This window comes from Sceloporus undulatus, chromosome 1, assembly GCF_019175285.1.
Source record: "Sceloporus undulatus isolate JIND9_A2432 ecotype Alabama chromosome 1, SceUnd_v1.1, whole genome shotgun sequence".
Classification (NCBI taxonomy): domain Eukaryota; kingdom Metazoa; phylum Chordata; class Lepidosauria; order Squamata; family Phrynosomatidae; genus Sceloporus; species Sceloporus undulatus.
In genome coordinates this window covers 55,700,237-55,806,163 of record NC_056522.1, presented here as the reverse complement: position 1 = coordinate 55,806,163, position 105,927 = coordinate 55,700,237, and the positions used below count along the sequence as shown (strand labels likewise).

Genomic DNA, 105,927 nt, shown 5'->3' with positions numbered 1-105,927 from the left:
TAGGACGCATGCATCATTGAAACACCATACCTCCACTGTGACTCGAAGCAGCTTTATTTTGGCTGTCTGTAACAGGCCTCAGTTGCCTTGGGGAGCTCATTTGGTCATAGGTATTTATTCTGGGTGATTCCAGATTAACTTTCTGAATTTGTTTTGTTTTGTTTTGTTTTTGTTTTATTTGATGTCAAATCAACTTTAACTTATGACAACCCTATGAATGAGAGACCTCCAAGATCTCCAGTCATCAAACTACCCTACTCAGGTCTTGCAAACTCAGAGCTATGGTTTCCTTGATTGAATCGATCCACCTGTAATATAGTCTCCCTCTTTTCCTACTGCTTTCCACTTTACCAAGCATTATCATTTTTTCCAATGAGTTATATTGTCTTGTGATACATCCAAAGTATGTTAGTTCCAGCATATTTGTGCTTCATAATGTTAGCCTTATGGATTTTAAGAGAGCTATCTACCTCTTTTACCTCTTGATAACCAACTCAGTGTATTCATGGACAATTTTTGGCATTTGTTATATGATTATTCCTATTCTGAAGACAAACCTGTCCCATCTATTTGCCATCTATATTTTTTTAGCATTTTAGGGGGAGAATGTAATGTTGTCTTTTCATACTTCATGCTTGCTTTTTCTTGCACTGCCAGATAGTTAAAGATTTTACATAGTCTCCTTAGTCCTAGAGTAAGACAGCAAAATAGTATCAATATATCTGAGTACTGTAACATATCTGATTGCTAGTTTAGGGGGGAACATAATTATCATTGTTGATTATATTAGCTATAAGGTAATAAGGTAATAAATTATAAGGTAAGTTAACATAAATGTTAAACATTGTTGGAGCAAATACACCTCCTTGACAGACCCCTCACATAGTGTGAATCAAATCTGAAAGTGATCCTGAAAGATCTGTCATGACCTGCTTTTTAGTATTAGGACTGAACTTCCACCACATCAAAATCAGTAATCTTCTGTCAGTGGAGCATTTACTTAATTTTTTCCAGAGTTGATCACAACTAGTTAAACCAAAAGTTGCTGGGGAAAAAATATTAAATGTTACAAATACATGTCTGAACTCAAATTATACATGTTTAAGGACCAGATGGGAAAGTAAACAACAACAACAGCACACACACACACAATGATTAATGGTTAAATGATGCATCAGAAACCTGCCTGTTCTGATGCAGTCATCTCATTGGATTTAATCAATTGATTTAATTTTCTGTAACAGTATTGGTATTATTTTTGATGAAATAGCCAGCAAACAAAATAGGACAAATGGTCTGGGTTACTGGGATCTTCCTTTCTGAATATAGGAATCACTGTACATATATTGCATGTGAAAGAAAACAGACAACTGTTACTGATTTCTATAAACAAAACTGCAAGAATAAAGACCCACCAAACAAAACTGCAAGAATAGAAGCGCACCAGTTGGAGGCTACCTTGTAAACTGGCTAGACAGTTCTCCAAGCCATTTCTCATTCTTTAAATGGATAATTAAACTGGAAGATGAGCCCTCTCTGGTAAATCTTCCTTTGTGATTGCATTAAATATATTATTATCTGAGAGCCTAATTACATGAGAAAAAAATGCCGAAACAGAGCAGAAGATTAACAGCTTTCTTGGCACCTCTCATATGCCGTCATAGTACTTCTGTTTGCTTTCCAAGGAAGATGACTTTTGTTGAACAGATCTTTTTCAATGTGACAAGACCCACTTTTATGACTATCTCCCTCTGGAAGAGAATGAAAGTGCTATAATGACATACATCTCTGGTTAAAGCCACTACTCTCCTAACCCATTTCAGCTTTGTTTTCTCATGCAGTAAGGCTCCAAATGTGATTTTGGTAATCACTCTGAGAAAATAAATTCACGAAACAAATATCAAAAATAGTCTTTCATCCATATGAGGAAATATTTAATTTGATCAATAAATGATCAGTAGATCTCCATTTATGAACATGTTTCCCCAAACCTTTGTGAAACATTATTTTGAGTAACCATTAAGAGCTCACTCCATTGTGTCTTCATATATTGACATTTTTTAATGGTGAGTGTTCAGTGCTAATAATTATTTTCCTTAACGTGTAAATGTGGATCTTTAGCAGGAAGGAGCAGAAAAGGAAACTCAGTGTGAGTGGCTGAGTAGTATTACCACTCCTGATGTAAACAAAAATCTATCAGTGATACCTTTATTGGCCAACCGAAAAGCACAGTATACTTGTTAGAGGTCTTTCGAAGCTCCAAGGGCTTCTTCATCAGGCAAAATGTTACAAACCAAACAGGAGAAGAAGGGGAAAAAAACAATTGTAGATGTTAGTCAGATGCCTGCATGTTGTTTTAGTCCTTACTTCACATTGAGAGATATATGATATTTCTCCTGAAAAAGCTGTTGAATATACTAATACCTGTACTGACTTTTCACTGCTTATCTGTTTATAATATCTATGTTACTAGGTCTGGAGAGAATAGAACCACCATGCACAAATGCTATACTTTCCTCATCTTTATGGTCCTTCTGCTGCCATCACTGGGCCTTAGCAGGTAAAGCAAGTTTTATATTTCTTTGCATATTTCCCACCAGATTGTTTATTGCATTTGATTAGTGAAGAATAAGAATTTGACTGTGCCATTGACCTAGTACCAAAACACCTTAAGAGACTACAGTTCTACTCTTTAGTAGAGAACAGTGCACAACATGTATGAGACATCCTTTTGTCTTTTCTCCTCCTGTCTGTCCTGGCCTTTTGTCACTTCTTAGCAATGTATCCTTTCCTTTATGACCTAAGCTCTTGGCATGTAAGAAGGAATTTTATATTGCATTACATTCGTGGCAAATAATGTAGAAATAAACAATGCAAAAACATGGTGAGTGGGTTTGTGGATTGGTATGTGCCTCATAAATGCTCTGCTAGCTACTCGTTAATTGGTGCTGAAGACCATGCTTCTATCTATCCAGGTAAATTTCTGATATTGATAAAGTCACTGACAGAATCATAATTCAAAAAATTTACAGTGTAGTGGTTTGAACATTGAACTGGAGATCAGTGTTCACTTCCCTCCTCTGGTAAATTTGGGCAAGTCACATACTCTCAAGCCCAGAAAATCCTGTGACAGTTTGCTTTAGGGTCACCATAAGTCAAAAATGACTGGAAGGTAAACAACAACACTTTGTGGTGCAATTTTTAGAAAGGGGGAATCTGATTACTCTGTTTCATGCCTAGAAAAAAGAAAAGAAATCAGTCCCAAGAATTTCTAATGAAAGAAGCACCATGATATGAAAATTCTTATTCCTTTTTATTAAGGGGTTGCAGGCCATTTACAGCTTTCACTTTGTCCACCCTTCACCTACCTTGAGGATGTTGTGAAAGTAAAGGAGAAATTACCACTATACAAAATAAAACAAATAATGACAACAATAACAACAATATAGTCTGTAACAAAAAGAGTTACTTAAACTATGAAATTATTCTAATATTGATCATGTATATTTTTTAAAAAGAAAGACCCACTTTAATCTTCACCCTGAAAACACATGACCAAAATTGTCAACATCACAAAGACCAGAGAAAACAAGTAGCCTTTAAAAGATACAAATCAAAACATGCACATTTGTTATAACTCCATAGTTCCTGCTGATCAGAAGAACAGACAAATCTGTTGCTGAACATTTTCTAAGGCAGTGGGTTAAAAATATTGACCATAAATAAATATAGCACTGACCTGGAGTCAAGGGCAACTTTCAGAGGAGAAGAAGAAGAAACCCAGTAATAATTAGAGTTTGGACAAATGGACATATCCAGAAACATTTTGTCAGTCCTTATTTGTGTCCATGAAGTGGCCTCAGATGTACTTTGCCCCTGACTCAGCACAGTAAGTAGAGTCTTATGAGATGAGTGGTGACAAGCCATGAGTCTTGCAAGTGCCTTTGGTGATTATGTTTCTTTCTTTGTGTGTTTCTGTTCCTAGTCTGGATGTATTTTTCCGTTGGCTGTTTGACAAAAAATTCCTGGCTGAGGCTGCTGTGAGATTTGAGTAAGTGACATTTTTAAAGAAGTAGGGAGATTGTGAGATACTTTACAAACTGGGGAATGAGTCTGTTTTCCTTGCAATCTGGACTCCCTCCACTTCTCTCTAGATGACATCAAGACAGCCAATCTTCCCCTCCCTTTCACTGAATCTCATTGGATCCACTCCTTTCTTTGGGCTGTTGTGTGCTGAAAATAAGACAAAGGGGCAAATTTTTTGCAGGGAGGGATGAACCAGGATAATAGGCTATAAAACAGAGGTACAGCTACCAGTGTTAGAGAATAAAACTACAGAGATGGGAGAATAATAATAATAATAATAATATAGTTTATTTATACCTCCCGCCTCTCCCACGGATCGAGGCGGGATTACAACCTTAAAAGACAGTACAATTCATAATCAATACAACAATAAAATACTAACACTGAATTTACCAAGAATTCCTATTAGTTCTCTAAAAATTACAATTCATCCATTAGCCAACAATCAGAGTCAAGGAAGAGCAGTCGACATAACCTTTTTATATGGAATTCAGTGGATAAACCTGCTCTTAATAGCTCTTAAGAAGCAAAGTCTACAGAATAAATGCAGGGGCTCTTGGATGAAATGGATTTTCTAGACCCATTTCAAACCAGCTTCCGGGCGGGCTATGGAGTTGAGACTGCCATGGTCGCCTTAGTCGATGATCTCCGTCTGGGCATGGACAGGGATAGCGTGTCCCTGTTAATGCTTTTGGACATCTCAGCGGCTTTCGATACCATAGACCATGGTATCCTTCTGGATTGCCTGAGGGAGTTAGGTATCGGGGGCACTGCGCTTCAGTGGTTCCGTTCCTACTTCTCGGGCAGATTCCAGATGGTGCAGCTGGGGGACGTTTGCTCCAATAAGAGGGCACTTACATCTGGTGTCCCTCAAGAAGCTATTTTATCCCCCATGCTATTCAGCATTTACATGAAACCGCTGGGAGAGATCATCCGGAGACACGGGGCGCGGTGTTATCAGTACGCTGATGACACCCAAATATATTTCTCTATGTCTCCGACTGATGCAGTGACTAGGGATGGCATCTCTCCTCTAAATGCCTGCTTGGAGTCGGTAATGGACTGGATGAGGGAAAACAAACTCAGCCTGAATCCAGAGAAAACGGAAGTACTGGTGATAGGCTCCCTGGGTCCGGATAGTGGAATTTGTCCACCTGTCCTGAATGGGGTCATGTTCCCCCTGAAGGACTCAGTTCGCAGCTTGGGAGTGCTTCTGGACTCGTCGCTCCAACTGACATCTCAGGTGGATGTGACAGTCAGAGGCGCTTGTTATCAGCTTCGGCTGATATGCCAGCTGCGACCCTACCTGGACCGGGGGGACCTTGAAACTGTAGTACATGCTCTGGTAACCTCTCGATTGGATTTCTGTAATGCGCTCTACATGGGGCAACCCTTGTACCAAACCCGGAAGCTTCAGTTAGTGCAAAATATGGCAGCGAGATTGGTCGCTGGTGGTTCCAGGTCAGACCATATAACACCTATCTTAAAATACCTTTATTGGCTGCCTATTTGTTTCCGGGCTCAATACAAGGTGTTGGTAAACACCTACAAAGCCCTAAATGGCTTGGGCCCAGGGTACTTAGAGGACCTCCTCTCCCCATATAATCTGCCCCGCACGCTCAGGTCAACATGGGAAAATTTGCTGGAGGTCCCAACTGTGCGATATGTGAGGACCTTGCAACGGGCCTTTTCCATCTCAGCCCCAAGAACATGGAACAATCTCCCTGATGAGCTCCGCTCCACCACGTCTTTAGACCTTTTTAAGAAGAATCTCAAAACCTTCTTCTTTTCCCAAGCTTTCCCCCATGAGGTGTGACTTTGGTTATTTTCCTTTCTATCTTGGTATCGACTGTGACATGTTTCTGGATTCTCCCACTCAGCTGGCTGAGTATTAGTTTTTTATATGCTGTTTTTATATATTGTTTTATTGATTGTACTGATTATTATGTATTTTATATGAATTTTGTATGCCGCTTTGATCTAATTGGAAAAGCGAGATAGAAATAAACTTTATTATTATTATTATTATTATTATTATTATTATTATTATTATTTCAAAAATTGAGAAATTTTTCTTTTAGAAGGAGCCATGAATAAAGTAGACAAAGACACCAGCATATCTAAGCTGGAAGTTACTAGGCTATCTTCCATTCTGTTCATCTTTGTGCCATTCTATGTGTGCTCAGGTTGGCAGGCTAGTTTCCTACTTTCTGCTACACTCTCTTTTCTTGCCCTTCCAGGTGTGTGTTCTTGCCAGATAATGGGGCTTTTTTTGTGAACTATGTCATTGCCTCTGCATTCATTGGGAATGCCATGGACTTGCTACGTATTCCTGGCCTGCTGATGTACATGATCCGGCTCTGCCTTGCTCGCTCAGCTGCTGAGCGCAGGAATGTCAAACGGGTATGTGAGTCATGCCAGTTACTTAAATAAGCACAAAACTAGATGTAAATAAGAGGATGTTTGGCTGCCACAGGAAGTAACCTGACAAGACAGCCATAAGTAGCACCTACTAGCATAGTATGACTGAGAACAGAAAGGTCAACACCAGTCATAATAATAATAATAATAATAGTTTTTATTTTTACCCCGCCTTTCCACAAGGTATGATCAAGGCGGCTTACAAAAAATGAAAGATAATAAAATACGATTAAAAAACATCACAATATAAAAATTTAAAACAACATTACAAGGGGATATGAACAGGAATCTACAGTATACAAATCACATTCATCAGGGGCAGAATAAGCGGCACTATTTACAGTAATCTGGGGTCAAGAAAAACAGAAAAACAAGGGGCAGAGAAAAAAGCACTGTTAGCTAAAGTGGAAAGGCCAGCTGAAATAAGTATATTTTTAATTGTTTCTTAAAAGAAACTAGTGATGCAGAGGAGCGGAGCTCTATGGGAAGCTGGTGGCTCCCCCATACCAGTGGAGCAATGTCTCCATTTTTTGTTTTTAGTCTAAACTTTAAAGGCAGCTATCCAAAGTGCCCAACCTGTTTGGAAGAAATAGCTCTTTTAAAGTTTGGATTAAACCCAGAACAAATTCACCATAGATGGAAGCCACCAACCACCATTATAGGCACAGTCGACTTCCTATAATGGAAGTGGTTTGTTATAGATCACTGTGTGTCAGAAGAGAAAAATAGGGAGAGGAGGAAGGAGAAGTTAAATATTGCTGCCTTGGGTCCCTTTTTTAGGAGAAAGGCAGGATAAAAATAAAGTAAGTAAGTAAGTAAGTAAGCAAGCAAGCAAGTACTGTAAATAAATAAATAAATAAATAAAATGTATCCAAATAAGATATTACTAATAAGCAATGAAATGTGTTCACCACCTCAACAATACAGACTCCCAACTGATCTTATGTCAGTGCACAGAGTACATTGAATTGCCACAGCACACTACCATAGAGTCTAGGAAGCCTAGCTCCCACCATTTTGGTATGAAAGTCACCAGAGACAGATAGAGCTTCCCAGACATCTAAGATGCCTTGACCCTCCATTGCTACAAGTGCTAATGGAATATGTAGCCAGATTAATCTGTGGTTTGTTTCTGACATATTTCCAGGATATATTTGGCTTAGATTTCTCCCTCATGTTTCTATATGTGGTTTGCTAACAGTTTTACTGGCAACACCAATGTTTCATCACTGCTATTTCACTGATTTGACCACTGAGAGCCTGAATACTATGTATCTATCTAGTAGAAACACAGGTTAGCCGTGCTGTTACTAAATCACTCAAGCCCAGTTCTTGGCCAAAATACATTTGGTGTTTGTTGTCTATAAAAGATTTCATGATCAGTTTATTCTTAGACATGCATCTAATTCATGTGGATTATATGAATTCTTAAAGTATTTACGAAGATAGCTAATTTCTATTACACATCCCAACATAAATGTTGATATTTTCGTCATTAGTTTCGATTTCTTTCCTTTCCTACCCACCTCTCATTTGTTTTTTGACATACACAGGGCTCTTCCTTTAGACTTTTGTATGTCTGCTGAAAGGATCTTTGTTTTTCTCTCTCTGCTATTCAGCATCAAGCCTATGAATTCCAGTTTGGGGCTGCATACGCCTGGATGATGTGCGTCTTCACTGTAGTAATGACCTACAGTATCACCTGCCCCATCATTGTTCCCTTCGGTAGGCATAACTGCAGTACCTGCTTAGCCTTTCTTTATCTTTGATATCAAATACATAAGCAGAGTATGCAAAGGGATCTTGTAGCACCTATGTGACTAACTGAAAGAAAGAAGCTGGTAGCATAAGCTTTCATAAACTTGAGCCTACCTTTGCATATTGATTTTCTAAAGTAACATAGCTATGTCTTTTAATTCTAAATATATACGTAGACATAGACATATCCACAATGGCTCTTGTTCTATTGGTTCATTACAATATCTTTTTGAGATAACACTGAGTTCATGGTAGTTTGGATGAGAAATGCTGTATGCCTTTTCTTGTTCACTGCCAATGGGAAAGTGAAATACTGATTTCTCTTATCCAGGAAATTTAGAGTTAAGTGGGCTTTCCTTCAGGTTTAGTCCATCCTGTTGGGTAAAAGGAAACTACCTAGCCACATAAACTGAAAACTGGTCTCTTATCTGCTGTTCAACCAAGATTTCAACTGATTTCCTCTTCTCTTTTTTTCTTGCAGGTCTGATGTATATGTTACTAAAGCACCTGGTGGACAGGTACAACCTCTATTATGCTTATCTTCCAGCCAAGCTGGATAAGAAGATCCACTCAGGTGCTGTGAACCAGGTGGTGGCAGCACCTATCCTATGCCTCTTTTGGCTTCTCTTCTTCTCTACTGTGCGCACAGGTGAGCAGTGCCTACCATTTCAACGTAGTTATTTTTTAAATGTCTTTTGGTTTCAGCGCTCCTCAATTTTGAGTGTTCCCAAATTTTGTAGCACTAGGACTCTCAAAATTCTCAAATATGCTAGGAGGTGAAAGCCAACAACATCTTGGGACCCAGGTTTGGGACCAAGTGCTTTTGACCACTCCAAGGGATCCATATTCTATTATTCAAGAGTTTACCCTTTTGTGAAGCAAGCACAAGAAGGATGAGTTCAGTTCTACCACTATCCCATCTGTCATTATCCATCTATTTTCCTTGCTGCCTCCATTCTGATCTCTCCCTGTTGGACTTGATACAAAATTATTTGTGGAAGCACCTTATGCCCATGTCACATCACATCTGGTAGGATAAAAAGATCATTTGGTTGACCTGCTTCCTATGCTACTGATAGAGCGTGTGTGAAGCTCCTGCGCACTGTTTCATGTACCACAAAAGATAATGAGGTCTCACTCACTAATCATGCTCAGCAACCTGCACATGGGTGAATATGAGAGGATGGTAGAGGGAAAGTTGTAGGTGTGAGAGAGGTGTGAGAAAATAAGAGCTTGGGTTACTTTTTTTCTGGCTGCACTTCCAGCCAGCAAGACCACTAGCCACAGGACTACACACCAGCTAGCAGGACCACTAGCCATGGTGGCTGGCAGATGCTGTGAGCTGTAGCAGGTAAGTGGAATGGATCACAGTATTCTTCAGGCCAGCATCTGAAATGAAACAAGGCTGAGGGCTAAAACAGAGCTGTAGGAAGCAAGGGGAAAGGCAAATTGGGTGGCTAGTAGTCGTGACAATGAGTCTTTGCTTTCTTCAGGGTTCCTGGCTCTCACATCCATGTTTACTTTTGTGGTTCTTGTCATCACAATTGTGATCTGCTTGTGTCACGTCTGCTTTGGACACTTCAAATACCTCAGTGCTCACAATTACAAGGTAAGCACTAAAGTACATCTGAAAGAAGGGTATTTTTAGAGTAGTGTTATGATTGAGCTAAGATTGCTGCTTCAGATGCATCCCTAGAGGAAAGTGGGAGGGGAATACCTCTATGCTGTGTACATTTGTCATGTATATAGAACAGACAATTGTTTGTTTCACTTGAGTATACAGGCGAATGGAAGAGCATAATATACAATGTGGAGTACATATTGATCATTCTCTCCCTGATTCCTACAATTCCTACAAAAAGAAAAGAACTAGCTGTCCTGCCACAGACTCTCTGGGAACTTATTCTAGGGCTTGGAAAAATTAATTTTTGGACAACAACTTCCAGACTCCCATGGCCAGTGCTCATGCTGTCTGTCTGGGGATGTAACCCATAATTATAACAACAACAACAACTTTTTCTAGTTAACTGATATTCATGTTACTGGAGAAGCAAAGAGATTACTCCTTTATGGCTTCTTCACAAGCCACTTCAGCAATGTATAGACAAAGGAACTAGCTTGGCAGAGCCACAACACCTACTTCACTTGCTCTGGAGGATAACACTATTTTAATAACTTGTCCGTACAGTCTCCTCATTGCAAGAAATATCTACGAAAAAACGAAGAAGCAATGCGAAGTCGAAGGCTTTCATGGCCGGCATCCATAGTTTTTTGTGGGTTTTTCGGGCTATGTGGCCAGGAAGAAACCCTTCTAGAACATGGCCATATAGCCTGAAAAACCCACAAAAAACCATGAAGAAGCAGCTTTCATAAAAAATTCTTTAAAGTACAAATTGATGCTTTACATTTTCTTGCTGAGAATAAAAATTGCTATCTGTTCCTCTGAGTGTTGCACTTTGGTTAGATTTATTGGACATGGGACTATGGCGGTAAAGTTTCAAAATCTCTTGGTCATGAAAAGCTTTGGCCATGTCACTTCCTCTCAGCCTAACCTAAAGGTTGTTGACAGGATAGAAGAGAGCCATTTGGAAAAGGGTCAGATACAATGTAACTAAAACAAAACAAATAAACAAATAGGCTCAGCACCTGAGCTCCAACACCTTGAGATGCAGTGACTTGCTGAATTGTTCATTCACACCCTTTTGACTTCTCCAAATTTTGTTGTGTTATAACCTGAAATGTTAGCTTGTGTTTATTTAACATTTGTACCACAGTATAAATGCTTGTGCACATCAAGTGGTAACAGTGCCAGTTAAATCCATTGCAATTCCTAGCTGTACACAATGAAATGTTAAAAGGTCAGAGGGGAGTGAATACATCTGCAAGGCAATGAATACATCTGCAAGGGAGAGAATACATCTCTCTCCTCCAGAATTGTCATTCCACTTTACTTTCTTGGCTAAATTTAAAAACACTCCTGCAGCATAGAATGGGATGGAATTGGCCCAGTTTGCTGTCTCTGCTCCTTGGTTTCATGCCATACCTTTGTCTTCCAGATTGATCACACGGAGGTGGATGTTGTGGATGGAAGGGAAAATGGACGGCCTACCACCAACCATCCGCCAGCTCCTAAATCAGCTGTGAGTCTCCAGCTTCTCCGTTTGGCTTCTACCTCAGAAGATGTTCTGTGCCCTCTTATGTCTGAGTTTGGGGAGGAAGGAGAGGCCTTTACAGATTTCCTGCCATACTCCCACCTTTTTCGCTATACCCAGGCAGCATCCAAGAAATATGGACAGGAAACAGAATTCATTGTTACTGGGCCTATCTGAGCAGCCCTGTTCCCACCCCCTCCCTATGCTTTGTTCACTTTCTGCCTTTTCCTCAACGGAACAATGAAACCAAATTGGTTAGCACCTTCTTAACAATCTGATTCTTATGCACTGGCATATGCTGCAAGTGCTGCAAAAGGAAATTTCCCAATACAATTTGGTGTTAAGTGGAATGAGAACATTACTTCGGTGGAGGCTTTGTGGTACATTTCTTTCCTGCACCCCTACTTTTCTTGAGATCTGAATGGTCTGTGAACAGTCCTGTGGAAATTTTAATGGCTGCAGCCCTGCCAAAAGAGTACAATAGAGTACTTCACATGGCTTCCAGAAGCTTCCCAAAATCCTAAGTATATTCGCTTACTTTTTTAAGATCTGAAAAGTTTTGCTGTTATGAAATCAGAATGGTTAGTATAAAAGATAGAGAGGATGTAATTCATAAAATGGTGCCCTAGAGGATCAGAGTGAAACATTATAAAGAATTTTGCACAAATGTGTAAAGTCTTCATAAATGGAGGAAGATGATAAATAATTATGGTTTGTTAGTGTTACTATTAATCAGCATCTTCCATTTGCAGCATTTACACACGTGCAAAATTCTTCATGATGTTCCACTCTTATCCAGAGCCCTACATGTTATTTTGGACACCTACAGAGGTTCTGCATAAGCCAGTGTTGCCATTTACTGCCCAGTGGAGAAGAAGGGCCATTTGCCTCTCTTGGGGTTGCATCTTCCATTGTAGTGAATGGTGCTCTACTGGTTCATCAAATCTCTTGCGAATCTGCCAGTGAACAGTGAATTAGGATGTTCTGGTCCTTAACAACACATCCAAATGTGATAATTCACAATAGAAAAGAGCTAAGAGAACTAGTTGGGTCAGGACAACACTGGAGATGTTACAAGTATTTAGCTGCTGCTGCAGTATTAACCGGGAGTGATTGATCCTGTCATTTAGTTAATGGCCCTATACAGTGAGTTACAAACAAGCAGGGACATGGTGGAGGGGGAGGCCTCTTCCTAAAAGGCAGCAAAATCAAGATCTCTTGATGCCAAGGTCTTCAGGCTGTGGGGTTCCTTAGCACAGTTTTTCTCCCAGCCTGCTGTTTCTCCTACAGGATGTCTCAAAAATTCTGTTTAAAGTATGGTTGTATGTAGCTCCTAAACAATAAGCTACATGTCAGACAGTGCTACAAGCATTGTTTAATGTTGGAATCTTAGCTCTGAAGCGATACTACCCCATTTCCTCTCCCTCCCCACCATCATGCTGTAAAACAGCTGTCCCATGCACATTATTAGTCTCCTTTTTGTGCTGGCTCCCAAACTGCATGGCACTTACTCATCATGCTGTGCTACCAAGGTCCTCACTCAGACCAGAGGGCTAACTGCTCCATTATTTGTTTTTGTTTGTTTGTTTTATATATCCACTCCACAGCAGAAGTATATTGCCCAAGTACTGCAAGATTCTTCACCAGAGGGTGACGCAGCTGAGTCCGAGGAGCAAGGGTCCCAAGACGAGGAGCTCATCAACCCAAATGGCATTAACGATACGGATTTCCAGTCATGCGAGGACAGCCTGATAGAGAACGAGATCCACCATTAGGAATGTGGAAAAATGCAAGCAGGGCAGGGGAGTCTCATGAGCTGGCGAGGCTGCTGCGCACTGTGTGTATGTGTTCTGTGTGAGCGAGTGAGAGAGAGAAAGGCTAAGGAAATGGAGAAAAGAGGAGCATAAATCAGGTACCCACCACTGCTCCTTCCTCACCCACCTGGCTCCTGTATTAGTGCTCATTCCAAGTTGGTAATCAGACCTCCATTCCCTGTCTTTCCTATCCCTCTTCTCTCTGTGTCCTCTTCCTTTGCGATGGAAGGTGAATTTCTCTTACAAGCTACCTACCCCTTAACAACTTCTGGAATCCACAAACCCAAAACAGAGGAGAGGAAATGACCACATATGTTGCAGCTCCAGTGTAACAGGGAGAGGAGCAGAAGTGAGGACAAACAGCCTGGATGTTTCCAAGTGGCAAAAGGTCCTCCTTTTCTTTCTCCTCCTCCAGGAAACACATGTGCCATCCTCCCTGCTCCTGTTCTCCTATCCCTTGTCTAGAACCTTGAACACTAATAAGGTGTTAGATTTAAAAGAAAGCAGAGCTTTAATCAATCATGGTACCGTTTTTTCCCCAAACAAAAGGGGTCTGGCTTTGAACTTGTCTTGAATCAGTGATTCCAGCCAAGCAGAGCTGTTTTTAAATCTATGTATAAATTTCATACATGCTTATGCATCAGTGAGCGTTTTGTCTCCAGTGCCCAAGAAACATTGCTGGAACAGCTATGGTTTCAGTCATTCTCATCTCTCCAGCAAAGGCTGCTCACATTACAGTCTAGAGCCAGAGGGATTGTACAGAAAAGGACCCTGCTGCCATGAATGCGACCCAATGAAAGCCACGACGAGAGTGCTACCCAGTGCCAGTGTCTGCCAGTGAGCAGCTGCCAGTGGCAAATGCAGCTCCAGTGGCAAAACAAGCCCCTTGCAGGGCGAGGGGAATGCCAAGAGTTGGCAAGGAAAATTGTCCATCCAGTAATCCTCTTCTTCCTCCACCTCTTCCCAGCACAAACCAACTACATGGTAGCCCATATCGCGCAATGCCAGGGGTTTCCAGTCTGGGGCACAGTGCAGCTTGGGCTCTGCAGCATTTTTGCACATTTGTTTTACCTTTAAACCTGACTAAAACCCAAACACTCTCTTTGTCTTGTCTAATTTTTAGGGAGGCAGAAGAGGGGAAGGGTTGGTTTTTGTACAGTTTGCTATAGAGGGAGAGACCACTGAATCCCAGGGGCTGTGAAGCTTCTGAGCTCATCCAGTTTCACCTCTGAGCCTTGCATGATACCTCCTGTGCATTCCATCACAGGCATCTGGCTCCACTCTGTTTCTCCCATCCTGTTGCTTGCATGCAACTCCAAGGAACCACCTTCTGACTCAAGGTTTTGTTGTCTCCTGAGTTTTTTCTTCAAGGATTCTTCAGGCTTTGTCTTCAAACTCACATCTCACCACTGCATTTGTCTCTTTGACACAAAAGGTTGGGAGGAGTCCTAAGTTCAGTCATAATAGGCCATTATTTATTTCTGAATTGACAAATAGATTGTCTTAAATTTCTGTGGGCCCTTTCAATAAATCTGCTTGTGAAGGTGCTTTCAGCCTCGCTGGGAGAGGACAAATAGATGTAGGTGTTAGAGCAGCTGTCTTGCCTCGAATAATGTTTCGTGGGGCTTACAGGAGACATGCCCTTTTACTTCTGTTGGAGACCCAGGGCTTATACAGACTGGGGTGAATCAACTCCATGAGTTGAATCCTCTTCTCAGACCCAGAAGGAAGGCTCAGTTGCTGCTGCTAGCTGTCTTAATTTTTGCCTTCCCTTCCTCTCCACTGTGCTCTTCTTTGTCTGCAAAAAGCCATCCTTGAGGGATGCTACCAGTATTACCCAGAAGCAGAGACCCATCTGCCTCCAAATAGGAGACAAGGAGTCTTTCTTTATTCTAGCTAAGGGCTTGAAGTGTTTTTACAGACATTAATGAATCAAGTCTCTCTAACACTGAGCAAGGCTGAGGCACCCTCATATGAGGCACCCCGTAGTTAAAAGGAGGGAGCTGACATACAGAAAGATGAAGCTTAGTCAAGATTGGATACATAACAAAGAGTCAGAAATGTAGCCAAGAAGCCTCTTTGCTTATAACTTCTTGACCTGGGAGAAGGAGCTGGACTTCATGCTCCCTTCTAGGAGATGTGAGAATCTGAGGATGCCCTCAGGAGCTGAGCCATGGCTCGTGGTGGGTTTTCTTTTGCAGTGCTGTCTGGGAATTAGTGGGGAAGGGGCGTGGAGGAGCCTGTTTGAACTATCTCTCTCATTTTTCCCTTGCCATCGTCACCACACATTCAGCCACACTGCTGCTGAAATGCATGTGGGTTTTATTTTAATTGTTTGTTCCAGGATGTTTTTTCTGATACTCTCTAGAAATAGTATGTGTTCCATGCCAGGGTTTCCTCACCATCTCTGTACTGTCCCCCTGGCACCATAATTTCTAAGCCCAGCCTCCACTTCCCTACCTGCATCAGCCCCACAGCCTCAACTTGGGATGGCTCTGAGCAATCTGTACATACAGCCACAGTACAGGGTTGGCTTACTTGGGTGGTTAATGGATGTGTTGGGTGCGGACCAGTGGTGCCACCCCACCCCCCTTGCAGGGAGCTGTGTTCTAACTGGCACTGTGTCTGTGTAGAGATGTGTATAATACCCTGTATATATTTGTGTAAAAAAGAGAAAAAGAGGAACTTATCATATTTCTGGTCTCTTTTGTGTGTATTTGTGTGGGGTAAATCAAGGGAGCACAAGGGGTGCCAAGACCAATCCACTCCCTGAGGGAGAAAGAACACATACTAGCTTTTCTGAGCTCTGTGTGTAGTTGAACAACGATGGGTGGGGGCAGAACTCAAGGAAGTTATTTTTTGGACAACTCAAAATCCTCCTAGGTTGAGGATACTAGGAGTTGTGCTCCCAAAAAATAGCTTCCACCCTAGTTGTGTGTGTGTGGGGGGGGGGGGGGTTGTTACAATTTGGGCAAATCCCTAGGAACCATTTCCCCCTCTATCCCCACTGTACTGTCCCTGATCCAGGGCTGAAAGCTTCATTGCTGTACAGAGGCAAGAACCTTTTTGTTGGGTAAATTCTTGTATCGCCAAAGCAATTGCCCCAGAGATGTTCATGTAAGTCTCTTTGAGGTAATTTTTTTTCTTACACAGCAAAGGGGGTGGGGAAATGATTACAATTCAAAATGAATAATCACAAAATTCAGAATTAGTATGTACCCAAAAAACCCAAACAACACACTGAATCAGTGCCTTCAATCTATTCCATTAGTAGAATGTCTTGTTTGTTGTACACTTTGGTTCTGTATTGGCTATTGCTATGTTTTGTTGTGTTACAGTTGGCCCTCCATATCCATAGATTCAGCCATCCACATCTTAAAATTATTCAAAAAAGAAATTCTAAAAAGCAAAACTTGATTTTGCCATTTTCTATAAGAGCACCATTTCACTAAGCCATTTGATATACAGGATGGGTCTCCCTTATCTGAAATGCTTAGGAATAGAAGTGTTTTGGAATTCAGATTTTGAAATATTTGCATACACAGAATGAAGTATCTTGGAAATGGGACCTACATCTAAACAAGAAATTCATTTATATTCAATATATACCTTGTACACATAGCCTGAAGATATTTTTAATAGACAATACTTTTAATGATTTTGTGCATGAAACAAAGTTTGTGTGTGATGAAGCACCAGAAACAAAGGTATCACTACCATATGGTCGATTTTGGAGTATTTCAGATTTCCAGATAAGGGATACTCAACCTGTAAGGATCCCTAGTGGCACAGTAGTTAAGTGCCAGTACTGCAGCCACAACATTGTGAGTTTGATCCCATGGCTCCGAGGTTAATTCAGCCTTCCATCCTTTTGGAAGTCAGTAAAATGAGTACCCAGCTTGTTGGGGGCAATTGGCTAACACTCTGTAAACCATTTAGAGTTCACTATTAAGCAGCATAGAGATGTAAATGCTATTGCTATTGCTGCTTGAGTAACCTCTGATTTTGGTATCCAAGAGGGAATCCTAGAATCAAATCCCGTTGGATACCAAGGGCCCACTGTATAAGCATAAAGAGAAGAAAAAGTGATATGGGAAGAAAGGCTAAACAGAGTGATAAAGATCAGACAGCTAAACATGGATTGTTGTAGCGAAATTACTGTTACCCTTCAGCCCACATCTAACAGCTGCTGAAGTCGGCTATTGCCATAATAATCCAATACAATGCAGGTACACCTCCGTTAACAAACTATTTATGTTCTTGGACAGTACTTTAAATTTGGTACCAGAGGTAGAAACAACACGAAGGAATCAATATATTCCTACTCCACAAAAAATAAGAGCAGTTCAACATGTTTTAGCAAACTTTTTATTCAAAATTAACAGTTCATGTACATACACAAGACAGCCTGGTATAACAACAAAAACATTTTGACTCTTCTGGAGACCAAGATGATACATTGCAAAAGGAAAGCATAGCCAACTCGTGCCAATCACAGAATCCGCTCCTGTAAGACAACACATAAAAGCTTAACTCTACTTGTTTGTCATGATGGGGGTTGCTGATGAGTGCCAGCGTGGTGTAGTGGCTTGAGCATTGGACTGTGACTCTGGAGACCAGGGTTCGAATCTTTGCTTGGCCATGAAACCAACTGGGTGACCAGATGCCCTAGGAGTAAGGCATTGCAAAAGGTAGTACATTCAAGAAAAATGTAGAACACATCCAAGCAAAAGCTAAACACACTAATATAAATATAAATTAGTCCTGCTCCAAATGGAGGACATTTTGGAATTCCAGCCAGGGCAGAAGGCTGAAATGTAGGAGAAGTCCTGGAAAAGGAGGATGGCTTATCACCCTGCCCTGAGCAAGTCACACACACTCTGCTTCAGAGGATGGCAATGGCAAACTTCCTCTGGCAAGAATAATAATAATAATAATAATAATAATAATAATAATAATAATAAATTTTATTTATACCCCGCCCTTCCATGAATATGATCAGGGCGGCTTACAAGATTTATAAAAACATTACAATACAAGGTTAAAATCTAATATAACAGTTAAAAACATTACTACAAAAAAACAGGAACAGGAAAACAATAAAATAGGAAAATAGGAAAATGAGTTAGGAAAAGGACAAAAATTGACTAAAGGTTTACTTGTTCTAATCAGTGAGAAACAGAACAGACATCGACAGGTAAGGGGAAAGCACTGACGGTCTTAGTCAGGTAAATTATAACTGATCGTTGTGCTGTCTCTGCCTGTTTTCCTATGGCTGCTCAAGAGAGCTCTGCCTTCTTAGAGGAATTCAGATGTGACAGCAAGTTGTAGCTGGAAATAACATCCAGAAAACATTATCTTGCATCAACTTTCTATATCTCAGGCATAAAAATAATAAAGAAAACCTCATTATAGGGTCGCCATAATTCAGAAACAACTTAAAGGCACACAACAACAGCAGCAGTCTTAAAAAGCAGGCCTCAAGAATCCACATTCTTTAACTACTTTGCACGTCCTCAACACCTTTCCTTAGCTGAGAGGGAGGAAATAAGAAGTGCCTTTTCTATACCAGCAGAGGGAACTCCTGTATAACTAGTTGTAACTCCCATTGCATTTCCTTTCCATCGGGGAGCTTGCAGGCTGCTTCTTTCTTCCAGAGGACCAACCAGAAGCTCCTGGTCAAGAACCTGGGAAGTGAGCCTGAGAAGTCTTTTGGTCCAAGACACTGCAGAAAATAGTGCAATGCTAGGGAATCCTGGGATTTGTAGTTTATGTTACGCCCAACATAACATTTATTGTGGCCCCAGAGCTCTCTGACAGAAAAGGCTAAATGTCTCACAAAACTACAGTTCCATGAATTCCCTAGCATTGAGCCAAGGAAGTTAAAGCAGTCTCAAACTGTATTGTTTCTGCAGTGTGATTTTTGGAGCTCTTCTTGAATCATGGGATGAGTCATTTCTTGGGACTGAAGAGCTCTAGTTCTAAAACTAAAGGCACAGAAGAAAGCAGGCTTGCCTGAAGCTGACTAATGGAAGCCCTTCCAAGAGCCTTGGGTTGGAAAGGGGAAGACATTTTCCTTCAAGGATGGATCACGCTGCGGAGGCAGTCTGCACATGCTTTTGCTCAGAGTCACTATTGTGTGACTTTCAATGTTTATCCCCTCAGTACAGGATGGACGCATGTCCTCCTCACCACAAAATGGAGGACATTCTAGAAAACATGTAGGGATGTGGCCAAAGAAAAACTAACAACACCCCTAGAAATGTAAATTCATGCTTCTTGGTCCTGCTCAAAATGGAGGCCATTTTGGAATTCTTCCCAGACAGAAGGTTGAAATGTACGGTGGAAAAGGAAGACATTTGGTCACTGCACATAGGGAAAAGGAGGACGCCTGGTCATTCTGCTTATAAATATAAATTCATGCTTCTTGAGTTGTGCTCAAAATGGAGAACATTTAGCTTACTTGCTAATTAGCTTACTTGCTGTTCACCGCTATGATCTTTGGAATAGCGGTATATAAATAAAACAAATTATTATTTATTATTATTATTTTGAAATTCCTCCTGAACAGAAGGTTGAAATATAGGACACACCTTGTAAAAGGAAGACCAAATCTAGTCACCCTGCTGCATAGCAATGCAAATCCATGCTTCTTAGTCCTACTCAGAATGGAGGACATTTTTGAAATTCCTCCTGGACAGAAGCAGGGACGTAGCCAGGATTTTGGGAAGGGGGGGTCAAGACTAAGTACTACCATTTTGAGAGGCTAAGAGCCCCCCCCCAGACACAAAAAGAGGGTCAAGTGTTTACCCTCGACACCTCGATGGCACCACTTTAACTTCCGTTATGGCTTCATGCTATGGAATCTTGGGTTCTGTAGTTTTGAGGACCTGTTGAGTCATCTGTCAGGTGCCACAACAAACTACAAATCCCAGCATTTCACAACATGGAGCCAAGGGCAGTTAAAGTGGCATCAAACTGGATTATTTTTTCAGTGCAGATGCAAACTGAGTCCTTCCTCTGAAGGTGTTTACATCAGATAAATTCAGCTCGATAAAGCAAAGTGCAGCTGCTCACACAATGAGCGGCAGCCACTCTGTTCATGCTCAGAGACACTCTGCTCATGCTTTGAGACACTGCATTTCAACTTCTGAACTGAGCTAAGAACCCAGGCTGCATCCACACAACATTTCATTCCCACTTCCAAGAGGGATTTTTAATTCCAAGACATACACACACACACACACACACACACACACACGATTTTTAATTCCAAGACTCATCTATCTATCTATCTATCTATCTATCTATCTATCTATCATAATTTTAAATTCCAAGACATTATACCTTCCTTTCTTTTTATGAAAAACAAACCCCTTTAAGAGAATCCTATTTTGGGAGAAAGGCAGGGTATAAAATCAATCAATAAAAAATTATAGTGCAATAGTCCATCAGTGCATGGCTTGCATTATAAGACTTTATGCCTTTATACATTTAAAAACAATTAAAATCACAGTAGGCTCAGAGTGCTACAGAATCATGGAATCATAGAGTTGGAAGAGACCCCTAGAAGGGCCATCCAGTCCAACCCCATTCTGCCATGCAGGAACTCCCAGTCAAAGCATCCCCAACAAATTATGTAATGGAGGTGTCCATCTACATTGTAGAAAGATATACTATAGATTAGTGCTATGGAAAATCACCACCTTGAGTCCGTATATTGGGAGAAAGGCGGGATATAAGAAAATAACAACAACAACAATATCTGGGTATTGTAGTTTTGTGAGACATTTAGCATTCTTTGTCAGAGAGCCCTGGTGGCACAACATAGTACAAATCCCAGGATTTTCCATAGCATTAAAGTGGTGTCAAATTGGATTATTTCTGCAGTGTGCAGCCTTATTAGACTGCAGTTCCCAGCAGTCTGTGGTGCTGCTGGATGATGGGGCCTGCAGTCTAGCATTGCCTGGAGCAAGACTCCACAGCCCCGATTCATCATCTTAGATTGATTCCATATATTAATTAATTAATCATAAAATCATAGAGTTGGAAGAGACCCCAAGAAGGGCCATCCAGTCCAACCCCATTCTGCCATGCAGGAACTCTCCATCAAAGCACCCCCATTGACATGCTAAAAAGGGGCCAGCTAACTGTATTTTATTCTATTTGTCTTTTAAAAAAGAGAAAAAACAAGGCTGGAAGGAAGCCTCTTGCTTTTTGCATCACAGACCCTCCTCTTTTTTGTTGTTGCAAAAATCCAGAATGAAAACCTGAGTTCATTATCAGAAGAAATGTCCAGAGTAGAGTCTGAGTCTCCTTTCTCTGGCCTTCTGAAACCTGAATTATTCCAAAACCCAAAACTGACCCTGAGAGCATCTGGTCTGACCCCAACTCAAGGACACCTGGGTATCCTGAAGGTTTAGATCAATTATTGAACTATTGAATTATACAAGGAATAGTGGTCTCAGGGGTTTGCTGAAGCTCAGTGTGCAGAAGCACAACATTGTTTTGAAAATATTGTGTATTAAATTACTTTCAGTCTATGTCTGTGAGATGCATATGAAACATACATGGATCCCATGCCCCATTATATCCCATTAGACATACTGTATATAAATATACCAAACTGTGAAAAACTCCAAAATCCAAAATACATCTAGTCCTCAGCATTTTGGGTAAGGGATATTATTATTATTATTATTATTATTATTTTACTATATTGTATATGGATATAACTGCTGAAAGGAAAGTTAAAAGTCACCTTTTCTTTCTTTTATATTTCCCTTTAGAAGCTTCCTTCCTTCCTTTTTCTTTCTTCCTTTCTCCCCTTCCTCTTCCTCCCTTTCTTTTCCTTCTTTTCTTCAGTTCTCCCTCCCTCCCTCTCTATCCCTATCATTCTTCCTTCCTTTTCCCCCTTCCTTCCCTTCTAGAGACTTTTATTCTGGCAAAAGCACAAGGGGGGAGGGGGGAGGAGGCGGAGGAGTGAAAGCCAGACTCCAATGGAAACGAAAGAGAAAGAAATCACAAGGACCCCCTCCCTCCCCCTCCTCTCTCTCTCTCTCTCTCTCTCTGAGCTTGCAACTTTTGTCTTTCCCCTTTTCCCTCTCCGAGTTCTCTGTGGTATTGATGGAGGGGAGGAGGGGGGAGGAAGGAGTTTGAAGGCCCCCAGGGCCTGAAGGGGGGGTCCGGACCCCCAAACCCCTCCCCTACGTCCCTGACAGAAGGCTGAAATGGAAGATGTCTGGTCACCCTGCATGGAAATGTAAATTCATGTTTCTTCATCCAGCTCAAAATGGAGATTTGGGAATTCCTCCTGGACAGAAGGCTGAAATAGAGGGTGTGCCCTGGAAATGGAGGATGATTGGTCACCCTGCCTCAGCACTGGGGAAGGCAGAGACTCAAACTAGTTCACGGGTTTATCTTGCCATTCAGAGAAACCCCTGTTTGTGTTCAGTAGTCAATCTGGGTGTGGCAGCCCTGATCCGACAGAAGTTCTCTTCTAGCATAGCTGAGGCCTGAATCACAGCCCTGAGCTGTGATGCCAGAAAGACACACTTTGCCTCCATCTTTTGATGAGGAGGAGGAGAGGAGAGGGCAGCCAGGCTCTTAAAGGCACAGAGGTTTCTGGCCTGAGCTCCCTTTCACTCTTTGGCTGCATCCAAGTGGAAATAACCTAGTTTGACACCACTTTAACTGCCATTGCTCGATGCTATGGGATTCTGGGAATTAACAGTTTACTGTGGCAAGAGTTTTGCTATCCCTTCACTAGCACTGAAATTCAAATGCCACTCCAATCTGCTTTTCTATAAGCAGTGTGCATATGGGGAGGAGAAGGGTGTAATCTTGTCCAATGCTGCAAGCAGCAAAATATCTTGGGCCAGCCCTGGCAGTCATTTATTAATTTGTTTCAAAGATGTCGTGATGAATGAAAAAGCTGGTACCTGTCGTTTCTCTCCAGTGTTTACATGTTCTGCTTTGGAGTCTTATGGACCTGTCAGTGGTTATAGTTTCTCTGTTAAAAGAAACAAGTGGACTTTGAAACATATAGCTGTTGAGTACAAGTGGCTGGATTCCATGTGGTACATACCAAATCATAGCCAGTGGAGCAAGAAAGAGAACTTGCAACCCAAAGATAAATTGGGGGGAAGGGTGTGTGCCTTTTGACTATGAATAAATTTGCCCTTGTTTGCCTTTTTATTATTATTATTATTATTATTATTCTGCTTAATCACAGGGAATCCAAGCGGATTGACGATGAATAAATTTGCCCTCGGAAAGCCGAAGTCTCCCTCAGTTCCTGTTGCTCTGCCCTCACCTATACCTTTGTCATCTCTATTGTTCCTGTAACCAAGCACAATGCACTGAACTTTTCAGATACAAACAGGAAAATAAATAAGATGGGCGATCCAGCTAAGCTTAAACAAATAGCAAAGGGAGAGTTTCCAGGCTAATCTCACCCAACCACATTCCTCAATGTTTACTTTCCCAGTATGTGTAATTCAGAGCCCCACTCATCTGCATTAGGCATGTTAGCATGGTGAGTACAGGTAAACCAGCATCCCTCCATGCGTATCCAGGATTTCACACCTAACCAGGCACACTCATCTCCCAGTCTTTTTTATAAGCCCATAAAGACATGCATTCAGAACATGTTATGCATAGAGGTTCTGTGGTCAGATAATTTCCAAAACATATACATTGCAAAAGTAGCAAGGATGATTAATAACACAAGAACAATGGGACCAAATAATGTGCTCATCCACTAAAATTGCAATGCCATGCACATTCAGGGCCTTATCACACATGAAACAGGAGCTCCAATTCGAAGCGAGGGGGGAGCAGAGTCACTTCGGATCCAAGGCAATTCATGTGATGTATTATCATACCTGAGGGACGAAATTGTGGTCTCTACTTGGGCAAAGCGGAGTGAGTGTATATTGTATTACCACACCAGAGGGATTAAACTATTCGAATTGGCATCCTTGCGCATGCTCAGTGGGGCTCTGGACACTGTCATCCTTCATTGAGGTGAAGGAGCAGGCAGGGGATGATGGAACAGGTGGCAGGGGGTCACTGGGGGCGAGATCGGGTGAAGGAGCAGGCAGGGGATGATGGGACAGGTGGCAGGGGGTCACTGGGGGCGAGATCGAGGTGAAGGAGCAGGCGGGATGATGGAACAGGTGGCAGGGGGTCACTGGGGGCGAGATCGAGGTGAAGGAGCAGGCAGGATGATGGAACAGGTGGCAGGGGGTCACTGGGAGCGAGATCGGGTGAAGGAGCAGGCAGGGGATGATGGGACAGGTGGCAGAGGGGGCGAGATCGAGGTGAAGGAGCTGGCAGGGGATGATGGGACAGGTCGCAGGGGGTCACTGGGAGCAAGATCGGGGTGATCTTCCACACCAGACCAATTCAAAGTGAAATCGAAGTGAGCTTGGAAACAATTTTTGTGAAATCTCGTTACTGAATTCACAAAAATGAGGAGTCACTCCGAATTGACTGTGGATCTGCCTCGGAACAACCTCCTATATAAAGCAATCATGTCTAATAATATATCACGTTATAATGTGAATACACATGGCTGGACCCTCAGTGTCTCCAGATCTGAGCTGCAAAACCCCTCATGTGATAAGGCCCTCAGTTGGATTCTTGCTGAACTCAGTGAGGCATAATTCTAAGCAAATGTATGCTGAATGGGGCTATATAAGTATACAAGCATACCTAAGTTAACAAAGCCTGTGACAAAGAAGCTTCTTTTCACAAAGGCCCTGTCCAGATGGGACAAAAAGCACATACTGAGTACATGTTAGGGTTGCCTAGGAGCGTCTTTTTCAGATGCTCCCTAACCCTAGTACGTACTCAGTACGTCAAAATGGTGGTGCCTGTTCTACCAGCGACCTATCCCATCATCCCCTGCCTTCTCCTGCATCCCGATCCTGGCCCCAGGGACCCCCAGCAACCTATCCCATCATCCCCTGTCTTCTCCTGCATCCCGATCCTGGCCCCAGGGACCCCCAGCGACCTATCCCATCATCCCCTGTCTTCTCCTGCATCCCAATCCTGGCCCCAGGGACCCCCAGCGACCTATCCCATCGTCTCCTGCCTTCTCCTGCATCCCGATCCTGGCCCCAGTGACCCCCAGTGAGCTATCCCATCGTTCCCTGCCTTCTCCTGCATCCCGATCCTGACCCCAGGGACCCCCAGTGAGCTACCCCATCGTCCCCTGCATTCTCCTGCATCCCGATCCTGGCCCCAGGGACCCCCAGCGACCTATCCCATCGTCCCCTGCCTTCTCCTGCATCCCGATCCTGGCCCCAGGGACCCCCAGCGACCTATCCCATTGTCCCCTGCCTTCTCCTGCATCCCGATCCTGGCCCCAGTGACCCCCAGCGAGCTATCCCATCGTCCCCTGCCTTCTCCTGCATCCCAATCCTGGCCCATGACCCCCTGCCATCCATCCCATCATCCCCCAATTGCTCCTGCATCCCCATCTCACCCTCTCTGCCACCTATCCCATCATCCCATGCTGCTCCTTCATCCTGATGAAGCATGACAGCTAAGGAGGGGGCAGGGAAGGAGGACAGCATCCAGAGCCCCACTGAGCATGTACAATTTGAATCATTGAACCCTCCGGTGTTGTAATACAATGTGCACACACTCTGCTTTGGTTGAATCTATATCACGTGACTTGCTTGGAATAGAACTGACTTCGCTTCCCCCTCAATTTGAAAGGACAATGGAAAGGCAACCAGGTGTGGCAAAACATCGCGTTTTAACCTTAATTCGCATTGCTAGACAGGAGTGACTCTGTTTCTGGTGTGAAAAAACATCACACTTTGCATTGCTAGAACAGGAGTGACTGTGGATCTGAGCTGCAACACACACACGCCCCCCACGTCCTTAGTCTGGTCACCAAAATGGCAATTATAAGAAAAGAAGAGGCCAGTGAAAGAAAAAATCCCTCTGCATTTTGGTAGAGGTCTTCAAGGGGTCTTGAGAAAATGTTTAACTTTACCTATGCATAACCTCATTTTTCCACTTCATGCATGCATACTGTGAATTTTAAATAAAAATTGACTGAAATATGTCCAATTGATCTCTTTTCAGTGATGCAGCAAGCTATTCTTATTAAATGTATCTGAGGAAGTAGACTGTATGAAAGCTCCTGCTGCCAACTTCTTTCTTTCAGTTAGTCCCGAAGGTGCTGCAAGATCTCTCTACATACTTTCCATGTTATTGCTGCCTCTGGTACCAAATATGCTGTTAAAGAAATACGTAGTTCCCAGGAATACATCTTTTTCCCTGTGAGGTACACCTGTATGTGGGAAATAATCTTTGCAGAGATGCATGGAAGCACTTTGGCCCCTTACGCTTATGGCATTCCAGTTGCTCAGCCATCCATCCACCCAGGCCTTACATTCCTCATCAATTGTTCAGATGCACTTCAAGGAGACAGGTATGACAAAAAGGGAAGGAAATAGTGAACAGGGGTGCATCTATTAATTCAAAGGCAGGAAGGCAACAGCTTTCAGATGCTGACCTCCAGATCCCATCAGGCCCAGTCAGCAATGGAGATTTAAAGCGTTGTAATCCAATAATATTGATTGATTTAATACCCTACTTTTCCCAAAGTGAATGACCCAAGGCAGCTTACAACATGAACTAAAACAGGATACAGCAAAAACCAGCCACTGATAACACTACTGAAGAACAATCTGAAAACATTAAGTAACTTGTAACATCAATACTGAACAATGAATTAAAATACTTTTAAAGCTTCTGATAAGTGATAACAAACAGTTTAAAGACTTAGAGCTGGACTTCGCCTCTTGGCAGGAGGCTGGCAGAGAGGGAGGCATCTCTGGCTGCCATTGCACCACAGAAACAATCTGGTTTGACACCCCTTTAACTGCCCTGGCTCAGTGCTATATGCTCCTGGACAGGAGGCTGAAATGGAGACATGTCTTGAGAAAGGAGGATCTCTGGTCACCCTGCCTCTAAATGTAAAGCCATGCTTCTTCAGTCATGCTCCAAATGGAGGACATTTGGGGATTCTTCCAGGACAGAAGGCTGAAGTGTAGGGCGTGCCCTGGAAAAGGAGGACCAAGTCTGATCAAGGTAAATCCATACTTCTTAGTCATGCTAAGCTTGAAATATAGGATGTGTCCTGGAAAAGGAGGGCCTCTGGTGACACTGCCTATAACTGACAATCCATGCTTCTCAGTCATGCTCCGAATGGAGGACATTTGGGGCTTCCTCCTGGACCGAAGCCTGAAATGCAAGTCTGGCCATCCTCCCAAATCCTCCTCCTCCTCCTCCTCGACGACGACGAGGAGGGCGCCGCCATTAGCCCTCCTTCCTCCTCGCTCGCATCCCGAGGGCCGAGCCAAGCCCCACCCTCTCTGGGCCGAGGAGGGCCCAAACTCGGCCCAAACTCTGCGGCTCTGAGGAGGGGGAGGAGGAGGAGCAGGGGAGACAGCAAGGCCCTCCAGCCGCGGGGCCTTCAGAGTCACCGCCTCCCTCCCTCCCTCCCTCCCTCCCTCCTCCTGGAGGCCGCCGCCCTGCTGACTGCTGTAACCCGATGAAGGGCCCAAGGCGCTGAGGGGAATTGCTAATTTGGGCGCCTCCGTCGGCTGCTGCTTCTGCCGCTGCTTCTGCTGAAGGGCCTCGGCGCCCTGCCCCAGCCACTCCCCGCCCTGCCAGCCTCGGCCCAGGTAAGCAGGGGAGTGGGCAGCAAAAGCAGACTCCCCTGGGAAGCAAGGAAGGAAGGGTCCTCCTCCCCATCTCAAAATGGAGGGCCTCCCACAGGCCCAAGGGAAGCCCAGAGCACTCCTCCAGAAGCATGGAAATCCCTGCTCCTCCTTATTAGTCCTGCTCAAAATGGAGGGCGCTTGGGGATCCCTCCTGGATAGAGAGCTGAAATGGAGGACCAAGTCTTCTTTAGTCCTGCTCAAAATGGAGGACCTTTTGGGATTCCTTCTAGGCAGGAAGTGGAGGACGTGTCCTGGAATAGGAGGACCAAGTCTGCTCACCCTCCATAGAAATGTAAATGCACGCTGCTCAAAATGGAGGGCGTTTGGGGATCCCTTTTGGACAGAAGGTGGGGATTGAGGACAGGCTCAGGAAAAGGAGGACCAGGTCTGGTCACTGGTCAGCATCATAGAAATGTGAATGTATGGTCCTTAGACCTGCTCAAAATGGAGGACCTTTTGGGATTCCTCCCGGGCAGAAGGTTGAAACGGAGGACGTCTGGGCAGCCAGGGCTGGGGAGACTGTCTGCCTGGGCTCTCCTTCCCTCTTGGCTGAGGATTTGGGTTTGCATTTCACCCTCAAATTAAGGGGTTTTGTTGTTGTTGGATGCCTTCAATTTGTTTCTGACTTAGGGCGACCCTGAGGCGAAGTTATCATGGAGTTTTCTTGGCAAGATTGGTTGGGGTGATTGCCTTTGCCTTCCCTGAGGCTGAGAGAGTGTGACTTGCCCAAGGTCACCCAGTGGGTTTCATGGCTGAGCAGGAAATCGAACCCAGGTCTCCAGAGTCATAGTCCAACACTCAAAGCCACGCTGGTCCTGATACATAATGTGAGTTTTGAGGGAACGAAGGGACAACAAATCCCATCTGCAATGCTTGTCTGTAGAAAAGGATGCTTTATTATAGGCCTGTGGTTGTGGGAAGCATACTCTGTCTCTCAGGATATATCCACATGGCAGGAATAAAGCAGTTTGGCATCACTTCAACTGCCATGACATTATCTTACAGAACAATGGGATTTGCAGTTTGTTGAGGCACCCGAGCTCTCTTGACAGACCAGGCTACAAACTGCAAATCCCAGGACTCCACAGGATGGAGCTACAACAGTTAAACTGATGTCAGACTGCTTCATTTCTGCAGTGTGGCAGGACTCTGAGTCTGCAGCCTGGCACTGTACCATTTTTCACCTCAGATCTTTATGCCTGCAAATGGATCCCAGTGGGCACCTAATATTGCCTAGCAAGACCCAACCAGGAGTTGTTTTAGGGTCTGGACCGGGTGAGAAAACCTATTTCTTTAGAGTTGCAAATGCTGAAGTTTCCTTTAAAAACTCACAAGGGATACTCACTCTCTGGGGATATACCCTGCCTGCTTTAAGTGATGAGGTTGTGCCATCAGATCCCAGGCTGGAAAGGATGGCCAGCTGTCATAACCGTAAAGGAGGACACGGCACTGCAAAATGTAAGAAGTTTGAGGAAAATGTAGGACATGTCCAAATAAAGGCTAAAAACTCTCATAAGAGTATGAGCTTCTTAGTCATGCTCAGAATGGGGGACATTTTGAAATTCCTCCTTAACCGAAAGTTGAAAAGGAGGACATCTGGTCAGTGTAAGGAGACAGAAGATTGAAGGATTTTTTCCCCTCCCTGCATGAGTCTCCATCTCCTTTTCTCCTTGATGCACATTGGAATAAGACCAGGCAGAAGGCAAGAGGAAAGCAAGCCGAACTGAAAAACTGCAGAGCCCCTGAGAGAAGTAAGCTCTGCAGTCCAGCAATGCATAAGAAACAGGGAACTAGGCATGCCAGTTTTAATGCCGGTGAGGACAGGCTGGTTTATTTTTGCCCCAATATCTTTGACAAGTACTGTAGAATACAAATTATAAATTAGATAAATGATCAGATGTTCAGAACTAGCACTACATGCTGGGATAACTGTTTCAGCCTTTAGAAAAGAGGTATTCTTTACTATTACCTGCTACCCATTCTGTGATGTTCTTGGGTGGGGGCGTCTGTGGTCCAAAATGGACTGCAGAAATAATCCGGTTTGAGACTGCTTTAACTGCCCTGGCATAATACTAGAGAATCCTGGGAATTGTAGTTCTCAGAACTGAGCCAGGGTGGTTAAAGCAGTCTGAAACTGGATTATTTCTGCAGTCTGTTTGGGACCTATGATCTTGAAGTGCTTTAGGAAGACAAGCACTAGTGAGTTTTCTCCAGGACTTTCATTAGGTGCCGTACCCAAAATCACTCATTCCTTACTTCTATGACCTCACAGTGTTTGATTCTGTTAACTCCTCACAGAGAAACCTCAACTTTCTTTGACCAGCTACTAGTTTATAATCTGGCCAGTTTGAGGCACAGTAGTAGCCACTGTTTACTTTTATCATAGGCCTTGTTCTGCTACATAAGCAGTCAAATGCATTTTGGAGATATCACTGGAAAAAAAATCTCACCCAGACTATCTGGCCTTCTAAAATCGGCCATGTTCCATGGCTTAATGACTCATAGTTTCTCTTTGGTTGATAGAGTAGGAAGACTACGCCAAAACTGTTGTGCGGGAGGGACTGCACAAGGCACAGCAGTGTCAGATCTCATTGGGGCTATTGCTCATCCCCACTTTCTATGGAGTTTTTCTGGTCTAAACTAGTTTCTTGCTGTCTGATTCTTTTTTCTTTTTCTGAAGTATTCCTCTAAGTAATGCATTCTGTTGCAAATTCCATCCTGTAGATACTTCTGTTCTGATGCTTTGTGTATCAGTTCTTCAATTGGGATTTGCCATCATGTGTCTGGAGTTTGGGGTGACTGGATGCAATCCATGGGTTGCTGTGGCTTATTGTGGCAATTTGTGGCTTTCCTGTTTCCCAAACCTGTGAGGAAAATGCAAAGGATTTTGCCTGCCCTGGTAGGATGTGGCCAGAAATAACACTTTAATTATATTGCAGTGATTTTCTTTTTCTGCAGAGTAACCCTGGCTTCCTCCTATCTTCTCAGTGTAAATGACAGGCACATTTTCTAGTTGACTGAGTTGTCACTCTTGTCCTCTTCCCCACCTTCAGGTAGTCTTAAAGTGCTGCATGTCTGTTTGTTCATTTAAATATTATTCAGTTTATTTTAAAAAATATAAAAGAGTTGTAAAAATTATTCTGGGGGTTGGCAGGGAAATGGATCGGTTGTGCACAGATGCCATTCAAGCAGTGCTGTGCATCGTCTGCTATTGTTCATACTTGCTGAATTGGATTTTCTTGTGTCTGACCCTGGAGACAAAAAGGATTTAAATAAAATAATGTGAGCATGCTTATAGAGTGGCCCTTGCTTTCAAACCATGTTATATCTGTGTTCATCCATGTACTGTTGAGGTGCCAGCTTCCCTGAAGGATCTAGTTTTAATCACAGTGCAAATCACTAGAAGATCCCATTTCACCATCATTTGTTGTAGAACTACATTGTTTATTGTAACCTAAGTATGTATTCAAAGACATAGCTGTGCTATGTCAAAGGGGTCTTGTAGCACCTTTGAGATTAACTGAACGCAAGAAGCTGGTAGCATGAAATTAGCTGAAAGCAAGAGGCTTGGATCTACTTCCTGAATATTCATTCCTCTGTATTCAGAGATGTAGGTTTCATTAGAAAGTAACTAAAGTAGCTACTATTACATAGCAAATTTTATGAATTGTTTTCAGATTAATTTCAAATTAATAAAAAATGCAATCACTTATATTTATAGCTAACCTTTTCCTCCTTATTGAGATATGTTTCATCTCCCTAAATTTTCAATTTATTGATCTTCTCTGTCTTCATACGCAGAGAGAAACAAGGCAGAAGGGAAAGAAAAAGAAAGCTCATATGTACTACCTGAAAAATGACAGGTCACATTACCCCCCTTATCCATAAATGGCTGTTAATATATACATAGAATGTAGATCAGAGTATAATAGATTTTTTAATAAAAAATTGAAATTGCTTTGAATTTTTAAAATCCAGTTTTTAATTTTTTAAAAATAATTATTTTTATTTGCCGTAGTTGAGAGAGTATTGCTACCATTTTCTCCACTTAGGGAAGTAAAATTAAAATGATGTAATCACTTTGTTTTGGTTGTAGTCTTAGTAATAGTATTTTCTCTCTCAGTGGTATCAGCAAAAAAGTATGCCTGATTTTGTTTGGTTCAAATTTAATTTGCTTTGTTTTTAAAACAAAACTCTATTTTCAAAGAAGCTGTTCTCATGTTTGATGAAGCTGGGTTTTTGAGGATGTGGGCTACATCTAGGGGACAAATACATTATACTTATGGGAATGCAGCTTCACTGTTGCACATCAATCAAAGTATGACCCGTTTGCCACTGTAGAGCTGGAACATGTTTGTAGTCTCCATAAAAAGGAGTACAATCCTAACAGCCGATAGGGTAGATGTTCTAGACTTAGGCCTTGTATACCCTGGCGAGTAAGTATTCAAAACTCTTTGCATAGAGTTTGGATTCTGAATGCAAATTAGTGTATCTGTGCACATTTATTTATTTTGCTACTGGCATGTAGGCAACATACCCATTTGCCTTTCTTTTCCTTTCTTTTTTTATGTGCAGTGTTGAGGCAGAAAGATTAGGTTATTATTATTATTATTATTAAACTTTATTTCTAAAGCGCTGTAATTATACACAGCGCTGTACAAAGTCGGTAAACTTAAAGAGTATATAAAAGCCTGCCCAAGGCGTACACTCTAAGATAGTAACAATTAAAAAGAGGAATAGGTTGACAAATGGAGTGAGGAAACAGAAGCAAAATGAGCCAGCCTTTATGGAGAAATGGGCAATGGGCACAGTGCTGGGCACTGTCAGCATACGACTGCTTTTCTCTGTATCGTTCCAATTTTAGTATATGTGCTGCCAAAGCGAGCACAAAATCTTGGCCTTTCAACTAAGATCAACTGTAGTATCGTTTTTCTCTGTAGTCATGAGGGTCGTCCAGTTTCCCTTTAAAATACTGAATTTTCTGGTGTATAAGACTACTTTTTAACCCAGGAAAATCTTCTCAAAAGTCAGGGGCCGTCTTATACGCCGGGTGTCGAATTATAGGGCAGGTGCTGAAAAGTATGAGCCGGACTGGAGAATCTGCGGTCGCTGTATATGATGGGGGGAGCTCAAAAACGGCCACAGCCACATCCCCACAATATGCGGCAACCGTATGAAAGCAGCAAGGGCGGCGCTGTACAAGTACGGTAGAAGAAAATCCATTCACCAGGATTCGTGGAAAGAAGTGACTTAATGCAGTCCCGATGATGAGGTGAGGGGATGCCTCACCCGGAAGGTGTAAGTGAAGGGCAGAGCAAGCTGCAGGCATCCGGGATGCCCAGGGTATGGAAAAAAGAGCTGTGTTTGCGTTACCGCTCTGACGGTCTTGGAGACAGGGAGAGCTGGGCAGGCAGGGAGAGCTGACCAAGCCAAGCAGGCTTTGTATACAACAAATTTTCCTGCTAAGTACCTGCATGTCATAAGCATTTGAACTTAAATTACCATATTGAAATCAAATCTGGTTTTTTAATTTTTATTTGGTGTGCTTTGGAAGAGAGGTAGTCTTATACGGTGAGTATATCCCAAACTCCATATTTTAACTGGAAAAGTTGGGGGTTGTCTTATATGCCCAGTCATCTTATACACCGGAAAATACGGTACCTCCATTCATGAGCTAGTCCAGGCTTTTATACAGTACGTCTGTGCTTTACGCGGGGGATCCGTTCCGGACTCCCCCAGGTAAAGCAAATTATGTGTTTGCTTGAGCCCCATTTAAATGAATGGGTCTCATGCATGTGGCAGTGCACATGCACCACAGGCACGTGCCCCATTAGTCCCTATGGGACGCGCCGCCCCTTCCTCCCTGCGCGGCTTTCAGCATACGCTGAAAGCCACATAAAGCACGCCCACATATGACGAGGGCACACTGTATGTGTGTCTGTGCCTTCAAGAAGCCTGTCAACTTACAGTAGCCCCATAAATTTCATAGGGTTACAACATGAATTTCCGAGGCTTACAGCAACCCTATGGATTTTATTAGGCAAGGAATATTCAGATGTGATTTTGCCAGCTCTTTTCTCTGAAATATAGCCTACAGCATTTGGTATTCTTTGGCAGTCTTCCATCCAAGTACTAACCAGGGCTCACCCTGCTTAACTTCCAAGATCAAGCAGGTTCTCATGCCTTAGGGTATTCTTAGCTCTAGCTAATCTATATTGTCAATCATGTTATCACTTGCGAGTTACACTGTAAGTCAGGACAAACCCCCTAGAATTTCTTATCCAAATGTCCTATTGCACTTCTAAGGAAAAGCTTTTGTGCCAGCACTCTGTGCAGATCTCATCCATAATGCCCTTTTTGCAAGCAGAGTTGCTTGTTGCACTGTAGCTAGGGTTGCCATAAGGCAGGACCTCCAAACTGGGACAAATGTAGGACAAATGTAGGGCAACATTTTCAAATGTAGGACACTTTTTTTTTAAAAAAAAGGGAGGACACATGAAAAAATTGATACTTTTTAAAAAATGTTAATATAAATGCATGTTTCTTAGGCATGCTCAAAATGGAGGACATTTTGGCATTATTCCTAGACAGAAGGCTGAAATGTACTTCTCTTTCTGGCCAAACACCCCCCCCCGCCCAATTCTACAAGAACACTTCCCACTCCCAAGCAGGCATAGCATTTGCAAGACCACAGGCAGACCCTTGTACCATTGCAAACTACATTTCCCACTTCCAAGCAGGCATAGCATTTGCAAGATCACAGGCAGTCCTTTGTGCCCTTGAAAACTACATTTCTCACTCCCAAGCCTTCTTAGCAATTCCCCCCTTCCTCATTTTCCTTGCCCCCTCCAACCCCCCCAACCCCTCACCCCCTCTTTTTCCCAGGTATGTCTCAACTTAGGAGGGATTTATGGGACAGATCCAAAGCCTTTTTTCTTTTCTAATGGGGGAAAAGCCTTGAGAAGCCCTGGACCCCTGAGAAGAAGAGGAGGGGGGCTTAGAGAGAGGAAGAAAGAGAAAAAGAAGATGAGGAGGGGGAAGAAAGGAAGAAAAAGGAGAGGAGGAAGAGGAGGGGAAGAGGAGGAGAAGAAAAAAAACGGAACAATAATAAGAAGAGAAGAAGGAGAAAGAGAAAGAGGGGAAGAACAAAAAGCAACTTGCCTGCAAAGCCCTCTCCGCTTGGAATTTGGAGCATGTCCAAATAAGGAAGCAGAGGGCTGGCCAATAGAGGCAGGGCAGTGCAGCAGACCCCGCCCCTGCTGGTTTCAGTCCTCCTGCTGCTGCTCCAGGCATGCTTCACAGGCAGCACTCTATAGAAGGCAGGCAGCAGCCCTGGGAACTCAGAGTTGGGCAGCCACCTGGGGGCGGGGTTGGGGGTGGGATGGGACTGGGCACGCCCCCCAGGGGGCGGGAAAGTCCTGCCCACCACCGTGAAATGGCAACCCTAACTGTAGCAGGTGCCTGGTATCTGTGGCACAGGGAAGGAGCTTCCCACATACAGCAGATTAAGGACTGAAGGTTCTGACATTCCACCCATATTTAATCAGAGGAGCAGGAATGAGAACGGGGCAAGATAAATTCTTTTAGTTGGGATGATTTTTTTTTCTGAGCAATCCCTGTGTATTCAGTACTCAGGGAGCTGCTTTCTGACATGGCTGAAATACCTGCAAATCCATGGCTTAAAGCTGTCTGTTTTTCTGTCTTAGCATTATATGCAATGATTTGGTTTCTTTCTTGGGATAAACAAGTATGATAGGATGGAGACAGTTTGAGCATCTAATTGAGCCATTCCATGAGTAGAGTATTGCTGCTCTGTCATGTCATCACCCTGTCTGTGCTACATGTGCAACAAAATTATGCCCTTTAAATTTCAGGTTATTTCAGGTGTTGTACCTGCAATCACTAAAAATAAATGGAAAATAAAAGTGATAAAAAAAATTATTTTCCAGTATTATGTGACTAGATGCTTGACAAGATCCTAAAGGGCAAAAATATAACTCTGAACAGTAAAGTTAGGATCATCCAAGTCGTAGTATTCCCAGTCACCATGTACGGACGTGAGAACTGCACAATGAAGAAAGCCAATAGAAAGAAAATCAACTAATTTGAGATGTGATGCTGGAGAGGAGTGCTGAGGATACCATGGACAGCCAAGGAGACAAATAAATGGGTTCTAGAACAGATCAAGCCCAAACTCTCCTTGGAAGCAAAGGTCCAAAACACACTGCAAAAATAGTCCAATTTGAAACCAATTTAACTGCCCCTGACTCAATGCTAGGGAATTCTGGGAACTGTAATTTTGTGAGTCATTTAGCCTTCTCTCAATCTAACTTATTAGACTTGTGCATGAGTATATACAGTATATCATGAGAAGGCGTGGATCATTTGGAAAAGACAGTGAAAGGTAGAGGGCAAGAGAAAGAAAGGAAGACCATATGCCAGATGGATGGATTCAAATCAGGAAGGCCAAGACCCTGAGCCTGCAGGACCTGAGCAGAGAGGTTGTGGATAGGCAGTCTTAGCAATGTCTCATCCATGGTGTTGCCTTGAACTGAGGTCAACTCAGGAACAGTTAACAACAAGTGCTGGAGGCGGATGATTCCACATAAGGAAGAAAGCTGTATCAAATCCTAACTTGCCAGCTTTCAATGGGCAAGTAGTGTTTGACTGTAACTATGGGTGGACAACTATGGTCCTCCAGATGTTTTTGAAAAACTTTCTTGTGATGGTACAAATTGATGTTTGCAAATGAGAAGTTTTATATTTTTGGAGGAAGGAAGACCCCCATGGACTTGAACTCATAATTCTGCAACCCAGCTCAGCAGTATGCACAGATCCCAGTCCTAGTAATTACTCGTTTTAGTTTGGCATGGCAGAGGCATTTTTAAAGAAATGAATAATGGATTACTTCATCCTGATGACAGTGTTGCAGAGGAATAGTGCCTTTGGGGAGGAAACTGCACAGAACTTTCTTCACCATTTTAGTTTGCATTTAAAGTGGCAGGAAATGGTTGGAGCAGGAAATATTTCTGCAAAATCAAATGATTGTACCAGCTGCAAAGGCCCCAAAATATGCTGAAAGGGGAAGATTGCAGGGGAAGGGCATCCTTTCTATTCAAATATGTTTAGCAGCTGAGTAAACACTGAATCCTCTGGATGTGTGTGATGGGGTGGCACTTTGGGGAGGGATACAGTGTGTGACAGGGAGTTGAAGGAGAAAACAACCTGGACAGAGATTGTGAATTATATGATCTGAAAGCCTATCTGCATAACAGGAGAAAGAAAACAGCATGACTCTTGTGGCTATCACCTACATACTAGTGACCCTAGAACTCTGGAGTTGGCATGAGCTTCTTGTGTCACTTTTGCGGTGGGGGGGGTGTAGTTCCCTCCAGTCCCCCATTTAATGACTAGTGGCTGTGCTGGCTGAAGGATTCTAAAAGCTATAGTCCAGAAGTATTTTTTCCAAGCTCTTAGGTATTGTTGGATTACAATGAATCATAGACACACCTTTTGTTGGTGGACCGCTTGTATAGCAATAATAACTGTTTTACTGGATGAAGTTAACAATCCTGAGGATATGTTATCTTTGTAATTACCTGTACTAATAGCAACAGGTTGCTGGTACGGTGCCAGTGTTAGCAATTAATTGCAGCAATATAATTGGGAGTTGGCTGCATGGACAACCAGTTTCTTTTAGCATTTCATTATTAGAAACCTGGAAAAAATTAAAATTTACAAAGTTGGGTGTGGCGAAACCACAATCTTACCAAATGAACCCCTGACATGCAGAGCAGGTACTCTATCACGTATTCACTGGTGGAACAGCGACATCACCGAATGTTCTGCCAGTGAGTCTGGGTAGTCCCAAACATCTATCTCTTATGGCAACTGCATTTCAGGCAGTTCACCCAGTGCAGCGGGGCTTGTGCCAGGTCTGATAGACTATCAGCCTCTGTAACTCAAATAAATAATAGTTTTGAGTATTATAGTATATCTCTGCATATGTCTTTCATATGCCTTCCCCAAGCATCCTAGAAGGTTAACATAAAGGAATGTCTAATATTTCTGAAGTGTGACTAAAAAGCATCTGAGCCTTTGAGTTTTCTGCCTGCACAGCCCTCTTAATATAGAACTCTTTCACCCTTTCTCTCTGTTCCCAAGATACAGGAATATTAAGTTGCAAAAAGCATGACTGTTAGGTGAAGTGCATGCTTTAGGAATTACTGTATATACTTTTCAATACTTGTACCCACTGAAAGATGTACCCGGTAGGTAAAAACCAAACAATAATTATTCCTGTAACAGATACTTGCATATCCATGCAAAGGGGAACTGTGAAGGAGGCACTAGGTGGACTTGGCTTCAGAGAAAGAAGCCTGTGGGGGATCAGAAAGGTATCAGAGGGTATTTGGACAGGGTTGACAGTTGGATGAGTCAATGGTACTGGTGACCCAAAGGGCAAGATCTGACATTACTCAGGTTGAATATCATTATATGGTTGGAATTAAGTACTAGAATTTGTTTATTGTTTACTATTCTATGGTATTTAACAAACCACATTCATTCTCTTGATATTTTGCTAAGTCTGACTCAAGACTGTCTTCGTTCATCCTGACTCAAGGGGTGATCATGCTTACCAACGCAACAAACAGCTAACACATAAACCTGTTCACGCTGATATCACCTGGGTGCTCAGAAACCCAACCTAGGAAAGCGAATAGTTGGGGGAACAAGGACAGAATGAGTTGTAAGATTCCTAGGGGCTGGAGTGTTAGGTCCAGCCTGGGTAAAAAGATCTGTTACAGAAACCAAGTTTGTTTATATGCAAATTCAGAATATTGAATTTGCATATATGTATTATGTATGTATTTTGTTGTATTACAGGCATACATCAGTTAACAAAGGCGGGTTACACACCACCAAAAAGTACATACTCAGCACGTACTAGGGTTAGGAAGGGGCGCCACCATTTTGACGTGGTGGACGCTTAGCGTCCGCACGTCGTGGCATGGTTATGATGCCACAAGTGCGCCATTGGCACCTTGCGGCATCATAACCGCGCTGCAAGAAGAAGCTGCTTTTTGTGGCTTCTTTTTGCTGCGCGGAGGAGCCGCGTGGTTTATCCACTGTGACTCCTTCGTGGAGCAAACACGGGCGCCGGCAGACCACCCTTTTGGGCGGTCTGTCAAGCGTCATAGTCTCTGACAAGCTTCTTTTTACAATGGGTTTTTTTGTCCACCTTCTCTTTTTTTCCTTGTCCTCTGTCTAGCTGGAAGCTTTTTTAAACCAACATTGAGAGACTGGTGAAGAACTGGAGAAACACAGACTTTCAATTGCCACATTGGATCAGCATATCTAAAATAAACATGCAGTAAAACTTGAGCTGGGGAAGAATGGGATACTCCCCAGCTGATCCTACTCTAGTTATGCATGCCTTCCTATAACAGGCAAAGTAACAGGAGCTTCCTCTAGGATCTCACAGAAAGGGAAATGAATTATTCTGTCTCACAGAAAGGGGAAAGTGAATTATTCTGCCTCATTGACTACCTGCAGTATGCACGCGCACACATGCACATACACAGATCTATAAGTTTGTCCATTAAAATGAAAACCATAATAAAAGTCAAGGCTGGTGGGGGGGGGAATCATCCCTGGATGCATTTTGAAAGAAGCTTTCAAGTCATCCATGGGAGGTTAAAAGTATTTGTGTTTACTTATCAAAATCTTGCCGGGCCTGATTGTTTCATTTCACATGTGCATACTGTTAGCTTAAAATAAAAGCATTGGTGAAACATGTTGAACAGCACTTTTTTGTAGTATAGGAATCTATCTCTGTTCTTTCCATATATTTATACTTCAGATACCAAATTTTCTGTTACAGAAATAATGTCTAGAAACACATCTGCTTTGTTAACAGGTATGCCTATACCTAGCTTTTTTGTCTATGACGTTAATTGAGGTGGGAGTAATTTTGATCAAGGAAATGGCATGGGGAAAACACACATTTGTGTGTGTGCATGCATACATACATTCACATATAGGGGTGTGTGTGTGTGTGTGTGTGTGTGTGTGTGTGTATTTTACTGGCCTAATCCAGTTCACAGCAGGCACACACAACTAGATTAGGATCAGCCAGTTCACATTAGCCAAATTCAGGTGGCATTGCCTCCATACCTGGAATAAGGTCCATATATTCCCCACCAGTTCCATCCTTGCCATGAATTTGGAGCATATCTGCAGAAGGCATTCTGAAAGGGCTGAAATTGGGAGATGTCCCATTTCTGGATCTCTCGTGTCATGTATCCTAGTGTTCCTGGGTCTCAGATCTTAGTGTTGTGGCAGAGGGAAGTACATGTATCAATATCAGAATTGTTCCAGATGGCATTCTGTTGGCAGCCCACTTTGTATAGAACAAAGAAACCACAAATACGGAAGCAGTTGCCATGATGTGGATGACTGTGCTCAGGGATGCCATTTTTCTCCACCCTGCCCTAGTGAGTCAGCAGAAGGCAAGGATGCCCTGCATAGAAAGATCTAGTAGAGAGAGAATATGTATATTTATGTTGGTGATTTTGACTTGAGGCAAACTAATTTTCTCTCATTATAGTTGACCTTCTTACAATTTGGAAAACATACTTTTGGGGACTATAACTCCCAGACAAAATGTAGTTCAAAAATGTGAAAGTTCAGAGGTAAGCTTCCAATACTGAAATTGGAAGACTGTGTGAAACTTTTGAACTCCATTGGGAGGGACTTAGTAATAAGTTTAGAATATGGAAAAGCATTGCATATAAAGATGTCCATTTCATTATGTGCTCTTTAATGTGTCTCTCACAGACCTAAAGAACACACGGTGACCTGGTCAGTTTTGCACATAGTGTTCTTTTATAATGCATATATGCTTGAGATCTACCATTTGATGTGTAGAAGTGATAATCTGTGTAGATTGCTTTTCATCGGCAAAGCAGCTCTTAGCAAACCACAATGTGGGATGCAAGAGTTAGCCCATCCTCAAAAGGAGAAAGTCAAGAGCAAGTTGGGGTTAGTGGTTTTACAATTACAATGGGAAATAATTATTTATGTCTCTTGGATCAGGTTTAAATTTCAGTGCAGCAGCTTCTTAGTCATTACTAGGTGCAGAGAAAACTTTATACCCAGACTAAAAGGATTTTGATATCTGAAGTCTTGGTTCTCTGTTTTCTAAGTGACTGAATAGTAGCCTTTCCAACATCTGCCACAAAACAAAACAGAGCCACCAGATGTGGATGTCAGAATGAACTAAACATGTACAAATGTACAGAGATACTTGGTTCTTATGTAATGTTTCACAGTGTGGTGTATCTTATTAATTAATGTTTGATTTTATCAACAAATAGAGGTGGTGGTGGCTGCTAAAGACAGTGTCCCAAAACTTTTCTTCATGTCAGATGGTGTTTGATTCATGTCTTCCTGGCTGTAGTGAGGCTTTTCAGACTTTCTTCACAGGACCTGCAGACATGACTGTCTCTAATCCCCAGCTGTACAGGGCTGGAATTACTTTGCTGATTTTTTCCCCATGCTATTTTAGACGACCAATGCTTTTTCACTGCTAATTTCAGAAAATGTTTCTTAAGAACCAGAGACTGAGCTAAGAAGTGAGCACTCTGCCTGCATTGGGGGGAGAATGTCTGTTTATATGAACCCTTTCACAATTTGGGGGGGGGGGGGGTGGGAAGAGTTTGGCAGAAAAAAGTTTCTGTCTTTCACAACTACTCAGAGCTAGATCCCACGTGATGTTAGTTACATGTTTAAATGTGCATCCTTAATCAGGCCACTTTTATTTTAACAGAAAAGTGTCTGAATTAGGAACCCTTACTGGTGGTCTCTTGCAGATCACTCCCCGCCTTTGTTTTTGCCTGAAAATGCAAACAGCACCTTCCATCAGCAGGCAAAGATTTTTTCATTCCAAGAGGCTTCTGGATAATAACTGACTGTTTTTAACAAAGGGGCTTTTAATAGACTCTTGCTCATTAGTGTTTCATAGGCTGGCACTCATTAGTGTTAAAACGTATTTTAATAATGAGTTTGCATGTGTTTTTATCTGTACTTGTTTTAAACTGTTTTAATTTTGTAATCTAACCTGATTTCCAGTTCTGAGTGGTGTCAGGGTGGGATATAAATACAATGGAACAAAATAAATCTTGACTGGTAGTCAGTGATAGTCATATCTTCCTTGTTTAAGCCCACTTGTTTAAACACGTGACATCACATGAAGTTTGGTTCTTGGAGACAAGGATTCCTTTCTGCAAACTTTCAGCCAATGCCTGGGCTAGCCATCTCTGTTTCTCTCTTGCATACTCTACCCCCCATCCTGTGCTTCACAGCAAGCTTTCATTCTTTTGATCCTAATGAAAAAGGAAAATGTGGTGTTTGTTCTTTGAAGCAGGGTTCAAAAATAGCCAAACTGTGTTTCCAGTCCAGCCATAGACAACTCTGTCTCTATCAGACCTGAATCCCTAAAAATAGGGTTGTCATCTTTAACATATGTACAGTATATTGACAGAAATTCCAAGTGTGATATTTGGGAGGCAAAGAATTATCTTTTATTTCTGCCTCTCATGCAGCTGTTGGGCACAAGAGCCCATATTAAAATGAGTTAAAGTATTAGTCACAGGGAAAGGACTTTTATCAAAATAGGATTAGAATATTGGTTGAAATTTTGACTGAAGTAATGGTTTTTAGCACTTTGAAACCTCTTTACTTGTGTTTCTGTTGCCAGAAGCTCCAGCCAGCATGCTAGATGGTAGAAGATTGGGGGATTTTTTCTGAAGGACCAAAGTGAAGATTCTTCACCATTGCATTAGAGCATTCAAGTCTTATGCTTGCACCTCAAGATCAGAACTCTCAGGGCTTGTTTATAGAAATAATAATTATGTAGCCATCACCTAAATGTGTTCAGTCAACACAAAAGAAGATTGCAAGCTAACCTTTCCCCCTCTGTCCCATTTTGGTATTCTCCACACATAGAGAATGACATATCTGAATAGGAGCACTTCCCTTATGTGTAGACACTCTACATAGTTGGGAACAAATCTGCCTGGAGAGAATACACTCCTAGAGGAAGCTTTCTTTTTTAAACTCGCCATTAATTTCTTTTAAGGATAAATGAAGTGGGGCTTGTGTATTGGTAGTATTCACTTAAATAATGATGATAGTAGGCTCATCTCTGAATCAAGATGTCAGGACAAAAACAAAAATTGCCTTACCTTGTGAGATGTTTGTTTTCAGTGTTGAAGTTTCTTTAGGCTGATATCTTGTGAAGTATCAGGGTTTACTCCCCAAGGACAAATAATACATCTCAGCAGATGCTTTATTATGAGAGGGCAAAGTTAAAAGCTATCCACTGATTATTTAGATCAGCAATCTGTTGCAGACTAGAAACTATAGGTATACCTCAATTTACAAAGTAGATGTGTTCTTGGGCTTTACTTCTTTAACAGAAACGTTGGTACCACTGGTAGCAATAACATAGAAAGAATAGGGATAGTTTTTTATACCACAAAAAAGAAGAGCTGCTCAAAATGTTTAATCAAACTTTATATCTAAAACAAACATCATGCACATGTGAAATGAAACAACTAGGTCAGGTAAGCCTAGCATAAATAAACAAAAACATTTTGAATCTTCTCGAGACTACTTGAAAACCACTTCCACAATGCATACCAAAATGATATTTTTTTTCCTTTCATCAGCCTCTACTTTTTGTATGGTTTTTATTTTGATGGTGAGTCTTAAATCTTTCTGCTTTCTCAACATTCCAGGGTAGCTGGTGTGGCAGTCATAGAATCATAGAGTTGGAAGAGACCACAAGGGCCATCCAGTCCAACCGCCCTGCCATGCAGAAACTCTCAATCAAAGCATACCCGACAGATGGCCATCCAGCCTCTGCTTAAAGACCTCCAAGAAGGAGACTCCACCACACTCCGAGGGAGTTTGTTCCACTGTCAAACAGCCCTTACTGTCAGGAAGTTTCTCCTAATGTTGAGGTGGAATCTCTTTTCCTGGAGCTTGCATCCATTGCTCCGGGTCGTAGTCTCTGGAGCAGCAGAAAACAAGCTTGCTCCCTCCTCAATATGACATCCTTTCAAATATTTAAGCAGGGCTATCATATCACCTCTTAACCTTAATCTGCCTTTTCCTTTTCTTTCTGTTTTTCTTTCACACATCCTCAGTAAGTGATTTGGAAGGTAGCTGTTTGCCTTGCCTGTTGTACTTCAGCTCACACAGCTATAGTAGGATCACTTGAACTACAATCTCATTCTTTCCCAGGTCAAGTTTTATTGCATTGCTAACTGCAGATACACTGCTGCAACTCAATACTGAAAGTCTCTTTCCCTAGCTCTCCTTCCTCAGCTTCCCATGGTCCATTCTGCAAAAAAAAAAAAAAAAAGCCAAACAAACAAACCTCCAGCTAGACAGAATACAAGAAAAGATGGGCCAGGCTCCCAAAAAGACTTTGTAAACAGGAGCTTCTTTGACAAGGGCTTTGTTAACTGAAGTACTGTATACCTGTATATTTATGTAATGATGTTTCATATTCCCCTTCTTTGAACCAGTTATGTTTCTTCCTCAGCCACGACAATAGTTTATCACAAAGATGGGCTGTTGTTGCATTCTTTGGGGCTTACTGGTTTGCTGATGGATGGTCTGCAGATGCTGCTGTCTCTCACAGCCCTTTCAAAGTGGTCATAAAGACAGCAGCAAACAGCACAGGCGTCTTTGTTTCATTTGTTGAAAGTCAGTGGCTCTGTCTAGCCCAGCAGAAACATCCAGCAATGTAACTGTTTGGAGGTTTTTAAAAATAGGCTGGATGGCTATCTATCAAGAGAACTTTGATTGTGTATTCCAGCCTGGCATGGGATTAGACTGGATGGTCCTTGTGATCTGTTCCAACTCTATGATTCTATGATTTCCAGCTGATCTGTGGCCTATCTCAGTGTGCTCTTATTTTTGGATTCTAGGGGAGCTGCTGACGCCTCGTTTTCCTACATCCAGCTGGACATACCATGATGCCTTTTGGAGGTATGGCTGCCAAGCTGGAAAGGGACCGTCTGCGAGCAGAAGGCGTGGGTGATCACCACAATGCTGTTAAATACCTTGGCCAAGATTATGAGGTCCTGAAGCAGGAATGTTTGGAGAGTGGCACATTATTTGAAGACCCTCAGTTTCCTGCCATCCCTGCTGTCCTTGGCTTCAAAGAACTGGGGCCAAATTCTGGCAAAACCCGTGGAGTGCGCTGGATGCGCCCATCAGTAAGTACTTGACTCTCTGCTAAAGAGAAGCTTCCTGAAATGCCCTGATGTCATTCTGCATAGTAATTCACATTAGCAGCTTTCATGAAAAGCTTCTTCTCTCATTGATTATATGCCAGCATTTTTGTTTGTTTTTTCTTCACCCAAGGTTATATTAATTACTTCAATGGCCTTTTGCCATCTTCTTAATAATCCATCTTTCCCATTTGAACTTCTTGCTTTGCATTCCCATAAATTATGAGTAGTTCTAGCCAAATTGCAGATGATTGTCTTCTCTGCAAAATGGGAGAGAAATGCTAGGCAGTTTCTGCACTTGAACTTTCATTTCAGCACCATTCTGTGGATTCCCAATAACTTCTATATATCAGATACTTCAGCCATTGTTTTGGAACCATTCTTTACCTAAGTCAAGTTATGCATTTATCTGTAAATTTTAGTTTATGAAGCAGCTATGGTATGCATAATTTTCCATGTCAGTTTTGGAGAAAATGGGCCCTAATGGGCAGTTAGGACATAAAAGGAACTCTTTGGCACAGACATATGAGATGTAGGCACACCAGTGAAGTAATTCATAGTATTATAGAGAGAGGTAAGGTCTCAAGAGTCTTCTAGTCAAATCCCTTGCCAATGAAGAAATTGAAGCAATGTGCTGGAAGCTATTTCAAGTCCCATTTGTGCTGAATTCCCTGGGTGACTCTTTCTTTCTCTCTTGATGTATTCATCCTGTATGGACCAGCAGCAGTTTTTTGGAAGGAGATCAGTCTTTGGATTTGGTGTTGGTTGAGGACTACCACCACTTGGCTGTATGGTTATTCTTGTGTCTCTAGAATGACTAGTCTACTATTATATTTATGAGTGAACAGATTATTATGAAACATTAATCTTAGACATAATGCTATAATTGTGCCACTGATGAATGAGTTTTCCATTAGGTCCATGTGAGCCATGGGGCCCTACATGCTGCTCCTTTTCTGGTTCCTGGCAGGTGGAGAGCAGGTGCATCCATTTTTAAATTAACTGAAAGCCAGCATGGTGTTGTGGTCCAGCACCCAAACCACTACACCACACTGGCTCTCAACTCCCTAAAATAATAAAGTGAATGACCATCTTTGTACTTTTCTCCTTAGTAGTGAGTTTTTAGAGAGGCTTATTGAGGCACGGACATGGGACAGTGGCCTATTCTAGTCCTCTTCTTTTTCAAGCATGGCCTACTGTAGGTTTTACACAAGCAGGCTATAAGCATTTAGTTATTTGTTTATTCACACTTAAAAGGTTTAAAGTCTGCCCTTTAAAAACACTTATCCAGATATAATATAATAAAATAGCAGGAGGTTCAAATAAAACCACACATTAAATTAAATTAAACAACAGTATAAACTTTCAGCAAAATATATAAAACGTGATTAGTTAATCAAGTGGTCAAAATGTCTTCCTCTGGCCCCAAAGCCACAATACAGTTGGCATCAAGCGAGCCTCCTGGGGACATCATCCATTAAACAGAATGGCACAGCTAAATAGACTCTTGTTTACTTCAGTCCCCTCCTCAACCAAGTCTCTTTCATTAGTCTCAATAATACATTCAACTGTAGAAAAGCCTTGAAAAAGAAATTGTATCTATTATTTGTTACTGATGTCTGCTGGTTCCTTTTCATGTGTATCCCTTTCCCACAGATACAGAATCAGTATGCTGAAATGTTCAGAAATACAGTTGCCCCATCTAACCCGCAGATCTGGGATCTGCAACCTTGAATACTCATGGAGGGGCGACCTCCATTATTTCCAAAGGGGCGTGCCCCCATGGCGCATGCCTTGCACGCACTCATGGGCATGCACTGTATTCAAGCCTATGGGGCTTGGATATGTGTGAGCCTCCATTTTTGCAGGGGGGGTCCGGAACAGATCCACCTCGAAAACGAAGGCCAACTGTATTTTATTTGTGTTCTTGTTGGTTGCTTTTCAGTGCTGCAAATGCCTGTTGGCAGCAAAAAGTTAGAGCAGTGTAGAAACGTAAGGGCTACGTATCACATTTGCCAGGTGCTCCCAACCCAGGAATTAAGCATATTTGGAATTTTTAAGAAGGTGATATAGATAAGGCCCCATAAAGGGGGGGGGTGCCCATTCACAAAATGGTGTCAGGGAATGCTGCCAGCACATACACGAACACACACTGATAATGATGGCACAGCGAAGAAAACAAACAAAGCAGCCAATAGACAGTTTACAGACCTTCCTCCTGTCTGAGTAGAGTAAGCCACAAACTAAAGCCAGGGTCAGGATACCAGAAGTCACAGAAGCCAGTTCAGTCCAAGGTCAGGGAAGCCAGAAGGTTTGGAGTAGTCGAGTCCGTTCCACGGTCGTAGGTTCAGGGGCAGACAAAGATTCAAGAAGCACGGAGTTCAAGGAGCCAGTGCTGACAGCAACCACTATGATGGATCTGCAATAATCTCTGGCAAAGGGTCAGCGTTCTCCAGCTACCTTAAATCAGAGACGCACTCCCTTGTGCCAGCTTGTAATGACTGCTTATCTGCAGGCTACTTGTCTGCAAGCCTCTTAGATCTCCGCAGGCAAGACCTCTCAGCTCTCCTTTGCCTAAAGGAAGGAACCACCAAGCTTTGTTCTTCCACTTCCACTGGGGCAAAGCTAGGCTGCTGAGCATCAGGAGGGGACCCCACAGAGCTAGAGTCTGGCTGAGCCTCAACCACTGGGGCTGGAAGATCAGAGCTGGGGTCTGGCAGGGCAGAACTGGGACCTGGCATGGCCTCAAGTTCCTCCTGCACCTGAGGAGCCATGGCCTCCTCCGAGTTCTCCTCTTGGCTGGCCATGACAATGGCTGCTGCTAAAGTGAGCAGGAATATTTCACAGAAAGGCCAACTGCTGAGCCTAAAAATAGGTCAACGTGCTCAAGATCTTTAGCATGAGGAAAAGATGGGGCATGACACTCAAGATGGAGGAATACTAGTTTTAACTCACAGTCTTCCTCCTTTCTCTTATTCTTTGCAGTGGTAATATTTGAAGCCTTGTTCTTTTGCCAGAGCAAGGTGGCTTACAAAATTAAAAGAAGTGAAATCTAGTTAACAACTTATAAATATATTGTCAAAATTAAAATATCTATAACACTAAAACAATTTAAAATATACATTAAAAACGCAAAAGGTAAAAATGGTCAAAAGGCAGCAGCATTTATTTTATTCATCTTTCAAGAACACTCCCCAATAAACTCTCTCCCCTCCACTCTCATACACACTGAAGATCTTTTCTTTTTCTCTCTTTCTCTCATACATGTGTGCATTCACATTCCTTTCCATTCACATCTGAGCAACCATGTGTTCCTCTCATCAACCCCAACGCACCTCCCTTCTCCATCTTCTGCCCCCTGCAATTGTCCTGTAGTCCACTTCAACCCATTCACTCTGCAGTTCCTTCATCATCTATGACTATGACATAAGGATACAAAACAAGGGACTCTCTTGAGCTATATGTTTTGCATAATGCAAAGATGTGATGTTGTTGTTTTGTCATATCAAAGGTGATTTTTCCAAAAAGTGTACAACACATGGGGGGGGGGTTCAGAATTGGCCTAGCAATTATGCTTCCCTACTCCATCATATGAACTGGCAGCAATTTTCAGGCTAAAAATCCCTGTGGTCTGATTCAGTATAAGGTGGATTTCTATGTTCCAATGGTGACTTGCCCTTTTACATGATAAGATTTTACTAGTACTTCTTCCTTGCCCAGTCTCATGTCTTCCATATATGTTGGACTGTAACTCTCATAATCCCCATGCAGCATGGCTGTTTTAAGAAAAATATTAGAAATACATTTAGGCCACTTCAAGGCAAAAGACACTTGATTTCAACTGAAGGTCAAAGAATAAAGAAAAGACAAAGAGACATTTTTAAAAATAAGCCATATTTTTTTTAAGTTTATGGAATACAATATGCATTTAAGCATATGTTTGGGAAAGTTAATTTTTGGCACTACAACTCCAAGAAGCCCAATCTGACTGTTTTCAGGTTCTACCGATTTCATTACATGATCTGTTCAACTTGTTTGAGAATGCTGAGAAAACTACCAACAGCTTTTTTTCTCCATTTTTCACCTCTACAGGAAATTGTGGATGACCCCCAGTTTATTGTTGGAGGTGCTACAAGGACAGACATCTGCCAGGGGGCTTTGGGTGAGTAATGTATGTTTATCCTTTGGAGAAGGAGTAGGATGAGGAAAAGGAGTAGGCTGGTTTGTTGGCATATGGGGGTCAGAATTGGGGTGCTGAATAAATCTGTGTATAATTCTGACAGTAAGGCTTAAATGGTCAGAGAGTTGGAGCCGTAAATTGGTTTACATTGTGCCAATTTTTTTCTGTTTGGGCTGCATTTAAGCCTAGCCCAAGATGTAAAGCAATAAAGATGCTTGCATAAAACAGCAACATCATAGGGTCTTCAGATTAGTGAGGAAAATCCTTAATGATAGAAAGGCAGTTGCTGTCCTTCCCCACAGTGGGTGACTGCATGAAATGAGTGAAAGAAAGGGTGACAATCAAAACAGCTCAGAATGTGAAAACTGTAGGGAAAAAATGGAAGCCTGTGATGTGAAGAGCACCAGGCCATCTTGTAGGAGAGACAAATTTTCTCCCATTCCCTGTCACCTGAGGTAACTAAGTCCTGTCAATCATTGCAGCATCAAAACCAAATTGACCCCCTTATTTTATGCTGTTTTAACTGTATGTAGAGTCAGTTAAGTGTGTAGAGCCTGTATTATGAAAAGAATGGTTCTTGCTGTGCAGCCTGTTGAAATGCCTGAAATAGCCAAGTTGGAAATTTTCCTGTACTGGGAAATTCTCAGAATTGTAGTACAAAAATAATATAATATCCTTTATATAGGAGATTAAGTTATTTTTGCACTACAATTCCCAGAATTCCCCAGTAAAGGAAAATTTCCAAACTTTACTGTTTCAGGCAAGTCTCCTTTAGAAAGTCTCAATTATCAAGAAGATGAGTGTTTGGGTGAAGAGCCCTGTGGCATTAGCATTGCTACCATGAGAGTACAATACTGTAGTAAGGTTTTTTGTGTTCTGAGGTAGCATTAGGATGATCAGGTGCCAAACAGGCTAATAAGGCCTTTGTCTCTTTCTGAAGGCAGACGTGGTTTTTCCCACTGCTGCAGCCATGAGATAAACTGCAGTTATCAATAATCCATTGCCTTCCTAAAAGTGCTTAAAAGTGCAAAAGCCCTGAGACTCTTTCATACTATACAGTTAATAGCACTATGTTTGTTTCAACTGCCTTGGCAGCGTCTGTTATATTATTGGGATTTGCAGTTAAGGGAGCGATATTTAGAATTCTAAGCCAGAGAGCTTTAGTACCTCACCAAACTACAAACTCAGGATTCCAGAGGATGTTGGTATGGCAGTTAAAGTGGAATATAGTGCTGTGATTTTGTACTGTGAAAGAGTGCCTCCTTTCAGTAGAACAGAGGTAGGCAAGTGCAGCCAGCAAGGGGCCCATTTTTGCCCTAGTTGGGTACACAGAAGGCTGCATCAACTCAAAATCAGCCCATACGCTGACTGGATAATTTCAAACAGGAGTATTTTAAGGCAATCCACTGTACCTGCATCTCTGGGAGCAGCATTTAAACATTTTGGGTTCATTTGGGGTCATTTTAGTTCAGGTGGAGGCTTCTTTTTATTATTATTATTATTAATAATAATTTTTGTACCATTTTCACAGAACATAACACAGTCACTTCACAACACTTTAAGACACATACACTACATAACCCCATCCACCTTTCCCACCCACCCAGTCAAACCACCTCTAGACAGATACATATAAACAATATTTCCTTCTTTTTACCCAACTACAGCTTTGGGTAAATTGTTTTCCATCCAAGTCTTGTAATTCTTCTGATTTTAAACATAAAACGTAGTCTCTCTAGACACCATTTGATTAAAAGACAAATAACATATATTGCACTTCCTACTACTTGTTTTATCTTTAAATAGTGTTTTACAGCTCAGTTTTACCTTTACCTTTATATATAAACGTACCCTTCCATTGAATTTTTATCTCTTTCCTTCACCTTTATGTCCATTAATAATTACACATATTGTCTAGTTGTGAGATACCTTGCTTAGCTACTGTTGCTTCCTTATCAGATAAACTCTCAGACAGACCTTAACGTCTTTAATCCTTAATCTCTCCTGACTTGATATAACCATCCTTAGCCAACTGAGATTGATTGAAATTTTTCAGTTGATTTTAACATATTAACCAAGAATAATGTTCTTCCATTCTTTCTTCAAATAAACATAGAAAATGTCCCAATCTCTCCTTATCTGTTCTTCATTCTTTTCTTTCATCCAGCACGTCATTCTATCCACCTCTAACGATTTGATAAGCCATTGTTCTGTTGATGGGGTCTGTTTACATTTCCAAAATTTAGCAAAAACAATTCTTGCATAGGTTAAAGAGTAATTTTCCATAGTTCCTATTCAAGTCCTCATTTATCATACCTAATTAAAAAGTTTCAGGTAGGAAAGCAATTTGGATCTTTAATTCTAGGGTAATTACATTATATATTCTTAACCAATATTCTTTTGCCTTTTTACATGACCACCACATGTGAAAGTATGATCCGATCTTATTTTCACATTTCCAGCAATATGGACTGCTGTTTTTGTGCATAAATGCTATTTTCTGTGGGGATAGATGCCACCTATAAGTCATCTTGTAAATATTTTCTTTTAGATCTTGATTGACTGTGTATTTCGTTCTTTTCCAAGTATTTACCCACTTCTCATAATCCAAAGTCTTCCCCAAATTCTGTGCCCATCGGATCATGCTTCAGGTGGAGGCTTCTGGGGAGGATAGGACAAGCCTGTGGTGCCACATGTGGCTCATAGGCTGCACTTCTGCACTGCTAAGGTCCAATATGGGAAAAGTTGAATGTGTTAAATTTATTATTATTTATATTTTAAATACTGTGCAACATTGGCTCTCTTTTTGTGATGTCCACAAGGGTTGATTCTTCCTGCTTCATACACTTTTTCTCTTGACCTAATCACTGTTGGCTGGAGATAATGCTGACTGTGTGAATTCAATCATTTAAAAAACTAAATTGTAGTCACTGTGGGAGAAGGTGAGCAATTATTCTTCCAATAGCTTCCATATCAAAATTACTCCTGCAATTAATCATAGGATGGAAGCTTCTCTTGCTTTCTCCATAGCATGGAGAGAGATCATTAACTGTCCCCTCCATGCACTCAGTATTCTTTCTTCTGCAATCTCTACCCCTCTAGCTGTTAGAAGTTTTATAAAAAATAAACATAGTCTAGTTTTATCTCTGTACTCTTATCAACATAAGCCTATTGGCTGGTGTTCGATTCATGAAGTTTTGCCGCCTCTGAGCTCCCATGTTACCACACTCCACCTGGACTAAAATGATCCCAAATGAAACCCAAAATGTTTAAATGCTGCTCCTCTGAGCAAAACTTGCTAAGAAACCCCTATGATAGTTTGCATTTAGAGTCAACATAAGTCAAAAACAACTAGAAGGCATACATCACACACACAACAGCATTGTAGGGGGAATAACAGCACCTGTGGAATTCCTAATTGAACCAGACTCCTTATCCCTGATGAAAAGTGATATCCTTATACCAACCTATACTTCCATTTGCCTCTTGGTAACTTCATTCTTTCATCTATGCAGCCTCCTAGTTTATGTTTGGGGGGAGAGGGAATGAATCCACATTCTTTTGATTGATGAGAGCATCTGGAGCTTTGCTGCAAGTTGGTTTGCATCCAGCTAGCTGTCTATTTCCCTCTTCTCTCAGATATCCTAAAAAGAACCTTTAGATGGTTTGTTCTGAGGTTAAATAGTGCATATAGTCATTTTCATCAGTCCACAGGGGCATGATATCAAAAATTTAAGCTGAGCAGGCATCCCTGTTTCACACAGAACAGAATCAAATGGATAGAGACAGCATTTTTTAAAATGTTGTTCTTGGCTTGTATACAAAAAGCATACTTTAAAACAGAAATCAAAAGAAAAGAATTATATAATTAAAAATTGACTAATTTGAAAGTGGGCTTAATGCCAGATATTAGATGCTGCCTAATGGGGAATTTTCTTGTAACTTTTTCAAAAAAAAAAACTGTTTGTTTTTTAAGAGCCAACAAGTACATTGCTTTCATTTTATGGATGCTGAATTCACAAGTTAAAAAATTGTCCATCACTGTTTTTAGATATCATAATAGAATAAAGATGATAATATTATTGTTTCTCATAGATTCTGATGGTTTTGTCAGATAAATAGTTTTAAGGAACACATTTGCACTAGGTTCTGTGTCTTCTGTGTTGATTATTTTTTAGGATTAGAGCTTGGAACAGTTACTTTTTGAATTACATCTCTCAGAATCCCCCAGCTAGCATGGCCAGTGGGTTGAGGACTTGCAATCCAAAAAGTAACTTTTCTATGTTTTGAGATATATGTGTTTCAGAGCAAAAGAGGATTTCTGAATGGCCTGGTAAGTGATGATATAAATGTCATGAGGAGTGAGCCATTATTGAACACATGGAGCAGAATAGTGATTTGGGTACCCAGATATTATGGTCTTGATCTTCAGGTGACTGTTGGCTGCTGGCTGCTATTGGTTCCCTGACTCTCAATGAGGACCTTCTGCACCGAGTTGTACCCCATGGTCAGAGCTTCCAGGAGGACTATGCAGGCATCTTCCACTTCCAGGTAAGATCAAGGAAATGGTATTCACCTCTCCACCAGGAAATGTTTCATAGTCCTTTTTTCAACAATAGAAGGGAACTGGGGTATGGAAACTGTATAGCCACAAAGAGGAAAATTCTTGGCTGGGAAACACGACTGTTGCTTAGCTGGATGCCCTATTCATCGCTAACATCCACCTTACTTTTACCTCATCATTATCAACAATGCTGGGCCACATCCCATTGTTCTCTTGTTTCTTGTCTCCCCAGATCTGGCAGTTTGGTGAATGGGTGGATGTGGTAGTAGATGATCGACTACCAACCAAAGATGGAGAGCTAGTATTTGTGCATTCAGCAGAATGTCAGGAGTTCTGGAGTGCTCTACTGGAAAAGGCATATGCTAAGTGAGTATTGCCTTAGTTCATGTTATGCAGAATGTTTGGGAATTATCGCACAAGGCACTTATCGTGCTGGATTCGTTGCCCAAACGCTTCAGCAGCTCAGAGGTAGGATAGCCAGTTGCACTTCTGATGCATCATTGAGGTGGCCCACTCTTCTCTTGTCCATGAATCATTCGCAGAGCAGCCATTTTTGCTCCACAAACGACTAGTCGACTGGAGAAGAGCAGGACGTCTCAACGACGCTTCAAAAGCACGACCAGCTATCCCACCTCCGTGCTTCTGAAGCATTTGGGCAAAGATTTAAGCATGGTAAGGGCCTCGTGTGATAATCCCCTTTGAGCGGGTGGTGGGTTCCCCTCCTTTACATACTTCCTGCAGAAAGCCATGTTCTTGTTTTGTTACTCCTCCCCACTTTTTCAAAAATATCCCCATATTCACCACTCCATGGCATGCTTTTTGGGGATCAGTAGGCATAGTATAATACTATCTGCCTAAGAGCTTGGAAAAATCACTTTTTCGTAGTACAGCTGCCAGAATCTCTCTGTCAGCATGGCCATCAACCATCTTCCTCTATTACTACTCTGGAAAAATACCTTTTCTAAACTCTAACCCAGCTAACTTTCTCACTTCTGTCTGTCATATAGGTTGAATGGCTCTTATGAAGCCCTGTCAGGGGGGCAGCACCACAGAAGGCTTTGAGGACTTCACAGGTGGTGTGGCAGAAATGTATGATCTTAAGAAGCCACCTCGTGACCTTGCCAGGATAATTTGTAAGGCTCTTGAAAGGGGGTCCCTACTTGGCTGTTCCATTGATGTAAGTGCCTCATACTGGAGTCATTTGTCAATGCTTTTGAAGAACTGTTATGGTTATAAACAGTACAGGGATTTAATCACGGCAGAACAGCAGAATGGGCCCAAAGATTAACTGAAAATCATAATGTGGGACAGAAAATATTACGCCATAGATTTCCTTTTCTTATGTTAAGCTGTAGGAAGAGACTTTTGGCTAGTGCCTCCTTGTGGTGAGAAGGTGTACTGAAAATCACTCTTCAGGCAAATATTCACGCTTACATTTTACTTGGAGTTTTTAATTGTGTTCTTTAAATATTGTTGCTTTGTTATGTGCAAAGAGCCAGTCATGTTCTGATCTGAGATACACACTTAACTAATCATGTCCTGGGACATTTGCCAAACACACATCCTGGAAACACACATTGGACATTATCACACAGTGACCTATGTGCTGTCATCCCAAAAATAGTTAAAGTGCAGCCACTCCAGAAAAGCAAGCCCATTTGCTAATAATTATCACACGCAAGAGCACAACAAGGGTTTAAAGACACAGTATTTAGGGTTAGATTCAAATTTGGCTATCAGATGGGTGAGGACAAATCCCCATTGCTTCTGTGTGTGTGTGTGTGTGTCATCTGTTCTGAGCATGCTCCAAACTGTCACTTCCACAAGTGCCTCGCCCACATGCTGCAGGGAGGGAGGGTAAACCAGGGAGGGAAGCCTCTTTGCCACAAAAACCCCAAAAGCTGTGTCTGAGGAAGGCAGACCACAAAGACACACACCTACACACAAGAGTCATATGAGTCCTATTTCCTCTGGGGCTGAGAGAGTGTGAGTTTCTCAAGGTCACCCAGTGGGTTTCATGACCAAACAAGGTCCCATCGATCTCTGTCTGTCTGTCTGTCACCCATCTTTCTGTGTGTGTGTTTGTGTGTGTCATCCATCCATCCACCTACCGTACCTATCTATCTCTGTCATCTGTCTCTCTGCCATCTATCTCTATCTGTCTGTCTATCTATCTATCCACTTACCTCTCTCTCTGCCATCTCTCTCTCTCTCTCTCTCTGTCAGAGAAAGAGAGGTCCATAAACTTTCCTGGTTCCAGCGAGGGTGAGCCTCCCAGATGTCCTCCTTTTCCAGCACATGTCTTCCATTTCTTCCTCCTGTCCAGGAGGACTTCCAAAATGTGCTCTCTCTTCCTTTTCAAGCTCCAAAACCAGACACAGATACACAAGAGAGAAAGAGAAAGAGGAGGCTCCGGCCAGAAGCCTGCCTAATTCCATGTCCTCCTTTTCCAGGGCATGTCCTCCATTACTGCCAAAGGCTTTCTCTCTGCCTTCTCCCAGAAGAAAGCAGAAAAGATGAGGAAAGCCAGGGAAGTGTGTGTATGTGTCCCTTTAAATTCTCCCTCTTTGGCAAGAAAAGGCACCCTGGGAAACGAAGTCGTGGGAGGCTTGCTTTCCACATGGCTGGCATTACGTGAAAGGAGTAGTTTGCAAACAAAAGGGACTCCTAACTCCGGTAGTTTTGCGAATTTACTTTCTCCTGATTGACCTCCCATTCACCCTAGATTCACTCCAGACTGGCTTCTGCCTTGTGTGGAAAACAGCTGCGAATATGCCCATGAACCCTGGATGACTCTGCATTGCCCCCACTTTAACCTTCCAATTTTGCCCCGTTTGATAACGTCCATTGTCATTCCCTCTTAAACTTGATTATTTGCCCATTACAAACTCTTCTACAGTTTTCCTATCCATGTTTTTTTTAATGTGCGTAGATAAAAATAATACTAGGGATTGCATACAAATAGACACCAGCCTAACAAGAGAAATCCTATAGTTCCAAGTTGTAAAGAAGAAACACACCAAATCAAGATTTGCCCCCAATTTGCTTTTGTTCCCCATAAGAAACAGAAACTCCAATAGAATCCACAGAAGAAAAGAGACGCATTTCAAGATGCTCAAAAAACAATTGATTTATTAGTAGAAAAGCCAAATGCATTTTGGCCTGTTGTGCAGTCTTAAGGCTTTTGTCACGGGTGCTATTTGTTTTTGTTGTTGTTGCGTGCCTTAAAGTCCTTTCCAACTTATGGCAAACCAAAGGCAACCCTATCATAGGGTTTTCTTGGCAAGTTTCTTCAAGGGGGGTGCCATTGTGCTCCTCTGAGGCAGAGAGAGTGTGACTTGCCCAAAGTCACCTAGTGGATTTACATGGCTGAGTCAGGATTTGAATCCTGGTCTTCCAGAGTCACAGTCCAGTGCTCAAAGCACTATACCACGCTGGCTCTTCATGGTGCTGTATAAAATCATAAAAGGACAACATGTAAATACATCAGATCACATTACACAAAATCATTATTACACTGGTACATTGGCTATAGACTGAACTTAGCTATTTGAAATCAAAAATTTCTGAGCTAAGAACTCTCAAACTGTGACACATTTGTTCTTTTATGATTTTATATCTCCCCTGAAAAAAAAGCCTTAAGAGTACTGTATACATAGACCAGAACACATCAGCTTTTCTACTAATAAAACAAATTCTTTTATTTTCCATACTCTGGCATGGCTGTTAATGCATTGATCCCTAAGGATAGATTTCTATAGATTTGTGAGTTAAAAGAAGTTTTTTCCCTCCTGCAATTCATTTTGGAAGAATCAGAAAGACAGTGTGGAGCATGCAAGAAAAATGAATAAAATCCACATCACAAATATATTATGAGAGGATGGGCTAGAGCTAATTTTTTTTAGCTGGGAGCATATTTTCTTCATAGAATTTGCATATTTAAAAATTCTGTAAAGACTAAAATTGGTGTATAGTTTACACTCAGTTTAGGGATTCTTAACATCAGTTATGTTTAGTAGATATTTCAATCATTCAGTGTTGACTTATACTCTGCTGAAATTTAAGAAGCTGAAATGGGAGCTTTTTTATGGGGAGAGGGAACTTAGAGCCTACAAACCAATGTCACCTTTTCTTTCTTTACAGATCACAAGTGCATTTGATATGGAAGCAGTCACTTTCAAGAAGCTAGTGAAGGGTCATGCCTATTCTGTCACAGGATTCAAGAATGTGAGTTGCTCTTCACAATGTTGTAGAGAACTGTTCAAAGGCTTAGCCAGGTTTGCAGGTTGCTTAATATCTCAACTTTGACAGGTGGAATATCGTGGCCGACAAGAATCACTCATCCGTATAAGGAACCCCTGGGGTCAGGTAGAGTGGACTGGAGCCTGGAGTGATAGGTGAGTGTGACAAGGAACTGCAGTGTCTTCAGTAAATGCCCACCTGCGGCATCTGAGAAGGGCCCTGTTGTGTGCAGGCACATAAAAGTAATTCACAAATGCAGGTGTAAATGAGCTATCACAAAAAGTTATTTCAGTATCATTTCAAATACAAATGCTTTTTGATTAAATAAGTTCACCCATGTAGCCCTGAGTAAATGAAGAAAAAATCAAGTAAGAAGCCATACACTGAGTCAAACAAATTTAGTTTACCTGTACTAACAGGCAGTGACTCTCTAGGGTTTAAGATTAGTGTTTCCTTGTCCTACCTGCAGATACTAGGTTTTGAATCTAGGACCTTTTTCAGTGAAAAGCAGGTGCTATAACACTGAATTATTGCTCTTTGAACTAGCCTTTTGTTGCTACCTAAAAGTGATATTCTTGGATAAATTTGGAAGTGAGTAGTATGGGGAAAACACAGCATAACAGCCTTTTGGTTGCCATTTTAGCTCTTCTGAGTGGAATGAAGTGGACCCCGATCAGAGTGAAGAACTGCAATTAAAAATGGAGGATGGTGAATTCTGGTAGGTACCTAGATTCATGGAACAATTCCTTGATGATTCATGTGCATGCAGGAGCAAAAGCCAACAAATATGAAAGGTTATCGTTCTCACCTCTGTGTCAGTAAATTCAAAAATAATTGATGCCAACAGATTTTTTTAAAAGATACTTATACCTCCTTTTGAGTTTGTACCATAAAGATGGTGCATGAGTAGTAATGGTAGCTATTCTCTTTTCATTTGAAAGCATTGTGACCATCATGTCCCCTTCTGTTCTTGTGCCTTCTCACAGACCTCACCATCCTTTCTGTTTGGTTTTGCCATCTTTTGCCCCTGCAGGATGTCTTTTCAAGACTTTATGCGTGAGTTTTCCAGACTGGAGATCTGTAACCTCACCCCAGATGCTCTGAACAAGGATGAGTTAAGCAAATGGCACACCACTCTGTATGAAGGCTCCTGGCGCCGGGGCAGTACAGCTGGCGGCTGCAGGAACCATCCAGGTAATACCTGGTTTTCTATTCTTTCTCAACCTCTTTTCTCTTTCTTTGCTGGTGAACTATTGAGCCTTGTATTCTACATAATGTATACATTTTTAAAATTGGGAACATCATGCATAATTGCATGCTATAACTTGCATCAGTGTAAGTCTTAGAAGCATTGTATCTATTTTCTAATGTGGCATCTCTCTGGATGGCTCAAAAGTTGTGGAAAACCCATTCATTTCTAGTGATACAATCATTTATTTATATTATTTGTACCTTGCCTTTCTTCCAGTACAAGACCCATGATGGCTTTCATAATATTGTCTAACTGGAGTCTTCCCTCTCTCCTTGCAGCAACATTCTGGATTAATCCTCAGTTCAAAATCAAGCTTTTAGAAGAGGATGATGACCCCGAGGACGATGAGGTGGCTTGCACTTCCTTAGTGGCCTTGATGCAAAAACACCGCCGAAAAGCACGCCGAGCTGGAGAGGACATGCACACCATTGGCTTTGCTGTCTATGAGGTAACCCTGCAAGGTCTTTTGGTGTTGCTTTTCACCAGCAAAATTTAACAGAAGCTAATTTCTAATTTTTATCTTTCTCACCCCTCCCCTCATCTTTTTGTAGGTTCCTGAGGAGGTATGTTTTGAGCAGTGAAAAACATTATTGAACTGTGACAGCTAGCTGAAATGGATTGATCTAAAGATTTATTCTCTTCCTTAATCACTCTGCAAGGAATCTGGAAAACATATTATTAGAAATAGTCCCAGTGCGTGTACAGCTTCTTGCATATGGAACAACACTTTGTCCACAACCATGATTAACCAAGATAGTCAAAGTTTTATATGTTCTCACTAGAAATTCTCCATCCCCTGTCATTAACCAGAGCAAGTACGCAACATAAGGAAAGGTCAAAGTACTTCCTTATTTAAAGTTTTTTCAACATTGCAGTGGCAGATGGGTTTTTCTTTTGTTCTGATACTTTCCTGTGTCTTCATCATGAAGGACTTTTTGGTTCACAAGACTTATCCCCCATCTATATGATTTTATCTCTGGGCTTTTATTGGGTGTATTTGTATCTATCCATGCAGTGTGTTGGCTGTTTGTCATCTTTGGGGTGCAGGGATGACCCATTTGTATGGCTGCACCATACACCTTGCTGCTTATCTCCCAGGCACAGGGCTGCCAGAATGTCCACATGAAGAAGGATTTCTTTTTGAGGAACCAATCTCGGGCACGCTCAGAAACCTTTATCAACCTGCGGGAAGTAAGCAATCACATTCGCTTGCCCCCTGGCGAATACATCATAGTGCCCTCTACCTTCGAACCTAACAAGGAAGCAGACTTCGTCCTGCGTGTCTTCACAGAAAAGCAATCTGACATAGAGTGAGTTCCTGATTTGTATGAGTTATTCCAGTATTTATAGTTCTTTGTAAGGTATTCGTGAGCATCTCTCAAGCCTACTCTGCAGAGATTTCTGTGCGTCTGTTCTCCAATATCAAGAGTGTTGTTGTGGTGAGGAGAGTTGGTTGGAGGTGGAGAAAACTCTTTTGGGTTGTAGGTGTGGGCAAAATATTCAAAAGCACGTTTAGGAAGCCACCTGACTGTGCACTATTCAGTGCCTTGATCATCTAAAGTGACTTTATATGTTTAGATACCTGAGTGAATGCCATAACATACCACTGTATGTGGTAGATGGATGGCTCCCCTCAGACTCATTGAAAGGGATCATAGAATCGTAGAATTGGAAGAGACCACAAGGGCCATCCAGTCCAACCCCCTGCCATGCAGGAACTCTCACTCAAAGCATCCCCGACAGATGGCCATCCAGCCTCTGCTTAAAGACCTCCAAAGAAGAAGACTCCACTATACTCTGAGGGAATGTGTTCCATTGTCAAACAGCCCTTACTGTCAAGAAGTTCCTCCTAATGTTGAGGTGGAATCTCTTTTCCTGTAGTTTACGTCCATTGTTCTAGTTCCTGTTCTCTGGAGCAGCTCCCTCCTCAATATGACATCCCTTCAAATATTTGAACAGGGCTATTATATCACCACTTAACCTTCTTTTCTCCAGGCTAAACATCCCCAGCTCCCTAAGTCGTTCCTCATAGGACATGGTTTCCAGACCCTTCACCATTTTAGTCACCCTCCTTTGGACACGCTCCAGTTTCTCAATGTCCTTTTTAAATTGTGGTGCCCAGAACTGGACACAATATTCCAGGTAGGGCCTGACCAAAGCAGAATAGAGTGGCACTGTTACTTCTCTTGATCTAGACACTATACGTTTATTGATGCAACCTAAAATTTTAACTGCCACATCACACTGTTGACTCATGTTCAACTTGTGATCTACTTGGACTCCTAGATCCCTTTCACATGTAGTTTTATTCAGCTAGGTGTCCCTCATTCTATATCTGTGCATTTCATTTTTCCGCCCTAAGTGCAGTACCTTACATTTCTCTGTGTTCAATTTCATTTTGTTAGCTTGGGCCCAGCTTTCTAGTCTATTCAGGTCATTTTGAATTTTGATCCTGTCCTTTAGAGTATTAGCTATTCCTCCTAATTTGTTGTCATCTTCAAATTTGATGAGTATGCCCCCAATTCTGTCATCCAAGTCATTGATAAAGATGTTGAATAGCACTGGCCCCAAGACAGAGCCCTATGGGACCCCACTGGTCACTTCTCTCCAAGATTTAAAAGAGCCATTGTTGAGCACCCTTTGGGGATACAACAAGAGTGGTGTTTTTCCCTCAAAATTTCAATCTCTGTCAAATGACTTTCATACATACTTACTACAGAGCTTTCTAACAATAGTCTTTCTTCTTCAGGGAGTTGGACGAGGAAATCTCTGCAGATCTGCCAGATGAGGTAAGAACCCAACCCAGGAGGTGCTTTGTTAAAGTGTCACCTTTTTTTTTTCCTTTACCACTCTGTACTTATGCTTTTAGCAATTATAGTGTGTACTGATATTTTGAAAGAAACCTGGAAATATTCCCCTTCACAAATTGCTTTGCCACTAGTTTATTTCCTCCTGAAGAGCTTTATTTTAAGTAATCCTAGCTGGTGAAAACAATTTTGAGTGAAGGATGGAGAAGAAAATAGAACTAAAGTAAGGATTCAGCCAATGGAGAGAGGGGGAAATTGTATAAAGAAGTGACCTAATGATGAAGCGAACACAAGAGCCAGTGCGTTATAGTGTGTTAGTCAGGAGCTGGCCATTCCAGAGTGTAAACTTATTACCTGACCGTGGGCCAGACTCTCTCAACTTACTTAGTTGTTACGAGGATACAGTGGGGAGGAGGAGAGCTATTTGTGCTGAACTGAGTTCATTGGAGAAAAGGCAGGAGATATAGATATATATGAAATATAGTTATGAGCTGATCTCATTTCAAACCTGGGATTCTAGAATAAATTCAACAATGGTGGGATACTGACCGCCTAAAAGGGCGGTCTGCTGCCGCCCTAGTTTGCTGTGTGAGGGAGCCGCAGCGGACAAACCGCACGGCTCCCTTGCACAGCAAAAAGAACCCACAAAAGAGGGTTCTTTTTGTGGCGCCATTGTGACGCCGCAAGGTGCCAATGGTGCACTTGCAGCGCCATAAAGGCGCCAAGACGTGTGGACACTAGGCGTCCGTCACGTCAAAATGGCGGCGCCCATGTGTGTAGGGCGCCACCATTTTTACGCCCCCGTCACGTGCGAGGGGCATTTGAAAGCGCCACCCCTTGCACATGACGGGGGCGCCTCATAGCGCCTGTTTAAATCGGGCCAATGTTAGTTGATCTGCTCCTCCTGTTTTTTATTTCCTTAGGAAGAAATCTCTGAGGATGATGTGGATGAAAACTTCAAGAACATGTTCCGTCAGCTTGCAGGAGAGGTGGGTACTGATATACAACATTCTCTGAATTTCTCCCCTACCAGTTGTTCTAGACAGTGAATAGTCAAAATGTACAGTGAATATACAACATATCAATTGCTAATGTAGAAGTGTTTAGTCATTTCAGGCTCATAGTCCTTTGGATCCAATTTGCTGTAGTGGATACAGCACATAAACTTCACCAAAGACTGGTCTGAAAGGCTACCCTAAGGTCACTTTCTTTCAACAACAACCTCTGATGCTGCTGCCTCCTCCTCTTTTTCCTCTTCCTCCTTCTTGTAGATTGAGTATCCATTGTTCAGAATTCCAAATTCCATAATACTCCAAAATTTAAAATTGTCCACATAGATAGCTGAGATACCTTTGCTTTCTGGCGGTTCAGCATACACAAAATTTGTTTCATGCACAAAATTATTTAAAATAGTATGTATAAAATTATTTTCAGGCTTTCTATATAAGGTGTATATGAAACATAAAAAAATGTCATGTTTAGACATTGGGTCCCATTTGCAAGATATCTTATTATGTATATGCAGATGTTCCAAAATCTGGAAAAATCTGAAATCCAAAACACCTCTGCATTTCAGATAAAGGAGGCTCAACCTATATGATCATCATCATCATCATTATTATCTTTATTGATATCCCTCCTTTCCCCCCCAAGACTGCAGACTTACATATTAAAAATATTACAACTAAAATCATAAAACAAAAAAATCAGCATTAAAACTAAATTAAACAATTGACCAAATTAAAAACATACACTGTAAAAGTTTTAGAAGTTTCAGTGTACAATATAGTCATTTGTTAAAAACTCTAAATTCTGAACACCTGTCTGAATAACAAAAAATCTTCACCTGCCGCCTGAAGGACAGCAAGGAGGTGGCCCTTCTAACCTCATTCTACCTTATAGTCTGATACGGATAAAATGCAGAGTACTGTAGTGAGGACTTGTATATTTCACCTAGAATTGGAATGGGACAGTTCAGAATTGGCTAGTTCAGGGTCCAAATTTACCTCCCCCAACAATTTGCTGGTGGATTTTTACTATGTTCCCACCACACACCCAAATTACACAGCATCAGAATTTTACTGATGGCCTTTAAAGCAAAGGGAACATGTCATACGTTTTAGAGAAGGGCTAAACTTCTGGGAATTCTGCAGCTCTCCTTTAAAAGAAGGCACAAGCTCCTTGTACACCATGTTTTCAGTGGAAACAACCTTGTTTTTTTGTCACCGTCACTATACTGTTGAACTTCTTTGGAAGAATGTTGGAGGAAAATGCAGTAAATACATAGAGTAGCATGGAAATACCATATCATTTATGATCTCATGACATCCCAAAGATGATGGTGGCAAACTGGAATGGAGCTTTCTGGATGGACGGATTCTTAGATAAAATTTTCATTTCCATTTTCATGGTATGGCTTTCTTCAAGGTTATCCAGAGCTGTCCTTCAATACAGTGTTTCTTTATGTGGTGGTCCATGGTCTAGTCCCACGCTTCAAGCCATTGGCTGCTGATCCCTGGCAAGTTTCCAGGAAAGAAAAAAGCAAGGCTCTTGATCTTTGAGAGGGAAAAAATGCTGGTTCCTCACATCAGATAATTGCTTTAACAGACATTCAGAGGCTGTCCAAAATGAGAAATTCTTGCCTGATGGTTTCTACTAGAACCTGGGAAATTGGGGGTGGAGGTAGAGTTGGAGTATAAGTCATCAACCCACCCCTCCTGTCACCATGAACATTGTCCTGCTATGGAACGACTGAACTGCTTTTGGAAGACGGTGAAATTCTCAATACATATTACCAATCAGAAATGACATGATCTGCTGTCTGTTCCTCCAGGACATGGAAATCAGTGTCTTTGAACTCAGAACAATCCTAAACAGAGTCATTGCAAGACGTAAGTGTTTCATATTTAGTCCTCTGATCTATAGTGTATAATGATTACAGCTTCTGCACCTTCTTCTCCATGCACATACCCCAACAGTGTGTCATTTTGAAAACAGCTTCATAATTATCCTTGTTCCTTGTTTCCCCTTATGCCAGACAAAGATCTGAAGACAGATGGGTTCAGCTTAGATTCTTGCCGCAACATGGTCAACCTGATGGATGTATCCTTTCTTGATGTGGATAAGTTCAGGAGGAATTGACGAGGATTTTCCTGCTCTAAAGAAAGCCAAGAAATACAAATCTGATCCAAAGATAGGATTTCCAGAACAAGTAGCCTTGCAAGAGATGACAGTTGTCTTTCCTTAAGTCTCATAGCTTAAATGCACTGCAATGTTTTGACGTGCTTTTGCTCATTATTTATAAAGCAGAGTGGAAACTCTATGAGATAACCACTCAGTTGTAGAACATTATTTGCCAGTTGTGTGCTATCGTGCAGTCTAACTGTGTGTAGTTTATCCCAACACCTAAACTGGTTAGAAACCTGTTGAACGTTCAAATTATTAAGCTATTGTTGGAACCAGTCCATATTGGCTCATCCCTCAACCTCTACTCAGAAAAATATTTTGCATTTCTTACTAATGCCAGTGTGTCTCGTGTGTGTGTGTGTGTGTGTGTGTGTGTGAAGAAGAGAGATTCTATTCTGAAACCATGCTATTTCCCAGTACAATTTCCCATTGTACTTACGACCATTTTGACCATTTTGGTATTTTAGCTAGTGGACTATCATGTGTCTGTCTAAGGAAGGCACAAACAAATTGGGCAGAGAATGGATGTAAAGAATGGGATCTAGAAGTGAGAGCAAAGCCCAGTTAAGCAAATATGCTACCTGCTACATGTTTTATGCTTTATCTTTCTAAAGGAACACTGCATCAGCACAACAAGATCAGAATGGATCATTTGGGAACAGAAAGCAGTGTGTGAGAGAACAGAGTAAAGCCATTAATTGAAGCTAGTTGTCTGATTATTGTGATGTGAAACACTTCAGTGCTTTCATTCAGATAGGCACAGATAGCACTGGATTCTAAGTAGCCTTGTTAACAAGCCTTGGCTGGTCATGGGGAGTTAGTTGAAGCAATCAGTCATTCATTCTGCACAACTCTATTTCACTTTATTATATATACAGCAGTGATGGAAAACCTTTTAGGGGCCAAGTGCCCAAACTAAAAGGTCTTCTGCCTTCTGGGGCAGGACTTCTTTTCCAGAGACAGCTAAAAGCCTGGGGGGGGGGGAGGAATAGCTGCAAGCCTCTTCCTCTTTCTCCCCTCCGTGCCATTCCCGACCTCCAGCTGTGTCCAGAGAGGGAGAGTCGGGAAGGAGGGGGAACAGGCACACTCCTCTTCTACCTCTTCTTCCTTCTCTCCCTGCTGTGTGCCGAGGGGAAATGGTGTTGTGTGCCATCTCTGCCACGTTTGCCATAGGTTCCATATATAGCATGGATGTGGGATAATTGTTATGGCACTCCAGATGATGATGATGATGATGATAAATTTTATTTATATTTCCTGCCTCTCCCAATGGATCAAGGCAGGATTACAACCTTAAAACAGCAGTTACATCTAGATTACATGCAATAAAACAATGCATCACTCAAAAAATTTAGTTTAAAACAAGAAAAACATCATCTAAAATGCACAAAAATGTTTTTGGCCTATAACTTCCAACAGTGCTATCCAGCATATAGGCAATTGTGAGGGATTATGGGAGTTGCAGTTCAAATACCTATCCATTACATAATGCAGTCATTCTGATGTGACATGCACACAGATGTAGTGATTGCTCAAAGTCTTTTGTATCCTACATAGTGGTTCTGGGATGGAAGGGTGATGGAATTGACCTGTCCAATTAACAGTTTGTAAGCCAAACAATTTGTATGTTTGTAAGTGGCTGTGAGAAAGCATTATCACTTTTAGCTTCTGGTGCCACTTCCATCACCATTACCCAAACATCTTTGAGCTTGAAGAAATTTGTGGCAGAAGAGCAGGATATAAATACTCGAAATGAAATGAATGATAAACCTGTATCCCAGCCAATACTACTTTTTGGACTTTGCATACTTCCTCTCTATCCTTCAGTGGTTATTAGGAAGCTGGAGGTCCTGCCTACCTCGTCTGTTCCATCATCTTTTCCTCAGATGTAGGAATTGTAAGCTTTTTTCTGTTCCGTTTTTGTTTTGTTTTTTTCCGTGACTCTTCTCATCTTTAGAAAGATGGCAGTGCTCGTTTGGGGCTTGTGGAGTTTCAGATCTTGTGGAACAAGGTCAGGAGTTGGCTGGTAAGAAAGGGAGAGAGGCATGGGTGAGTGACACAACTGATACAACTCAAGAGAGGGGGGGAGAGAGGGAGAGTACACAAAGGACAATGGGAGAAAGAATTAGAGTGTCAGCATTTTTTTCTTTGTCATGACAGAACATATTTCGTCAGCATGATCTGGATAAGTCGGGCACCATGAGTTCCTATGAGATGCGTCTGGCATTGGAAACAGCTGGTACGTTTTGAAGGGGAAGTTATAAAAATGCTACATTGTTGGGAGTGTTTAGGAGCTGAAGTAGATGATACATTGACTGTGCTGTGTACAGATTTTGAATCCAAACATACCTTGTGTAATGCCGTATGTTCTGTTCCACATTGAGGAGTGAGAACATGGTCTAGTTTATCAGTAGGGTTAATACTTTCAGAACCTCAGAAGGCACAGCCAGTAATATCATAGGAATAGGGATCTATCAGTTTCAGCATTCTCTTCCCAATTCAGTTATCAGGTATGTTTTTTTCTTCCCCCTTCTGCATTAATGCAAAGAGACTAAAATATATACTCAACTATAAGTTGACCTCATGCATAGGTTGAGGGCAGATTTGAGGTGGCAAAATTATGGATTTTGATATGACCAATGGATAAGTCACGGGTAAAACTGAGGGACATGTAACAAAGGATCTAAAGGATGAAGCAAAGGAAAATGATACCAAAGAACTTACAAAATTCTGGCAGGCATAACTGTTTGTGCTTACCCTAAAGCCTAGATGGATGAGAGAGTAGAGGGGATTGGTGCTTCTTTTAGGTTCTCTTAGGACGAGCTAAGCTCTTGCCTTTTGCCACTCTACTCAGAGAAGGGGGTGGTTCCTTTTTTTAATAAGAGTTAAAGTACTGGATTTACATTGACCAATAGATAAGTTGACCCAAATTTTTGAGTCATTTTTTTGCCTAAAATTTCTAGACTTATACACGAGTATATATAGTACATTTGGATGAGTTTTTCATATGCATAAACATGTTTAATTATGTACATTTTTAAAACCTAGTCATGTTTTTGTTAACATTTTTTCCCTCTGAAATGTTTCACAGGCCTTGGATGCATTTCCAAGGCAAGATGCACTTCATCCCATTGCTAGTCTTGGAATAACTGGTTTTTTAATTTAATTTAATTTTTTGTGTAGAGAAATGAAAATCCAAAAGATTCCTGTATCTGAGAGAGATAGAAGTTGCTAACCTCCTTTGTTCCCCCAACTCCAAAGTGGCTGTAAGAAAGCATGATGACTTTCAGCCTCTGGTACCACTTCCATCACCATTACCCAAACATCTTTGAGCTTGAAGAAATTCCTCAGGGGTGTGTGTGTGTGTGTGTGTGTACACCCTTTTTCAAAAAAAATGTACATGATTAAACATGTTCTAGCTCACCTTTTCCAAGAGGAAAGCTGGTTTTCTCTCTCCATGTGCTTTGGTGAGATCTGACCTTTTAAACTTGGGATATTGTTGTGGCTCTTGGGGGGAGTGGACAGAAGCCTAATTCTCTTTAAGTGCTGGGGAGGCGCGCACCTAATGGCGCGCGAATTGTTTATTTTTATTTTAAAAAAATTGTTATATAGTCAAGGACGATTTGGAGAAGCTGGCCTGGGAACATTGTTAGAGAGGGCCCTTTAATTTTCCACATTTTCTTTTCCCTTTTCCTTAAGGGGTTTGTGGGTACTTCTGCTCAGAGGAAGTGAGTCAGAGACTTGCTCTGCAAGGAGCTAGTCTACATAACTATAAGGCCAGTGAATTGAACTCAAGGACAGAGTTTGGGGACAAAGGCCAAGCCATCAGGGGGGTCTTTACACTTGTGTTTAGCAGAGGAAACCCACAGTTTTGCTCAGAGTTTCCTTAAGACTTCTCAATATGGACACTGAAGGCCCTGCTGCAGTCACCTGCAACACCTGTGGGATGTTTGTCTTCTTGCCTAGGGATATGGGGAACTTTACCTGCCCCAAGTGCAAGTTGGTAGCCCTCTTAGAAGAGAAAGTACAGCAACTGGAGGCCCAGGTAGCTACACTTCAGCATCATAGGGAGGAAGAAGTTGTCCTGACCAGAACGGACCAGATGGTCCTGGACAGGAAACACACAAAGGAAGTTGCTGGGGAAGAGGAGGTCACTTCACACACAACAGAAGTAGATTGTTGGAAGAAGGTCACACACAGAAGTAGGGAAACCAGGGAACATTCTGTAAGCTTACAGCTACAGAATCGATTTCAATCTCTCTCTACTATCAAGGATGATGAGGAACAACAGCAGGGACAGACCTCAGGGACAGAGCAGGGGACCCAGAGAGCTCCACCAAAGGGAACGGCCGCTGCTAAGCCTTGGAGGAGGCGTGTAGTGGTCATCGGGGACTCTTTGCTGAGAGGCACTGAACCAGTGGTTTGTGGGCCTGACAAGATGTCTCGGGAGGTGTGCTGTCTCCCTGGGGCAAAGATCCGTGATGTGACAGAGAGGCTGACAAGACTGGTCAAGCCTACTGACCATTACCCCTTTCTTTTGGTTCATGTGGGAACCAATGATACTGCAAGGCATAGCCTTCAGAATATCATAAGGGATTATGAGGCTTTGGGTAGGAAGTTGAAAGAGGTAGATGCACAGGTTGTCATCTCCTCTCTTCTCCCAGTCGAAGGGCATGGTCCAGGAAGGGAGAAGAAAATAGCGGATGTAAATAACTGGCTCCGTAGATGGTGCCGCCAGGAACGATTTGGATTCTTGGACCATGGGCTGCAGTTCCATGAGGAGGGACTTCTGGCAAGGGATGGGTTGCATCTCACGCCAGTTGGCAAAAACATTTTTGCCAATAGCCTCAAGAATTTGATCAGGAGGGCTTTAAACTGAGTTATGTGGGGGAGGAAGACAGTATTCTGGAAGGCCAAAAGGCTGGAGAATATAGTCAAACTGACAGAGAGGGAACAAGACAAACAGTGCAAGGACCCAACAGTGGGAGGCAAAAGAACGTGCACAAGCAGCAAGTAAAGGGAACACATGGTCTTAGATGCCTCTACACTAATGCACAGAGCATGGGAAATAAGCACGATGAAATTCAACTCCTAGTACAACAAAGCAAATATGATATAATAGGCATCACTGAAACCTGGTGGGATGAGTCTCATGATTGGAATGTGGAAATAGAGGGGTATAACCTTTTCAAGAGAAACAGGCCAAACAGGAAAGGAGGAGGAATAGCCCTATATGTCAGAGATATTTACACCAGTGAAGAGATCCAGGACATCAATCATGGAAGCCAGGTGGAGAGCATCTGGATAAAAATTAAAGGGGAGGGAAACAACAAGGATGTTATGGTGGGAGTCTACTACAGACCCCCAAGTCAGACAGAGGAATTGGATGATGCCTTTCTAGAACAGATGACCACACACTCAGAAAGGAGAGATGTAGTAGTGATGGGTGACTTCAACTACCCTGATATTTGTTGGAAGTCAAACTCAGCCAGATCCTCAAGGTCTAGTAAATTCCTCACTTGCCTTGGAGACAATTTCATGGTCCAAAAAGTGGAAGAGGCAACAAGGGGATCAGCTATTTTAGATCTGATCCTAACCAACAAGGATGACTTGGTTAATGAAGTGCAAGTGGTGGGATCCTTAGGTGGAAGTGACCATGTTCTCCTGGAGTTTGTTATACAGTGGAAAGGAGAAGCCAGGCATAGTCAGACACGCATTCTAGATTTCAGGAGAGCGGATTTCAGTAAACTTAGAGAAATACTGGGGGCGATCCCATGGTCAGGAATACTAAAAGAGAAGGGAGTTCAAGATGGATGGGAGTTTCTCAAAAGGGAGATACTGAAGGCACAAATTAAAACAGTTCCAGTGAGAAAGAAAAATGGGAGGTGTCGCAAGAACCCAGGATGGATGACAAAGGAACTTTCAGCTCAGCTAAATTTTAAACGGAACATGTATAAGAAATGGAAAAATGGGGAAATTACCAAAGCGGAATTCAAACAAATAGCTACCAAGTGTAGAGATATGGTCAGAAAAGCCAAAGCACAGAATGAACTCAGGCTTGCTAGAGAGGTTAAGAACAACAAAAAGGGCTTTTTTGGATATGTCCGCAGCAAAAGGAAGAAGAAGGAAATGGTAGGGCCACTGCGTGGAGAAGATGGCAAAATGCTAACAGAAGAAAGAGAAAAGGCAGAATTACTCAACACTTTCTTTGCCTCAGTCTTCTCATAAAAGGCAAAGGGTGCTCAACCTGAGGATAATGGAGCAGAGGACAGAATAGGGGAAATTCAGCACAGAATAAGTAAAGAGATAGCACAGGAATACCTGTTTAACCTAAATGAATTTAAGTCTCCAGGACCAGATGAGCTACATCCAAGGGTATTAAAAGAACTGGCCAATGTACTGTAATATCGGAGCCATTGGCAATAATCTTTGAAAACTCCTGGAGAACAGGAGAGATCCCAGCAGACTGGAGGAGGGCAAATGTTGTCCCCATCTTCAAAAAGGGGAAGAAAGAGGATCCCAACAATTATCGTCCAGTTAGTCTGACATCAATCCCAGGAAAGATCCTGGAGCAGATCATTAAACAGAGAGTCTGTGAACATCTAGAAGGCAATGCCATAATCACAAAAAGTCAACATGGGTTTCAGAGAAACAAGTCATGCCAGACAAATCTAATCTCTTTCTTTGATAAAATTACCAGCTTGGTAGATGAAGGGAATGCTGTGGATATAGTATATCTTGATTTCAGTAAGGCCTTTGACAGAGTTCCCCATGACATTCTCACAAACAAGCTTGTAAAATGTGGGCTGGACAAGGCAACTGTTAAGTGGATTTGTAATTGGTTGACCGGCCGAACCCAAAGGGTGCTCAACAATGGCACCTTTTCATCCTGGAGAGAAGTAACCAGTGGGGTCCCACAGGGCTCTGTCCTTGGCCCAGTACTGTTCAACATCTTTATCAATGACTTGGAGGAAAAAATTGGGGGAATACTTATCAAATTTGCAGATGACACTAAATTAGGAGGAATAGCTAATACTCCAGAGGACAGGATCAAAATTCAAAATGACCTGAATAGACTAGAAAGCTGGGCCAAAGCTAACAAAATGAAATTCAACAGGGAGAAATGTAAGGTACTGCACTTAGGGCGAAAAAATGAAATGCACAGATATAGGATGGGAGACACCTGGCTTAAGGAGACAACATGTGAAAGGGATCTAGGAGTCCAAGTAGACCACAAGCTGAACATGAGTCAACAGTGCGATGCGGCAGCTAACAAGGCCAATGCGATTTTAGGCTGCATCAATAGAAGTATCGTATCTAGATCCAGCGAAGTAATAGTGCCACTATATTCTGCTCTGGTCAGGCCCCACCTGGAATATTGTGTCCAGTTCTGGGCGCCACAATTCAAAAAGGACATTGAGAAACTGGAGCGTGTCCAAAGGAGGGCAACTAAAATGGTGAAGGGTCTGGAAACCTTGCCCTATGAGGAACGACTCAGGGAGCTGGGGATGTTTAGCCTGGAGAAGAGAAGGTTAAGAGGTGATATGATAGCCCTATTTAAATACTTGAAGGGATGTCATATTGAGGAGGGAGTGAGCTTGTTTTCTGCTGCTCCAGAGACTAGGACCCGGAGCAATGGATGCAAGCTGCAGGAAAAGAGATTCCACCTCAACATTAGGAGGAATTTCCTGACAGTAAGGGCTGTTCGACAGTGGAACACACTTCCTCGGAGTGTAGTGGAGTCTCCCTCCTTGGAGGTCTTCAAACAGAGGCTGGATGGCCATCTGTCGGCGATGCTTTGATCTGGATTTCCTGCATGGCAAGGGGTTGGACTGGATGGCCCTTGCGGTCTCTTCCAACTCTATGATTCTATGATTCTATGATTCTATGTTTATGCACATGAAAAACACATCCAAATGTACTATAAAGTCTAGAAACAGGAGGAGCAAAAAACCCTATGTATACGCATACACACACACATACATATATTTACATATATACGACACATATACATGGAGATGTGGTGGCTGAGTGGTTAAGATGCTGATTCTGATGATTGCAAGATTGGCAGGTTGGTGGTTCGAGGCCCAAGCACTGCGTGATGAAGTGAGTTTCTGTCACTAGTCCCAGCTTCTGCCAACCTAGCAATTCAAAAGCATGTGGAAATGCAAGTAGATAAATAGGTACAACTTTAGTGAGACAATAATAGCATTCTATGGAGTCATGCTAGCCACCTGATCAATAGGATCATCTTGGACAGTGCTGGCTCCCTTGGATTAGTAGTGGATGAGCCAGCCCTCTATAGTCAGACACGACTAAATCTTGTCAAGAGAAAATCTTTATCTTTACCTTTACCTATGTTCATATTCTGCATAAAAAACATACTTCCTCTCCCAACTTGGCATTATTTAGTGCTCCAGTTACTGCATTTGCTTTCCACTCCACTCAGTTTAGAGGCAGGGTCTTTATTCCCCCAAGACTAACAGGGAAAAAGAAAGATGTTCGTAACATCTGAGGAAGAACAGTGGGACCTTGTTACCCACTGTAATTTGGTTCCAGGATCCCTGTGGATAACAAAATCCGTGGATGCTCAAGTCCCATTAAATATAATGGCAGAGCAAAATGGTGTCCCATATATAAAATGGAAAATCAAGGTTTGTTTTGGGGAATTTATACTTTTTTGGAATATTTTCAAGCCATGTATGCTTGAATCCATGGATAAAAAAATCCATGGATAAGGAGGGCTGACTGTAGCTTACGTTACCGGTTTCTTTCTCTCTCTCAGGTAGTCTCGATGGTGCTACAAGATCTTTTCTTTTGCTCCTTGTTTCACGTGTTCCTCCTCCACACACTTTTTCCCCCCTGGAACTATTGAATTACGTTCTTTCTCCAGCTTCTTGTTGTTGTTGTTGTTGAGGATTTTGTTTAGGAAGAAGCCTCCAGTTCTGTGTTCCTGGCTTATACTCCTAGTAGGCTTAACATTCATGTCTATCTGTTTTAGGATTCAAGCTGGACAACAAGTTGCACCAAGTGGTGGTGGCCCGATATGCTGATGACTCATTGGGTGTGGATTTTGATAACTTTGTTTGCTGTCTAGTCAAGATGGAGACCATGTTCAGTAAGTTCCTCCATTATTGAGTTATGAGGAAGACAGCCTTCTGTAGGAGCAATTAATTCAGCAGAATGTAAGGATACACATGTAAACCTGCTGTTGTTGTTATGTGCTTTCCAGTCAACTCCAATGTATGGCAACACTGACCTGGGGTTTTCTTGGCAAGATTTATTCAGAAAAGATTTGACATTGCCTTCTTGGCAATGTGTCACTCGCCAACAGTCACCCAGTGGGTTTCCATGGCTGAGTTGCAATTCTAATCCTGGTTTCCTAACATTCTTGTCCAACACTCAAACCACTACACCACACTGTTGCCCAGACCTGATGTACACATTCCTATATGTCTCAGACTGATCACAGCTGGCACATGATAGTGTTTGTGTAAAATGGCTTGGATAAGTTCTTGTATCAGCTATTATGAAGGTATAGATCAATTTCATAATCAGGGGCTATCCATCAAACTGAATCATACGATTTTGGGACAAGATAAAAAGCATGGAAACAACTGATGTTTGGCAAGCTGCTACTTGAGTCTAAGCTTAACATTCCTATTCGGACCCCTGCCCTGCAGTGGGAAACATGATGAAATTGCCCTCAAATCCCCTAGAGAGCATTCAGGGGTATAAAAATAAAAACAACTCTGGGGGTGCTGTCCTTGATGTATATTATTAGAGTTTGTGCAAGATTACTCTTTAAGAGTATAACTGTAGAGTCACACACTCAAAACCTGTTCTGCTGCTTCCCAGAGTGCCATTACAATGGTGAAAAAACGTGTAGGACACACATGGGTTGGTTTTGTTTTGTTTTGTCTTTTCAAGGAAGAAAACTTTAGCTTGTGCAGCATCACCATTCCCATCAGGAGGGGAAATTTTGTGGGATCTCATTGCCTTGATTCAAAAAATAACTGGGTTTTGCACTTGTTACCCCAGAAAAGAAAATATAGGTACAGTGCGCCCACGTCATACGTGGGTTTGAGCACATGCTCAAACCTGCAGAGAGCCGTGCAGGAGCGCACGGGGCACAAGGGATGGCACGTTCCATTCAAAGTGAGCATACGCGTTTTTGGGCTTACGCGGAGGGGGTCCAGAACGGATCCCCCGTGTAAGCCAAGGGCGCACTGTGATATATTTCTGTGTAACAATTGCTATAAGATTGTATATTAATAGGAGAGATGCTCCAGGTTTTGAAGGAATAACATCCCTTGGATAAAACATAGGAGATCTTCTCTGTCCAACACTGGAACAGAAGCCATGTTGAGTTTACCAGTACAACAAGATGGAAATCTGTCAGCGTGTGTAGTGTAGGTTGCAGGCTATGTAATATGCACCAAGAATATCAGCTTGAAGGAAACTGAAATTTATTTGGAAATACTGTTCTTATGCCAACCACTCATAATTAAGTTCACTTCAGTGCTTTATAATTCAGCTTCTTGGCTGAGACCCTGCTTCGAATGCTACTACCTTTTGGAGGTGAGGTAGGAGACTGCCAAATATGGACCATTTTTGCCATGAAGTGATTGGTCCATTTCTTGATTGATCCATGAAATTTCCTTCAGATATATTTGTAAACCTGTCTACTTTGCTAAGGTTTTAGATGTCAATTAGAATGTCTGTACATGGCTCAGTATTTAATGTATAACCTGACATAGGAACAAAATTTATGGGAAAGGGTAGAATAAATATCCTTTGTATGGCTAAGTGAATCTCCTTTTCTTAAAACCTTGCAGGGTTCTTCCAAAGCATGGATCCTGAAGGCACTGGCAGTGCTGTGATGAACCTTGGTGAGGTAAGAAAATTAAAATAGAGTAAGAAGCGTTGAACTAAAGATCCTCCCTCCAGCAAGGCAGGGTGTGACACTACTATTTTACAGATGCTATGGATAGGTATCAGTAGACATAGATCCTTCTCTTACAACAATTTTTTTGTGCTGGTCTTTTTTTGGGGGGGTGGGGATATGGATTACTCTCTTGTCCCAGTTCTACAGGTATCCAGACATTCTTTTGGAAGAATGTGAGAAGATTGTGAGAAGAATATTTTGCATTAAACCAGAGATGTGGAAATACATGGCCCTCCAGATATTGTTGAACTTCAGTTCTTTTATGCTGTAGATAGCTAGCATAGCTAAAGGAGAGGGATTATGGGAGCTGCAGTCAAACAACATCTAGAGGTCTACACATTTCGTGTCCTTGAATTAAACCAGAAGTGGAAGATCCAATGGCTTTTCAGCAGCAGATAGTTCAACTGACAGGTATTTACTTTAAAAAAAATAAAAATAAAACTTTTATTTCTATCCCACTTATTTGTAAGAAACAATCAATGAGGCTTCCAATAGTTACAATCATATAGATATAATACAGATAATAATAATAATACGAATATATACGGAGACACACACCCTTAAAAAAGAATTAAACCATTCTAAGATTAAAATTTCAAACGTTAAAATCAACCCAATTATATTACAATAATAGAATAACACAATAGCAGTGGGCAGAATCATCATGTCCGGGATTACACAAATACGCAGATGCACCAAGTACTTAGTTCTAAAACAGTGATTCCCAAACTCTGGCCTTCCAGCTGTTTTAGACTTCAGTTCCCAGAATCCCAGACTATTGACCAAGTTGGCTGAGGTATTTGGGAGCTGAAGTCCTAAACACTTGGAGGACTAGAGTTTGAGAATCACTATTCTGGAAAGAAGAGGATAAAGTGACAGGAATATCAGCACCTCGCCTTAGAAAGGGTGAGTAGTTTTAATAAAAAATGACCTACTGGATCAGACAAAAGCCATCTCTAGTTCTGTATTCCACTTCCTGCAGTGAACAAAGAGAAGATTTTGCAGAAGATAAACAGATCATGGAGAAGTAGCTCATCTTATTTGGAGTAATGAGTTTGTGCTCTCAGATGGAGTGCACCTGCCTTTTCCTTCCCCCAGGAGGTCAGATCAGCCAGATGTTCATAGAATCATAGAGTTGGAAGAGACCACAAGGGCCATCCAGTCCAATCCCCTGCCATGCAGGAATTCACAGTCAGAGTAGCCTGACAGATGGCTATTCAGTCTCTGTTTAAAAACCTCCAAAGAAGGGGTCATGGTCTGAAATACCTTTTCTCCCATTGGTAAGCAAAAGCAGTAGGGGGTCCTTTCTGGGACTTGACAACTGCTGACTGGTGGAAGATTTCTGGACACAGAATAAGGCCCAAGTGACTAGTCCTCTACACCTCATCCCAAAAGGGACCTACTCATGCATAAGTCACTAACAGAATGCTGGCTGGTACAGTGAAAAGGCTGTGCAACTGGTCCCACCATTTAATATATAATTAATCATCTTAATGGAGGTGTATGCAAGTCTGGATTAAGGTGGTTGGGGTCATGAAGCAGCAGTTTTCCTCTGTCTGTGTGTGTGATCTGCTCTAGGACTAGAGTAACAAAAAAAAAAAAGAAAAGAAAAGAAAGAATGAATGAATAATAAGCTAGAATGCAACATTTTATTTATTTATTTAATTTCATTTACTGAAGTAGCACAGAATGTGGATGAGGAATGAAATATCAGGAGAGATACAGGGATTTACTGGCAAAGAAGAAGAAGCAAACTTAACCTGGATTTTCCCTTCTACAGTTGACCCATAGCCAGCCAGCAACCTGGAGTACTTGTACAAATTGATAATCCAGCCCTGGATGCATGTGTACCTTGACCGATAGTTTCTCTCAAACCACTTTTAACACTTTCTTGAAAGTAAACAAAAGAAAAACTGTATCCTTTGTGATTTGCTCCACAATTTGAATTGTGTTCTTCAACTCAAAGTGTGGCAATTTGTGGTAGCTTCACAACATCAATCCTTGGCCACACTGCGTAAAACAGATTATACACGTTAGTTGTTCTGGGCTTCTATGACTGAATTTACTGGGTTTTATGGGGTTTTCAGGCTATGTGGCCATGTTCTAGAAGAGTTTCTTCCTGACGTTTCGCCAGCATCTATGGCTGGCATCTTCAGAGAATGCTGGCAAAACGTCAGGAAAAAACTCTTCTAGAACATGGCCACATAGTCTGAAAAACCCACAAAAAACTATGGCCCCATTCCCACTGGTGGTTTTGCTCTGGAAGGAACTGGGCAGATTCGGGGGGCCCCCTCCCGAATCTCTCCGTAAGCAAGTGCTCACTACAAATCAGGGGCATTTTAACCTGAATGCCCTCTTGGGGAAATCCGGGTTTAACATGAAGGCATCTGCTGTCAATCAAGCGATCGTCATAGGTGATGTTTGCAGCTCTCGTTGGGGCATCGGAAGTATGCTTTCCCCCCTCCTTTTTTTTAAAAGGGGCACAAAATGCACCAAAATGTGTGTGTGTTGTGGGCATTTGGGTCAGTGCAGGTTATGATCTGCCCTTGGCCCCATTTTCAACCCCAAAATGCAAGCTAATGCATCCTGTATCCCCCCACTCCTTCACCCAGCCAGAATGGCTCTTTTGCACTGAAATAATAAAATAGATAATAATAATAATAATAATAACAACAACAACAACTTCCTCACCTAGGAAATGCCAGAAAAGGATGTGATTGCCATGCATTGTTTTTTGCTTTCAAAAGCAATTCAGGGCTACCCCTGAATTCCTTAGAGACAGTAGCAAAAGCATGTATCAATTTTCCAAATTGAGAAGAGCAACTTTGTAACATTCGAATTGTAGCATTCATTCGCAAAGGAAAAAAAGTCTTGCCCTTTGCAACATTTCCCCTTTGCTGCAAGCGAGCAAATGAAAGGGAAAGGGAACAAGCAGCTAGCCACGTTCTATCCATCTATGTATCTGCCTCAAGCAAAAAACATGTGCATTTTTTGTCAAAAATAATTTTAAAAAATAAAAAGGGAGGGAAGGTGCCTGATGGGAGCTCTGTTCATGCCCTGCCTTTGACCTGAACTGAACTGACCCTTTTCCTCCTGCTTACATTCTCTTCAGAGGAGGTTTGCCATTGCCCTCCACTGAGGCTGAGAGAGAGTGACCTGTCAGTTCCAATAAAGTAGACCCATGGAATCAATTGGGAATAAAAGTGAAATGCAGCACAGGCATTCTGACTGTAGCATCCGCATATAACACAAATAATAATAATAATAATAATCCAGGAGCAAGAGGAAATGAAAGTAGCACAAGCAAGCACACAGACATGTCACCCAAAAAATCATGCGCATAGATTGTCAAAAATAAAATAGGCTCCTTCTGCAGCCTGATTTCCCTACATCCCTCCTCCGGCTTGGCCCCACAGCCCAATTTCCCTTGGCAATCCTCCTACTCCTCTTTCCTTCCGACCCTCCCCTCCTCTGAGCTGCCCTGGCTCCTTCATCCTCCTCCTCCTGCTCCATTATAGAATGCCCTCCATGGCTCCCTTCTTCCTGCGGGTCCTTCATCCTCCTCCTCCTCCTTCGCCGTCACTTTCTCCAGCCCCCCCCCCCCCGGCCTCCCTTTGCAACCTCCATCAGTCACCCTGATTTCCCCTTTTAGCCTCCTCTCACCCTTTGCCTCCTGTCAGATTCCCCTTTTGACATCCAGGCTCTTTCCCCCTCCTCCTTCTCCTATGAGGGGAGGGAATGATCTGCCCTCTACCCACCCTCTGACCTTAATCCTCCCTGAATTTGCCCCGATCATGATCGGGGGCAAGTTCTTATTTCGCAGAACCTGGTTTTTTTCAGAAAAGACGGATTTTACCCCGAATCTGGATACCCCGCGCTAAGAGGCATTTGCTTGTGCATGCCTCGAAATGGATTGTGACAGAATAGGGCCCAGTATGTACTTCACATGGAAGAATCGATTTCTCCTCCAGGTTAAAAGGTAGTCTGAATGGGCCCTATGAATGCCGGCCATGAAAACCTTTGACTTCACACTGAATTTACTGTTGCTTTTTTTTCCTTCGCAGTGGCTGACATTCACAATGTGCGGCTAAAGCAGAGGTGAAGCTTCTTGCTGCAGTGACCCTGTTGGACTGGGCCGCCCCAAGTGCCTCCACATCAGGCTGACACAGGATGGCCCTACCCATCTCCTTTTTCATTAATCCACTGCTGAGCAAGATGCCTGATTCCTCCTCTTCCCTTGACCACTGACACAGTAGTGTCCCATGATTTAAGCACCCTTTCTCACACGTATTACTTGCTGGGGATCAATATCTCTGTAGAAATCAGGGCAGAGAGGAGGCAGCTCTTTCCTACTGTGAGTGTACCCCCTGACATCACTAGATTTGCTGGGGCAAGCAAGAGAGGGGCATGAGTGTATGCTGGCTTTGATGTAGCTGTACTTATCAGGAGGGGATGCCTTCAGAGTTGCCTGTTGCTTCCCCTAAAAGGTTGGCCTTTTTACACCACTTGCAGCTTTTACTCAATCTGGTCTTGCAAGAAAATCATCAGCTGTCTCTTGGGATCTTTCTACACCCCTCATCTTTGCTTTTCACTGGTAAATTTAGTGGCAATGGGAGAAGGGATCTGAGCCGTTAATTCAACTCTGTAGTCTTACATAAATGAATACCCCCACCCCAAGTGGTAAAGTCTTTTGCTGAGATCATAAAGGAGCTCATTTTTTCAGAATTATTGCAACTATTCTCCCTGCATAGAGCATTTTCCCTTGCAAAAATACAAAATATCAGGTAATGCATAAGAATTATTGGTTCGAAAACAATAGCCTCTTCCAAGCAAAAGGCATGAAGAAGCACTTGCATAAAATCCCAGATTCTAGGACGCTGAGATAATGGTCCTGGTCCCAAAACTAAGTGCTGTGCATCAGGAGTTCTGTGCCCTCTACATAAAGCAGGCAAGGTTATTCTTGGAACCTGTAAGTGCAAGATTCAACTACAGAGTGAAAACAAGTCATCCTACCAGATTTATGAAAAACCTCAAGTAGAAAGAAGGGAAGCAATTTACTTCTTATTAGTGACCTCAGTGGCCTCTCACACAAAAAAATGCTGCAGGTGGCTTCATCTGTCCTTGGATATCTGTAACGGATGAGACTGGCTGTGATTAACAACAAATTCTTTTTGGAGCAGACTTCAAAAAAATCAAAGCATCACAACTGATTTCCTGACACTTGAGTCTTTAAGTTTCATTTTTACCCCTCTAATTAAAAAACATAGCCAAATTTTTAGAACTTCTAGTAGGGGGCCCTACAGGTTGCCACAAACATGTCCTTGGCTTTGTGTAGTACATGTGCTAAATGACGATGTCTGCTTCAGTATGGAGGGCTCTTTCCTTCATCAGTCAGAAAACACTGGGCATTCTTTCCTCAGTGGATTTTAGCTGAGGGAACTAAGACAAAAAACAGAAGTGGCTGGAAAGACATACAAACTATCATACACAATTAAAACCTTTCCTGGAAATATCTAGCATCTCTTAAGGGTTAAAAATGAAGCCTGCTGGTTTTGAATCTTTTTTTTTGTCTTGTCTCCCAACACTGTCCCATACAGCTCAGAAAATAAACTGGGAGTAACTAATACTGCAGCTTTGTTGGAGCTGCAAGCATGAATATGACCACTACAAGCAATATGCAAGCATTCTGAGTAATCAGGCTAGCGCAACCAAAGGACAGAGTCCCCTTCAATATATTACTCCTAGCCCTGCCTCCAACTTTCTCTTTGGCCTTGGCTCAATCCTTTTTCTGCTTTTAGTTTTTCCACTCTAGAGATTTCTTCTAGAGAAGCAAAAATAGGGGAGAGTATTACTCACAAATTGTTCCTTAATGCTGAATTGCTACAGTGCTGTTGCACGAAGCACTCTATCATACTATGCTTCTCTGTCCCTCAGAAGCTTCAGAATCACAGTAGAATTCCCACCTAAGCAGCAGTTGCAAGCAGCTGATTTTCACCTGCAGATAATTGGTGCAGGATTGGATTTATCTTTGAACCATGTCCTTCTAATTGTTATATTTTGGAGTAACTTAACAGAACAGCAACTATCAAGAAGATTTGCCAATCTTTAATGCTGCTCTGACATGGATTGGAATCTCTATTCCGCACTTAAGATGTATGTTTGAAAAAAGTATAAACCAAGCTATCAGAGGGGGAAAGAGTAAACATTTTCAGTTACTATCCTATATATGGAAATTGCAATTGCCCTTTTTGCTTTTACCAGTCATGCCTGGCATTTGACAGGCTTTTAAAAGTCCACAGTTTCAGCTCTGTCATTTTATTTGTGTGCCAGACAAAATGATTCAGATGTAATAAAATGTGGATCTGGCAGTTTTCAAAGGCATGACAGAGCAAGGTGGAAGTTTAAGTCAGTAAGAGGAAGAATGTGGACATGAAGGTGGGCATTCAGGTCTCAGTGCAGAGTACTTCTGACAGCAGGAAGCTGGCATGAAGAGTGCTGGGATTTTCCTCTTAGTAGAAATTGTGTTTCGCCATCCCTCCGCTGCCATCTTCTCTAAACACTGCCAGTGCATTCCCAGGTTTGGTTATCCCATAAGAATGTTTAAAATTCTTGAAAAGGAAATTTTAAAATACTTTAAACTCCCAAGAGGAGAAAAGGTGCCAAGTAGCCATTCCCAATATGAGGCTTCTGCAGGATCACCAAAATGCCATCCCTCATCTGATTAAGGAGAGCTGGAGTCGTGTAAGCAGTAGATGCAAGCCAACTATAGTTCATTACAGAACTTTTCATAACAGAACCTTTGGTAACAAAACTCCCTGAATCCTCCCAAGTAGCATGACTTGTGGCCATGTTGATTTGGGGACTTGTAGTCTAAGAAGTAATTTTTTAAGCTTTGGTTTGGGATGATAGATTGATAGGAAATTGTTAGACTAGATGTAGCAAGATCGAAATTACAGAAGGAAAGTAGTGAATCAGATCATGTTGTACTGTCTACATACTTGCCCTCTTGTGTGCCCCCTTGTCTTCCATATGGACATTCCAGCTCCTGGTTACATTTCTTTCTTCACAGCCCCTCCACCGCTGGTGCAGTGCAATATTTCCCTAGGCAATGCCAATCCTGACTCCTTCATGCCTTATGCCTGCATCCAGTTGGCAGAGTGGCCTTACTGCTTGATTAAAGGGCCTCATCCTCCTGCTGCTTTTGAATTCCTGCAGAATATGGTTCCAATGATAAACCACTTCAACTCAAACAGCAGGGCTGCCTCTTCAGCTCAATTTGCAATATATGTGAAATAATAAATAGAGATATATCAAAATTGTGGCTTGTGCACTGAGTACATGTTTGTAAGTGGATTTACATGTGTGTAAGAATGTGTATATGTGCTCATGCTGATGCACAAGTTGGAAACTTTATGCCTTTGGCAGCAGTCAGGTTGCCAGTTTGAGTTATTGTAGTCCATATGGTAATTTGCCTACGTATAAACTAATACAGAATTCCAGCCTATGTATAGAAGTTGGCATGGCATAAAATTATCATGTTCCATATACGTGCAGCCTTCTAAATTCACAACTTTGACTTTTGCGGATTTGATTATTCACAAAAAATATATATATATATAAAGTTTATTAGATTTTAAAAAGACATACATATTAAAACATACAAAATAGACAACATACAACAAACCAAGCGTACAGTGTTCAAACATTACTCCGAGAATACTTCTCATTTCCTTAACATTAACTTCTTTCTTCCTCTCACCTATTTATCTTTAACCTTATCATTATTCATCTTCCTACCTTTATTCACAAATTTGATTAATATGCTCTCTCTAAATCCTCAAGCATGACTGTCTAGTCAACTTCCATGAAAAGCAGCACTGGAGGACTTAGAGAACACTTCTCTGGACATTTGTAGGTCCTCCAGTGCAGTTTCGTGGTCAACTTGTGGCAGATGTTAACTATAGAATTGCCCTAGAGGACCTAGAGCAGGGGTGATGAACCTATGGCATGAGTACCAGAAGTGGCACTCGGAGCCATCACCTCAGTACAGTGGTGCCTCGGGTTACGAAAGTAATTCGTTCCGCGGCCGCTTTCGTAACCCGAAAAGCCTTCGTAAGCCGAATTGCCATAGGCGCTAATGGGGAAAAGCCGCGATTCCGTGCGAAAAAGCCGAAAAAAGCACCAAAAGTTTTTTCGTAACCCGAAAAAACATTCGTAACCCGAAACAATAATTCCCTATGGGATTTTTTTCGTATCCCGAAAATTTCGTAACCTGGGTATTTCGTATCCCGAGGTACCACTGTATAGAGTTTGCCAGAGTTTGTTACTAGGAAGTCAGAGGGACATGGCACTTTGTGATAAATAAGTTTTGGGTTGCAGTTTGGGTACTCAGTCTCTAAAACGTTTGCAATCACTGACCTAGAGTTTCCTAGAGAGGTGTTCTGAGGTTTAAAAAAAGTGTTTTTTTTTTAAAAAAATTGTGGGTTTCCACTTTCATGGGGGTCCTGTGCCCCTAATATGGAGGGTCCATTTACTACTTAAACATTTTTAAATTGTTTTTATTTCAAATGGATCATCTGTAGGTTCCTGAAGGATAAAGAGCACACAACCCTCTTTCATTTTTTTCAGTTCAAGAGCAAGAAAACAACCATCATAAAATAGAAGACACCACTAATGTTATTAAAAGAGAAAATTACTTTAACTCCACTAGCTTGCCAGAGTGTCAAGCAGACGTAATACGCTCATTCCCATAAAAAGAACAGAAAAGGAAACCAAGACCAAGAATTGTAATGATCTGATACTGTAGATAGCCTTACCTAGAATTCTTCCTCTTACATACTTTTTAAAAATAATTTTGGTGCTGTAGATATATGAATACTTTTCTGAATTTATTCATAACTCTAAAAGAGAATATTCCATAATCTTTCCTTATTTTTCTGGAGAATCAAGGTTTTAGAAAAAATTGAGATATCTTTTTTTACCCCTGAATTTTCCCTTTTTCCCCCTAGGCCTTCACATCCCTAGGTAGTGACAAGGGGATGCTTTGGAATGGCCCTGTTTTTGAAAATATAACTTCAGTGTTTACTTAAATCTGTTTCCAGATTTTGATTGACTTTTGGGATAAACTTTTCTTTTTAATCCAGAAGCCACTAGGTGGCATAACGGTTCTTTTTTCCCCAACAGCCCACTTGACTCCCCTCTTGCCTGTTACCTGGCGGTTGTACAGTACTGTGATCTGAAAGTGCCAATGGGCTCAACTCCAGCAAAGCTGCCCTGTTGGCTTAAACTCTGGAAGAAGCCTGTATTGGAGCTAATGAAAAAAAGGGCTGGCTCAAGAAGCCAAGGAAACATTTGCTAGATGGAGCATCATCTCTCTCCCAGTCCCAGCCTTAAATTCATGCAATGAAGTCATCTTTACAGCTTACAAAAAGCACCTTGATGAAGAAGAGACTAGCACACTGAAAAGACTTGGGCATATGTTTAGCCATCATACTAATGAAGATATCACATGACAGGTTTTGCAGCTCCAATCCCAAGTCACTCCTGGTCCAACCATGCGAATTCACATTATAATGTGATTGATTATTACACATGATTGCTTTTTATGGAGGATTGTTCCGAGCCGGATCCAAAGTCAATCCAAAGTCTTGTTTTTTGTGAATTCGGTAACAAGCGAATTCACAAAAATTGTTTCCAAGCTCACTTCGATTTCAATCCGTATTTGTCTGGTGTGGAATGCAACTTTGCTTCTGCTCTGGTACAACCCCACAAACCTCCAAGGTGGCAAATTCCCCATGATGTGGTGCTGCAATTTTGCTCCATTTGCTTCCGGTACTCCTTCAAAAATGGAGGACACGTTTGGATGTGGCTGACAGATGAAGGGAATGAAATGGGCGACACAATTGGATGTAGCTGACAGATGAAGGGAATAAAATGGAGGACACGTTTGGTTGTGGTTGACAGATAAAGGGAATGAAATGGAGGACACGTTTGGATGTGGTTGACAGAAAAGGGAATGAAACCGAGGACACATTTGGATGTGTTGACAGATGAAGGGAATGAAATGGAGGACACGTTTGGATATGGTTGACAAATGAAGGGAATAAAATGGGCGACACGTTTAGATGTGGCTGACAGATATGGATGTTGCATGAAGAGATGGACACATTTCTTCAGAGAGGGTTTGCCATCCTTAGAGGCGGAGAGAGTGTGACTTCATAGCCCAAGTTCACCCAATGGGTTCCCATAGCTGAGCCAGGATTCGAACCCTGCTCCCCAGAGTCCTAAATAAATAATTAGCAGGGACCAAAAGAGGGTCGCTTTTTGGACCGCTTCCCCAATTCATAGGTCGGTGTCACACTTGGACCGAATTTTCTTTCTTCTTTCAAATGGGGTGCATTTCATCTGTTCATAGAAGGTGGGAATAAAATAATAAAATACAATAAAATAATAGTAAAATATAATTGTAATAATAATAAGATAAGGTAAGATAAAATAATAAAATTAAATGGGTTGTTCAGGCCACAAACAGTTTCCTATACGCAGCCAAGGAGCAATGAACTCCACTGTCATTATATTTAAAAGTGTTTTATGTAAATGTGTTTAAAACAGTGTTCAAAAATGGGGGGGGGGGGTTAATTAAAAATCTAAAGCAAAATGAGGACAAAATATTCCCCACCTCAAAAAATATAATACACTTTTAGTTTGTGGTGATGTAACTTTGAGCAACTTATTTGTGGTTTTAGTTGGCTTGTGGAGCTTTTGGCACCACAACTCTGGACACTTTAAAAATGTGTGTGTGTGTGTGTGTGTGTGTGTGTGTAAAATGCCTGTTGATCCGCCCCATAAGTAGTTTGCGATCGCTCAAAAACTTCGTCTGGACTTGCATAATTAGCTGCTAATTAGTTCAGCCGCTCTGCGGCTTGTCAAGTATTACAATCCAGATGGATGGATCTAACAACAACTACAACAATAATAATTTAAACATCATCATCATCAAATTAATCATCAAAGATGTTTTAAGGCATATCAAAATACATATTGTTGCTAATTATTATATCCATTTCTAAATTGATTTCATCATCATCATCATCACCACCAAACTTGTTGAAGGTGTATCGAAATATAGACTATTATTATTATTAGATTTATTTACAGATGTATCTAAAAATAATAATCATCAAAATGGTGGAAAGTGTATTAAATATATAAATATATTATTATTAGATGCATTTACAGATGGATCTAATAATAATAGTGATAATACTAATATTCAAACTTGTGGAAGATGTATAGAAATATAGACATATTATTATCATTAGATGCATTTCCAGATGGACCTAATAATAAAAATAGTGATAATAATAATTAGATTTGTGGAAGGTGTATTGAAATATGAATACTGTATATTATTATCATTATATGCATTTCCAGATGGCTCTAATAATAATAGTAGTGATAATAATCATCATCAAACTTGTGGAAGGAGTATAGAAATATGAACATATTATTAACACTAGATGCATTTCCAGATGGACCTAATAATAATAATAATAATAATTGCTTAAGATGTATAGAAAGACATCTTCGTGCTGCAATGAAGACAGTAGTAGTTACACCTTTTACAGAAACAAGAAAGTAGACGTTAAACAAACTGGGGACACATTCGAATGTTGCATGAAGGAATGGATAGACTGAGGACACGTTTGGATGTAGCATGAAGGGATAACATGAATGACATGGAGAACACATTTGGATGGGGCTGTATACTCTCGAGACCACACATGGTGGGAGTTGCAGGCATTGCTAAATACTTGAAATAGAGTAAATAGACTAAAAAATAGAATAAAACAGAAGGGAAGAAGAAACATGAAGCAATCATTCATGTGAGGCTAGCATTCACGTCAAACTGTAACCAGGAAGTGGCCCCCTTCTTCACCCCGGAAGTGCAAAGCTTCACGAAGCGTTCAGAGCCCCACTGAGCATGCGCAAGGGAGCCAATTCTAATAGTTGAATCTGCATGGTATGTTCTGGTGTGATAATTTATTTTGCACTTACTCTGCTTTGCCACAGAAATGACCACAATTTAGCTCTTCATGTGTGATAATCATGTGAATTGTCTTGGATTCAAATTGATTCTGTTTCTCCATCCCTTCGGATTGACTTTGGATTGGAGTTCCAATTTCACATGTGATAAACTCCTAAGAGAATTAAGGGGAAGAATTTGCCCCTCTTAGTCCTCTTGCGCCCTTTAAAAAGTTTGGAGACTAAATAATGTTCATGTCTTAAAATTATACCAGTAGGGGAAAAAACATATTAGACAGCATCTCAGGTGTGTACTGACTTGGATTAGAACTCTGTGGCACCACAAATATTGAAGAAACTAATGCAAAAGCCATACATCTCAAAAGATGCTGACATCTCTGGGTTTTTTAAGCACTTTATTTTAGGATGGTACCACTCAAAGTGACGTTTTCACATTGGGTGGGAAGTGTTTTTAAAAACTTGGAAAAAGAACAAACAATATTTCTTTGTTTTTCTACATTTACAGTGGGTCCTTGGTATCCACTGGAGTTTGGTTCCAGGAAACACCCCCCCCCCCCCCTAAAGACCAAAATCAGTGGGTATTCAGATCCCACTGTATACAACAGCATAGTAAAACAGTGTCCCTTAAATAAAATGACAAAATCAAGGTTTACCTTTTGGATTTAAAATATATATATTTTTTCAAGCCATGGATGGTTGAATCCATTGATGCAGAATCAATGGATACAGAGGGCCAGCTGTATGACCCTTCCATGCCATAGGCCCAGCCAGCTAACCATAATATGGTTTATAAAACAATACAACATAAAACAATTTAAAGCTTGCCTCTTTTAAAAATAAGTAGACAGTAATAAATGAAATACTGGACAAGTCACCCAAACAGTTAAAACAGCTGCTAAAATAAATATATATCTTGAAAATTAAAGAAGATGCCTATCCCAGCCTTGCACAGCCTCAGAAAATATGCAGATAGGCTTTCATTCTTCCATATACTAAAATAGGGAATTGCCTATAAGCCATCCTAAAATGGCTCTCAACATAGGGATGCCATAACCCAGTGGCCGCCGGGAAAAGCACGCTTTTGGGGGCCCCTCCTGGTCACGGTCCGGTTTGGCCCCCAGCAATGCATTGGTCCCGGCCCCAGGCGCAGGACTCTGAAGCAGGAGCTCATTCCCTGCTTTGTTGCCAGCCGGCCATTGGCGAGCTGGCCAAAGGGGACAGGCTCCTCTGTGCGCGCCTCCCAGGCGTCAGCAGGGGCCAGGGGCAGCAATCGGCCCCGCGCGCCTTCCTGGCCTTTAAGGAGGCCTGGGATTCCTTAAAGGCCAGGGAAGAAGAAGGAAGCCGGCGGCGATTGCCGCCGGCTCTCCCTCTCTTTCCTGGCTTTTAAGAAAGCCTCGGTCTCCTCAGAGGCCAGGAAGGAGGGCCACTTTTTTATGTAGGAAGGGGCACGGGCGTCCTCCATTTAATAAAAAAGTGTCCTACATAAAAAGTGGCCCTCCTTCGTGGCCTCTGAGGAGACCGAGGCCTCCTTAAAAAAAGGGGGGGGAGTGTCCTACATTTGAAAACGTTGTCCTACATTTGTCCCGGTCTGGCGGTCCTGAGGTATGGCAACCCTATCTCAACATAGAATTTCAACCAACTCATAGTGTTATTTATGAGGGACAGTACTCTCTAGCGGAAGAGGGCTACATGTTCCCTCAAAGACCTTCTCTGGGGAAAGCCACTCTGCATTTGGGCCACCACACCAGATCAGGCCAGGCAGAGAGCTACCTAGTGCTGGGCCAGCTCTCGATGGAGGAGAGCTTTGTATATGTGTTAGGCCTACCCAATGTCCTGCTTGAAACAGAGCAGCAAATACTGCTCTTTACTTACCTAAGTCAAGGCTTGTTGGTGATGCTGTGTGCCTTCAAGTTGTTTCCAGTTTAGGGCAACCCTAAGGCAAAACTATCATGGGGTTTTCTTGGCAAGAGGAGGTTTGCCACTGCCTTCCTCTGAGACTGAGAGACCTCAAGATCTCCTAGGGGGTTTCATGTCCGAACTGGGAATTGAACTCTGGTCTCCAGAGTTGTAGTCCAACATTCAAACCGCTACATCACACTCTTAGTAGCTAAAGATAGGCCCAATTATTTTGGCAAAGGAGGTAGAAACTCCCACAAGGACGTCTCTCCTTCCCAGGAAGTAAACGTACACGAATAACAAGGTAGATCATTAACCATTTGCTACCCTTTCAAGATATCTGAAACCTGCTGCCCTAGGTAGATCACAATAACTCACAGCTACCCCAATCTGTACTTTTTAATGATCTCTATTTACGTGTGTGTGTGTGAATGCAAGCATTGCCCATATCTCTGGGATGGAGATACAATTTTTTTTGCAACAGTGCTGGTTATATTTCCACAGGCTAATTTCAGCTTTTCTAGGGCAGTCCAGACCACAACTTTGGTTTGATTAGAGAAACCACAACAGAATGCATACAAACAAAAATATGTGCATTGTGCGCCATGTCAGTTTAACATAACTACCTCCAAGATGCTGAAAATCTGTTGCCTCAGGGTGCTGCCCAGAATGCTTGATCATGGAAAAGAGATTCCAACAAGAAAGGGCAGACAGCTTTTTCCTGTTACATCAGGAGTCAAATGGTGTGTGCTACTAGTGACAGTACTGGTGCTGGTTCAAAAACCTGAATTAAAAATTCAGTCCAAAGCTCTTGGCTTCAACTGTGGCAAGAATTGGGCTGTACCTATTCACTGCAAACATTTTTTTTTTTAAATGGAGACAAGCCTAGTACTTAAGAACATTCAGCATGGAGTATTTACAAGCTCTCATGGATCACCAGCAAATACTTTCTGTGCTCCTTTGGCACTGAACAGCAATCTCACCAGACAGGCCCAACCAAGCAGCCCTGTGCCAAGGTTCCAACAGGAGCTGATCTTGTTTTTTTTCCACCTGGCTACTGTCTCCATTCAGTCCCAACAGTCAGGTTACTGCCTGACAAATGCTAGTAGAAGCTCTGGGAAAACTTGAGTTTCCTCAGAAACCACAGAATTAAGAAGGGCAAAGGAGCAAAGTGAATCCCTCTGTTCCAACACGTTGGGCTTGGGAAGTCTGGACCACACAAGGCACTTGCCCTTGGGTAGGATTTGGAGGAGGCTGGGGTTATTTTCCTGTGTTTTTAGGCCAGCTGTGGCTCACAGCTGGAAATAAAACATTTCCAGGAAACTTTTTGAAATGAAGAAGATGGAACTTAATGTTGCTCACAAAATGTGATGCCATGTTGGAATGAACTGCGTAGTTCCATACTTGCTTTCTCATACATAGGCCTCATGGCCCTACCCTCCACATGGACTTTTAGTGGGGAGATAGAAGAGCCAGTGGGGCCATTAGGACAGAAAACTGGGCCAAATATCCAGGACCTCTTTCAGCAGAATGCATGAAGTGAAAACTCAACGGCACCTGCTCATCACATAGTGAAGTAATTCACATGACCATGCCGGATAAGGTGGATGACCATTAGATCTGGATTCTATATGAATTTATCTACACACCTGCTTGTGGGGTTGACACAGCTCCCCTAGAGAATCCATTGTTTCCCACACATTCCATTTAAATAGGGGAAGGCTACCAGGGCTGGCTCTAGGTTTTTTCCACCCTAGGCGAGAAATATTTTGGCATCCCTGTCGCCCCTCATAATTATTTTCACCCCTTGATTTCCGCTGTTTCATTTGTTAAAGCTAAACATGACTTAAAACTTAGGCGGGATACAGACTGCTCCTTTGGGGCAACCTGCAGCCACCCCTTTGTGCCATGTATTGGGGCCAGGGCAGCCATAGAGGGCCCAATTCGGCACATTTCGGGAAGAGAGAAGAGGCGAAACGCTCCAGGACACCCCAGGAGCCAAAGCCGGGGAGAAAGAGACCACTTGGCCCCTTTCTCCCTGGCGCCATTCCTGCAGCAATTAGTTGCCGCGGGAACGAGGTGCCCTCCGGGAAGGAGCTCCATTTTGGAGCTCCTTCCGGTGCCTTTGTTAGGCCGCCACAAGCGGCCTGACGCAGCACAAACACGTCACACCCGCGCCATGCCGTTTGGACACAGTGTGGCTGTGACGTCATAATGGTGGTGCCCATGTATACAGGGTGCCGCCATTATGCTGCAGCAGCTACGTGTTAGGGTTGCGGGGTGTCTGTAAAGGATGCCCCAAGGAAACCCTAGCACACATCCAGGACGGCACAAAGTGCCAGTCTGGATAGGGCTTTAGGTTTCAATCTCTCATCACAATATTGAGAATTAGTCATAAAGCCAATTAGGTTTTTACAGATTAAAGTCCTTTTTTATTGCTGTGATATTAGGAATGGAGACTAATGCATACATATTCCTTTTGTAAGCTGGAAGCATTATTAATTCTAATGATGTGGAAAAATCTGGATCCCATCCCCATAAATTTGTGGGGTAGTGGTGGTCCATCTATGACCCCTAAAAACTAAAAATCTTCACCCAAGGGGCAAAAAAGGGTGTCACAAGAAAGAAGAAAAACAGTAGGGTCACCAGGTGAGAGGATCAGGGCTGCTGCCACACTGCAGAATTAATGCAGTTTGACACTTTAGCTGCCCTTGGCTCCCATGATGACCAGTTGTCCTAACCGCAAAGGAGGAGAAGGCACTGCAAAATGTAGGGCTTTCAAGTAAAATGGAGGACATGGCCAAGTAAAAGCTGAAACCCCTCATATAAATATAAATTCATGCGTCTTAGTGATGCTCAAAAGGGAGGACGTTTTTGGAATTCCTCCTGGACAGAAGACTGAAATGTAACATATACCCCCGAAAAAGAGGACTTCTGGTCATCCTGCTGGTTCCATGCTATGGAGCCCTGGGATTTGTAGTTTGTTGTCTGCACTGCGCTCTGACTGAAAAGGCGAAATCTCCTCCAAAAATCCAAATCCCAGGATTCCATAGCATGGAGCCAGGGCAGTTAAAGAGGCATCAAATTGCATTATTTCTGCAGTGTAGATGCAGCCTATGAAACAAGAATGGGAATGGCTCCAGGGCGAGAAAAGAAAGACACATAGTAGGCACACCATTTACAGCGCTTTAGAAATAAACTATAATGATAATAATAATAACACCACCAAGAGTGGGCAAGCCACACTCCCACAGCTTCAGAGGAAAGCCATGGCCAAGCTTCTCTGAACTCATATTGCCAAGAAAACCCCATGGTAGCTTTGATTTCCTCCTCTTCCAGGACATGTCCTCCATTCCAACCTTCTGTCCAGGAGTTTTTTTCTAAAACATCCTCCATTTTGAGCATGACTAAGAAGCATGCATTTACATTTCTAGGAGTGTTTTGAGCTTTTCTTGAGTCCTGTCCTCCCTTTTTCTTGAATGTCTGCCATTTTGTGCTGCCTTCCTTTGCGGTGAAGAAATCTGGACACCTTGAGAAGAAGACCAAGCTTTTAAAACGGATTGTTGGAGCCAGTGTGGACTAGCTGTTTGAGCGTTGGACTATGACTCTGGGTTCAAAGCCCAGCTCAGTCATGGAAACTCACTGGGTGGGGACATCACACTCTCTCAGCCGCAGAGAAAGGCCATGGTGAACCTCTGAACAAACCTTGCCAAGGAAACTCCATGGGTGGTCAGGAGGCAGAAAGGACTTGAGGACACACAACAACAAGGAGCCCTGGTGGCGCAGTGGTTAAATGCCTGTACTGCAGCCATTCACTCAAAACCACAAGGTTGCGAGTTCAAGACCAGCAAAAGGGCCCAAGCTCGACTCAGGCTTGCATCCTTCCGAGGTCGCTAAAATGAGTACCCAGACTGTTGGGGGCAAATTAGCTTACTTGCTAATTAGCTTACTTGCTGTTCACCACTATGATCTTTGGAATAGTGGTATATAAATAAAAAAAAAAAAACCAAACAAACAACAAACAACAACAATAAGGGGGTCTAGGAATCAGAGAAAAGGGTGGGTGAGTGGGAAGGGAGACAAAGGTGGGTGGATGGGGAAGGAATAGGGCCAAAGTCTGATAAGGAGGAAGGAGTTATGGGGGGGGGGGGGGAAGGGGGCATGGAAACCCACTGGGTGACTTTGGGGGAGTCACACTCTCTCAGCCTCAGGGGAAGGTCAGGGCAAGCCTTTCCTGAACAAGTCTCTTTCTCATGGCAAGAAAGAGAGGGAGAGAGGTAGGAAGGGACAGGAGGAAAGAAAGAGGGAGGGACTCCACAGCAAATTCCAACTCCCAGACTTCCATAGCCCTGATCCAGAAAGAGTTAAAGAGATGCCACTCTCTCTCTCTCTCTCTCTCTGGCCTCCTGGCTCCCTTGCCACCCTGCTGGCACCCCCACAGGTTGCTGCCCTAGGCAGTCGCCTAGCTCACCTATATGGACGAGCCGGCTCTGAAGGCTATCTTAGTATGGTGAAAATCGTTATGATCCTGTGGGTAGACACTTAATATAAAGTACTTGCCACACAGAGCTGCCTTTTATATAACCCCAGTAGTGCTTCCCAACCAAGCATTTTCTTTAATCGCTTCACCAATTTTATATTAGAGCAATGGGGCTTTAGACAGTAATGCTTTCCTTCATGCCTCCACCCTACACATGCGGTCTCTAAAACCTTCCCCATTTGCTCAGTCACCCATTGTGGGGCTGTATTTCACCAACCATGCTGTGTGACCAGAGGAACTTTCAGGTGTGTTTACAAGCACAAAAAGACTCTTCCCTCTCTTCTTCCTTGAAATGATGAGGGCAGGCTCTGCTGAGCTGCTCCCCTTGTTAAAGCTTTCCTATGGTTAGCCAGGGCTTAGGCACTGCATGTATACATGCTTGAATGTACCTTCAAATGTAATTAGTAACGTTCTTTGCTATGAAAATTGCATACTGCCTTATTTTGCTAAAACTTGTCCCTGAGAGACCCAAGATATTCCACTTGTGAACTTTCCTAAAAAAGACTGAATCTCAATCAAACCATTCTCCAGCTTCCCCAGAAAAGGGGCTAGCACTCCAGAAATCTTCTTCTGCTCCAACGGTACAAGTTTGTTGTTTTATTTGTCTTTGTACAAGAATGCTGAATTTTTGAAGAAATGCCAGCTAGAATCATTACTTTCAACCTTTTGTTCTAGTATCTCCAAATAAGACACTGATTTGGGCAGGTTCCAGCTACAGTTTAGCCCTTTGAAATCTCTCTTATTTCAATCCTTCACATAAACTATTAGAATTTAACATGCTTAACATTACTTGAACTGTACGTTTTAGAATCATGAGTATAGAATATGAAAAATAAAAGTGCGACTTCATTTTCCATGTAAAACAACTGTATTGTTAAGCCTGCCGTTATACAGTGGACCCTTGTTATACGCTGGGGTTTGGTTCCAAGATCCCCCGTGGATAACAAAATCCGTGGATGCTCAAGTCTCATCAAATATAATGACATAGCAAAATGGTGTACCTTATCAAAAATGGAAAATCAAGGTTTGATATTTGAAATTTATACTTTTTTTTTAACATTTTCAAACTGTGGATGCTTGCATCTGTGTATAAAAAAATCAGTGTATAAGAAGGGCCAACTATATATAGCAACAGATCAACAAAATGTATGACTAGATGGTAAAGGGCTCTTAGTAAACTGATAATATATGAATGTATGATGATGTACAGTAATTAATTATTTGGATTTGAGCCCAAGCATGTCAGTGCATGTGGGCTTGACAAAAAAATGTCAGCTGGCAATGGTTGGTTAGTCTCAAATGGAGCAGACCCATTTTATCAAATGCCTAATAATGAGTTGACATACACAGCCAACATGGTGTGGTGGTTTGAGTGTTGGACTATGACTCTGGAGATCAGGATCTGATTCCCAGTTCAGTCATGGAAGCCCACTGGGTGATCTTAGGTGAATCACACACTCTCAGCCCCAGGAAACCTCATGATAGGTTCACCTTAGGGTTGTTATAAATTAGAAACAACTTGAAGGCACACAACACCAACAATATAGACAAAACTAATGGATTCAATGGGTCCACTTTGTTTCTTGTTGCTGTTAACTACCCTCAAGTTGATCTCAATCCATGGTAACCCTGTAGATGAAACACCTCCAAGACTCCCTGTCTTCCACTGCTCTGCTCAGTTCCTGCAATTTCATACCCGTGATCTCTTTTTAGAGTCCATCCATCTAGCATGCAGCCTTCCTCTCTTTCTGCTTCCCTCCACTTTTCCTAGCATTATTTTTTTTTCTCAATGAGTCGTGCCTTCTCATGATATTGCCAAAGTACAACAACCTCAGTTTAGTCATCTTGGATTACAGAGAGATTTCTAGTTTGATCTGTTCAAGGATCCATTTGTTTGTTCCTTTGTCTGTCCTCAACACTCTTTTCTAGCACCACATCTTCAATGAATTGATTTTCTTCCTATCTGCTTTTCTTAACTGTCCAACTCTTGCATCCATACATTACACTTTAGCCAAGACAAAAGAGAGTATATAAGCTGGGTGTTTGGGTTTCCCCACCCCCCACATTCTGTACCTGAGAGGCCTAAAACCAATTGCTTATCCTAACAAGAGTGGATCTATTGAATCAACTGCTAAACACTAAGTCAGCCACTTACAGTGGGCCCTTGTTATCTATTGAAGTTTGGTTCCAAGACCCCTTATCATGGATACCAAAATCCATGGATGCTTAAGTCCCTTTACGGACAGTGTCCCTTATATAAAATAACAAAATCAAGGTTTACTTTTTGGAATGTATATATTTTTGGAATATTTTCAAGCTGTGGATAGTTGAATCCATGGATAAAGAATCCAGGGTTATGGAGGGCTGACCGTATATAAATTCCATTGATTCTATAGGTCTATAGAATCAATGCTGACTGGATTGAGGTAATGACATTTAATGCTATAAAAGGCATTCCTTCTCATCATTCTGTTTCCTGTTGGCCAGCAGCCTCCTTCCTTGCTCCTTCAATCAAATCTCTGGCCATAACTCCCTTTAGAGCCAGCTGCTTACTAGGTCACCTCCCAAGCAACTGCTTGCATAATTCCAGAGCAGGGGGGAGAGATATACACAGGCTGGACCCACCTGTTTATGTCAGCTGCTGTTGCTGCTGCCCATAGCATTTGAACCCTCTTACATTCCCTCTGCCCACAAGATGTGGGCTTTTCCTTCCTCCAACTGCATAGGAATTCCAGACTTGCTGGCACACAAGAGCTTTTTGTATGGAGTAAGGATGGGCAGGGACAGGGTGAGGCACCCAGGATGCTGCAGCTGCTGCTTCTGTTTATGGGATGGTTCCAGGTTTTGGACTCTTTAGCCGCACTTGCTGTAAAACCATTCTGGCTGCTCAGACTAAGTGAAGAGTCAAATAGGAAACCATAGCAGGAGCAGCCTCAGTGCAGCAAGAAGCTGAGTTCACTGTAGACCCTTACAGAAAAGCAATGGAAAACCTCTGAATAAATACTGTCAGCAAAACTCTTAGGATCACCCTAAATCAGAATCAACTTAAAGGCACATAACAACAGTTACATCTACTGACACTTACTAAGCCGGGCCAGCCCAAGGCATTTTACTACCTGAGGGGGGAATAGCAGCAAACAGGGCCCATACACACCACCCAAAGTGAAGACAAATAGCACCAAAGCCAGCCAAGTTGTTTTGGTATCCAAGCAAGAAAACTCCAGAATCCAAATTCTCCCCATTTGTTGTTGTTGTGTGCCTTCAAATCATTTCTGACCTATGGCAACCTTAAAGTGAACTTATCACAGGATTTTCTGGGGCTGAGACTGTGTGACCTAACCAAAGTCACCCACTGGATTTCCTTGGCCAAGCAGAGAATCCAACCCTGGTCTCCAGAGCTGTAATCCAGCACTCAAACCACTGCACCATGCTGGCTCTCTACTCTCACCATTTTTTTTGTTACCTGCCCTCAGGTCGATCTCGACCCATGGCAACCCTGCTGATGAGATATCTCCAAGCCCCCCTGTCCACCACTGCTCTCCCAACTCCTGCAAACCCATACTTGTGATCTCTTTAACAGAGTCCATCCATTTCTCATGAGGCCTTCCTCTCTTTCTACTTCCCTCTACCTTTCTTAGCATTATTGTTTTTTCCAGTAATTCATGCCTTCTCATGATGTGTCCAAAGTACAACAACCTGAGTTTTGTCATCTTGGCTTCTAGGGAGATTTCTGTCTTGATCTGCTCCAGAACCCACCTGTTGTCTTTTTGGCTGTCCATGGAATCCTTTGCACTCCTCTCCAGCACCACATCTCAAATGAGTTGATTTTCCTCCTATCCTTCTTCTTAACTGTCCAGTGCTCACATCCATACATACTGAATAATAAAATAGAACAGCAAATTACAAAAGGTTAAGAATTTGCTGCCTTTTCATGGCACCACAGATTTGCTACCTGAGATGGCTGTCTCACTCTGCCTAATGGAAGGGCTTGCCCTGTTACCAAGTATCTGATCTTTCTTAAATGTCCACATTACAAATGAATTGTGGACTCTGGTAGATGATATTGCTTACATCACCTGTAAGGCATCCAGGTAGTGATAGGGTTTTTCATGCTGGAAAGGAGAAAAGAGTGGAATGGTGTCATACAACTTAAGAAGGCCCTCTTGAAAAGTGCTATGAATGTATTACTGGAGTGGGACTGCTTAAAGTCCTTATATAAGGACCTTTGTGCCCACTCATATCAACTCTGGAATGGTTTCTAAGGAAATGCAAGAGCCACTCCAGATCTGGAAAGACCAGCTCTTTGTTTCGGCTGGCTCACTTTGCTCTGTGTTGAGCTCCATCATACAGATCTCACTGTACCATTAAGTAGAGGGAAGGAGGCATCTCAGGCAACAGATTTTTGGTATCATCATACTGCAGCAAATTGTTAGTCATATACTTTGCTAGTATTGTACTGGAGGGTGGGGAGGCGCTTGTGGAATTTTCTCCCTCCTTTGCCAAAATAAATTTGGCTGGCTTCAGGTACTATGCCTCTTCACTTGAGGGGTTGGGGACACTATTTGTTCCTGTGATTCACACAGAAAAATGTCTTGGGCCTACCCTGCTTTTCTAATACCCTCAAAAGCTGAACAGATTTAATATTCAGCTGAAACTAACATTGATGAGGTGGTCTTACCATTTTAAAAAGGGCTTTAGTTGCCCTGGACTGTTTCCTATCTATCATGTTTTTGGATAATAATGCTTGTGATATATGTCTTTCTACTGTCTGTACATTTTGACTCCTTGTTCCTAGAAAGCTCATATTTTGCAGGCTAAAAAGGTTTTATTTCTTTTCACTCTTCTTATTTGCACCAAAAGAGCAAATACACTTACTGTATGTAACACATTTGGGTTACAACTGGCCATTAACCATATGGTTTTCTCATTACCTGACCAAAATTCAGCAAACTATCACTGTGAGAAGTTGAAGGCTTTCATGGCCGGCATCCATAGACTGGGCCAGCCAGAAAAATCAGCAGTAGCAGAACATGCCACAAACCATCCTGGACATAAAATACTGTTTGAAAACACTGAAATTCTGGACCATGCCAACCACTACCATGTCAAGATGCATAGGGAAGCCATTGAAATGCACAAACACCTGGACAATTTCAACAGAAAAGAGGAAACCCTTAAAGTAAACAAGGTTTGGCTACCTATCCTGAAAAATAGCAAGATTTTTCAACATTTGCATTAACAAATGCAAATGAGAACTCTCCCAGCAGACGATGAGCACTATCAAGCAGACACTAATCCTCTTTTGCAGACCCTCCCACCCTGAGGCCTACCATTAGCAACAGAACAATACACATGCAAATCACTCCTGCCTTTCCAGGTCACACAATATATATACCCAAGACCTTTCCAGGCAAGCATGAAGATGCCAGCCACAGATGCTGGTGAAACATCAGGAAGAAATTCTTCTAGAACATGGCCACATAGCCCGAAAACCCCACAAAAAACTATCACTGTGAGGTTTAGACAGCTCTTTACCCTTTCCATTCTCCTTAATTTGGCACCCATGAGAAATGTGCAACACTGCACAAATGCAAAACAAATCAATCTCACATTTTGTGCCCCTAATCAGATGACACCTCAGCATGAATAAATCGCTGCATGTGGTTGAATGCTACATTGTGCTACACAACAGTTCTGCTCACATTTTTAATTATGGATATTTCCACCTCCTGTACTTGTGCCATATCCTTTAGTCCTTTCACAGCCTCCCAGGCTTTGCTGGTCATCTAACCCACACTTCTGTAAAGTTTGACAAAAGCCTCCATGTCCTGAAGGCATATTTTCTCTCATCAACTGCCTAATCATTAGGGATTGCTCAAGGCAAACCACACCTAAGAAGCAGAACAGTTGTGGCTGAACAAAAGAGGTTTCAGGATACAGTATATTTGCAAGTTTTGATAGGGTAACAGTTTTGAAGTACGTACTTTTTTTCAAGGTTTGTCACAAGCATCTTAAATTCTTGAGGTCAGAAAAGATAGCTTGAGAAAAGAGATCTGTGCAACCTTCTCTCCAACACACTGTTACTCCACAAATTTTCTACAGTTCAGTCTTGGGGTTCTATAAAAGAGGAACCATTCATCAGGGAAACATGGAGGGAAATAAGTTGTTTTCTCTGATATTGGTTGGTTTTTGTAATTTGTGAAATGAGGGGAACTCACTAGATTGTTTGAAGGCACCAGAGGGCATAGCTTGCCTCAAGAGCAATTTTACAGACTCAGCTCATTTTTCGTGTTTCCAGCTGTTTGGGGGCCTGTCAGATTTTATTTGATAGGCACTTTGGAAACTTTGATGAGCTTAGCAAAATATAAGAATGCATTAAAAAAATTATAAATTAATAATTCTCTTCAAAGCCTATTCCAAGCTTATTCTATGCACAATTGTTTGTGTGTATAAGCCTTCAAGTCACCTATTGACATGGGTTTTCTTAGGCAAGGAATACGCAGAGGTAGGCAAACCACAGAAAAGTCAGTTCTTGGAGGGCAGTAGAAAATATATTTACATACACAGATGAACAAAACCATTTCTCGCATTCACTGCCTGTTCCATTCCAGAATCTCAGGTGTGTATGACTAGTTTGAGTCATTTAGTTATGTGGCAGATTTGGATTTGAATATGTTTTTTATGAGATTAAAAAGATCACAGACTGAGTTTCTTTTCTGATCATACCAGTAATCTAAAACTATCTGCAAATGAGCAGTTTTCAGGAGACATTTTGGGTGGCATGTATTGGTCATGAAAGTGGTAAATGAAGAGGCAGTAACTCAAGAAGCACTCTTGTCTTGATCCGTAGTATTCAGAGTGATGAGTTGATCTGGCTGGGTTGAAAAGATTAGGGTAAAAAAGAGGATGGATTTTAAAAAGGCACACTTTGTAACATCCCACTTAGATGAAGATAACCATTTCATATTGTGATGACAACATCATGCTTAGTCCATAGAATCTTGGAAATACAAGATGGAAGACAGCTGGCTTACCACACCTGTTTCAAACAACTGCCATCTCAGAAATGGCCAAGTGAGGAAAGAACTAGGGACTTATTTGTCCAAGCTATTTATTTATAGTCTCTTGTGAATGAATAATAGACAATATTGTCCCTTCTTGGGCATGCCAGGAAAGAGTCAGGTGTCATTAGCCTGCTGTACTTATTCCACCCCAGCCAAAAATCTACTGATATCTGCTGAGCAGCTGCTCTCAACCATACTACTCAAGAAGTTGCTCCTTTCATAAGAGATTTGGATACCTCCTGGTACCAGTAACTTCGACAGCTGTGTTTTCTAGTCTCAGATCAGGAGCCATAAAAAAGTGGTGCACAGACCTCAGCAGTAGCTCCATCACGGTCACTGTTTTGCTTGGCATGTGCTGTCTGTGCATTAGAGGACTCCCTGTTCTAATCAATAGATTTCAGAGTCATCAAAAATAATGCATGCCTTGATGAACTCCAGACAACAATAGCAAGAATAGCCCTCTGGCTACATCCATGGTCCATTTCCAGTCTATCCTCTGAGGGTTGTTGATGTTGTGTGCTTTCAAGTTGTTTCTGACTTATGTTGACCCTAAAGCAGAACCTAACATGAGGTTTTCTTGGAAAGATTTATTCAGAAGTTTTCCATGAGGGTGAGAACATGTGGCTTGCCCATGGTCACCCAATGGGTTTTGTGGCTGAGTGGGGAATGAAACCCTGGTCTCCAGAGTCATAGTCCAACACTCAAACCACTGTGCCATACTTGCTCAGCCTCTGAAGATTTCAGAAAAATAAAGCACTGGATGTTGATTTAGGATGCAGTTCTTCTCATTATGTTCATCTCAGCCACAACGCCCATGGTACTCATTTGTATATGTCAGTACATTCTGATATATGAAAATATATATTCCCTGCTCAGTAGAATTGTGGTTAAAATCTAAGTGAATGGGGAAGGGAAAACTGCTTAGCTGAAGAAATTGGTCCTGCTATTTCCAAACAAACTAGTCAAGCTGCCCCTGACTGCTTTTGACCTGCATTTTGTATGATCAGAAACACCCTGTCTGTATTGTGTTAAATCTTTTGAAATGATTCTTATCAATAGCTCATGACATGAGCTCATTAATCTTATGGTTTCCCCTGCTGTCTCCCTCCCATTTCTGCTCCTTCCAACATCATTTGTGCATCTGTCTGTGAATACAGTGATGTCATGAGGCAATAGTACCTAACATTCATTTTAGCCTCCTTTAGAGAGACATTATAAAATATGGGAGAGGGGTTAACATATATTTTCCCCAGCTCATAGTAGATCTACGCTGTTATTATATGTTACCAGTTACACTGTATTGGAATCAGTGAAAAAAGGGAAGGTGGTGATCTTTGCTAACTCCCTACTTCCCCTGCATTCACTCGTGTCCCCAAAAAGTCTACTGGAGGGTGGAGGAAATCCTGGAAATCCTCTGGATCAATGGTAGAGCTGATCTTGGGAACTGGCAAATATTGGCCTGTTACAGGTGCTTTCTGCACCGCCATTTGGGACGTCCTCCGGACGTCCCATTTTAAAAAAGGGGCGTCTCTTATAGACGCCCCTGGGCCTAGTACGGACTCCGTCCGTACAAGATGGCGCCGGCCCTTCTACATGGCCGGCGCCATCTTTGCGTATCGGACGCTGAGCGTCCGTACGCGTCGCGCCGCTTGTGACGTAGCGAGCGCGCCCCTGGCGCCTCGCTACGTCGCAAATGCGACGGAAAAAAAAGCTCCATTTTGGAGCTTCTTTTTCGGTCCGTGCGGGAGTCGGGCCGTGTGAAGGCTCCGGCTCCCCTGCGGACCTACTGGCGGCGGCGGCAGACCGCCGCAAAGCGGCGGTCTGTACCCCGCCACAGACTGCCAAAATAAAGCTGCTTCAGGTCTCTTTGGAGGTACAGTGGTACCCCGGGATACGAAATACCCAGGTTACGAAATTTCCGGGATACGAAAAAATCCCATAGGAAATAATTGTCCCGGGTTATGAATGTTTTTTCGGGTTACGAAAAAATTTTTGGTGCTTTTTTCGGCTTTTTCGCACGAAATCGCGGCTTTTCCCCATTAGCACCTATGGCATTTCGGCTTGCGAATGCTTTTCGGGTTACGAAAGCGGCGGCGGAACGAATTAATTTCGTAACCCGAGGCACCACTGTATGTTATTTAAATGATGCATGGTTCTTAAGAGTCTGGAGGTCACGCCAAAGCCACACTCCATTCCTAAGCACTGGAGTGCAGCTTTGGTGCAGCTTCCGGATTCTTAGGATGCATGCATCATTTAAACAGCATACCTCCAAAGAGACCCAAAGCAGCTTTATTTTGGCAGTCTGTAACAGGCCATTGTCTTCTTTCTCCATATCCATTTGGCCAAGAGAAGTGTTCTGGGTGGAATGTGAGCTCTCACCAGTAGAAGAAAACCCTACAGGGTCCAGCCTGTAGTCTTGACTTATCATTTCCAGTATTAATAATAGTAATGATGATTAAGATATTTTGTAGAAGAACTAAAACTTTTTATCACTGGATTGTTTTTTAACTAATTAACATTAAATTTTAATTCATTAAGTAAATAAATGTACAGAAAACATTGTCTGAAAATAACTTTTCACATATAGTTACGCACTTTAGAATACATTTGAGAGCCCCAAGGGATGTTGACAATATTTCCAATCTCTATATTTTCCATTTATCACGAGATGAGAAGACCTTCGTGATAATTTTATTTCTCAACAAACACGAGAATATTCAATATTAATTATCCCTTTTCACAGTATTGTACACAAGGCCGACAGGCTTCAATATGTATGAATGTCAGAAGTCTATCAGTACTGTAGGAGATTCAAAATAAAAAATATTTTGACACAGTTTATCTGTGCACTGTCAGCTGCCATTATCAAAGGCTAATTGAATGCAACTCCATAGTTCCTCTAGTTTGAAAGGGAGGGGGACCCAAAATCTCCTCATTTTGAATAAAAAAGCTGGACTAAACTCTAAAATTAAGTTTGTTTGTTTTAAACCAAAGGAAAAAAAACTTCTCCCCTAGCACAGATTTTACTATACTATCTACCATGCACATTTCCTCATATCTGTTCAATTTGCTAAATTTGTAACTGGTATCAAGACTTGCCTGTCAATAAGTGCTGCCAATATTCCAGGTTCTACTTCTATTTGGTATCTGGCTCAAATGAAACAGCTGAAGTGCTGACCCTGTTTCTGAAGCCAATAAGTCTGAATTTAGAGAGGCATTGAATGTAAGCTTGATTCTTAAAAAGTTGTACAGGTGAGTTGTTCATTTGTTTGCAGAGACAGTACTTGTCTGGTTTGAATAGGGTTGCACTTCCTTTGAAAGAGCAGATTTGCTGTTTAGTGACCTAGATAAATGGATAGAAAGACAGATAGATCCAGGCTACAATGGGCCATTGGTATCTACTGGTTATAAAAATGCTTCCCCCATCTACACTACAAAAAAGTAAGTGAGGGCATGATTCAGACCTACTTCAGGTGAGGCAGATGGTGACTAAGGAGAAGTGATTTTTGACTGAGATCCCTCCATTGGTGTAGCTCCTTCTCCACAGAAGCTTGCCAGGTGCATATGCTCAGGGCTTAGAAAATTAATTTTTTTGGATGACAGCTCCCCAAGTTCCTCAGCCAGCCTTGTACTGCCAAAAAGTAAATTTTCCAAGTTCTTGCTGTTATCTTCCAGGTACCAGAAATAGACTTAAAAATAAAATCTCCCAGGACTTAAAAGAAAAGTATGTATTTAAGAAGACTTTTTCCCACCTGCTTTCAACTACTATTTTATTGTTAATAATTGTATATAGTTCTAGTTTTTTGCATTTTGTAAAGCAAGCATGATTCTGTGATGAAGGGCAATATAAAAGCATGATGATGATAATAATAATAATAATAATAATAATAATAATAATAATAATAATAATAAT

General features: G+C 42.0%; 2 protein-coding genes across 2 annotated transcripts in view; both read left to right on the top strand.

Annotated features, from left to right (window-relative positions):
• Positions 1-15,925, top strand: part of TMEM63B (transmembrane protein 63B) — a 102,223-nt gene extending 86,298 nt beyond the window's left edge. Inside the window, exons 16-23 of the mRNA XM_042464190.1 lie at positions 2,361-2,560; positions 3,986-4,051; positions 6,327-6,489; positions 8,127-8,232; positions 8,747-8,914; positions 9,759-9,874; positions 11,322-11,405; positions 13,028-15,925. Of these exons, the coding sequence (XP_042320124.1) occupies positions 2,361-2,560; positions 3,986-4,051; positions 6,327-6,489; positions 8,127-8,232; positions 8,747-8,914; positions 9,759-9,874; positions 11,322-11,405; positions 13,028-13,192 (1,068 nt within the window). The 3' untranslated portion in view covers positions 13,193-15,925. The remainder of the gene's footprint in view (positions 1-2,360; positions 2,561-3,985; positions 4,052-6,326; positions 6,490-8,126; positions 8,233-8,746; positions 8,915-9,758; positions 9,875-11,321; positions 11,406-13,027) is intronic.
• Positions 15,926-27,761: 11,836 nt separating this feature from the next.
• CAPN11 (calpain 11) lies at positions 27,762-83,788 on the top strand. Its single transcript, XM_042475068.1, is given in 23 exon segments — positions 27,762-27,942; positions 44,985-45,275; positions 49,383-49,452; positions 53,903-54,021; positions 54,267-54,400; positions 55,042-55,069; positions 55,071-55,211; positions 58,178-58,261; positions 58,346-58,431; positions 58,920-58,994; positions 59,310-59,470; positions 59,807-59,976; positions 60,080-60,091; positions 60,627-60,838; positions 62,278-62,317; positions 63,259-63,324; positions 65,169-65,226; positions 65,373-65,437; positions 67,479-67,547; positions 67,682-67,760; positions 74,523-74,639; positions 76,360-76,418; positions 80,534-83,788. Coding segments are annotated over 22 exon segments (2,118 nt in total). The 5' UTR covers positions 27,762-27,942; positions 44,985-45,029; the 3' UTR covers positions 80,561-83,788.
• Positions 83,789-105,927: the final 22,139 nt, after the last annotated feature.